General features: G+C 39.5%; 1 protein-coding gene across 2 annotated transcripts; it reads right to left on the minus strand.

Annotated features, from left to right (window-relative positions):
- Positions 1-49,116: 49,116 nt before the first annotated feature.
- Positions 49,117-83,029, minus strand: Ctsc (cathepsin C). Of its 2 annotated transcripts, XM_059271790.1 has the most exons (7): positions 82,776-83,023; positions 80,263-80,414; positions 64,287-64,453; positions 60,514-60,669; positions 57,443-57,558; positions 50,926-51,057; positions 49,117-50,025 (listed from the first exon to the last, which is right to left on the minus strand). In XM_059271790.1, exons 1-7 carry the CDS (start codon positions 82,945-82,947, stop codon positions 49,523-49,525), a joined length of 1,398 nt encoding a protein of 465 aa, XP_059127773.1. In that variant the 5' UTR covers positions 82,948-83,023; the 3' UTR covers positions 49,117-49,522. The 2 variants fall into 2 exon arrangements, with proteins under 2 accessions (XP_059127773.1, XP_059127781.1); XM_059271798.1 differs by lacking the exons at positions 49,117-50,025; positions 50,926-51,057; positions 57,443-57,558; positions 60,514-60,669; positions 64,287-64,453 and adding exons at positions 70,835-73,376; positions 75,010-75,094 and having other exon boundaries at positions 82,776-83,029.
- Positions 83,030-144,179: the final 61,150 nt, after the last annotated feature.

The following is a 144,179-nucleotide window of genomic DNA, read 5'->3' on the forward strand; positions in this document are numbered from 1 at the left end:
TACTTGGGTTTGAGCTCAAAACTTAATTATTGATTCTTAATTTTTATCTATCTATAAGGTGAATTGATCTTAAACTCTTTAAGAAAGGAAAAATATAATCTAACATCATATATTATCAATCCAAATACTTCCACACAATGTGATATACAGTTGCCAAATAAATTTTAAGTGTTCATGGCAGTGCTTATTATTATTTTTTTAGTTGAAAACAGATTTTTCTCTCATACAGTACATCCTGACCACAGTTTCCCCTCCCCCAACTCCTCCCAACTGCCTCCTCATCTCTGCCCCAGATCCACTCCTCCTCTGTTTCCCTTCAGAAAAGAGCAGGCCTCCAAGAGACAGCAGCAAAACAAAATAAAAAAATAAGATATAAGACAAGTCAGCCGGGCAGTGGTGGTGCACGCCTTTAATCCCAGCACTCGGGAGGCAGAGGTAGGCGGATCTTTGTGAGTTCAAGGCCAGCCTGGTCTACAAAGCAAGATTCAGGAAAGGCGCAAAGCTACACAGAGAAACCCTGTCTCAAAAAAACAAAAAAAAAAAAAAAAAAAGACAAGTCAAAAACCCTTATACTGAGGCTGGACAAGATAACCCAATAGGAGGAAAAGAGTCCCAAGAGCAGGCACAAGAGGCAGCAATACATTCTCTCCTGCTGTTAGGAGTCTCACAAAACCACCAAGTTAACAGCCATAATATATATGTAGAGGACCTGGTGCAGCCCTATATAGGCTCCATGCTTGCTGTCCCAGTCTCTGTGAGCTCATATAAGCCTTGCTTGGTTGATTCAGTGGGCGATGTTCTCCTGGTATCTTCCATCCTCTCTGGCTCTTACAATCTTTCTTCTCCCTCTTCTATGGAGTTTCCTGATCTCCAAAGCAGGGACTCAAAGGATACCTCCAATTTAGACTCTCTCTCCACAGAGGGTCTCTGTGGAGTCTCTGCTGTGGGTCTCTGCACCTTTTCCCTTATATTGCATCAAGAAGCCTCTCTGGTGAGAACTTGGCACACCACCAATCTTTGAGTATAGCAGAATATCATTAGGAATCATTTCATTGACTTTTTTCCAGTTATATTTGTTTCTGCCTTAGACCTCTGGGCTGTCAGGTCTCTGGTTCCTGGCCATTCAGGCAATGTTGGGCACAATTTCCCTCTCCTCCTGTGGTCCTCAAGTTAAACCAAATGTTGATTGGCCACTCCTCCAAGTTCTGTGCCACCATTGCCCTACCACATCTTGCAGGTGGGACAGACTGTAGATCAAAGGTTTGTGGATAGCTTGGTTTCTTAGGGTTTCTGTTGCTGTAAAGAGACACCATGACTAGGGCAACTCATAAAGAAAACATTTAATTGGGGCTGGCTTACACTTTCAAAGGTTCAGTACATTATTGTCATGATATATTCTTTTATGTTTGAGTGGGATGTTCTGTAAATATCTGTTAGGTTCATTTAGTTTATAATGTCAGTTAGTACTAGAATTTCTCTATTTAGTTTTTGTCTGGATGACCTAACCATTGGTGAGGGTGAGATATTGAAGTCTCCCAAACTGAATGTATGAGGGTTAACATGTGGTTTAAGCTGTAGTAGTCTTTCTTTTACAAAAGTAGGTGGTGCTCTTCTGTGTGGGGCATAAATGTGAAGAACTGAAATGTCATCTTGGTGAATTTTTTCTTTGATGAATATGTAGTGAGCTTCCTCATCTCTTTTGATTAATGTTGGTTTGAAGTCTATTTTGTTAGATATTAAAATGGCTACACCAACTTGCTTCTTAGGTCAATTTGCTTGGAAAATCTTTTTCCAACCTTTTACCTTGAGGTAATGCCTATCCTTGATGTTGAGGTATGTTTCTTGTATGCAACAGAAGGATGGAACCTGTTTTCATACCCATTTTTTTAGTCTGTGTCTTTTAATTTGGGAATTGAGTTCATTGATATTGAGAGGTATCAATGATCAACGATTGTTTATTCCTATTATTCTGTTTTTTGTTGGTGGTGGTGGTGGTGGTGTGAGAGATGTGTGTGTGTGTACCTTCTTTTGGTGATGTGAAATGATTTATTTTCTGTGTTTTCATGGGTGTAGTTAACTTCCTTGGGTTGGAGTTTCCTTCTCCTACTAAGTATAGGACTGGATTTGTAGGTAGATCTTGTTTTCTCCATCTATGGTGATTGAAAATTTCGTTGGGTATAGTAATCTGATTCAACATCTATGGTCTTTTAGAATCTACAGCATATCAGTCCAAGCCCTTCTGGCTTTTAGTGTCTCCATTGAGAATTCAGGTATAATAGTTCTGCCTTAATATGTTACTCTTTACCTTGGAGGTTTTAATATTCTTTCTTTGTCTGCATGTTTAGTGTTTTGATTATTACGTGGCAAGGGAACTCTCTTTTCTGAGCCAATCTATTTGTTGTCTGTATCTATCTTTATAGACATCTCCTTCTTTAAGTTAGGAAAGTTTTATTCTATGATTTTCTTGAGAATATTTTCTGGGCCTTTGAGCTGGGATTTTTCTCCTTCCTCTATTCCTATTATTCTTAGGTTTCACCTTTACATGGTGTCCCAGATTTTCTGGATGTTTTGTGTCAGGAAATTTTTAGACGTAACATTTTCTTTCATCAATGTATCTATTTCTTCTATTGTGTCTTCAAATCCTGAGATACTTTCTTTCATATATATATATATATATATATATATATATATATATATATATATATATATATATCTTATATTCTGTTGCTGATGCTTGCATCTATATTTTCTGTTCCCATCCCTAAATTTTTCATTTCCAGAATTCCATCAGTTTTTGTTTTCTTTATTGCTTCTATTTCCATTTTTAGGTCTTGAATAGTTTTATTGTTTCCTTCAACTGTTTGCTCTTCCTTTGCTTTCTTTAAGGGATTTATTCATTTCCTCTTTAAGGACCTCTATCATTTTCATATAGTTGGTTTTAAGGTCTGTTTCTTGTGCTCCAGATGTGTTGGAATATTCAGAGTCTGCTGTAGTAGGATAGCTAGGCTCTGGAGGAAACATACTGTAGTGGCTGTTATTGGTTGTTTTCTTATGGTGTCTAGGCATCTGGGTTTGGAGTGATTAGAGGTCTAGTTGCTGATTTCTGGGTTTGTTTTTCTTTGGTGGGTGTTTTGTTCCTTAGTTTCTAGTTCCTTTCTGGATTTTCTGAGTGTGTGTTTTCTGTGTGTTGCCTGTTTTACTGGCTGCCCAGCTGGTGTGTTCATGGGGAATGCTTAATTTTGCTGGAGGCTGGGGCAAGTGGAGCCCAAGGGGAGATTATTGTAGTTCTAAGGATGACTCTAAAGATTGGGTCAAGAGGGGAACAGAGAGAGCAGAGAAGTAGGACACAGTGATAAGGGGAAGGAGAGGCTACGCTGGTGTTCTGTTGCAGCGATGGGGTAGCACTGACCATTGGAGTCTAGGGGAACAGAGAGAGTGGAGAAGGTCTTCAGGCTTCCTATCTGGTCTAATGGAAGGCATGTCCTTTGTTTGAACAAGGGGTGTCTGCATGAGTTGGGACTGGGACACATTGATTAAGTGTGGAGGGGAGGCCAGGAGTCTGGTCTTCTGGCAAGCATGGCCTCTCTAGTTGCCAAATAAATTTACAAACCTAGCAATAGACACAGAAAATTCCTCCATGCTTTGAGTAACATTGCCCTGAGGTTTCTTACCAGATTAATTTTCATATTGAATTAAGGCAAATAACTGACTGTAATGACTTCTACTATTCAATAAGTTATAGTTAAGTATATATTAGCATAAAATCAAGATACAGAAATTATTGTAAAAATGTGTCAGTAATCACTGAAAAATCAAGTCATATGACCTATTTGTTTTTTTATTTCTGTGATAAATGCACACATATAAATCTTTTTATCCCATTAACCAGATTCAATTCCCCAACCTCCCACATCTGTAGTTTGAAGACTGGTGTCTGCTTTAGTAGCTCTCAGGCTCCAACCTTTCACAAGACATCCCACAGCTTTTCCTGCTAGACATGATCAAAGCTTTGAAGTCAATGGAAGTTTTCATAAGAATATTTCCTGACCTCTATCCTATTAAGAGCAGTCAATAACTTCTCCATTCACACTGAAGTTGGTGTACAATTAATGCTGACATTTTATGAGTAATCCTGGAAATTTTTTGTGTTTGATCTGGGTTTTAGCTGAATGTATTTAAAATCTCTCAATAATATCATACACTATTAATGTAGAGGATGTCTTGGACATTATTTATTGTCTATAAATTTATGCAAAGATTTTCTAATTATATTTTCTTGCAGATAAAATACTAATTAATTTTATGCTGAATTAAGTAAATTTGTTTGTAACATTTTTATTTTCTTGGAGAGTCATTTAGTTCTTCTACTCAACAGCTATGTTACTTGTGGCAAATAATGAGTTATTTCCTCTTCTTCAATGCTGGAGTTAGTCTTAATCAACAATATCTCCAGAAAAATGGTAAGTAGAACAGGAAATATTGAGCATACTCTCTTTCCTAATCTTGTGTTACAAATGCCAAAGAATTTACCACTATGTATCAACTAGACAAATAGGAATTGTAGATAACTATTTAAGAGAGTTTCTGTTAATTATTTGATGAAAATTTATGATGTAAATGAACAATGAGCATCATGATGTGTCTTTGCTCTACAGCTGTACATTTATTATTATTATTATTATTATTATTATTATTATTATTATTATTAATTTATGGCACTGAAAATCAAACTCAGGGGTATGCTAACACCAAGTATGCACCTTAACACTGAGCAATGCCTACAGTGTTCTGTTACAACAAATGGAGACAATCATGTGATTTTCTTAATATAGTGAATTATATTGGTTTCTGGTCGAAATAATCTGAAATTAATTCAGATTTGCTTAAGTTATCAGCTAATATTGAAGAGGTCTGCATAACTGTTTATAAGAGATGTCAACATATTTCTGTTCTATAAAGTACTTGCTTACTTTTATTATCATATACTATCTGATATATATATATCAGATAGTATATGATAATATACATTATATATATATATATCTCTGAGTATATAGCATTTTTCTGTTTTTTCAAAGAGTATAGTCAAGTTTGGTGCAATTTTTCCTTTAATATTTTCATACTACACTCACCTGTGCTTGGAGTGTCCTTTGTTGAAAGAATATTACTTCCAAACATATTTCTTTACTGGATATTATTAAATTTATTTGATAACTATTTATTTGTTATAATATCAAAATAAAATAAAATATAAAATATTTATTTATAATAAATAATTTATTTAATAAATTATTAAATTTATATTATATTTTTGTATGTGTTTTAATAACTCACAATTAAATGACCTACCCATTTCATCAGGATTTTATAATCTAATAATATCATTTTAATTTTATTATTATTCACTTTAATTTCTCTAAAAGTTAAAAATAATACCATCATTTTAAATTCTGATATTACTTGGGCTAACCCTTAATCTTATAACAATGCCATATAACAGATATCATTATAATTTTCCCAACCTAATAAAGAAGAAAATAAATCTGAAAGAACTAAGAAGCTGCACATGGTTACTATCTAGTAAGTGAGAGCCAAGACTGGAAATACAATATGCAGCTGGAAATGCCCACATCCTTTACAACCTCTCAGTACTGGCGTCAGACATACACAGTAGTTGTGACTAGTCCAATTGTAGCCCCAGAAAGAAATGCATACAATAACAGCTTCATTCAAGGAAAATAAAAAGCAGAAATATGAAAATGGTAAATGCACTTCCCCTGCTTCTCAGTACCTAGCTTTTGACATCAGGACTGTTTAAATCACTTTCTACTTGACATGTGTCTTTTTATGCTTTTGAATTTCTGTGCAGAGCTCACCCACATCCTATTAGAAGACTGAGTGATTCTTAAATCGCCTACTCTGCCAATGGTTTCCTTCGGTTTTATTCTTCTGGGATTTCTGCTCCGTGAAAAATAGCTTACCTGTCCCAATAAACAAACCTCTCTGTTGTATTAGCACTGCAAGCACATTTGTAAGGTCTCTATTATAGCTCCCATATTTACATAGAGAGCTCTAACTATGCTTATAAACATCTGCCTCGCCTACTGTGTTATCAGTCCCTTGGCGATAATAGGAAGCAGCCTCCTGCATCTTTCTACTCCAAGTGCTTACCTGAGTAATCTCAGAAAAGACACCCAGTGAAAATATGATCATCACTATACAAAAAACACTTTTTTTATATTGTTAATGTTTTTTCAATGATTTTTCTACTTCATCTAAGAATTTTTTTCTTAGGTAATGCAGAGCTGTGTACAACACTTTGCTGAATGAAAACAATGGTATTTCTCTAAATATGGAACTTATCAGAAGAAATAATTTAAGACTTTTCTAAATGAATAAATGCTGGCACATGGTGACATATTTAAGTATATTTTTAATGTTTACCTTTAACTAGTTATTGCCTAAAATTCAGTCGGTCTCCATAGCTGTGCAGAATACCTCAAATTAGAGAAAATAGTTTATAGAGACTTTTAATAACATTGGCCTCAGAATAAATACTTGTCCTGCTTCCTTTTTATTCCTTTCATTTTTCTCTATCCTGTTGATTTCAAAAGCATCCAGGGCACTTTTCTGAAAGTCTAAGAAAATTCTATAGAATTTATAGCTGCAATGTGAGTTCAAGCCACTAGGTGGAACCCAATTAAATCTAAGACTATTAAGATCCAAAATTACTCCCTCATATTCACAGGAGGCTACTGTTGGAAGAAGGACAATGACAATCCAACCTTTTCATTGCCACAGCAGAGAAGTTTGTGGTAGGACCTGGCTACCCAAGATCACACATTGAGACACTAGAAAGCAGAAGCCACTCCCTAGAGCCTCAGTTGCCCCAAGTCTTTGTATTTGAGGTAATGACTCCCCTGGCCCCATTCCCAGGGGTTATGAATGGAAAAAAAAATGGACAGCTTAACTAAAAGAAGTAACAATCCCTGCTCAGTCTTCTCTATGGCATAACAAATCATAGTGGAAGAACATTAATTGGCTTACTGTCTGGAGTCACATACCCTAATCTAGAGGAAGTGGGCTTCAACATGCCCACAGTGAGCATAAAAGCAAAGCATCTAGGTTTCTTCTTCCTAAACCATCAAAGGGGTCTCATGTCACTTGTGTGCTTCAGCTTTGGGTAGATTGGCTGTGCGGTCAAGACTGTCTGGAACTTTTCCTCTGACAGAGTCTGTGGTCAGGACAAGTTTCCTGTCCATCCTGCTGCCAAGAAGGTTGTGGGTTTGCGGGGAGGGCACCCTCTGCTTCTGTGGTGCCTATGCATAGAGAGGTGTGAGAATGTGAGAAGAGGAGGCTGCATGATGAACGATCATGGCAGGTTACTACAGGTCACTTCTCTACCCCTTCAGTTCTCTTGGGCCCTTTTCTACAGCACCCTGCTCTGCAAAGTCTTTGTTTTAGAATGGCATAGAGAAAATAAAACACAACACCACGAAATGGTCTGACACATATTTATTACAACAGGATATGTACACATACACACATATGTGCATATATTCTAGAATAATCTCTGACACGTGCACCCATATCTAAGAGCTGTTTCTATGTGTCTTCACCCCCCCCACCACAATACGTTTACACATAAAGAAATGCTAAAGCAAAATGATCTCTTAATTGCCACAGCTGAAGAGGTTGGCCTGCTCTTGCAAACTGTTCGAGTCAGTTAACAAATGTATGTGTAATGTTTAGCAGACACGTTGGATTGAACTACTCACAAATAAGGATGAATTAGATATCCAGAATCTTCATTTAAAAGAAAAATCTACTGAGAACTTCATTATTCACAATTCAAACACAGCCTCCTGGCTGAAAGGGCAAAAGAAATGAACAATGATTTGATTTAACTTTGGTGACGCCAGAGAGTGGAGCAAAGGAGACTTTCTAGGACTGTGGGATTCAAAAAGTCAGAAGAATCAAGGCCTCAAGAAGGCCCCAGAGTCCTTAAGAGTCATCATTTTTAAATTGAATGTGAAAACTCACTTATCATTTTCCAAAAAGGAAAGAAAAGAAAACTTCTCACTGCATACATAAAAGAAGATATCCAAAGGAAGCCAATGCTTTTGGTTTTTATTAGTGACATTCTATATTGTTAAAGTATTTGAGAATATAATACCATTAAAATATAGACAATAATGAAGTATTTACTTATTATGGACATTATTTGTATAATATAAATGTGGAAAGTGTGATATAAATCTGTACCATTCCTTCTGCAGTATACAAATATTACAGTTCTATGTATATGAATATTGTGTTTATACATATATGACATGTGTGAGTTTCCCTTTGGGAGATAAAGAAAGGAAAAATCATGCCAAGCTTTTTTATATTTGGGGTAACCTAAAATAACATAGTAAAATATATCATTTTGGGCAGCAAATTTTGCCTATGAGAATGTCTTTGTTTCCAATAATAGACTTCATCTCACCAAGCAAGAGCCAGCATCTGAAGCAATAAGAACTGTCTTCTTGTTTTTGACAAGAAAGACTAGATATTATAGGCTAGTGAGAAAATCTCAGGCTCTGTCGTGATCATGCTAAAGAAGGGCCCTTCCTATCTGATGAAGTTTATGCCCACAGGAGACTGAGCTGCTGAGCTGGATGCCGTTCATCTCAAAGATGCTCTGAATTCTGATATACCAGCTACTGACTTAATAGCATCAAGTTAAGAAGAGGGGTGTCATGACAATGAGATGTTGCCTGGAAGTTATGAATGATATCAGACTGTCATAACGTCTATCTAACTGGAGAGGTAGTCCTAGGGCTTTGAGAAGAACTTGTATTGTCAAAGAATAGCAGAGGGAAGTAGCCAGCAGCTGGTGCCATTGGTTTGTTCTGGAATTTTTTTTTCATTGTTCTTTTAAAAGAAAAATTGATAAAACTTCATAATTGGGGCTTATGGAAGACCCTTTGCTTTACCCTTAATTTTCTAATATCACAAATGAACAAGACAAGACAAACACACACAAACCTATTACTGCCACAACGACTATTTTAGGAGAGCCTAGGCAATATGTATATGTTGATCTATTTATGTATTCATCTATATCCTCTTTTCTCTTGTCTTCTAAATACAGTCACAATTTAAGACATTAAAGGAGAGCCTTAAAGAGACTGGAGTAGTTAAAAAATGATCTTGAATTTTGAAAAAGTGAGCAGCCTTTCTTTCTACTCCCTGGCCCCTGATAGATTTGAAAGAGAACTTTTCCTTTTCCTTGCAGTCTCAGTATCTAGAGCCCTGGCATCCTCCCCCCCCCTCTTACACACACACACACACACACACACACACACACACACACACACATACACACACACACACACATACACACACACCACAAATAGTCAAATATCTATTTTATTAAGACAACTTTACTAAGGCATAATTCATGTTTCATACAATCTACCCATTTAAAGTAGATATTTCAATTAATTCAGTGGATTTTATTTTGCTCTTCATCACCATCAATTTTAGAATATTTTCATCACCCAGAGAACAACCTCCATAACTTAGTAGTTATCCTCTGTTTCTCCCCTCAACCCTCCCATCTTCTTATCTCCTTTCCACAAACCCAACAATAAGTTAACTGTTTTTATGTCCTTAAATATTTGCCTATCATGGACATTTAAAAATAGTCCTATCTAACTATAATTATAATATTCTTAGAGAACACCTTCTAATCCTTAATCTCTAATCTCTCAAGACATTGAAAATCAACATTTTTTTTCTTTCTATTTCTCTGAATTTTACCTTGTTAGACTCCACATTGGAGTGAATTCATATGGTAATTGTATTTCTGTGCCTGACATAATTTTCTGATCATAGTATCTTCTAGGATCATTGATGGTAAGATAGTTAGGGTGTTCACTGTAATTGTAAATTGCTATGATCATAAGCAATTTGGTGAGAAAAGGGTTTATTTCAGTGTACCGTTCCACATCACAGTCCATCACTGAGGAAAGTTAGGGCAAGAACACAAGCAACGCAGCAATGTGTAACCAGGAGCTGATGCAGAGGCTGTGGAGGAGGGCTGCTTACTGATTTGTTCCTCCTGTCTTGCTCAGCTTGCTTAGAGCACCCAGGACCATCAGCTCAGGGTAATACCTCCCACAGTGATCTAGGCCCTTCCACATCAATCAAGAAGGTGCACTATAGGGTTGTCTAAAGGTCAGTCTGGTGGAGGCAGTTTCTCAGTTGAGATTCCTTCTTCTAAAAGGACTCTAGCTTGTATCAAGTTGACATAAAACTAATTAGTACAGATGCTGTCACAAATGCTGTCACTTTCCTTTTCTATGGTTGAGTACTATAATATTGTGCGTATACATACCACATCTTCTTTAGCCCACTTACCCACTGGGACACACATATGTTGACTCTGTTTTTCCTATTGTAATTTGTAGTGCAATTAATGTACGAGTGCAGGTATCTGTTTCATATAGTGATTTCATTCCCTTTGGTTATATTCCCAGTAATACTGTAGCTAGATCACAATAGGCAAATGCATTATCTTTTCCATATAGTCATCTGCACTTGTAGTCTTTTGTTGTTCTGATAGTGGCCATTCTCATGAGTGTGACTTAGTATCTGAAAGTTGGTATCTGTTATAGCTTCCATTTTCCTGAAGATTGGTGATATTGAACATCTTCATATACCAGTTGGACAATTGCAAGTCTTCTTTTGAATAATGCTGTGTATTAGCAACTATATCTTGTACTTCTGGCCTTGTGCCTTGTTCACAGTTCTTTCACTGACTAGATTTAAAATAATCACAAGGATAAAATAACCTTCAGGGCTAAAAGATTTAAAGTTAATTTTAAAGTCTTTTATTAAACAAGGAGTAAATCTTAGCTGGCTTGAGTTTTAAATCTTCGATTGCCTATGAGTGTCCCTGGTAGATGACTGGGCACTCCAGGAATTAACTAGATTGAATACACAGAGTACAGATACTGATCTTATGCCTATCTGCATTAAAGTCACACTTCCTGTGGGTTAATCAATCTGTATAATCAATTAAAGCAAACAGTCCATTTCTATGATAGAGGCTCATGCAGAGTGGTATGGGGCACCAAGAGAAAGTGGCCTGATCATCTGACAAGGGGGCAGTCAGCTGAGAGAACTTGATTTAATTTTCATCTAGTTAGAGTCTATGCCTCTCAGTGTGGTGATCCAGGTCCATGTTGATTGGCCTTGCTCACCTCATGACCACACCTTTCCCAGCATCTCACAGTAGAACCAACTGTACTCCTTGGCTTTTGCCTCACCCTCTGTGTTCACAACTCTGGCACTGTGTTCATGGTGGCTTGTATTTCTTTACCAGGCTCTCTCCTCCTGATGTAGTCTAAATTCCTCTCTTCTAAGAAAAGAGCTTGCAAAGTAGGCGGTGTTCCCGAAGAATCACTAGGCCGATGTTGTTTAAAGCAAACAATCAAAAACTAGTTTATGCTGTGTGTGTGTAACAAAAAGGAAGCTGCATGACCAGATTAACAGGGTTACTTTTCAATTACGAGAAAATCGACCTTCTTTGTTATTGTTATTCTTTTGTTTTGTTTTTGAGACAGAGTCTCTCTATGTAGCCATGGCTGTCCTGGAACTTAATATGTATGTAGACCATGCTGGCCTCAAACTCAGAGATACAGGCCTCTCTGCAATCTGAGTGATGAGATTAAATTGTTTTTGGACAAATCTTCTTGCATTTTCTAAAACTTTCTTTGACAGTCATGTATTTGATTTCCCACTGGGAAAAACAACATTTGTAATCAGAGAGGGTAGAAGAAGGAAAGAGAAGAAACAACGAAAGTTCTAGAGGATTGAACAAACGCCACAGTGCCGAATAAGCTACTCATCAGCGTAGTCAGCCTGTTTTTAGTCCTTCATAATAAAACTCTCCCACATTTCCCATTTATAGACAACCTTTGTTAATTACCGTGTTGTTTGTGGTTGCTTCTGAGCAGGGTCATTACAGGTAATTAGATGTTTTACAGTTTCAGAAAGTTCTTCTTGTTCCTCTTGAACCATCAATATCAGATGCAATATGCATTAGTGAGGAGACATCGTGAGTTATAACATGATCCTAGAGTCAGTGAAGTGAAAAAGCAAGGCAATTAAGAAGAGAACTCAGACATGGTTTCACATCCCTGAATACCCAAGAGCAATCATTTTTGTCAGAATTATTTAAAAAAAAAAAAAGTCTTAATTCTGCCATGTAGCCTGGTCAGGAACATTAGGAAATTACATACTCTAAGAAGCTAGGTAGATCTTTAGGAGTTGTCACACTTTGTTGTAGTGGTGAAAGCCTTTCTCAAATCAGCTCTAACATAGAGAATTGGTACTGTAGCTTTTGGGTAGCAGCATGGCAGAGGAGAGAGGACAGGAGTTAGAGACACAAACAAACCATGCTTGAAATTCAGAGGAGCTATTTTCCTGTGAATAGGAGACTGAGATCCAGCTCAGGTATTTATCTATGAAAAGGGGTGAATTAGTAACTAAGATTAGTATTTGTAGTGCATTAGCCCTCTCCAAACTAAACAATTAGGAAATGAGTTTCATTCTTGGAAGTGAAAACAGATCTTGCATATGCAGAAATCATAGTAAACATCCGAATACTTTCCAGTCCAGCAGAACTGGTTTGCATTGAACTGAATTAGTTAACATTTACAGAAAGACTAAAAGGAGTTGAGAATGGCAGAGGCATTCCTCCTCTAATAATTTTCTAGTGAGTATTCAAATTTTGCCAACAATTTATAAGTATTATTCAAGGAGGAACCCCAATGTGGAAAGATTGGAGAAAGATTTTTGTGTGGAAGAGTTTTAGTACGTTCAGATTTAGGGATCAAGCTGAGACCAGTGCCCTTAGACCCTGGATGCTTGTCTGTTGTTTGGAGTCCATGGTATTCACACAACCTCTTATTCTTATTTGGAATCACATTAGGTCACCCTCTAGCAACATATGCAGATGTCACATGAAGAATGAGTATTCAGTCCCTGTGGTCATTATTTATTCTGTCAAATTCATAAACCGATATTTCAGTTTTATTCCCAGCACTCGGGAAAGCAGAGCCAGGAGGATCTTTGTGAGTTCGAGGCCAGCCTGGTCTACAGAGAGAGCTCCAGGAAAGGTGCAAAGCTGCACAGAGAAACCCTGTCTCAAAAAACAAAAACAAACAAACAAAAAAATTCATAAGCTGATATTTCAGTTTTATATCTCAATTCTGTGAACTTACTCTATATGATACTGCCTAAGAGATAGGCCTGCTCCTGTTTTACTGAGAAAATTAGCAAAGCTTCCAGTTATGGCAAATAAAACCACCAAGGCTGTGGAAGATATTGGGGACACCCATGGGAGTTAGCTAGCATCTTTCTTTCATGGGATAATTTGCCATCACTTTGTTACTACAATGGATCGTTTTAAGCCCACATCCTAGTAATCCACTAAGCATTCATTGCATCCTTTCCCACCTTAAGATGACAAGTTTAGTTGATGTCTTTCTGAAGCAACACCTGAGGTATTATATGTGTGCAAATCACATATTTGGGAGTTGTTCACAGAAAACATGAATGGGAAAATAGTGACAGGAAACAAGAAATAGAATACCAGGAAAACCTAAAATATCAAGCAAGTTAGTTAAGATTAAAGGTAAATAGGGCTCAGTATGGATGGGAAACTCAGAGACAATGCAAGAAATGCCATCAAGTTATTCATCCCTCTGTCCCCACAGGAAGGAAGGTATATTTTAATCCACTAATTGCCATAACTCTTTCATTGAAGACTGCTTCTTGGTACACTGACTCTTGGCATTGCTGGCATTCTGGTGCCTAATATCCTAGAAAATACTTGTAGGTGAGAAATATGTCCTAAGAGTAGAATGCCACAGAAGAATAACGTGATGATTGGAGCCAACTGTTGGTGTCTCATGATGAACAGTCCATACTGTCAAAATATTGATAATGACCAGATGTAATTCTAGTCAGTTTAAATCCATTGGAGTGGTGCAAGTAATGGAAGACTCATCTTTGTGATTTCAGATTTGGCTCCAAGACATTAGAAGGAAGTGAGGGAAAATCTGAGTGGCAATCACCTCTATCCTGCCTTCTCATGTGACTAGAGAAATTGTAACAATTCTTTTCCTCAGGCCAGTGCTAATTCAGAATATACTACATCCTTGCCTTGCAGGCATGTTCTGTTCTAACAGAAACCAAACGTGGGAGTCTGCCAGCAGCCCCAGTTTAACGGAGCAAGGGTGCGGCATGGAGCATAAGTCCAAATTTCTCAATAATCCAAGTGCCAGCAGCACCACATTTGTTACAGATTCTCAGTTTTGTTTAAGATTTTTAAAGACACCTCACCCACCCAAATTTGTGAGAAATCCAACATCAAGCTACTTGGAAGACATTTGCTGTAGCTTCCTTTCTGACTTCCCGTGTAATGTAAGAATGCTGGCAGGAAAAGAGAATGATGGGGAAAAAGTTATGAAGTGGTAGTTCCGAAGCATCAAAATTCACAACAGGAAAGACAGAGAGAGATCACTGTGCACTTTTCCTGATTATTCTTGCTCTTTCTGGATGTGAAAGCCTACGCTTATCTTGCCACTGCATCTCAAAACTGGGATTGAGTCTCCTTGGTTAGTGCTCATGCAAGGACTTCTAGCCTTCAAAGGTGGATCAGCCTCAGTCCTTCACATGATTTCCTCAGGCCATAATGACCAGTCTTACCTATATTCCTCTTGCCCTTTACTCTAGAATCCCATCAGGTATGGGTTCTTAGCCACTTTAACCCAAAACTAAAAGCCAAAAGTGATTTTTGCTTTCTTGTTCTCAAAGAAGAAAGCTCAATGACTTCATTGGAATTAAAGTCACCCCTGGCTGTTTTCAACCCCCTGTTGTTGAATTATTAACTCCCATTAAGAAGTAACAGAAAGTGACTTGGTGTAAAGGGTACTATAAAAATGACAGGAAGCTCGAAAAATCACTCGCCACTACTGAAAACACTCACTGTAAGGAGACCCAGTATGGTGGCACAAGCCATACGTCCCAGTTGCTTGGGAGGATGGTAAGAGAGAAACAAATGAACCTGGGAGTATCTGACTAGACTGGGCATCATAGGAATACTCCCATTAAAATAATAATAATAATAATGACTCACTTGTATGAGTACCTGTTTGAAATGTCTGCCCTCATTTCATAGGTATCTTATGTTGCTTAGACTTCAAGAACTAGAGCCCTGATCCTTGATTCTCACCATTTAACTTCCCCTTAGTCAGACTACAGTTCATGTGACAGTCAGAGACACAAATAATTCACAAAGATTTTCCTGTTAGATGTATTGCTTTGAAGTGTGAATCACATTCCTTTTCACTCTCTGTCGAGTCTCCTTTGAGGCAGCCACAGTCAAGTGAGTGATCTTCCCTTGATGGTATGAAGATTATTTCAAGAACCCCATTGAAAGCTCTTTGGCTGCCTCAGCCGTTTTTATGTGTGCATATAGGAAAGAAGTATTTAACATTTGTTCTTTACAATAACTTTACCATCTCAGAGAAGGGTTGTCAAAGGGATTTTCTAAAAATTCACCTCACATTCTAAAATTCTAATTTGTTGGTTGTGATGAGCCTAGAGAATCTGTATTTTAAACCGTGATCCATTTTTTCATATTAATTGTTGTGAATAGCACATTGCTGGATCTTTATTCTCATATATGTACAATAATTTTCCAGAGGTTACTGGGTGCTATCACACACCTCTGCAGAGCTAGGGCAGAAAGAAATATGAAAATTCATCTGCCTCCCATTAAGACCATTATGAAAGATTTTAAAAAATTGTTCTTTGAGAATTTCACACATATATTCAACATAATACATCCACACCCACACTCCATTTCCCTCCTCCAACACTTCTTGGATCCCCAACAACATAACCCCTTGTTGCCTGCATGTCCTTTTTTAAAGCTCAGTGAGTGCAATTAGTGCTGGCCTTATGTGCATGAGTGGGGAGGGGCATCAGCAGCCTACCAGTGGTCACATGCCCAAGGAATGCCACCCTCTCCCTGAAGTAGCTATTAACCACCAGTAATTCTTCAGTTACAGGTGAATCCTTGGTATCCCCTCCCCTATTCATTCTGGAATATTGACTGGCTTAGTCTTGTGCAGGTAACCACAGCTGTTGTGAATTCAAGAGTACAGTAGCCATGTCACTTCCATAAGCCAACATTTTACAGCACCCCTCCCCATCCATTTAGGGGCAAAGGCAGGATAACATCACTTAGTAAAACACTTTTTGGTACTGTCAGGTACCTTGTTAAATAGCCTTATTTTGTTGAACTATCCAACTATTATGTCAATGCTGTAATATAAGTATTAGCTTCATCTAATGAGTAGTAAATGGGGCCTGAGAAACAAATGTTAAAGCCAGGGTATTAAACTACATGTTACAGCTTGGGTATTCAAGTCAAAATATATCCACTTGATTGCAAACACAAATTCTGTGAATTATATTTCAATTTAAATACATTCAGGTGTTAATGATAGTTCAGTTCTAGCAGAAAGATTATAATTCTCTACTGGTACAGCTTCAGTTAAGAAACTAATCTGTTTATTAGTTAAAATTTATGTGTCAATCAGGTTAGGTAGGTTATACTGTGGTAACAAGCAGTCCTGGCATAGTTGGGACATAAAACAATTAAGATTCCTTTTTTCTTTTTCTCCAGGTCTATCTTGAGCTATCCCGGGGGTTATGTGCTGTGTTGGGGACCCAGTTTAGCAAGGCTTCCATGTAGATGTAACAGTCTTATTAAATAAGAAACACAGAGCCAATTGCAGAGTTAAAAGCCCAAGAGGTCAGAGCAATAGCTAAGAGATAAAAATCCTTTCTTACCCTTCACTGCCACTGCTGTCCTCTTCACCAAGAGACCTACTTCCTGTGTATCTGTCTTTTTATTGACTTTCTGTTCTGCCTTCTCATTGGTTGTAAATCCAACCACATGACCTCCTCATCACTGCCTGTCTATACAGACCTCCAGGTCTTCTATGGTTGGTATTGAGATTAAAGGCGTGTGTCTCCATGCTGGCTGTATCCTTGAACACACAGAGATCTGTCTGTCATGTGATCTGGATTAAAGGTGTGCACCACTACCACCCGGCTTCTGCTATGGCTTGCTATTAGCTCTGACTCCCAGGCAACTTTATTTATTAACATACAAATAAAATCGCATTTCAGTACAAATAAAATATCACCATACTTCCATCCTCTGTAGCACTCTCGCTTCTTGCTGCAAGGAAGGAAAATGTAGCAGAAGAGAACAGGCTTTTCTACTTCCATGGAAGTAAACGAAGCAAGTGTGATAGCCATTATTAGGAGGCCAGCGATGTTCTGCCACGTGCTCAGTTGAAAAAGAAGTGGTCAGCACCAAGGTTCAAACTAGAGCTACTAGACTTGAGGAAAGGGGACTTGAGTTCAAATGCTGTTAACTTTTACAAGGTATTAAACTGTGCCTGAAGCATCGTGAATGCTTATACTAAAGCCAGTCGAATTGGAAACGACCACTTCACTTACTTTTCTGGCTCACGTACCAATGCTGGCCCAAATTCACATAGCTCTTTTATTGTCACGTTTCGGTTTACAGAGGAAATCTGATATAACCACCCTATGGCAAGAGTGAAAGGCAGTTAACTCATTAGCATGAGAATCTGTCCCAGGTTGGGCTCCCTAGTAAAAAGACTCTAAGGTAGATACTTGTTGGTAGAAATGGCAGCACCTACAAGGGGGTGAGGCAAATAAAGAGGAAGAAGGAGAAGAAACTGTGACTTGTGCTGTAGTGATTGCAGAGCTCATCTCCTCTGGAGCATGGACCTTCATGGCTCTCCAGGAGTGTTCTAGATTATATTGTAGGAGCTAGTCATAACCCTGGGTCAGATTTAGTTCCTGAAGGACAATTCCCAGAGAGGGGCCAAGCTGAGAGCTATAACTAGTCAACAAACTCCTGCTGCTGGGGAAACCAGGAAATATACCCCAGTGTGAATGGAGGGGTCTGAGCAATTTCCTGGGACATTCGCCTTAACAATTCATGCCGAATGGAACAAGCTGTAAAATCAGAAAATTTAAGGCCATGGGTTCTCCTAACTTTTCACCAAATCCTCCTTCATTTTGAACAGTAAGTAAACTGAAAACATTAATGTTGAATGTTCTGATATATAAACCGTGGCATTTGGAGAAACACAAACCATTTGTATGGAAGGTAAATTATTTTCTCTAGCCTCTGTCATCCTTGTCTGAAAATAATTGACTTCCTATGAATCGCTAATATAACAGAATGTTATGCTTGGTGACAAAGCACAGTCATGGCAATCACCTTAGAAATAATTTCTGAAAGGCTGGTTCCACCTGAGTTGAAATGCATTCCAAATTTTTATGCCTTAGATTATATACTGTATCTCCCTGGGGATTTTTAGGGCTATTTCACAGACCCATGAATGAAAAGGGCACATTTTCTGGAGAATGTACATGTCCGGGTAATTTCAGTCATTGGGGGTGGGGAGAGAGACAGTTTAGTGAATTTTAAGTTTTAGAAGTGTGTGTGTTTAATGAAGCATAGAACTGGACTATTTTCAGTATAAAACTAAGGACATTTACATTAATTTTATGCTTGCTGTAGATGTTTCAAACCACAAGTTTATTCTGTTGTACCTTCAAGGAAATTTCAATAAAAAAATCTTTGAAATGTATCCCCTAAATTACTACAGCATTCCCAGAACCTGCCTGGTGTTCTACAGCCATTTGTAACTCTATGTAACTCTAGTTTCAGGGTGTTCTGATGCCTTCTTCTGGCCTCTGCAGGCACCAGGCAATCACATGGTACACAGATACACACACAGATACACACGCACACACACGCACGCACGCACGAACGCACGCAGAACACCTGTATGCATAAAAAAGGGCAAACATTTTTCTGAAAAGGAGCCACCGGATGATATGTTCCCTTCTTTTGACATATAGAGAGATCCTGTAGTATGTAAAGGTGTTTGGGATTCAGAATCAGACAGATGCTCACACTCATTCACTTAAAGACAACTGAAAAGGACTTAATGTTTTTAATCCATTTTTCCAAGATTTATTTATTCTTGTTATTTTATGCATATGACATTTTGCTCCTATGTGTGTCTATGCATTATGTATTTGCCATGGATCTATAGGGACTGCAGTTACAGATAGTTGAGTGCTGCCATGTGGGTTCTGGGAATCAAACTCGGGTCCATTGGAAAACTGGTAAGTGTTCTTAACTGTTGAGCATTCTCGCCATCCCCAGGATTTAATATTTTGAACCTTGCACATTTTATCCAGAAAATGCCAAGTATTACTTACCATCTATCAACCATACTTCTGCCTGTCTAGCTATTTATCCATTATCTATAAAACAAGTTTCTATGAGCTTCTGATAATAAATTATATAGCATTTGAATGAAATGATTGTGTCATTGCCCCATTTACTTAGTAAGGAACCTGGTGGCACCTTGGCAATTGCTTAGGAACTCTGGGCAGAAAAGTGAAATGCTTGAATTTGGTTGGAATATATTTTTGTAACTTAGCCTCTTCCTCACATGTCTGTTTCTTTCAGGCACTTGATGACAAGAAGAATAACAAAATCTCCTTTGCTTTTTCCAAAGAAGGCCTAGGAATATTCCAAATATAATATATCTTCATCTCCTTCTATTACATGCGCCATTTTGCATGGAATATTTTCCTCACCACTCGGGCTACTTTTAATTAAAGCTGATAATTCTGGGGTGCCTTCCACATGCTCCCTGATGGCTGTGATATAAATGGACATAATAAACAGACCATCTAATATTGATAGAGTCTACAGCTGCATCTGCTAATTAGGACCAATAAAGGCTTGGAGGGCAAGAGTTCCCATGTGACATTTGTTTAATTAAAGCCTTTGTCTGCTCTATTTGGAAGGATAAAAAATATTTCACTTTAAATGTGCTGAAAACAAACATAGGCTTTAGAATGCTGAACATTCCATAATAATTTCCTCTGGGCTCCCAGAAGAAAAGGTTTAGGGAAAAATACATATTTTTCTTGATAATATCATTGATGTAATTGTTGCTGCCCCCTTTTAACCAAACTTGATGATTTACTCTATTTGCAAATCCAATATATGCATATGCACTTGTCTAGCTAACAAGCTTTAAGGGAGGAATAGGTTCAGAGGTGAGCCAGCATGGATTGGAGCAAGGAGCATAGGGCAACCCAGCAGTGGAGCAGGGTGCCGACAGATAACAGCAGGGAGCAACATTGTGAATGGCCCAATGTAAACTCTTGAGACAGAGTCTGTGTTCATTATCTTGACAGTGAAGTTTTCATGAACTTTATTGAATTTCATGCCTCATATATATGCAATTAGTTGAATCAAAATTATGCATCAATTTTTTAAGTAAGAAAATCAAAGCATCACCATCATAGAGATCCTAAAACTCCAAATGAACATAATTAATCCAAATAAATTCTCAATTTCCAATGTGAAATATTAAAATTTGAACCTCAAGATATTGAAATAGATGGGGTACTTGATTATGTAGTTGTGAAAAGACTAACATGTCAAATGAGAAAATATTTAGTACAAATTTATTCTTTTTAATCACATGTACTTTGTATATATATTGTACACATGGAAAGTATGTTATAACAAAGCAAGAGAGGAAGCAAAATGAGAGGCATGATATGAAACAGAAAGGACAAAACAAGGCTGTTTTGAGTCACTAACAACGATAGAAGAAGCCAGTAAACAGCTACGGAATGTGACTTTTCATGATGAAGTCCAGACTTCAACTCTTTTCTGACTATGAGACCCAGCAGAAGCAAAAGCAGATGATGAGGACCCACAGGTGAGGAGTGTGAGAATGTGAATTTGGTAGGCAGTGTTAACAAAGCTCATAATTGTGATGTTAATTACCCCTGTCAGTACCCAAACAGCCTGAATTCCCTAAATACCCCAAATAATAGCATTACTATGATTCTATCTGAGACCTTGTCAATCTTGTGTATCCATGTCAGCATTTATCTCATGGGCAACATGGGGCCTATCTACCATGAATTGTCTATGAAGCAATACATTCAGGAAGATGGAAAAAATTATATTTAGAAGTGGAGGCTTCAAATCTATGTCACAAACATTCAGTATTATGGGTGATGTCCTTTCAGTAGCAATTTCTAGATACATAGTTATAAAGTGACTGACTGTCTTTGTTAGGGTTACTATTGCTGGGATGAAACACCATGACCAAAAGCCACCTAGAGAAGAAAAGGTTTATTTCCCTTACACTTCCATAACACAGTTCGTCATTCAAAGCTGTTAGGGCAGAAGCTCAAACTGGGCAGGAACCTGAAGACAGGAGCTGATGCAGAAGCCATGAAGGAGTGCTGCTTACTGTCTTGCTCCTCATGGCTTGCTCAGTATACTTTCTTATAGAACCCAGGACGACCAGCCCAGGGGTGTCCCCAACCCACATGGACTGTACCCTCCCCATCAGTAACTGATTAAGAAAAATACTTGTTAGGCTTATCTACCTATAGCTGGATCTTATGGAGACATTTTCCCAGTTGAAGTTCTCTCTTCTCAGATGACTCTAGCTTCTTTCAAGTAGACATAAAACTAGCCAGGACAGTGACCAAATATCTATTGAATTTAGGTAAGGATGGAGAGGATCCCTTGAGATTCAGAATAGGTCACCTTTATAATCTTTTATACACAGATCAGTCTCTGCCACTTATCCTTCCAATGTACCTAGTTCTTTTGTTCAGTAGCCCTGTAGCACGTCCTCCCTGAAGGAGATGCAGACGTTAGTTCTCTGTACTCTTCTTGAAAGCTACCAGCAGTAGAGCACAAGTTAGGTCTTTTTAACTTGAAAAGAAAGGATATCTTTAGCCAAAAGAAGCTTTCATTATTAAGGATTTTGGGAAAATTCAAAGAAATTTTAGTCTTGTTGCCAACATATTAGGGCCAAGGGCTAGAACTTTTCTCCAATCTATCTTTCTTCCTTCCTTCCTTCCTTTCTCTCTGTCTCTCTCCCTCCCTCCCTCCCTCTCTCCCTCCCTCCCTCCTTCCCTCCCTCTTTCTTTCCCTTCCTTCCTTTCTCTCTCTCTCTCTCTCTCTCTCTCTCTCTCTCTCTCTCTCTCTCTCTCTCTCTTCCTCCCTCCCTCCCTCCCTCCCTCCCTTCCTTCCTTCCTTCCTTCCTTCCTTCAATCCTTTCTCCCTGTTATCCATCCATTTGTCTGTCCACCTGTCTGTCTGTCTTCCTTTCTATATCAGCGATTCTCAACTTGTGGGTTGCAATCTCAAAAAGACTTTCAGGAAAACACAGGTATTTATGTTACCATTCATAACAGTAGCAAATTACAGTTACAGAGTAGCGATGAAAATAATTTTACAGTTGAGGTCACCACAACATCAGGAACTGTATTAAAGGACCGCGGCATATGAAGGTTGAGAACCGCTGGTCTAGACTGATGCTCTATATCTAAATTACTCTGGGCCACATTAAAGAACAACTTTCTTTACACAGTTGGAGAGTAGCACAAGATGGTGAATTGGGTGGTAATGGTTGTAAGATGATGTACCCCCTGTGCCCAAAAACTGGCATGACAACACTATAGGCTTTATGTGTAAATCAGACAAGTCATCTTGGAAGAAATCCAACAGAATTTCAGGCATATTAATTTAAAAGTCAAATAAAGGCCCCACTGCAGACGACCCTGCCTATTGTATCAATATTATATTAGTTAGCATTAAATACTGTGGCTGGAAACTTTTTGAACGGCTTTGAGTAAATCATCTTCTTAAATACTCTCAATAGCTTCATGATATCGTTATCCTCATTTTCCAGGCCAATAAACTAAAATGCAACAGGCTTAGGGTACATTACTACTTGTAGGTCTGACTCTGTTACACTGACTTCGCAGGTTGGATTTCAATTTAATGGTAGTAGTAATCTCTTAAAGGTTTAAATACATGCAGCTCAGAAATAATTTTAGATGCATTAGAGTTTTATAAAGGTCATTCAGATGATAAAATAGAGAATATTTCATAGCACCAAGCTTAGCTCATACTACTGCTAGAGAAATTAATAAGAATAACCATGGCCAACCAATTTGAAATGTGTATTGCTTAAAGAAATACAGAGATTACAGCAGCCCTGAAACCATTTGATCATTTAGAAGAAGTTCACTATTACCCTGCATGAAACTGCAGTCCTCTCTCTTTTATTCACATGAGGCAAAATCTGGCAGGACTAGACTTGTGATCTTTGCTGACAGCATACTAGGCCTTGGGAGGAAACAGCCTGAGCCTCACGCAAACTGGGAGGGATAAATGAGGCCTGAGATTAGATGTGTCAGTCAAAGGACTCAGCCGTGAGCTGCAGATTCCACACACGTGACTGCAAATGGGAGGAAGCTCACTCAACTCAAAATCTGTCATCTCAATCCAGATTCTCTGTGGACTGGAAGGATGGCTCAGGGGTTAAGAACACCTGCTGCTCTTCTGCAAAACCAGGATCCAATTCCCAGCACCCACATAACAGTTCACAACCATCTACAACTCTAGTCCTAGGAGATCTGAGGCCCTCTTCTGGCCTTGCGTGAATGCGGGTGAACAGAAAAAAAAAAAAACAAAAAAAAAACACCTATACACAGAATAAAAATAAATAAAAGTTTAAAAGTAAAAAATAATTATAATCCCAGTTTTCATGTGTGGGTTATTGAAAAAATGTCAAATGTTTGATAACAATTAACTTCTATACCTCTTCTCTCTCTGATTTTTACTCACTACATACACATATGCACAAGATATGGCTCTCATATATGCACATACATATATGTATATTTCAGTGATTAGAACTTTGATATATTGTATTTTTAAGCAAATCAGTCTCATGATAACTTTTGTGCTCTTGGATGTATCTCAGAGTTCCCTTCAGGTCCTTGTAATTACATTTTATGTTCTAGATACCTCCAAGGTCTGCTCAGCTCTGCCTCTGTAAGAGGTAGAGTCAAGCCAAGAAAAAGAGTAGACTATTTTTAATAATCCAAGTTGGCTTTATGACACTTTACTGTATCTTTGCTTCTATAAGACATGAAGAGGTTATTATTCTGATCACAAGGGAAAAAGAAAGAGTCCATCTTTTCCTCTTGCTAACCAGACTATTTTTCAGAGGCAAAAAGGCTAATGGCCTAGATAGACTAATGTAGCCTTGCTACCTCCTTGATTGTACTTCCAGGTGTTATTAGTGCAACATCACTCCATTATATAACCTCCAAATGACCTCTAAAGGTATTCTCTTCTGCATACTTAAGAATACCAGAGCCCACTGTGATATGAGGTTTACATAGAAATTGTTCCTCACAGATTCTCTACCAAAACCCAGAAGTAAAACATAATCAAAGGAGGTGCATAAAGCAAGAATTTGTGGGTAAAGTAAAGAGGTTTATTATTCATCACAAAAGAGCTAAGGAGATTCCAGCATTTCTGTTCTTTATTAGATTTTTATAGTCATTTTCAAAACAGGTCACCCTAGAGTGTCAGGATTCGGACAAAGTCCTGCAGAAGGCCTTCTGTAGAAGGCCTATGTCTTCTTTACCCTTGTTCACAATACTCCATAATCTTTCTTTTTCAGCTTGGTGAGATGGCCCATGAGCCAAAGGCCCATTTGCAGTGCATAGCTGGAGGCATGGGTTTGATCCTTGGAACCCATGTCAAGCTGGAAGGAAAAAACCTACCCCACACAGGTGCCTCCCCACACTCACAAACACAAGTACACACAATAATAATAAATGGAAACACAATTCATTTCTTCTTTATTTGTATGTGCTAGTAATAACATGATAGGGTGACCTCTTGAGAAATCTATTTCACTGCTTCCCTCGGTAACTAAGTTTAACTTCAGATGAAACGAAACTATAATTAAAAGGATATAATTGATATATAGAGCTATTTGTATTAGTTTACTGAAAATATTATTGAGCACCAATTACACACTGGAAACCATGTTAGGTGTGAAAACATATTATCTAAATTCTACTTTTTGTAAAATACAGAATGTCAAAAGAGAATGTTACTTCCTCTCTAATAAAGAAGTTGAGTTGGAGAATAAACACATTCACAGACTTCTTGAGTGAAGAAAACACAAACTGAGCACCAATCCACTATGATAAGAGAGAGGAGTCCCCTGTGGCAGCTCAGTGGGAAAGGGAGAAAGATATTACACGAGGTTAGCTTTTAAAAGGTGAAGCACAAACATTGCCCCATCCACTCCTAACTTTTTGTCTTGACTTTCCTTGCCGTCTCTTGAGAAAGACTGAGGACAGAAAAGAGAAAACAAAATGACTCAAGTGTGCAGGGTTTCCTCTATCAGATGGTGAGGGTAAGATAACTGAGTTAAGTCTTGCCTGCACAAGGAGTCCTGAAAAAGGCATTCTATCACTGGAGGATGAGTAGAAATCATTTTTCTCAAGTGACAGGTGCATAGGACTTCTCTGAGTGCATAGAACTGCACAAACACCCTACAGCACACCAAGTCTCCGTTCAGCTGCTGAGGATGTTGCTTGGTAGTAGTGTGCTCACACAGCATCTATGAGGTCCTTGGCATGCATGTGTACATGCGCACACACACACACACACACACACACACACACACACACACACACACACACACACATCTTCCCTACTAGCAAAAGAAGCCAAATAAGACTTGTGATGCAGAAGGTGGCCCACCTGATGGCATCTTGCTGTCTATGAGTATTGGAAAGCCTTTCTACTTTTGATATGGCTAATCACTGAACTCAGCAATTCAGACCTTGTTTCTATTCAGTCCCTTATTTTCCCATTTTCACTGAAAAGAATCAATGTGTTTTTCTAACCATTTATTATTGACTTAGTGTTATGAAACAATACTAAGTTTACCAAATTCCTTAAGGTTGACAATCTCATTAAGAAAGCATGACACAAATAGAGATAAATGTCAAAGATCAGGAATTTTGAACAAGAGATCTAATAAGGATGAAAGTGAGATTTAGTTCTCTGAAGATGGAACTGCATCCTAATGGATCTGTTTCTAGCCTTGCCTTTCTGCTCAAAATTCCCTTCACAGGAGATCATAATACAAAAGAAATAGTCTGACTCTTATTTCCCTTCACAAAGTTTTTCATTGTGACCCCACCCTGGCCAGCAAGCAGGTCTAATTTATTGTGTTTAAAAATATGATGTGTGGAGAGGAAGAAACTCAAACCCAAAGCCTCTTTCTCCCCAGTACCATAACATCCCCCACATATTCCAGTGCCTGTCCCCACCCCACTACCACCAGCTATGGCTCATTTTCTCAGCCAAATAACACATTTACTTCAATGGGCCCTCCTCTCTGCCTACCCACCTCACCCATGTACTACCTTACTGAACATATCTTCAAAAATTGAAAACCATGTTCCTGCCCCTGTTTGTTGCTATTCCATCACTGTTCAGGACACCCACTTTGAAATATCTGTGTTGGTTTTTTAAAAGCATGAGCACACACATTCAGTGGACTCCTGCACAAGATTGGACCCTTTGGTGTTCTCTCATGGTTAGAGGAGGTGTCCGTGAGAATCTGCTCTTTCCTGAGGATCTGTTGACTCTTAATTGTTGCCCTGGGAGGGCATGCCATTGACTTCTGTGATATACTACTGAGGAACTGGTTGTGGAGAAAAGGTTCAGAGGAGATGGAAAGGAATAACAGAGTTATACAGATGAATAGAATCACAATATATTGCATATATATATATATATATATATATATATATATATATATATATATGGAACTGTCAAATAAAATCTGTGATCCTGGTTCATGTTTCCATGTTTTGCTAGATGCTATATATGGGACAGTTACTTCTCTTGTTCATTCTGTAGTCCTAGATTCCTTCACAAGCTTTGGTTTATTGCACCATGACTGATTCCTGCCTCACTGACTTCTAATGTCCATTCTGCAAGAAAAAAATAAAGGGAGGTAGGAAACATTATGATCAAGATTGAATTATTGTAATGAAATAATACAAAGTTCCAAATTAATTTATAGAGCCTGTTTAACATGGATTTTTAGAGAAAAGAATAACGTAAATAATTCTAATTTCTTAAAATAAAAAATAGGTGTATATGAGTATGATGTATATGGCATACCTATGTGTGTGTGCCTGTTCATATATGTGTGAGTATTCCTATGTAAATGGCATAGTGCCCTGTGAAGGCCAGAGAATAGCCTGGCACTTAGGTCCTTGACTTCTACCTGTTTTGAAGCAGGGTCTCTGTGTTTGTGACATGTGAATTTCAGAGAATTTTCCTGTCTCCATGGTTCATCTCATGTTAGGTATGCTGGATTACAGTTCTGCACTACTACATCAGGCTTCTCCTGAATTCTGGGATCTGAACTCCAGTCCTCATGGCTTACAGAGCATGTGCTTTATCCTGTGACTCGGTACCATAGCCCAATAATCCTTCTTTGAAGTACCAGGAAATTCCTAATTATAGGTATATTTGTAGACAACTAGAGCCACCTCTGTTATAATAAGTTAGCCATGAATAAGAGATTACTTCAGGGCTTCGGAAATGGCTCAGCAGTTAGGTGTGCTTGCTGCTCTTCCAGAGGACCAGGGTTCAGTTCCTAGAACCTAGGTTGGGCAGCTTACTGCTAATTGTCTGCAATTTCAGTGCCGAAGGATCTAACACCCTCTTCTGACCATCATGGATACCCAATGTACTTGGCATATATACACACATGCACAAGAATAAAACTTTATTTAAAAAAATAATGTTTCAAGAAGATCATAAAATATTGATGCTAAGAAGGCATGAATAATTCGCTAAGTCATCACTGGCTAACAGTTCTATTATTTGCTATTAGATGACACTTAAAGAAAGAACTACCAACTCAAGACCTAGGGCACTGGATCTCAGAAAATATACGCTGAACATCACGTGTTACAGTGAAAAGAGACTCCGCTTCATCTTTTGTCTAGAGCTGGAATCTTGTGAACTAATTTTTCTGAATACCCTAAGCCAGGCTCTTTGTCTCACTTTGGTTTTCATATTTGCAAAATTTGCTTTAGAAGTCTGCTCTATGGCACCAGAGTGATGGCTCAGTGATTAAGATCAGGGACTGTTCTTGCAGAGGATCCTACTTCAGTTCCTAGTACCCAAATCATAACTTCCTGTTAACTCCACTCTAGGGGATCTGATATCTTCTGGCCCCTGCGTGCACCTGTACTCACATGCACATACCCACACACAGACAAACAGACACACACACATATACACACACACAGACACACACAGACACACACACACACACACACACTAAAAATAAAATAAACTGTAAAAAAATAAACTTACCCCAACTCTCTCAAAGGTTGTCTTGAAGAGAATGTAAATGAAATACCATTATTCAAAAGGTGATTATTTCACCTGGGAGTGGGTGGCACACACCTTTAATTCCAGCATTTAAAAGGCAGGCAGCTCTCTGAGTTCAAGGCCAGCCTGGTCTCAAAGCAGTTTCCAGGACAGCCAGGACTACACAGAAAAGCTTTATCTCAAAAAAGAAAACGTGATTATTTCATCCATTATTATGGTCATTTGGACAGGTATAATCTGACTAAAATCAGGTTAACATAATATCTTATTTTTGACATGTAAATGGTTGTTAAGTGTTTTAAATTTCTCTTTAACTAAAGAGGAGATTTTAAAGATCAGCTTTTAATGCTAGAGTTTTGGTCTTTGGCCAAAGTAACTCAGCTGCCAGCCTCAAAGTACCACAGCTAAGTGCCAGATACACTACAAATGACTGAATGGGAGATTGTTTCTGCCAAACCAAATCTTAAGGGTTTTTATCATTCTTTCCCGTATGTCCTCATGAAAGGTCATTTTTCATAAACCAGTTTTAATGGGAGCTGTCAAAATTATAAGTATCAACTGTTTCCTGAGCCTGGGAGCTTGACCCAGTGAAAATGAATTTAAGGATCGGGAACATTTTCAGGGAATCCAGGAATTCATGCCTTCAAATCATGGGCAATAGAATGAAATCAGTCCAGGCAGTGACTTCCACTTTAGAGTTGGCGAGCCTCGGTCTGCTGATGTGTAGGCAGCTGCCTCACAGACAGCCAATGTAAAACTAGAAACGCCCCTTCTAGTGTGATGTGTGACATAGTTGACCGCCAACTATGCCACAGTTGATCGAAAATGTCATCTGTCGTCTTCACCCCAGGACCAAGCCAGAGAAAGAAAGTGGGATTGTTAAAAGCAAACCACAGTATCTTCACGTTGGAAGCAACTGGAGTCTCATATGATCTGGGGAGAAATTCAAGTTGTGAACTGCCAAAAAGAGATATCAATTCTGCCTGCTGCCTCTTTGTGTGTGTGTGTGTGTGTGTGTGTGTGTGTGTGTGTGTGTGTGTGTGTTTCCATGTGTTGTAGGTGTGGAAAGCAAAGGCCAACTTCATGCGGTGTTCTTCAGGTTCCCATCCACCTTGTTCTTTGGGTTGTTTTGAGGCAGGATCTTTTTTATTTGGGTTCTGAGGATCACACTCAGGTTTTCATGATTGACTGCACTTTACTGACTGAGTTACCTCTGTAGCATCCATTCTTCTCTTCTTCCATGGGTACCCTGTGGGTTAGCAGAACCCCTGCAGTGTGGCAATATTACAGCAAATAGTTCTGAATGTCTAAGAACTGGTATGAAACTTTTAATAACTGATAATATCTGGGAAGTTATGTAACAGGGCACAGATATTTGTCTTCAAGGGATTTGACCTCCCCGAAAGGTAATGTTTTTTAAAATAATTGGTATCAGCTACAACAACAAACACAACTGTTTTATTTTTCCCCATAGCCGAGGTTCCACTACAAGCAACTTCCTCCTACACCTTATTAAGGAGTTTTGATATGTTTTAAATAGAGAATTAAACCCATCAGGATATTTGCTATTTAACATGAGTATATCCCAGTTGAGAAGACTTAGCTTGTCTGCAGTTTACATTATAAAAACCACAAGTTTGCTGAATTTTTATGGCCAGAAGTTCCTGTTCAACTGAAAATATGCCTGACATATTAAAAAGTGGTGAAGAATTTTAAATAGAAATGTGCTATTTTCACTGCTGTTGGATTAGTAAAAGGCAAGGTTCCCAAGTAGGAGGTATGCTGGAGTCCACAGCAGGAACACAGTTTACAGACTGGATAGCTAAAGATGGAGATGTGGAGAGAAAACTCTAACAGATATTAGAAAGTTTTAAGTATCAAGAGGACATGATTAACTGGATGTAAAAAGAAAAGAATACATCTGTAAGAAAAGAACGCATCTGTTTCTTGAAACTTTTCAAAGTTAGCCTATGAAATTAATGTTACACTATGAGACCATTCTCAAACTCATCATCATACTTTGTCCATATTCACTCCCCATGATCTTCTCTTGTCTCCTTTTCCTTCTCCTATTGGTCCCTCTCTTTTTTCCAAATTGCCCACCCTCATCTTTCATGTCCTCGTGTGTGTGTGTGTGTGTGTGTGTGTGTGTGTGTGTGTGTGTATTGAGTTCTATATGAATTCATGTGATGTTCCTCTTTTGTTTCCTTCACTGCACTCTCTTCCTCACTCGCTTTAGTCCCCTTCCTCTATCACAGTGGTTCTCAACCTACCTGAATGGTTGGACTCTTCATTCCAGTTTCTCACAGTGTGGTGACCCCAACCATAAAATTATTTTTGCTGCTACTATGTAACTGTGACTTTGTTACTTTTTTTGAATCATAATATAATAGTTTCTGAAACAGAGGTTTGCCAAAGGGGTCATGAACCACAAGTTGAAATTCATTGCTCTATCCTCAGGTCCCCTCCCCACTTTTATTTTGTATCTATGTTTCCGATTACAAAAACTGTTGCATGATGGTGCCATTACACTAGAGAGATGGAAAGAAACTTTTATGGGAGATGGGAGATAGATATGCTCATATTTTCATAGTTTACATTTGCTAATGGCACATTTTAAATTTTTTATTTTTTTAATATTTCTTTTATGTATATGGGTATTTTGCCTGCATGCATGTCTGTGCACCACGTATGTGTCTGGTACCTGAGGAGGCCAGAAGAAAGAGTCAGTTTCCCTGGAACTGGAATTATAGATGGTTTGTTTGCTGCCATATGAATGCTGGGCATTGAACCTGGGTCCTCTGGAAGAGTGACCAGTGTTCTTAACCAGTAAGCCCTGTCTTCAGCTCCTGCTAATGGGACTTATATCTCTCTGATGAGGTGAAAACTATGATATCTGATTTATAGCTGTAGAAGGCAGCCTTCTCTGGAATAACCCACTATTCCTCCCTTCCTGGAAATCTGCCTGAGTAATTTGCTTCTGAGCAAGAGAATAAGAAAATGTTGAGCTGTCTCTTCTATAATCTGGTCGCATGAGATTAGGAAACATACCTTGTTATGTAGGTGCTCTCTGTGTTTCTCACAGCTCATACAGGTCAAATGTTGCTGACTTCATTTGGGTGGAGAGGCCCACACAGCAAGGCCTGGCAGGTGGTCTCCTGCCCCAACTAGTGCTATGGTTTTCACCAAAAATGTCTCCTAAACCAGCTGTGGTGGTGCATGCCTGTAATATACTCAGAAGGTGAGCCTGGGCTACGTAACGGGAGTGTGTCTCAAAAATCAATCATCAATTTATCAATTAACCAATTAATGAAAAGTTCCTAGATGCTTATTTGCCGAAGCCTTAACTGTTAGTGCAACTATTTTCAGAGGTGGGACTTTAGAAAACTGATTCACTCTTGACTGCTCTGACCTTTTCAGAAAATTAATCTATTGCTGCCTTCATAATTTGATGGAATCCTAGGCAGTGACAGAAACTTAGGCAGTGAGACCCAGTTGAAGGAAATGAAGAGGGTTCTTGGTAGCATGCACTTGACAACTGTATCTTCGTGCTGTCTCCATCACTGCTTCCAAGTCACCGTTATTAGGTAAGCAGCCTTACTCACCACATGCTCCCTGGCATAATAGTTCTACCTCACCAGGGCCCAGAAACAACAGAGCCAAATGACTATGAACTGAAACCAGAGGCCAGAATAAATCTGTCCTTGTTTGAGATGACTTCCTCTTGTTATTTTGTCCCAGCAACAGAAAGCTAACATATCAGCAAGGTACTTGTTCAGTTCAACTACCTACAAAGGACTGGATTGGTTCTTCAATCTGAGAGAGGCTTTCACAGCTGAGTCTTCAATGAGACTGCAGAGCAGGATTTCACACTTTAGCTGCAGCTTTGTGATAGGCAGAAAGCCAAGAATCCCCCGACAGCTATACCAAAATTCCTAACCCACAGAAATTGCAAGACAACAAATAGATGCTGATTTAAAACACTAGAAATTGTGAGAAATGTATTATGCCACAATAGATAATTATTACAAATGCTTTAGAGGTGGAGGCTGTATTTGGGACTCACCAGCACATAAATGGTATGTGTGGTCTCCCCGAGGGACAGTATGAGGAGATAGAAAGTGAAAATGGTGTGGAAAATAAAGGAAGAGCAAGTTTGAGGAATAGGTAGAGGAAGACCAGGAACCTGGGATTAAAGAGAGGATTGGCTGCAAGGCTGGGGAATATCAAATACTGAGATAAAACTCAAAAACTGTTTCTAGCAACAAGGTGGATTTTGCCTACTTTAATGTGAACAGTTTCAAAGCAATGACCTGGAGGCAGGCAGATTTCAGTAGTCTGAGGAGTCAAATCAAAGTGAGAAAGCAAAGAATCTTCCTTGAAGAGGGATAGTCCTTGACAGAAGCAAAGACTAAGGTGATATTTGTAGAAGGGAGTGACTCTGTGTAGGAAGAAAAACTTGCACACTAATGTGACAAAGGCCTTTGGCCATGCAAATTTAGATTACTTTTTCTGTTATTTATAATGCAGTCATTTAAAACATAAAACCAAAAAGAAAAAAAAATAACCTAGTCATTCATAATCCTCCTGCCCTTTTGAAGGCATTTACAAGTCCATTTGCATCTTACATCACGAAACTCAGTATCATTTCTCCCCATATATAATGTAAACAGTTCTTAATGTCATTATATTGGCAGCATAATTATTTTTAGTATTACATATTGTCAAATTTATATACTATAAACAACTCATTTTGTACTTGTTGGGAGTCTAGGTTGTTTCAACATTTTTGTAACTGTAAATATGACTGGGTTAATTGTACAAACTTTCTCCAAACAAAACCAGAGAAGCTTCCCATGGGAGAAGCTTCACGGACGCCTTTCAAAGCCAGCACTCTGTGCTAAAGAGCTCTGAAGAGACTTAAATACGAATGCATGCAAAATTTTCCTAGGGCTCCTTTGTGTTATTATTTTATTACCCCAGACAGCAGGTGAGTGCTTCAAATGAACAGAAGGTCAATTGTGACTTACCCAGACTGACTTTAAGTCTTATGTACCCTGTGTTTTTTGGAGACTGCTCTTGGCTGTTGTCTTCCTACCAAGACCCTGAGGAGTGTGAAACACAACAGAGAAACTCTCCATCATCTCTCATATTTTGTGTGCATATTAACGGTATCAGAAGAAGCATTGACCTCAATACTTCCCCTGTTATTGCATGGTGAGTCATATAACCCCCTAGGAGGTCTGAGTACACAGCAAGAAAATATCTTCCGTTCAAGTTCACAGCAGTTGGTGCACATCTGCTCAAACATCAGATCTGCCAAAAACATCCTCACGTTTCTGGTAAATGCTTGTTGAAAGGAAATGATTTTTCTGCTTTGTAGTGGTCTGCTGAAACGTTCCATGTTTGTTCAAAAGCTATACATCACTTTTTCACTAGATCCCCTTTGACCATCTGCTATGGGTTAGATCTGGTTTGTGTTTCCCAAAAATTCATGTTGATGCTTGGCCTTGGGAGGTGGTGCTAAGCCGGTGGATTTTGAATCATAGCAGAGCTCTCATGCAGAAATACCTGGATGGGACTGCATCTGTTACCAAAGACATGAATGGTTACAAAGTAAGCCTACCTCTCTTTTGTTCCTTCTGGTGCACTTCCTTCCTTCCCAGTTTCCACTTAGAGATGAAATCACATAAGGGGCTTACCATAATCTAAGATTTACAAAACATGCAGTCTCAAAACTTTTTCCTCAGATAGGATATCTGAGACTGGATGATTTAATTTTTAAAAGCCAATCTTTCCATTAGCTTTTAAAAAATTAATCCTGGTTTATGATGCTAAAGGTATCTCTTTTTTCTTTCTTTCTTTCTTTTTTTTCTTTCTTTTTTTTTTTTTTTTTTTGGTTTTTCGAGACAGGGTTTTTCTGTGTAGCTTTGCTCCCGTCCTGGAACTCACTTTGTAGACCAGGCTGGCCTTGAACTCACAGAGATCCGCCTGCCTCTGCCTCCCGAGTGCTGGTATTAAAGGCGTGCACCAACCACCACCGCTCGGTGCTAAAGGTATCCTTTTACCCCTCATGGCTTATAGAAGTATAAAAGAAACCATGTGGAAACCCATGATTCATGCTCCCACTGACTGTAAAGAGCAAGGAATCAACGATTGTAGTTACATACATGGAATGCTTCTGTCACAGCCCCTACCCCCACCCCACTGCCCACCCCCCAAAAAAGTAGCGGCCTAAACAGAAAAACATTAAAGAGAACTCTTAAAAAGTGTGGTAACGATGCTGAAGTTAGGCCCCATAGTTGATGGCTTCTGGCAGAAGTGTGAGAGGGGAGCAATTCAGTTCTATTTAAGGGGCTGGCCACTGAGAGTTTCCCCATGCTTCAGTAAGTATATTAATAACAGAAATCAGACTTTTTAAATTTTTTAAATTTTAATTGTTTGGCCGGGGGAGGTCACAAGAGTGCGAATGGACATGAAAGGACTGGGAAATGAGTGTGATGGAGTGCATGATGTGAAATTCCCAAAGAATAAATAAAAATATTAAAAAAATAAATTAGAGTAGTTAACAGGTTTGCTTTTCAGCCTTGGGCTGAATTCAAATCCCATGCAAATGTATGAGCTCACTCATTTAAGACAGTTACTGAACTGGTCTTCTTATCTATAGAAGAACTTCATGTGGAATGACATATGTAGGTGGGACTTATTTACATGACTGGTTCAAGTGAGACTTCTGTGAAGGTAGCTGTCAATACTGGCTATAAAGACAGAACTAGTTGCTTCAAAAAATCAAATATAATTTATCATTTGCAAGTATTCCCTGGATGAAGCTGCTGCAAGGCTGTCAGTGTAAGCCATAGCACCCTTCAGGGGGAGGCTTCAGAAAGGCAGCAGCGTGGCTCCTGTGGTTAACAACAGTAAACGTGATGAGTAGTCCAAGTATAGAACAAAATGACTAAGTCCAAAGTGGGGGAGGATGAGAATGGCTTCCCAACTGGTCCTATTGGCATGATGAACCTGGTGCGGCTTTATTGGTTAGCTTTGAATCTAGCAGAAGTGTACCCTTATCTCAGAGAAAATAAGAAAGGCTGGAGACTGAGAGATCTCCTAAGACCTAAGAAATCAATGGGAAGCTCAGTCTGCACACAGGTGATGTCCAGTGAAATTTTCATTTAAAGATGAGTCCTCCAACTACAGCTTCCTGTGTGTCACTGGCTAACTCACACCACACCAATGGTTCCTTTCTGCCTGTAACAATGAAAATCCTGAGCCTTGGGTTGGCTACCGGGTAGAGAAAAGTTATCTGTTTTTACAGAAGTTCATGGCACTTAGGCTCATGTTTCCAGGAGTCTCCTGATGTTGGGTTCAAAATGTAGAAAAATATATCCATTTCTCTAGGGGGATGACCTATAGTTTCCTATAGTCTAAAAAGTGTTCCTTATCTTTAATTTTTTAGTTTGTGTGTGTGTGTGGTTGTTTTGCCTGTAGGTATGATTGTGCACCACATGCATACTTGGTAACCACAGAAGCCTGAAGATGGTGTTGGGTACCCTGTAATTATAGTTGTACTGATTTTGAGCCACTGTGTGGGTACCAGAAATTGAACCTTGCATCCTTCAAGAGCAGCCAATATTCTTTTTTTAAATGTTTTTTTTAATTAAGATATTTTCTATTCAATTTACATACCAACCACAATTCCCCTGTCCTCCCACCTCCTGGCCCCAGCATTCCCCCCCAACCCACCCCCTATTCCGACCTCCTCCAAGGCAAGACCTCCCATGGGGAGTCAGCAAAGCCTGGTACATTCAGTTGAGGCACTTCAAAGCCCCTCCTCCCTGCACCAAAGCTGCACAAAGTGTCTCACCATAGGCACTAGGCTCCAAAAAGCCAGCTCATACATGAGGGACAGGTCCTGATCTCACTGCCTGGCGGCTTCCTAAACATGTAGCTAGAGTTTTTCTGCCTGGCCCACAGTCAGGACAAATCTCTCTCACCTGTCAGTCCCACAGCCGCTCAGACCCGACCAAGTAAACACAGAGACTTATATTGGTTGCAAACTGTATGGCTGTGGCAGGCTTCTTGCTAACTGTTCTTACAGCTTCAATTAATCCATTTCCATAAATCTATACCTTGCCACATGGCTCGTGGCTTACCGGCATCTTCACATGCTGTTTGTCATCGTGGCAGCTGGCAGTGTCTCTCTCTCAGCCTTCCACTTCCCAGCTTTATTCTCCTCCTTGTCCCGCCCATACTTCCTGCCTAGCCAATGGCCAATCAGTGTTTTATTTATTGACTAATCAGCAACACATGTGACATACAGAACATCCCACAGCATAAACAGTTCAAGCTAAACAATTGTCTCACTTATCCAGAGGGTCTAGTCCAATACCATGGGGACTCTTCAGCTATTGGTCCACAGTTCATGTGTTTCCATTAGTTTGGCTAGTTGTCTCTGTACTTTTCCAATCATGGTCTCAATATCTCTTGCTCATAGAATCCCAGACTGCAACCCACAGCTCCAGGGAGGCTAGCTAGTAAGGAGGACTGTAGGAAGGGTGCATGAATCACCCAATGATGAAGAAATGCATGAGATCTACATGAGCAAACTGGGAGTGAAGGGGGTTAATGGAAGGCAAGGAATGGGGGATGAAAGCTTAGAGGAGTGGGAGGTTTGAGCTGGAACGGGAACAGAGTGGGAGAGCAAGGAAAGAGATACCATGATAAATGAAGACACCATGGGAATAGGGAGAAGCAGAGTGTTAGGGAGGTTCCCAGGAATCCACAAGGATGACTCCACCATAGACTACTGGCAATAGTCAAGAGGGTACCTGAGCTGGCCTACTCTGGTGATCAGATGGCTGAATACCCTAACTGTCATCATAAAACCCTCTCATCCAGTGACTGAAGGAAGCAGATGCGGAAATCCACGGCTGAGTCCCAGGCAGAGCTCCAGGAGTCCCATCTTATGAGAGAGAAGAGAGATTCTATGAGCAAGAGATAGAGCAGCCAGTATTCTTAATCAAATGTTCCTTTAAGTAAAAAAATATTGTAGTTTTTCTGCTGCTGCTGCTTCTGTTTGCATGCACACATTTTCTGCTTTTGTTTCTGTGTGAGCGCGCGCGCGCGCGCGCGCGTGTGTGTGTGTGTGTGTGTGTGTGTGTGTGTGTGTGTGTGTGTGTATTTTCATGTGTATGTAGAGGCAAGAAGTCAACTTCAGTGTTATTCCCAAGGAGCTATCCATTTTGTTTTTTTGCAACAAAGTCTCTCACTGGGACATAAAGCTTCCTAATTAGGCTATGCTGGCTGGTCAGTGAGCCCCACAAGTGTGACTATCTCTGTCTCCACAGCTCTGGGATAAGAAGCAATTTCCACCATGCCTGAATTTTTACACAGGTGCTGAAGATTGATCTCAGATCCTCATGCGTGTGAGGCAAACACTTTATTCACTGAACTATCTTCCCAGACCTAATTGTCCTTCTAATCCTTATGTCAATCAAATATTATGAGATGAATGGTGTATTTATCTCCTATAGAAGAATTTTTCCTTCACACAAGGGCCTCCAATTTTCCTTATACCTACTTGCTACACACACACACACACACACACACACACACACACACACACACACACAGGATTTATTGCCATTTCTGGCCTAGTAATGATTCTCATTCTTATACATTATAGCTGTGTATTTAATAACTTGTACAAACTTTTAAAATGTCAGTTCATTCATGTTGGCTGGAGACTCCTATAGAACAAGAGCTCAGTCTACCACCTTGAATCTGAAAGAACATGCCTGTTACTTCTTGCTTCTGCATTCACCCACTCCTTTTCCTTGTTCAAATCTCACTATTCCTTTTGAGCTTCAAACTTAGCTTCAGTTCTTTATTCTTATTGAAAGTTTCTACTATAGCTTTATTTCCTTTTTCATTTTAAATTTTGTTTTATTATTTTATATTATGTGGGTGTTTTTCCTGCATGTATGTCTGTGAACTACATGCATTTCTGATACCCACAGAGGCCAGAAGAGGAGACAGATCCCCTGAAAATGGAGTCACAGGAGTTGTAAGCCACCTTGTGGGCCCAGAGACTGGAATCCAGGTCCTCTGGAAGAACAGCCAGTGCTCTTAACTACTGAACCATCTCCAGCCTCTGTTTCTGATATAATTTTAACCACCGCTTCCAAAGTCCACAACAATTATTTGCTGCTGGGAAAGCATGAAAGGAAGTCACCAGGTTGCTGACTTAACGTTTCAACACTGCACTGTTGGCATTTTGTTTACATAATTCTCTATGTGGAAGAATGTCCTCTCCTTGTCCCATGCTCTCCTATCTACCTGGCCTCTGAAAACTGAGTGTGCCATAGCATGCTCCTCTCTCCCAACTGTGACAGCCTCCAATGTCTACATACATTATCAAATGGTCCCAAGGGATAAGACTATCTCTAGCTGGGAAGCACTGAGGAAGAGTGACCTCTAGGTGTGATGTGAGTCTGTGGAAACTTTCTTAGTTTAATCATATCTTTCTATCCTTCTCTTAGATTCACTTATTCTAACATACATGTACATATCAATACCAATACCATACACATATACCAAGTACATACACATATCCATCACCACTCATTTTCAAACCCTTAATCAAGCCTTTAAAATAGATTTTAGTGTTTCCTTTAATAGGTGAAGACACTGACAACAAGATCTTTTTCTTCAATGACTGAACAAAGCCCAACTAAGAAACATCAGAGGAGCCAACCCTCAGAATCAGGATGATCTGATTCCCGCGATCATGACATTTCCAGGGCACGATGCTGATGCTGTCCTTGCTCACTTTCTTCCTGTTGATTTGTCCTTTTTCTCCAAATGGATCTCAGACTGAAGAACTAGGATTGTGTCTGCATTCTCTTGGGAACAGCATCAGTTTCTCAGGATGGCTCAGGGATCAATTTCAAGGAAAATCACAGCTTTTATTTTAACTCTCTGGGTCCCACCCCCTGCCAAACAGAATAGGGGTATAAAAATCTGATACTAAAATATTCATTTTTATCCTTCATCTTAAGCTACAACAAGACTGTTTAATGTATTTGAAGGTTCAGAAAATACATTTCAGAAAAGAAATTCTGCATGATTACTTTTAATGTTCAGCTTGAACTTCATGGCTTTTCCTTCATTACCTCTGGGAAGGCTATTTCTCCAACTTATTTCTTTTCCATTGATTGCCAGAATTTCAATCGATTTAGAACTTTTGCATTAGAGGAAGGGATAGGTCTGCTATTTTTTCTCAATTTATGGAGTTTGAAATGTTTAACACCACCCCCCCACGCACCTATGGAATAGAATTTCTACAAACAAATTTTCTTTTAAGACATAAAGTTCAAAAATCTAAGAAGTGTGTGTGTGTGTGTGTGCGCATGACAGACTCAGAGTTGGAGAGGGAGAGGTTAAGTTAGTTCTTCTACTTACTTTTAAATGTCACTGAGGAGAAGGGATTTTGATAAATATGTTCTTGAAGGAAAAAAAAATAAAAGATACAGACCAAACCATATGTTGCATTTTCTGTCCAAGGACTAGTATATCTTCTGTGGTTTGATGCTGTCACCAACCAAAAAGTATGGCTTGACTGACCAGAAGGTTGGCTGAGGTTCAATCATAGTATAGTCCAGAAAATTTCAGGCAAACATGTATTTTGAATCAGAATTATTATTCAATGAGGTCATTCTGTTACAGCTAATATTTCATTAGGTTCAGTGGCTGCTCAGTCACCAACCCTCAATTTCAAGGTCATATGCACTTGAAATGTATATATTGAAAGACATCGATATATCTTCAGTTTTAGTTTTTACATTATCATTTATCTGTCTGTCTATCTATCATCTATCTGTCATCTGTCTGTCTATCTCTCTTTCTATCTATCATCGATCTGCCATCTGTCTATCATCTAACTATATGTGTGCAGGCATGCTTGTGCCATGGCAAATGTGTGGAAGTCAGACATTGATTCTCATCTTACTGGGGCAGGATCTCTCTTGTCTCCTCTGCTACTCTGTTGGGTAGTACTCTAGAATAGCCAGCATAGAGATCTTCCAGCTAATTCTCCTGTCTCTGCCTCCCACATCTTTCCAGGAATGCTGAGGTTGTAGATGAATGCCACCACATCAGGATTTTATCCAACTCTGGTTCTCAGCCTGTTCAGCAAGCAATTTACACCCTGTGACATTTCCCTGTCCATAAAGCCTGCAATGTTGCTCAGGAAGTTTCATCTTTATAGGGTTAAAAGATATAAACATTCATACCAGTATATTTGAAGGAAAACCATTCAATTAAAGCCTCCCAACAATCATCCATGGGTTGAATATACTTGAAGCACTTTGCCTCAAACAAAATGTGAATTGTGAGAGCTGGAAAGGATTTTAGAAATAAGTTTACAGAGCAAGGATTACAAAAACCATGATAAAGTTCTGAATATACTGAGGCCTAGATGTCTTTACTATCAAAGACTTCCTCAGGCCTGTTATTCATCTCCCATAAACCCATTCTTAAAGAGGAAGGTGAGCTAGAAAACATGGCAGCACAGTCATCTTTGAGCTTCTTAGAGCCCACTTCATGCTGTTTGGAACCTAAGGACGGAAATGATGAAAATCTTAGATTAACCTTACTTGCTCTGCTTTAGCCTTGCTCTGCAACACTGTCACCAGTTTCCAAATCTCCTTCACCTCCACACCCACTCTGTCCCCATGGGCAGCAGCAGATGCAATGGGTAGAAAATGTAAAAACCTCAAAAAATGCCACAAAAACTAACTCAGACCAACTCAAATCAAAAGCATCTCCCCAAGTCAACAGTTTTTGAAGGTTTTTATGTGAGTTTCCCTTCATTGTTTCTTTGGGGATTCTTAAATACAATTTTAAAACCCAATAAACTCTAGGTTCCCTCCAGCAAACAACCCCACAAGCACAGGCACTGCCTCCCAGAAGAACAGGTAGGCACACCACTCATGGAGCCCCCCCATACACACACACACACACTTCTGTTGCCTCATGCAACCTGTGGAGCTTCTCCATTCTCTGGATTCCCTCTCCAGCATGCACCTTCAACCACAGGCCCTGCCTGCCATAACGGGCAAGCATGCCACCCACTGATGCCCCCACACTCTTTCCACACCTTCAGGCAGACACCCCCTGCCTATCCACAGGCCACATCTGCTAGAAGACCAGGTAGACCACCCACCTTATCCCCAGTTCCCCGTTTCCCCTTAATCACCATATCCCAGCCCCAAACTTGGAAGGACACTCCCTGTTGTACCAGAGGCCATACCAGCTACCAGAACTCTAGCCTCTAACTTGGGCAGAGACTTCCTGCTTGATCAAAAGCCAAGCAGCCTGCCAGAACTCCTGCCCTCAACTCAGCTGGTATCTGCTCAACCACAGGCCACATAAGCAAGAAAACCAGAGAGGAAACTGAAACCATGGAACAACATACACATCCAACAAAGACAAACCCAGAAATCAGCACCTAGACATTTAATCACCACAACCCCAGATGCCTAGATGCCAGCATAAGAACACAATCAACAACAGCCAAGGTAATACGTCACCAGCAGAGCCCAGATACCCTACTACAGAAAGCCCTGAATATTTCAACACAACTGAAGAATGAGCAAAAGACCTTAAAACCAATTTATGAAGATGATAGAGGTCCTTAAAGAGGAAATGAATAAATCTCTTAAAGAAATCTAGGACAAGACAAGAAAAAAAAGGGGAGGAAATGAATAAATCCCTTAAAGAAAGCCAACAAAACCAAGAACAAAACAAAAAGATAGTTAAAGGAAAAAAATGGAAATAGAAGCAATAAAGAAAACACAAACTGAGGGAATTCTGGGAATAGAAAAATTTAGGTAAGTGAACAGGTACCACAGACACAAGTATCACCAACAGAATAGGAGTGATGGAAGAGAGAATCTTAGGCATTGAAGATACGATGGAAGAAATAGATACACCAGCCAAAGAAAATGTTAAATCTAAAAGGTTCCTGACACAAAACGTGCAGGAAATCTGGGACACTATGAAAAGACCAAACTTAAGGATAACAGGAATAGAAGAAGGAGAAGAATCCCAGCTCAAAAGTGCAGAAAACATTTTCAATAAAATCATAGAAAATTTTTATGACCCAAAGAAAAAAAACCTAAAGATAAAGATACAGGAGGCATACAGAACACCAAATAGATCATAACAGAAAAGAAAGTCCAAGTACCACATAATAATCAAATCACTAAACATACAAAACAAAGAAAGACTACAAAAAGCTGCAAGTACAAAAGGCCAATATTGGTGAAATTATTAAGGCCACTCCACGTAGTTAAAAGGGAGGTTTATTTTGTGGGGTAACTTACAAGTGAAGGAATACTTTACAGGGTCTGGGAAAGGTGTGGCGCAGTTTGGTAGTGTTCTCTGGAGAACTCTGCTCGGTCTACCTCCAGTGTCCAGGGTCCAGGAACCAAGAGAGCCAGCCCATCTGGATCTCGGGTCTTTAGGATCCTCCCTTGGCACTGCCTTGTAGGCGTGACAGTTACCGAAGCCTCAATGGGGGTTGGAACTTCCAGATCAAAGCTGGAATGGCTACCCACTACAGGCCAAGTAACATATAAAGGCAGACCTATTAGAATTATACCTAACTTTTCAATGGATAATCTAAAAACCAGACAGCCGGAACAGATTTGTTGCAGATTGTAAGAGACCACAGACGCCAGCTGAGACTATTATACCCAGCAAAACTTTCAATCACCATAGATGGAACCATGACAAAGTCAAATTTAAACATTATCTATCTATAAATCTAGCCCTACAGAAGATATGAGAAAGAAAACTTCAACTCAAACAGGTTAATTATACCCATAAAAACACAGGAAATAAATAATCTCATACCAGCAAAGCCAAAAGAAGGGAAGTGTAAACACACACACACACACACACACACACACACACACACATCACAACCACCATCACCGCTGACAACAAAATATCAGGAATTACTGTCATTGGTCTTTGATATCTCTCAATATCAATGGACTCAATTCCCTGATAAAATGACACAGACTAAACAGAATGGATGTGAAAACAAAATCCATCCTTCTGTTGCTTACAAGAAACACATCTCAACATCAAAGATAGCATCACCATAATGTAAAAGGTTGGGAAAAGATTTTCCAAAGAAATAGACCTAAGAAGCAAGCTGATGTAGTCATTCTAATATCTAATGAAGGAGACTTCAAATCCAAATTAATCAAAAGAGATGGAAAAGGACATTTCATACTCATCAAAGGAAAAATCCAACAAGAGGACATCTCAATTCTCAGCATCTATGCCCCAAACACAAGGGCACACACATTTGTAAAAGAAATATTATTAACTCTTAAGTCACATATCACGAACATCACACATTAATAGTGGGAGACTTCAATACCCCACTCTCATCAATGAACAGGTCACCCAGACAAAAACTAAGCAGAGAAATAATGGAATGAACAGATGTGAGGAACCAAATGGACCTAACAGATATCTACAGAACATTCCATCCAAACATAAAAGAACATACCTTCTTCTCAGCAACTCATAGATCTTTCTTCAAAATTGGTAAAACAAGACTCACTATATACAGGAAAATTGAAATAGAGCCTGCATCTTTTCAAATCACTATGAATTGAAGTTGGTTGTCAAAAACAACAGGAACAATGGAAAGATTACACACTCATGGAAAATGAACAACTCTCTACTGAATGACAACTAAGTCAAGACAGAAATAAAAAAGGAAATTAAAGACTTCCTAGAATGCTGTGGGATGTTCTGTATGGCAAATGTGTTGCTCTGATTGGTTGGTAAATAAAACACTGATTGGCCAGTAGTCAGGCAGGAGGAAGTATAGGCGGAACAAGGAGGAGAATAAAGCTAGGAAGTGGAAGGCTGAGAAGAGACACTGCCAGCCTCCACAATGACAAACAGCAGGTGTAGATGCCGGTAAGCCACAAACCACGTGGCAAGGTATAGATTTATAGAAATGGATTAATTTAAGATGTAAGAACAGTTAACAAGAAGCCTGCCACGGCCATACAGTTTGTAAGCAATATAAGTCTCTGTGTTTACTTGGTTGGGTCTGAGCAGCTGTGGGACTGGCTGGTGTCAGAGATTTGTCCTGAATGTGGGCCAGGCAGGAAAACTCTAGCTACACTAGAATTCAATGAAAATGATTGCACAGTATACCCAAACTTATGGGATACAATGAAAGCAGGATTATGAGGAAAGTTTATAGGACTAAGTGCCTACATTAAGAAAATGTAAAGATCTCATACTAGCAACTTAACAGCATACCTGAAAGCTATAGATTCTCTTGGACATTTTGTGTATACTGAAGAAGGCATTTGATCTTCAGAGTTCTGTCTGAAGCAGGCACCTATTTCTCTTGCAATCAAATCTGAGTTCAGTGGTGAGAGGTCAGATAGGGTTCCATGAGCAACTTTGGATATCCAGAAAAACTGAATTATTTATGTCTACTTCAGCTCCTCTACTTAAGTGAAATAGTCTTAGGTGAAAGGCCAAGGATTTAAGTAGCAAAGTAGCAAGTCTAATTTTAATCAATTTAATGTTTATTGGGTTATTTTTTGAGTTAGGGTCTCACTATATAACCTTAGCTGGCCTGGAACTCACTGTGAAGACCAGGCTGGCCTCAGACTCACAGAATCTGCCTACTTTTGCCTCAGGAGTGTTGGGATTAAAGGCATATGCCACCACACAAGTCTAATTTAAAAGGTAAATGGACACCTTTCCATGCCCTAGCTTAAGACCCTAGAAGCAGAGAACTCACAGTAACAATCATCACCTTTCCTGCATCTCTCTCGGGGAACATGCACAGGATTGGGTGGAAACACAGGTAGACAGCTGTGAAATTCTGCCATAGCAATGTGTGCAGAAACAAGACTGAACAATGGCAGTATGAAAAGACATGCCAACCAGGAATTGGGGAAATCTCTATCTCACTCATAGGGTCCTGCCTCTAGACAAGGAACTATAGGTAACTAATGACTGTTGAGAGAAGGAGAATTAACCTCTCTCAGGGTTGAGACTCAAAATTGGTTATACAATACAACATGGTTAGCCCCAAACCATATACACAGAGACAACAAAAACAGACTCAAGTTGTATTTATATATTATGCATATATATGTAACAGTAATGATCAAAGAAAATGGGGTTATCAATTTGAGAATGGGAAGCATGGGGAGGAGGGAGTGGGAAAAAATTGGGAGGGTCTGGAGGTAAGAAAGGAGGAAAATGGTGTAATCTATTGTAATTAAAAGTGTATTAAGAATAAAAAGTAAAATAATAAATATCATCCCGAGTGAGGTAACCCAGACTCAAAAGACAAACATGGTATGTACTCACTCATAAGTAGATACTAGATTTACATCTAAAGGAAAACCAAACTATAACCCACAGCTCTAGGTAACAAGGAGGACCCTAAAAGGGAGGCATGGATCACCCTGGGAAGGGGAAATAGATGAGAACTTCTGGGTAAACTGGGGGCAGAGGTGGGGGGGATGATAGAAGGGAGGAGATGAGAACATGAAAGAAAAGGATGGTCGAGCAGGGAAATGGATGGAGTGGGAGAGCAATGAAAGAGATATCTTGATAAAGGAGGCCATTATGGGGCTAGGGACAAACCTTGTGCTAGAGAAATTCCCAGGAATCCACAAGGATGACCCCAGCTAAGACTATTAGCAATAGTGGAGAGGGCGCCTGAACTGGCCTACTCTGGTAATCAGATTGGTGAATACCCTAACTGTCATCATAGAATGTTTATCCAGTAACTGATGGAAGCAAATGCAGAGATCCACAACCATGTACCAGGCTGAGCTCCTGGAGTAAGGAGGGATTATATGAGCAAGGTGGTTCAAGATCATGATGGGGAAATTTACAGAGACAACTGAACCAAGCTTGTGGGAACTCACAAACTCTAGACCAACAGCTATGGAGCCTACATGGCCCCTCTGCCTGTAAGAGATAGTTGTGTAGCTTGTTTGTTTGAGGGGCCCCTGGCAGTGGGATCAGGTGCATGAGCTGGCTTTTTGGAGACCATTCTCTATTGTAGGATGCCTTGCTCAGTCTTCATGCAGAGGGGAGGGGCTTGGTCTTGCCTCAACTGAATGTACCAGGCTTTGTTGACTCCCCATGGGAGGCCTTACCCTTTTGGAGGAGCGGATGAGGGGATGGGTCAGAGGAGGAGAGGTGGGGGGCATGAATGGGAGGAGGGATGGGAGGAGGAACTCTGGTTAGTATGTAAAATGAAAAAAATTTTAAATAAAAAATAATTTTAAGAAAAAATTATCCATTTCATAGATGCAAACACTAATATATAGACAAGGTAAGGAAACTTCCTAGGATTTAGCAAATTATCAGCCAGAACCAGGAAGATTCTGGACATTATGGCTCTGGGCTATGCCAGAATTACAAGGCCCAATTCAATTTTTTTCCTTTTGTCCCATGGCCATCTTCTGTGGATTTTCTGGGCATGTATTTGGGAAGGTTTACCAGAGACCTCAGTCTGGCTTTTCCAGAGCCTAGTGTCTGCAGACTATGATGGTGTGATTTTTGGTGCTACTATAGACAAAGTATATACAATGAACCTTCTTTGCTGCATGGCTCAGTAGTCTGGAAAGATGGTATGCCACTTAAGAGCTGTGTTTGCTGAATTCCAACAACCACAATGGAGGGAGATGCTTTCTGCCTTATAGGAAAAGCTGGTCTCCCTGCCCCCAGTATAGATTAATCTTAACTTTGAGTCCAGAATACTTGTACAAGTACTTGAGCTCTTGTTCTTGATTCTTCCTCTGGTTGCCTGAAAAGTTAGGATCTCTTCAAATCATTGCTCTTAACTCAGCATGACTGTAAGAAGTAGTGGCCATAGTCACTTAAATTCAAATCTATAATATGCCTTCCAAAATATCTTAAAGTATTTAATGAATGTCAGCGATTATACTTTAGACTTCACACAGCCCTCACAAAGGAGAAAGGCAAGGCATTATCTAAGAATAAAATTATATTCGGTAACAATTTCAAAAACTGTGTGTCTTGTTGGAGGCCTACAAAGCAATGGTCTAAGCTGTCCATGGCAGAATATCTGCTTCCTTATCAGCATGAGAAAGTCAAAGACCTTTGGCAAACTCTAGGAAGTTCAAGAAGCTTAAACATGTACAGCTGGGCTTGGTAAAGAAAATCTGCAATCCTGGGACACAGGATGCACAGTCAAGATTATATGTTAAAAGCTAGGCCCTGTCTATAACACCAAAAACCCAACAATCAAACAAAAAACCTCAACAACGTAAGTAACAAAAGGTGAATCTACAGTGCATGTTTCTGGTGTTATTTTTCTTCAAGGGTAGAGAAAATGTCATTTTAGTCAACTGAAATTTAAAAAAAATGATACCTGGGTAGCAGAGGAAGGCAGATCACTGTGAGTTTAAGGCTAGCCTAGTCTACATAGCAAGTTCCATGCCAGCCAGGACTATATACAGAGACCCTGTCTCAAAACAACTAATAGGTTTAACAATAAAAGTCTTAGGACTCAGAATGCCAAGATAAGCTGCATATGCAGCTAACATCCCAGGTGATTAGACACTGGTGGTGCTCTAAGGTGCTCTGGAGTAGAGCCATGACTGTATCAAGACTGTATCACTTATTAGCTGCAAGACTCAGTATGGCACCTCTTGCCTTTTGTCTAAATTAGTCTTTATCTGTGTAACGAACTTAGGTGTTATGAGTGCTGTGGTCTTTTTGAACATCAAAAGGCTTCTGGTTAGTGACATTGTTGTAGAGCTCCGATTGCCTTATTTGCCTGTCACATTACTTTCAATAGATATCAACTGTTTACTTAGCATAGCAATTTCACATCATTGTGGAACATCCACAGAGGTCCCAAAGAGCTACTCAAATCTAAACAGTTAATATTTCAGTCATTAAGCTACTATTATTGACCAGAAAAGGCCCACCAACATTTCCAAATGTAGAAGACACACCACAAGAAATAGTTTAAACATGGCAGGGATTATCAAAACACCTTCGTTATTTCCTGTATGGATTTTTAGGGTTTACTGGGTATCCTCAAAAGATACTCTTTGTCATAAGTTTAAAAGTTTTTGTTTTGCTTTAGTTTTATTTAAGTGTGTGTTCACGTGTGTGCAGAAGCACAAGCATGTGCAGAAGCCAGAGGTGAGAGTTCAACCTTGTCTATAGCTTCTCAGGAACACTAACTCCATTTTGACATGGGTCATTCAGTGACCTGGAACTTGTCCACTTAACTATGCTGGTTGACCAGGGAACTCCAGGGATCTGCCTGTTTCTGCCTCCCCCGTGCTGTGAGTACAAGTGTGTCAGCATGTCCGGCTTGTTTTTCTGACATGGATCCTGCACTGACCTCAGGCCCTCACGCCCGCACAGCAAGTGCTTTTGCAGCTGACCCGTCTTCCCTGCTCCCCAGCTTGTTCTCTACATGAAATATTTTCAATGTCTTTCCTCCTTCAAGAAGTACTTCCATGGGACATAAATGCTTCTAAGAGTCAGTGACAAAAATTCTCTTAAACACACAGAAATTCCATAGGACTGACTGAAAGAACATTTATTTAAAAATCATTGAAAAAAATTAACTATCGTTATCATGTTTTCATGTGATTTTGTCATTTTAAAAACAAGCCTGCACTTTTACATAGATTTTTTTTTTAAATGAAACATCTGGTTGCATTGTAGATGACCAGCAAAAATCATTATTTGACAACTTAACCATTGCTCACAAAAGTCTTTCTTAAGTCGTTTAAAAAGTAGTTCAGTGGTTGGTAGAGAGAATACTAAAAACAAACAAGAGTAGTTTTAAATTCAAAGGCGAACATCTTCATGGAAACCTCGTGGTATGCTTCTGAAATTGCTCTTGTAGAAGTCTCAAGCCTGTGACCAAATCACTATGAATAGCGAAGACCCATAGGAAAGACTGGGAGCTCTGCCCTACAGTTTAGGAATTGGTGTGGCAGCTACGGCTATACTCTCAATTGCACACTCATCAGTTCCTCTGCGGATCCGGAAGTAGCCACTCTCACCCCATTGAGTGCCCCAGCTGTTCTTCACAATCCAATATTCTATACCAGTTTCTGGATCGCGTCCATAGCCCACAAGCAGAACAGCATGATTTGTCAGCTCAAAGGGGTTGAAAGGGTCTCTCAGCCCGGTGTGGTGATAGACTCCACTGTGGTAGTGCAGGAAGTCATCATGGACTTCAAAGGCAACTGCCATGGGCCCGTGTTGGACCAGTTCAAGCTTCATTAGGGCTTCATTGCAGCCACCATAGAAACCACCCACGTAGTGGTACTCAGAAGTGTAGTAGCGGAGGCAGTTGTCCTTTGGTTTGCATGGAGCATCTGTGGCTGTGTAGGGGAAGCAGTTTTCCTCCACCACCCCAAAATCTTGGGCATACTTTCCTGCAATGAGGTATGGGAACCCACCATCACAACCTAAGGATGAAAACACACATGATTATTACACTTCTGCTGGCAGAAGGCAGACACACACACACACACACACACACACACACACACACACAGACGTACACACATACTCCTTCTTAAGCAAATCTCCCATCTCCATCCTCACCCTGGACCTATTACACATATCAATAGCCTTATACCTCTCATCAATATAATTATTTAACTTTTGTTTCTGTTGCCTAATTGTAAACTTCATGAGCGTAAGGATAGTTTAGATATTCTACACCCTCCAGTGCCTAGACTTCACAATGTGGTATGTAGGATTTCATACATACATGAAAGGCTCACTGATAGTCATTCACCAGCAGTTTGACTGGTGACCTAGAAACTTCTCAGTGGCCACATCTAGGCTGGCATCAGAAAACTTGAAAGTGGAAGTAGTTTAAATAGTATTTCTTTCTAAATCCTATCTGAATCCTTTATATAGCCTGTTCTGAAAGGCTAAGTGTAGAATGTTAAATTCTCTTAAAAACAGATACTACAGCTTTCGGAACTGGATTGTGGGAAGAGACCATGATTGGAACTTAAATCTGCAATGCTTAAAAGCTGTAGGATTTTCCTAAGAAAATTTGCTCATACTCATTTTCTGCTTTTAAATAAGGTCTGTACCTGCTTTTTACAGTTTTGTGTACTGGTAGGTGATGTTGGAAGAAGCAGTACACACTTGATATATTGACATCTTGCTATAGGATGCAGTAGATTCCATGATAAACTGTCCACTGATAATTGATGGGACCCGATTCCCACCAGGGCTCTCTAACTATAGACCCTGTACTTTCTGTTATGGCACCCCTCTACTTTTGCCAGTGATGGTTGCTGACATGCAGTCAAATAGCTCATAACATAGCTCTGACATACAGCATTTACCTTGGGCATACTTGCTACAAGATACAACCTCCTGAGGACTCAGGATTGGAGTCTGAGTATTGTTGGTTAATATACGGATTCTTGCTTCTAGCATACCCATTGAGGCAAATGAGTAGCAGCTTCCACAAGATTCTGTAGATGAAGAAAAAATAATATACATATGCATATTACTTATTTGTAATCTCACAAAGAAACACAAAAACCTGAGTGAATGAGACACCTTAATATAGGATTTATAATAAAAATTTTTCATAAATATCAGTACAATATATAAGACTCAATTCACAAGCACCAAACCTGAGATACTTCTTGACAGTAAAGAGTGGATTTATGTCTATAATAGTTTTAGCCAACAGACTGAGAGAAATATGGTAGGACACATACGAGCTAAACTAAAAAAAAAAAAACAAAAAACAAAAAAAAACCTCTAATGCATTAGAAAGTTTGAGTTCACACAAAAATTATGCTCAAATTCCAAGCTCTGGTTCTAGGAGTTGGGAAGAGTGCTCATGAGTGTGATTAGTGTCCTGTAAAAAGATGTTTCGTAACTTATTGGTTAGGGCCAAATGAATTTATTAGAAGCATTTGCTTTGAAGACAGCTGCCATTGCAAGAAAAGGAGAACAGCTGTATTATAAGATAATGTACATGAACAATGTTATTTTTCTGTATTTCTTCAAATTGCATGGGTAAAGGAAACAAACATATATAACAAAACATTGTAAAACTGGACTTCCTCTTGTTATAATTTTTAAACAAGTGAATATAGCTTTATATTTCTGTTGTCACACAGCCTCTCTCATCCCCGCCATGGCTACAAAGATTACATGGAAATATGCCTATACCAAATCCAAGATAAAACCAGTTCTGCACAAGATGTATATCATTCAATTTATTATATTAGTTTCACAAAACTATTAAAGTGCTAAGAGTTCCACCATGAATCTAAAGATTTATGAAGTCAATTTAATTAATTTTGCATATAGAGGTATCTTTAATAAATCTGATTATTAATAATTTAGTAACTACATTATTTACGGAAAAGCACTATAAAAACTATTATGCTTTTAAATGTTAGCAGGAATACTGTTTTTCCTTCTCCAGGTAATGATTTATGAAGCCACTGGAGGCAAAGAAAAGCCAGGACACTGTTCAAACTCCACCATCATAAACGCTGTTTGAAGTACTTAGCTTGTTTTTCCTTGCACTAAACTTGGTATCTCCTCAAGTGCTCTTTATCTTGCCACGTGACACCGGAAAGGAGCTTAGTGCATGTTTGTGGAAAGAATGAGTCAAGAGATAACAAGTAGGCATATTTTTGCAACCCAGAAATGAAGTAAATTCAAGGCAAACTATCAACCACTTAATTCTAAGCTCTAGAGGAAGCAGAACTTTGGGTCCTAACATGAGTCTCCTTACACAGGTCACAGTGCCACAAGACCTTGAATCCAATCTACCAAGAGCTTCATTTCTTCCTAACTACTGTCATGTCTGATGTTCCCACAAATTCTCCCTTCTAAAGGTCTCATATTTGTCCATGTTATACACTGCTCTTGCTGCTGAGGGACCATCTAAATTATGACGATGACAAAATAAACAGCTGTAATGGTGACTTAGAAGATACTACTATACAATCTACTCACTTGATAACTGAGGCCTAGAAACTGCAGCAATGACCTGAGTCCATCAGCTAAACCAGTGGTTCTCAACCTGTAGGTTGTACCCTCTTTGGGGGGGTCCAAGAACCCTTTCACAGTGGTAGCCTAAGACCACTGGAAAACACGGATATTTACAGTATGATTCATAATAGTAGCAAAATTACAGTTATGAAGTAGCAACAAAAATAATTTTGTGGTTGGGGCTCACCACACCACGACGAATTGTATTAAAGGCTACAGCGCTAGGAAGGTTGAGAACCACTGTGCTAACCAATAGCAGATGTTAGTACTTTGTTTTCTCTTCATGCTGGGCTAGTGACCTTTGCATTTTTTTCTTAATCACCGTACTTTTAAATCACCATTTTGTTTATTCATGAACAGAGGATAAGCTCTGTAAGGGGAGAGACTGTCTTTTATTTACATTATCCACAGAACTACAAAGAAAATCACATATTTTCTTTTCTCATTTGGCTTTTTTTTTTAAAGTCTGTTTCAGATTTTTTTTCCTTGTCACATAATCACTACATAGAAGATTAACTTCAACTTCGTGGTTTCCAAATCATCTAGAAAATACTTCCTTGGGACTCTTCCTTTAAACAAGGGGATCTCAACGAACAGATGTGTGACCAAATAACCAAAGTCACTATTGCTCACTGGAGACACCTAAGTCCTATAAGCCATCCAGCTTCCCCAGCTTGTAACAGCCATAGAGACAAAGTCTGTAAGTATTAATCATTAAACTCACATTATCTGATCATCCGCTAAGAGAAGAGGCACAGGCCACAAGAACAGCTCATGGCCCAGAAAGTGCTTGGTTTTGAAATCACAGGAATGTGAAAATCTCCTTTAGGTCCCTGACTTTCTGGGAAGATTATCAACTTACTCTCAGAAAGCTCTGCATGTGACCCCACTTCTACGAGCTCTGCCTGTGACCACACTTCTACAAAGAGACCAAACATGGTGACCACAGAGCGTGCATCCTCCCACAGTGGGTAACACACTGCAGTAGCAGGGAAGAGTCACAGTTCTCACCTCTCTAGCTGTGTTCCTCATTAGCCACGTGACCCAGAGCAAGTCACTTAGCCTCTGGCATTTCTTTTCATTTTAGTGCAAAGATAGATTCAGTAGAGTGAACAATTTAAGGGCCTCGTCTTCCTGCTCTAATAAACATTTATAACCAAGACTTAAATAGCGTGGATTCCAAATACCAGGAAAACCCTCCATATTACCTAATTGACCCCAGAGAGCCACCCTCACTCTCCCAGATACAATAAGACCTCGTGGGAAACAAAGGAAACCCGTCTCGCTCAGTTTCCTCTCTTCTCTCCCCACTTCCACCTCAAAGTTAATCTAGGCATTAGGCCTTTTTAAAGCTGTTTTAAAGTGTAAATGTAAAACTTCATTTGTCTTTCCAATATTGGTTTTTTCTTTCATCTTAATTTGTTCACAGACTAAAGAAAAGTTGTGGATTCCTTTAACTATGGCCAATTTGGAATTCTGTGTTACATAGAACACTGGTATTATGAAAGTGGGACATTTCCAAGTTATCTCAATTAATAGGAAGAGGAAAAATCTTCGTCGTGTCACTCTAAAGTATGAGAAAAATATCAAAAAGTAGAAGAGGATCTTCTAAGTGCATTTTTCCCCTCTGCACCCGCTGTGACAGTGCAGGTGAGAGGCTGGTTGAAAGCAATCAATCCACAAATGACGTGTGTCTTCAAACAGCCCTGTGTTGGTACAAATCACATTTACAGCACACAAAGAATGGGGAGATTTGGGGACAGTAAGAGCTCTTACCAATCTCCCAGGAAAGCAATGTCAAAGAACTTTCTTCAAAATGTCTCATTTCTTTCCCCTGGATTACTGTCCCATCTCACCTGTTAGCCACACATGTGGGGTAAGCTCTACCCTTCCCCCTCCCCCCGAAATTCCACAATTCCCGTATTAATGTGATTATCATGTTGTACTTTAATGTTTTGCTTGTCTAGCCTTCTATACTCTAACTCTTGGGTATAAGAGCTGTTAATATTTAAATACTCTATTATTAAAAGGCTTCTTAGGGGATAGGGAGGGGGCTTAGTGGGTAAGGTGCTGTTTATGCAAACACAAGAATCTGAGTTCAGACTGCCAGGACCCACAAGAAAGCTGGGTGTGGCAACACAAGTCTGTAACCACAGAACTGGGTTGATGGAATCAGGTAGGAGGCTTTCTAGGCAGCCAGCCTGGTCAAAATGGTGAGCACCAGGGTTGGTGAGAGACGGTGTTTCAAACAATAAGGTGAAGTGTGATGAGAAAGACACCCTCAGCAACCTGTGGTCTCCACACACACAGGTGAGTTCAACGACACACACACATACATGTACATACATCACACACGCACATATACAATAGCTTCCAAACATAGAATAAATCACTACAAGCAATGAGAGATGCAGCATCAAAGCACTAGCAGCTCACATTATTTACCAGTTGCTATGCACCAGGCTGTCAATAATGAAGTCAGCACAGGACATTCCTTATTTCCGTAATCTCTCAAGTAGGCACAGAGACTCTCTCTTAGGGTTCTACTCCCATGGTACAACACCACAACCGAAAGCAATTTGGAGAAGAAGGGGTTTATTTTATCTTACACTTCCAGGAAATGGTCTATTATAAAGGTAAATCAGGGCAGCAACTCAAGGCAGAAACTGATACAGAAGCCATTGAAGAGGTCTGCTTACTGGCTTGCTTTTTATGTCTTGTTCAGCTTTTCTTATAGTACCCAGGCCCACCAAGCTCATGGGTGGTACCTCCCACAGTGATCTGGTCCCTCCCACATCAATCATCAATCAAGAAAATGCCCTACAGGCTTGCCCACAAGCTGGTGGAGGCATTTTTTGTTTGTTTGTTTGTTTTGTTTTTTCAACTAAGGCTCCCTCTTTAAAAGACTCTAGTTTGTGTCAAGTTGACACAAAACTAGCCAGCACCAGATCTATTTGGTGATCAGTTAAGTTTTAAGTCTCTTCAGTCTGAGTGACTGATTAGAACATTCATGATTCTAGGAAATTGTTTGAGAATCCACGATCTCTTGGGCTTTCATTAGTGGTGCCAACGGTTATTTATATACTCCTGCTGTAATCTGACCTAATATTTGCTTATGAGGTAACCTCTTTGGAATGTATTAATTAACTAGTTAATAGCAAACCACTAACTTCCATTAACCCCAGACCCAAGAATATCACCAGAGAGCATCTGAATTTCGCTGTAACCCACCTACTTGGTGCTCCCATCAACACATTTGGCAAATTCACTCATTTATAACTTTGTCTTGTTCTATGACTATAAAATATTGTGTCTGAAATGGAATGGCCCCCCTACCATAGAATGTGTCATTCAGAGAAACCTGAATTCATGTTCCCAGGCCATAGTCACATATTTAGCTCAGAATGAACTATTCTCTTTTTATTTGGGGGACAAGACCTTTTTTATGTGTCAAAAAGTTGACTGATCAATTACTTGCCATTTTCCTCTCTAGGAAACGACAAAAGTAAAGGATTTCTGGATGCACCCCTTCTCTAGAGGCAGTGAGCCCCGGGGGGTTAAGGGAGAACACCCCTGACATCAAATGAAGGATGGAAGTCCTTTGGTCTGGGTGAAGCCAGACCTGATCAAAACTTTGTACACTCAAAACCCCTTCAATGAGGATGAAACTTGAAGTGCATGCAATTAATGGTAAGATGTGGAAGATGTTAATATATTTGTAGAAAAGAGGAAGAATTTATCTTTCAAAATCATACATGTGTAATTATGATCTTCATTTGATAAAAACTATGGATAATTTATTTTCTAAGTTGAAAAATACGGAAGAATATTTCCTCAAATTTTTGACGGTGTATGTAGAGTTAGTCATTCTCCTTTAGCAAACTTGTAACATCTACAGACAAAACCATTTTGATGTTGTTGATGTCTTATATTTCATAGTAACTAACAAGTAAATTATCTTCAAAGTGAACATGTGCATTCTTTTACCTGCTGAGTGTCCTTAATTTATCAAACCTGCAATCTAACATGTTAACAAACTTTGAAATTTATTTTAACATCACAAAACCTTTCAAAAAGCTTTATGTTTGGAACATTTCAGATTGGTTACATAACCTGTATTAATGAGTCTCTATGCAACGGCTGAGTAAAATTTAGGAAAGTAAGGTTTTCTGTTATCATGTGCAGTTAAAGGAAGTTTTACAATTGCAAAGCTAAATCGACTCACGACTTAGGAAGCTGAGTTAATCCATTCCATCAGAAGCCATGTTTTCATATAAAGTGAATTAAAGGTCCATATACAGCTCAAGAAATCTAAGCTTGTGCAGTAATTAAAGATCACACAATGGGAGAAACATAAGGGCAGATAGCAGAAGAGATTCAACAAACCAGTTTATCTTCCACTGGAGAGAAGACCAGTTTAACTGCATACAATTATTTCTTCCCACAGAAGTGTCTCCTAGCAGCCAGGTAAATGACTCCTACTTACCACTCCAGTGAAATCTATATTGAGAAATGTTGAACTCAGCTAAAGAGATTATTTTTAGTGAATTTGGTCATTTATGCAAAGGAAGGGAATAAGAATACAAAGGCTACATTTTTGTTTTTTAATGCAGGATCACACTCTACAGTGTAGGCTACCTACCAATTGGCACTCCTCCCTCCTCAGCCTCCATGACATATGCTACCACACTTGGCCTCCATCTGTTTACTGAAGTAGAAAGACCATGACCATCCCTTTCCTGTATCCCTAAATCCATCCTAGAGCCGAATACACAATGAGTATTCAATTACCAACAGCTTGAGATAACTTGATGAAACTCAGTCTTTTGTTAGTTTTACCTTGGTTTCGAACAGGGCTAACAAAATTGACACCATGAACATTTCTCCAGTCCCAGGATTCTGGCAAATTTAAAATCTGTTTCTGTATTTCATCAGTCATCGGGGCAGGTTTAGGCCTAGAATGGAAAATATGTATTTAATACCAACATAAAGTCTTTCCTGAGAAGATTATCTTCCAACCTCTGATTCCAAGATTTAAGCCACCAGAGTAGCTAGTGTCTTCTTTGAGGCCCAAAGAACACTAGCCCCATGAGTGGCCATTACACAGTGTGTCAGTTACATAACCCGGCTGCATAAATAGCTTTCAGTTACTGCAGATTTTCAGGATCTAGTCATTTTCCTTGTACAGTGAAAGCTACTTTTAGTATGCTTGAACAGTTACATTCTCTTACTTTTGGGAGATGTTGGTCAAAAAAGGAGATACAAGTTAAATGTGTTCGTTGCAGGGTCCAGAGAAAACACTGGACTAACTGGTGTTTGACTCAAGAGGTAGTGATGGCTTCACACTTACTATGTGACATTCTGCAAGGAACTTTAACATCACAAACTACTGTTTATCCTTAAGAAAATAGATATACCTATTTCAAAGAATTTTTAGAAAAATTCAAAGAATAATAATAATAATAATAACTCAAAAATGAAGACATACTTAGAAATGGTAGCTATGGTAACGACTACACCATCATACATGTCACTATGAGTACTAAATCAGATACTGGCGGTGTGAAACAATTTTCTGGCACAAACTTTACATTGAATTGCTAACTTTCATCTTCCACCCCATAAGGAAGAGCATTTGGCCACAACACATACATACTAAAAAAACTCAAAGTTGGGAAGCAATGTAATATGGGCACGAACAGAAAAAGAAGGAGAAGTTTAGGGGTACTAACATGAGAACTAGAAACACTTTACAGATACCAGCCATTATCTGGTCTTAATGCCTTGGGCCGCAATGTTTTAGGGCTCTGGGGAAATGTCTGTGTCAGAATGAATGTCTATATCCAGTGAAATCTCTGTATCAGACAGCTGCTTAGAAGTGATAACATTTGTGTGTGGTTGCAGCAGTTCCCTGGATTCTTAAGTCTCAGCTTAATAATATTTGAGATTTTCTACTACACAACTACATATTTACAGCAGAATCACCTTACATATAAAATTTCTACTGGAAACTAAGCAGTCAGACTTCCATAGTTGCTTTAATATTTTCATCTCCATATGACTTCTGTCTTTATCTTAAACCTTCTATGGCTCTCTAGGGGTAATAACTTTTCACAAAACAAAGGTTAGTGTGTCGACATAGTCTAAGAGAAAAAAATGGCGTCTAAGAACGAGGCAAAGTAAACTGAGGCGACTTCTGAAGAAGACAACACCTGCAGAAGTTATAGGAGCTGCTATTTTATATCATGACTGCTTTTTAAAATTCTTTTGTTTATGGATCTGATAAAATCTAGATCGCTAATATTTTTAAGCCCGAGCCCTTGGACACCGCAGTTCTTACAGTTTTTGCTTAAACACAATTTATTCTTTGCAGCAAATTAAGCTGAAGAAGCCTGGGAATAAAGTTTGGGAAAAGGTTAATAAAATTCTTTGCCTAGTTAAAAAAAAAAAAAAATGGTCCTGCTAAAACACAGCATGTAACACATGACAAAACTAGTTGGAGGCTCACACTCTCAGACAGAGCAAGCTCCTGCCTCCACTGCTGATTCTCTCGGCTTCAAGTTTCTGTTAAACAAGTCTCAATGTTTTCTCACAGACACATTAGGACTCTGCTTAGAGAATCCTGGAAGGGGATACTACAATACATTCCTTGTTCCAATTTCACTAACCAGAATAGCTCATACACTAGAAGCCCCTAGAATAAGCTTTGAGAAATATCATAGAACAGTCTTTGAGAAAGTGGCAGATTATAGGAAGGCTGTCATTAGTTGGATAAGAAAAAGTCCATAGTGTCTCATAGTTGAAATTTTCCATTGAATGCCTGTCATTAGTCCATAAACAAAAACGTTAGAGGTGTATCTCAGCTAGTTCAAAGAGCTGCACCATTGGTGGCTTATTTCAGTTATTAAAAAAAAAAATCACAGACTATAAATATCCAGAAATTAACCTTTGAATACTCTGAGAATGGAAGAATATTTTCATATATTAAGAAGAGAAAATAATCATCCCAAATAACTTATTAACCTCATAAGCTCCCTATTGGCCTCTAGTTCCTTTGTCTTTAGCCATGTTGGTTTCTCCTGAACAAAGGTTTGGCATCACAGGAATAGCCTCGGATGATTAACAAATGCTAAGGAACCACACATCCACTCCTAGATCCAGCCACACTTCTAGAAAGGGAATGCAGAATACTCACATTCTCTTTCACAGAAATATAGAACAGTATATATAATTTCCCAAGGCAGGAAGATGAGGTAGCCAAACAAAAGATGGCAAATGCAGCAAAGCTGTGGCTATGGAGGTGGGGAAGGGGTGGGGGTGGATGGAGAAATAAGAATTATTATTTTTTTCCTGAACCTTAAAACACCTCGATTTTCAGATTTTTTTCAGTGGCAAACTTGACAGTTATTATTAGAAGCTGAGAGATATCTGAGGGAGCAGCAGTGGTGGCATAAAATGGAGGTAAAATGAAAATGAAGTTCTCAAGAACGTTTATCATCAGTTTTTGAAAGCAAGTCATGTAGTAGACACAGTTATGGTCCTCGTTAGATGACCTGGGATAGCAAGGATGAGTCTAGTCGTTAGACTGGGGTCCGTAACAGCCGTAGCTGGGGACAGGGAAGTGAAAACTGGCAACATTTCAAAGAACGAATAAAAATGACAATAAGGACAAGAGATAAACAAGACACAGGAATAAAAGGAGTAAGACAGGATGTAAACCAACAGCACAGGAAAGACCCCAAAACATGACTTGGACAAATGTGAACAAATATGAAGGAAGGTGGAGGAAAAAAAGACAATAAAATCCCAATAAATTAAAAGATGGGCCGTGGGGGGTGGGGGGCTTGAGTGGAGGGAGGGTGACCTTCAGTACTGAAGTTCTTACTAGTGACAGTGAGTGACACTATTACCTTGGAATCCTTTGGCCGTGGCCACCACCTCTTCTGATCAGATCTCTTAGGCTCATTTTCTCATATTCCTTGTATGTGGTTGCAGTCCAAGACTTCTGCACACTATTGATGGCCTTCACGAAACTGTGGTCATAACTGTAGAACCTATTGGAGTATCTGCCAACAAAGGGACATAGTTTCAGATCTCTCTTTCCAGTAAAAGTACTCTCCAATAAAACTGATACACTGTGTGTCAAGGTGGGGAGGGGTGTAGTCTTTTAGGACCACAGTTGGCAACAGAGAAGAGCTGAAAGCTGTTATGTCTCCCATTAACCAAGCAGGATGTGTGGCAATATTCAGTAGAATACTTATGTACTAGTGATACATTGGAAACAACCTACATCAATGTTCTAAAATAAGGAACTTATTAATGTAAACGGTACTTTATTTATTTGTATTTCACGCTAAGAAAATGTATAGAAGATTATTTAGTGATATAAAGAGAATTTACAGTGTATTAATTTTTAAAAGGTAAAGTTTATACAGAACTAATCATTTTTTATAAAAGTGTATATATAAATTCTTCTTAAAGTCATATTTATCTTTGTAGTTGGCATGAAAACATTATCTTTTCTGCATGTCTCATTTATTTATTTATTTACCTATTTATTTTTTGAGACAGGCTCTGAACTCAAAATCATTAAATATCCAAAGATGGCTTTGTACATCTGCTCCCCCGGTCTCCACTTGCTAAGTGATGGATTATAGGCATGTGGCACCATACATGGTTTTTGCAGCACTAAGTGCAGAATCCAGGGCTAGGCAGGTAATCTACCTGCCAAGCCGATCCTCAGCCCCTACATGTGCCCTTTCAAAATGCACATTTACAATATGTTATATGAACTAGAGAGGAGAACAAAAAGTATATGTAATATACACATTTTATAAATACACATTCCTAAATATTATTCCATATAGGTGTTTTATACCCTTAATATTAAAAACTGGGATCAGCAGCAATATCTGAGAACTTTGAAGCAATGTGGACAATTCTGAACTCAGATCCTTGAAATCAGAATCTGAAATAAGTTCCCCATGTGAGTCATAGAAACATTAACATGAGAATCATTTGTCTACTTTGTGTGAAATGCTTGGCCACAGACATAAAAAAAAACAAAGAGCATTTTTTTAATGTTAATTATTCACTGAATTCCAACATTTGTCAAACCTGTGTGTCAACGGACAACAATTAGGCAAGTGACTGTTACTTCCATGGTAAAACACTCTATGGTTTGAGCAAACGTAACTCAACATTCAAGACTTTCACCAAAACTCAATTACATGAAATCAGATGCACCCAACCCAAGCGACACCCAATTTAGGCACTCTATAAACTTTTCTGTCCCATTTCATTCACATTTGTAAGAGAGTACTTTGATAGAATCAAAGAAACGAAGAACACTGCAAAGAAAAATGTGCATCCGTGTTGATAACCATTTTATCAAAGTTCTTTCCAGTTGCTGCCAAGTGTGACAGCAGAGGAAACTATTAGATAAGCTATGAAGCTGCTCCAGCCTTATTTCTGACCTTAACCCAACAGTAAAAAGAAGCTACAGTGTTTTTTATTTCTTTAGAGACAAGAATAAATTTGAAAATGCATGTGAAATATTAAAATACTTTCCACCAAATTGTCCATTTTTTCCAGACTATTAAATTTTGAGAAGCATTGCTTCCTACTTTTCTTGCTTAATCATAATAGTTAGGAGAGCATCATATACTGATAGATGCATTACAGTAATGACAGGGTGCTATCTCATAGCACTTAAATGCCATTTTTGGTGCTTACAAGTCAAGGAGATTAAAAAAAAGATCAAGTCAGTCAACATTCCAGTATGGATGGGTGAGACTCGTGAGACCACACCCTTAACTGAGAGCTACTGGCAGCTGATGGCTAGAGGGGGAGGAAGGGTCAGTTTTCTTCAGGGGTGTGGCCCAGCTCCAGCGGAGGATGCAAAACTACATGTATACAAGTAGCTCAAATTGGACTCAGTGAGTTATAATGAACAACAACAAAAAAGAAATGGATATGAAATTTGAAGGGATCATGGGAAGGTGGTCTGGAAGAAGTTGGAGTGGATGAATGGCGGGTAGATATGAGAAAAATACACTATGTACATGTATATAATTATGAAAGGATAGATATAAATAAAATATAATAATGTATCCAATATTAGGTAACAGATCACTAAGAGCTGAAAGAGATCCTAAAGTTATTTGATTTCAAATGTCCATTTAAATATAAGGCACTGCAGGGGAGAGTCTTCACTAAATAGTGCAATGTTTTTGAAAGATCTAATCAGGCCTACCAGTACACAGCACACCAGAAAGGATACAAGGTGAACAGCTTATAGGAAACTATGATGCTAAAGAACCATCCCAGAAGAGCTGGAGAGCTGGCTCAGTGGTTAAGAGCACAGGCTGCTCTTTCAGAAGACCTGGGTTCTATCCCCAGTACCCACATGGCAACACACAATCATTTGTAACTCCAGCTTTAGGGGATCCAATGTTTTCTTCTGACCTCCAGGGGCTCAGGCATGTATGTGGTACACTGATATAAATGCAGAAAAAACATCAATACACATTTAAAAATAATGAAGAAAACTAAAAAAGGTTTATATAAAAAATTTTTAAAAAAAAGAACCATGTCACATAAATCTGATTAAACATTAAACTCAAAAGGAGGGCTGAATCAGTTTCCATTTTGGTTTAGCCCTCTGAGCAAAAAGAGTAAGTCATCTCTCCAGTCAAATCTTCCATGACCTCTCTGCTACAGGTGTTCCTTACCGAGGTCACTTGGCTTTGAATGTTTGGTTCATGTGTACTTTCAGTGGTTTTTGCAGCTAAACAAAATGGAAAAGGAAATAATACTTGATCTCCCTCTTGCAAAACTAATCATGTCTGAAAATTGTTGTTTGTTAGCAGACACCTGAATGAAAATAGTAACTGCATTTTATAGGCTAAATTTTATCCCTTGGAAAGGGGAGGAAAAAATATTGCAATTACATTATAATCTCAGATAAATAAATAAGTAAAAAGCCATGCTTAAAACCCTTACCTCCAATATCTCAGCCTGAGATTAGATTTGGAAACAGGTCTTTAAAGAAGTAATGAAGGCTAAATGAGATCACTGGTGTGGGCTCTGGTCTAGCTTTCCTAGGGTCCTGAGAGGAGAAGTTTAGGATACAGCAAAGAAGGCCAAGTGAGCAGACTGTGAGGGGAGGAGCCAGCAGCAAGCGAGGAGGAAACCAAGCTCTAGCCTTCAAAACCCACAGCAAACACTTTCCATTAGGCCACCCAGTGTGCAGTGCTTCTACGTGACAGCCTGAGCAAATAACACACCGCAGAGATACCAAGAACTTTAATTGCAGTTGCTTGCTTTGTTCACAGTTGAGTTTGTAACTGATCACTCATTGTAGCATCATCATAGCCATATATTATTCAAGACATTACCATACCACAGCCAGTGAAATAATTTTTCTTTACTAGTAATTTGCAGTTTTGCTCCTTTGATCATGTTTTTATTTTTAAGCATTCCCTGTTCCATTGGGTTTGAAATGTGTCGGGATATTACTTATTTTTTTGTCAATTCCATCAGTCTGCATATATTTCCAGTACAGTTTTATATGACACAGCTAAGTTCATAAGCCAAAATTACAACGTCTACAAATGGATACACTTATACCATACATACCATAAAACAAAGCTAAATGGGCGTGTCCCTTGCCACAACTCACTTTTCCTGAAGACTTCCAAGGTGTGCCACATTCACATTAGCCTTCTCTGAAGGACTTCCCACCTTCTTGCCAGCAAAGCAAGCCCAGTTCCGGCCCAGCACATCGTGGACCCACCCCGTCATGGTCTCATGGCAGTAACTGACGACTGTGCTGCCTTTGACTTCATACTGCAACCAAGTGAAAAAAAAATGAAAGACCAGTTACACCTGGGCTCGGCTCTCAGGGCTCTTTCCCTGGCTCCCATTTACCCTAAAGATGCATTGTGGTCCTCTGCCAGCCAAAATAAAAACGTTACTTTAGCTGATGATGTTCCAATAATTATTCTAGAAAGCAGAGAGACCCGTTTTTCTAAGACTAGCATTTGCTGACCACCAAACAAGATGTACTCTAGGAAGGAAAGAATGGCTATGGAAAAAGCTCACCTACTTAAAGCAATTATCATATCCTAGGCAGTTTGCATTTATTTCTCACAATCAGTCTAGGAAGAAATAATAAACAGTCCTTTATTTCCGATGACCATTCAGGGAGAGTCATCATTCCTCCTGAAGGCCACAGGGCTGTTACATGGCAGGAACAGAAGAGGCTCCCACCAGTAGACTGTAAGAACAGATGACAAATGTTTCCTGTGTAGCTAAACAAAATCCACTTTTGCTGTTAATCTCCTGGTGTATTAGAATATGCCCATTATGAGGCACTTAATTACTGTCGCCACTTTATTTCAGTAATATGGAACTTGGCATAGTTCCATGCTACCACTGAAAGAACACTATGCAAGCCGGGCGGTGGTGGCGCATTGAAAGGGTACACGGTGCCGGTGTCTGGCGCTGGTTACCACGTGGAAAGGTCACAGTCACGACAGAACCCAGTGGTACCTTTTAGAGCTTTATTAGGAGAAGGAGAGAGAGACCGAGACAGAGACCGAGACCGGGAGAGGCGCAGAGAGAGAGAGCGCGTGGGGGTGCATGTCCGGCTTTTTGGCTGGGACACAGTCGCCTGCTGATGATGTAGTAAGGCGCCAGATGAGACTCCAGCTGCGAATATACAGAATCCTTACATACAGAATCCTTACATGCATGCCTTTAATCCCAGCACTCGGGAGGCCACGGCAGGTGGATCTCTGTGAGTCCGAGGCCCACCTGGGCTACAGAGTGAGATCCAAGAAAGGCGCAAAGCTACACAGAGAAGCCCTGACTTAAAAAACAAAAAATAAAACAAAACAAAACAAAAAGAACACTATGCTGTGACAGACCCAGGTTTGAATTCAGACGCATCGGCTCTAACAGTCCCATTACTTTCATGTAAAGACATCTCATCCAGAGGAGAGCATGACCAGAATGAGCAATGAGGGAGGCAGGCAGAAAGATGAAAGGCACCAGCATAGGTTTAACTGGTAGAAATTCGAAAGAGATTCTATTAGGTTATATTTATCTGTAAAACAAGGACACCAGAAAAAAAAAAAATCACACCCAAAAGTGTAACGCTGGGAGTCAGGGATCCAGAGTAAGTTGATAAACATGTCCTCAAACGGACGAGCACAAATACTTTAGGCTACACAGAATGTCAAAGTTTATCGTGTCTGCTGGACTCTGCCACACAGCTTGACAGGTTGAGCTTAATAAAAACATTTTTGACACAACTGTTTCTAACTCACAATGTATTTATCAAGATCTCAGCCAACTTGAGAGACAGCCATAATGAACTATATAAAACTCTGTTATTGGTAGACTAAATATTGGTGAGCTTGTACAATACACCCTGAATTTCCTAGACTTTAATGATAAATTTCTTTTGGGCACTATTTGTGGTCACATTCATTAGTCCTCTCTCGTGTGCTAAGACAGGCCAGGTAGGTCCTGGAGGGCCAATGCTGACTGAAGAATGTCCTGAAATGTCTTAAGAGCCTCGAAATTTTCCTTACAGCAGAGCGCTGCTCTCTACCTCCATCTCCCTCTATAGCAGTAAGTCAGTAAACATTTACTGCAGTATAATAGAAAAGTAGAACGAGAGAAGACCTGAAATGTTTCACATGTAGAAAATGAGAACATTTTTTTATTAACTAATAACATTTTGCATGATTAATAAGTACTATGAGAAAAGGTGAGCCAAACAAGGTTTGGGAAAACTGGGAAATGTGCCTCCTACTATATGACAGTTTTCTTGGACTCCTGGGAAGCATAGCCATCTAGTAATTCATTGCATACAGCTTTGTTTCTATGACAAAGGTAGAAACCCTCTTATTTTATAAACACTGTACAGATTCCTTATCCATCCTAGGGGTCCAAAACAATACAGAAATAATATCTCAGAGGGCAGAAATGAAAGATCTAAGAGGTTTGTTAAACTAGATTTTAACACCAGCCACTTCTACAACCAAACACTGTTCCCTATAACAAGCAGTGTTTCTTCATAGACTGCTCTTTCACAAACAGCTAGAGTGGCCAATGACACAGAGGAGAGAAGCCAGAAAGTACAGAAAAAAGGCTAAGTTCCCAATGTTTCTTCTATCTGTGTTTTCCCAACACAGATAAGGAGAAATATTTCTCCGCTGTAGTAAAGGGGACCCTGCAAAGAGTGAGGCTAGGCAGAGGTCACACCTAATGCTGATTGGTTGTTTTTTGTTTTTTTAATCCACTGGATGCTCTGAAAACACTTCAAATTAGCTGACTCAACAGAGCTTCACACTGTGGCCCATGAATATTTCCAACTCTTTGCCGTTCTTGCCAAGGGCTTATTACTGCAGAGCAGAGGTGAAGGATACATACCTCAGACCTTGGAGGCTTGGAAAGTCTAGAGAGAATCCAGGTCTGCTGCTTTGGGCCTGTATGATCCTGTGTCAGTGTCTTCCACCTGTCCTTTCACTGGGAAAGTAGGGTTGATAGTCACAGATTCCATCCCACAGACTGTGTTTATGTATTCTCCCTCAGGAAACCTGTCTATTCTTCCCCAAAAGACATAAGCATTGTGAAAATGAGATTTTTGTTTATTTACTATCTAGGAAGCTGTGTGGCAGTAGAAAGCAATTAATTATTGAATGAATGAGTAAGCAAAAAAATGAATGATAAAGAACAAGTCCTATTAAGACTCATTTCAGCATGGACTTACAAATTCCAGAAAAGGTAAGGAATTAATAATTAATAGCAGAGTTGTAATGGCAAGTCACCCAAGAGCCCAGAAGCAAACAGTGTCTTCAGAAATGCCCACTCTCCTCTCCAAGTCTCTCTATGCTACAAATTCAGGTTCACCTAGAAGTCTCAAACCTTCCCTTAGAACCCCCAACCTGTACAATCTCATTTCTGTGGTTCTACACAAAATTAGCAAAATCTGGCAAATAATTGTTACTGCGGACACTTTAATTTATATACTCAGGACCAATTTTTTAAAAACCTACAAGTTAGTTATTATAACTAAAATCCTCCAAATGTAGTAAAACTGGCATTTGCAATCACTTGTGATGCATTAAATTCATGGAATCATTTCTGCCTTTAAAACTGTATTTTATATTATTCTGTAGCTAGAGAAATCTGCTCTTATTCTTTTGTTAACTTGAGGTCACCCTGTTAAAGGTAGGGCATGGTGGCACAGACAGGGCAGGCCTGTACAGTGCAGCCCAAAGAGGTGGGAATGAGGCATTGATCAGGTTAGCTCAAAAGTCAAACGCTAGAAACCTTAACCTGAGGGACCTCCCCAGAGGAATTCTATTATTTCCTTGATTTGAAAGTTCTCAGGGTCTCTTCCAGCTACAGTGAACCCTTAATGTTTGTGAGGATTAAGAGGCTGAAATTTTGGCCACATTATTCCATAATAAGTGTAGTCAATTTTCTTCCCTGAAAGAATTTTTTCATTTGTATAAACATTGGTCTCTGAAGAGGGACTTGCATGGATGAGACAATTTAAGTTTCCACTCACATTTGCCAATTCCTACTGCAACAAATAATGAATTTGCTACAATTCAAAGGCCTTCCAACATGTAGCACTTATGTTCAGAGAACTGCTATCCTGGGAGCTCTTCTTCTTCTTCTTCTTCAAAGTTCCTATTAAATTGTCATGTATTCTCTAATATCCTTCCTAATCCTCACCTGCACCACCACCACCATGGTTTCATCAACTCTCTACCTGTTAATACTGACCTGCTGGGGATAGTTTATAACTTAAGCTATTTATTCTATAACTTCTTTACTGTTTTCTGATACATTAAAGAATTTTTTAAGGCACTAAAATATTCTTCCATTGCTTCTCTGGATATACTTTACAGCAAATATTTGAATGTTTATTTTCCATAGTACACTGGTCAAGAGACACCAACAATCAACAGTTTTGTTTTTTAAATTCTAGTTCTGTTACCATTCACACAGCTTTGGGCAAGTTACAATTAGGGGCCCCTCTCTGTGTTTTTTAACTGAAATGGGCCAGATAGACATGACTGATTCTACTTTGCTGGATTGCTACGAAGGATTAAAAAAATACTGAAGTTTAGAGAATTTTACATGTTTAAAAATAAGCTTCCTGAAAGTAACAATATAAGCCAGGGTAAACAACTGGGAAGGCAACAGAAAAGTTACTAAGACATCATCTGTTGCTGTTGCTGTGTGGCTATATAGGTATAAAGTTCTTTAACACTTTATCTATGAGTTCAGACAACTTCTACTTCCTTTCAAATTGTCAACTGAGCTGTTTCTTTATTTAAAAGACTGCCCCGGGTGGATCTCTGGGAGTCCAATTAGTGAGAATGAGGAGGGTTTATATGAGCGAGAATTGTTGAGACCAAGGTTGGATAAAGCACAGGGACAAATAGCCAAACGAATGGAAACACATGAAATATGAACCAATGGCTGAGGGGTCACCAACTGGATCAGGCCCTCTGAGTGGGTGAAACAGTTGATTGGCCTGATCTGTTTGGGAGGCATCCAGGCAATGGGACTGGGTCCTATGCTCATTGCATGAGTCAGCTGTTTGAAACCTGGGGCCTATGCAGGGTCGCTTGGCTCGGCCTGGGAGGAGGGGACTGGACCTACCTGGACTGAGTCTACCAGGTTGATCTCAGTCTGTGGGGAAGGCTTTGCCCTGGAGAAGATGGGAATGGGGGGTGGGCTGGGGGGAAGGTGAGGGGGGCGGGAGGGGGGAGAACAAGGGAATCCGTGGCTGATATGTAGAACTGAATTGTATTGCAAAATAAAAATTAAAAAAAAAAAAAAAAAGACTGGTAGTGGTGCATACCTAAGCCACAGAACTCCAGAGGCTCCTGCAATGCAAATTTAGGCAGTAACACACTAGCATCGTTTTTGGAAACAAGATTATGATAGTAACTTTCTTTCATTATTAATGAAATCATCTGAAACAACTTATTACAATATACACTGCTCATTTAATCATTTAATATCTCATATGCATTATAACATTACTATAGTGGTCCACTCATGCAGTTTTAAAAGATGTCTATACAAATCATAAAATAAATAAAAATCTGGACATGGAAGTCTCATCTACCATGTTGATTTATTACTTCACAGAGCAGTACCTCGGAGATGTTTAAGAACTGAATGATAAACATATTTATGGAGATTTCTGACATGTGAGCAACACTGAAACCCAGGGAAGGTTATTCAACTTTTTGCCTTTCTTTTCCTCCCTTGTAGACAGTGACATCAATGCAAAGTAAACCGCTTCATTTGCTGCTATGTTCACAGTGTGAAGAAAGGGTTAAGAAACAGGCTAATTTGACCAAATACATGTGTGGCTAAATCCCTCCAGACTACCATAGCTCTCTCGGAAAGAAGCCAACTTCCCCAATTCTGTTCCAAGAATAAGCATCGGCTTTCTGCCCATTAACAAGACTAAACAGTTTATTTAAGACGTTGAATTTTAATCAAATGCAAAGTTGCCAGGAAGTTGCAACCAAGTGATGATACATTTTTAAATGGAAAATATTGGCATTTAGATTCAAATATAAGAATGGAAGATGTTAAATTTGATTATTACTTATGCTGAAGACACTCGATTTAAGCTTAAAAAAAAAATCCAGAAATAGCGAAGAAAACTACCATTTAACACTCAGCAAAGTGGTCAGCATCCCCTTGGGCTCATTCTCAGTGCCTTGTTCACAAAATCTCAGCTATGGGATTGAAAGAAAAGATGAAAGCTCATTAAACTCTTAATTAGTCCCAATTCCTTCCTATGCTCAGCATAGGTAGGGCATAGCCTAGCCCATATCTTCCAGGGTAGTTAAAACAGAAACCACCACAGGCATAAAAATCTCTCTTTTCCTAGGCCACAAATTGAGTCATAGCTCCAAAAGCTGGAACTTTACTATTTTAAGCTTAGAGCCCTTTTTTGGCTTTGTAAGTCAAGAAGTTTAAGGCATAGGTAAATGAATACACACACACACACACACACACACACACACACACACACACGCAGAAGTAAGTCCCTTTTTTATTAAGTCATTTAACAAACAGCCCATGGGCCTGCCATAACCTCTAAGGGCACAAAGGTAAGAATATTTGGGAAACATCAATAAAAACAATACCACAATGAGGTATTTCTTTCATGCTTCTTTCTTAAAGAATTATTTATTAAACCCATATTTTCATGCTATTTGACACACATTGCATGATACACGGGGAATACAGTATTCTGTAATACAGAGTCAATAATCCCTTCTCTTACAGAGCAGAAAGGAAGACAAATAGGCAATTATGACAAACAATGCTAAGCATTAGTGTACTATGAGCCCTTTGGCACATATCTACAATTTTGTGCCCACTAATTTGCTCCCATAAACATTTAGAAACCAAATTACACAGAGAAATATAAAAAAATTTCCATAACAAGTACATTTGTGTAGCCAACAATATTTATAGACCTTGAAAATCAGCTTTAAAATATAGAACTCTCTGAAGGCTCTGGAGGCAGGAAACTTGATAATATTTCCTAGAACAGAGAACTACAGATATAGTGCCACCCCTGGCCAATGTTTCCAGAACCCAAGAAAAGTGATGCTTTGTGTGTTGGTTTGAGTGAGGATGCCCTCCCCATCCATAGGCTCATCTACGTAAATACTTTGTCCCCACTTAGTTAAACTGCTTGGGAAGGATTAGGACATGTGGCCTTGTTAGAAGAGGTGTGTCACTAGAGGTGGGTTTTAAGGTTTCAGAAGACTCCCCAGTTCCCAGTTAGCTCTCTCTGCCTAGAGTTTGTGGCTTAAGATGTGAGCTCTAAACCATTCTTTCACTCCACCATCACAGACTCTAGCCCTCTGAAACTGTAAGCTAAATTAAACAGTTTCTTTTATGGGTCTCCTTAGTCATGGTCTTTTATAACAGCAATAAAAACGTAACTGACACTTTGTAGGCTAGTATTACTTGTAAAAAGTCTGCAGAAAGAAAAGTGAGTTCACTCCTCCAGACCTACAAAGTTCTATTTGCATTAGGTTCTGAAGATAAAAGAGAGAAAACCAGATGTGCATCCCAGAAGATAGACACCAGACCATTCCTCTACAAGTACAAACCAGAGGTACCTGCAGAGGACAAAGGGAATCATTAATGGCCTCTCTCCCACTAATGGAGTGGCACCCACTTTCTAGATGTTGAAGACTACTGGGACCAGAGGCAGGATGAGAAAAAAAAATCAACAACCCAGTAAATCTTACATGGCATAAAACTGTCATGATGACTCACAGATCACAAATCTTCCGAGCTGGATAACATGGACTATGTACACATGCACCTTTTAGATCTTCCAAGTCAGTTCTAAACCAAGTGAGAAGGAAATGACTCCACTGCTCAGCAGGAAAGAGCTAGAAGATAGCAATCAGGCTGAACAATAGTGCAATTAAGGAAAGTCAGTTTCACAAGGGATTTCTTTGGGGTTTCTACTTCAGTTTAAAAGCTTGCAGAGGGGAAAGACAAGCTAGTGTTACCTGCTGACTGAAAAGACTCTGGTTTAAAGTAAGAAAGTGATGGGGCTCAGTGGTAAGGAAACCTAAACCAGAAAGGCACTCTCCTAAGACTCCAGTAACAGCCAATGCAATATACACTCCAACCCATTAAACTAACCTCATGATGCTTATGTGCTGGAATGCACCAGAAAAACTACCCAAATGTGGTTTTAAATACCATTTACTTTGTTAAGATGGCTTTCCTTTTACTTTTTAGCCCCAGGGAAGGTCTTAGTTTTGAGATTAGGAGTATCATTTTACAGTCAGAAACTATGTGAGCTTATGCTTTATAAGAGGTTAACCATTGCTCTCTGTAAAAGGAAACTAGTCCTATCAATTTTATGGGAGTTTCAGATTCATAGTATGTCAACTTAGCTAGCACCTAATCTAAAAAACAAAGTGAAGAAACAGAAGAGAAAAAGAAGTAAAGAAAGGTCAAGAGAAGAAGAAAAGTATTAACCACATCATCTTTCTCGCTGGGGGTGCTTCAGTCCACTGTGTACAAGAAGATATACCTTTTAGTATTGGGCTAGGAAAACATTTTTCTGCCTTCTATGTGGCTTCCATGGGACCATCTTCCCTCCGATAGCTAACATCTGTCCATTTCAGGTCATCTCAAAGCCTTCTTTTCCTCTACATTAGGTTTGGGAGTTATTCAAGGTAAAGAAAGTGAAGGCACCCAGGAAGAGACAAGTTAACTGTGAATAAAATTTTCACTGTGATAAAACATAGAAAAAAAAAGGTCCCCAAACCCAAACTCCAAACTATCTAGGTTTGGAGAAACCATTTCAACATGACGGTATTTAACTAAGACAAGAAAGAAATCGTTCCTCTTATGAAAACGCTAAATGCTGAAGCCCCCTGAGACTTCATCTCTTCCACAGTACTTTTCCTTTATTCTGTGCAGTTTCTGGTTGTTCACATTCCATAGTGGTGATTATTGTTTTCCAAGGAAACGTTCAGGATGGCAGCTGCCTTGGAGGTAGGTCACCAGGACTCCTCTGCATTTTACATGCAAACAGATTCCAGAAGGGACTGTAGCTGCCATGGCCTCTGCTAGCTGCTAGAGGTAGATCCAAGTCTTTGGCCTCTTAAACCAAAGTCTGTTCTTGGCTGCGGTATTAAAAGAGCCTCTCAACAGACGATCTATTTAATAACTACAAAACAAAAACTAGGGTTACAAGCCAACAAAGATCACACCATCTTTTAACACTTTATCACAGTAGCCTTTGTTAAGTCAAAAGAGCAAAGCAATACCAGCACTAATATATTAGGTGTTGGTAGCTATTGAGCTCAATACTGAGAAAACATGTATTATGCATGCAGGCAACATGCTTGCAAAGCACATGCATCTGAAAATGACTGCTTCTCAAAAAAGCCAATGTGATTTTAAAGTACACTATAGCAACAAATTAATCCTAGCAGCTTAGGCCCATAGCATGCGTCTCCTACAAATCTAAATGTAGCCCTAACATTGCTTGGATGTATGCATAAGTACCAGGGTATATGCCCCACTTATGAAACAAAGGTTAGGGTTTAACTTTTCTACTAGTTGTTGCTTCCCCAGGAGCAGAAGGAAGGTTGAAGAGATTTAGGGCAGAATTTCATAAACTGTATTAGGAAACCAGTGGATCCACTTTGGAGTGGTTTCCCATTCAATCTTCCTCCTAAAGTACCACTATGCAATATACTAAAAATTCTGTAGTTCCAAACTAAAGGACACTAATGTATTCTCTACTCATCCAGTTCCCTGAAGAAGAGAGAAGGCACAGTTTATTTCTGTTAGTGGTGCTCACATCGAGCTGGTTTTAGAGGATGCTCGACATTCTCTAAATTTTAGGAAGATGTAGTGACTGAACACTCTAAGAGCAGTTCCTTTCTGGTAATACGGACTGCTGCAGACCCATTACAAAGCCTGGGAAATGTGGCTACAGAGTAATGGTGGTACTTTCGAGACCTGGTCTCATTTCTCTTTTTCCATCTGGCTTTCAGGACTAAGTAACCCAGAAAAGGAGGAAGGACAAGGAGAAACAAAACTATTTTAAAACACAAGAAAGGGTAAATCATTCCATTATTTGCTCATCACCCGTTATCCCATCAAATCCGATGGGAACAATGATTGAAATACTTATTCTGAAAATATGAAGTGAATTAGCCAAAGGGATCTTTCTTTTCCCAGTCAACATTCTATGCTTTTAGCAGAAGCTACTTTAAAAAAGATGAATGACAACTTGGTGATGAGTGACCAGCATGCCAATTCATTTCCTCTCTTTAAAAGATAGATACAAAAAATCGTGACCTCACTCCAGACCCATAGCTTGTGTCTCCTATACATTCATTCTATACTATTCATACTATAGTCCTAAGGCTGCTTGAATCTATGTCTTGGTACTAGGGTATATACTATACATGGTTCTTCCTTGAGGGAGTCTTTGGGGAAAAGAATAAACAAGCTAAGGCAGCTTAGTTACTTTACAAATGTGAACTGCATGTTAGCCAACCTTCGCCAACTTGGTCTTCTCCTTTTTGGGTTCACATCTACTAAGGTCATAATTATGACGCTTGGGATTTGATGGTGCAGTCAGAACACAGGAGAATGGAAAATTACATAAAACAGCTGAGAAGTGAAAGGTAGCAGAAAAGCAAGCTCAAGCAAGCATGCGCAGGAAAACAACAATCTGTGCATTCTCCCTTTCTCTGAAGAATAAATAGGCACTGATTTCCATAAGACAACAGGGCAGGAGAAAGCTGGCTTAACAATGAAGATAAAGATATTTCAATTGTGCTCACCCAGCTTGTTCTTCAGATGTGGCAAATCATATATTCCCACAGTTCCCAGCTGCATGAACAACTGACTGATAAAATCAGTGACATCCTACGAAGAGTTTGCATTGGTAAACTGAGTCATGACAAAAGTTCACATCAATAAGGAAATACACATGAGGCATGCATCAAGATGCTTTTGATACCAACCCTTCATCAAAACTCTTAAAAGTGAATCTCAAGTTTTAAAAATTAACCTTTGTGTTTAATATACAGAATTTATATATTTTTAAAAGTACATCTACTGCAAAAATAATCCTCCTAAAGTTGTTTTATCTTAGAAATAAACCCAGAAGGCACAGTGAAAAAATTAGTACACAGTTCTCAAATCCTTTATTATGGAAACGCAACCGACATTTCTGGTTGGGGTGAATAGTTTGAAACCTGCAAATTTCTGGCACACAAACTGTGGAATTAGAAACTTAACATGGGCTTCTCAATATGTTGGCCTAGATTTAAGAAATAGCTTGCTTTATGAATCTAGTGGTGGTGATGTCTCTTTTTATTATTATTATTTATTTGTTATTATATAATTCAATTAAAACTGGAGGGCAAAAGAAAGCACTCAATAATTGGGAAGTTTAGCTTGACTACCACAAAAAAACATGCAAAGCCGTAACAAGGGTCCAGTGAGATGGCTCAATGGGTAACGGTGATTGCTACCAAACCTGTAGACCTGAGTTCAATTCCCAGAACCCCCATTGTGGACAGAAGGAACCACAGGTTCCTTCCATAGGTTGCCTTCTGACTACATAGGAGCTGTGGTCCACAAGTGCCTCCCCAACCCCCACTACTGCCCACAACCCCCACAAAATAAAGAAATAACAAAAATATTTAGACATGATAAATCTATTTTCCCCTCTATTTTTTTTTTCACCCTTTGAATAACTGTCTTCAAAACAAGATGAGGTTCTTTTCCTACCCCTCTCTTCTCCACTGCCTCACAGAAGATAAAATGAGAAAACTGAAGAGTTAGTAACTTGTTCTCCTTGAAGACACTGTTTGGGGCTCAGTTTGTTTACATGTCCTCTGGACAGCTTGGTTGGGGTTGTCATGCAATGGAGCTTTATATAGCTTGTCATAAAAACTGATGAAAGCGCAAAAAACACAAGGGGAGGAAAAGGCGCCACCACCACCAGTGCCGTAAAGTCAGACATGATCACAGCTGTTTACACTCTGCCTGGTTTTGTTTCATTGTTCTTTTATAGGAGGCCAGCTGCTTTGTCATCTACAGATACCTCACAGAGGTGTCAATGTGCCACGGGGACCTGGAGAACCGAATGAGAACTGCCATTACAATCCAACAGTGTCGGACATGCCTGCAGAGAGGAGCTTCACTTCTGGGCCCTCAAAGGTGACTCCCAAGAAGTTTCCATTCTATCACAAGCTTAATGACTCTATTTTGTTTTACAGGAGGTTGTAAAGGCTTAGGTCCCTGCTTGGATGGGAGTTGAGGTCAGAGACTGCCTTGAAGAAATAGAAAAAAAGAGAACCTTTAAAAACACAAAGTCAGTGTTTTCTGTTCAACTTGAACTATTCAAGCTTGAAGGCATATGCAAAACCACAAAGAGAGACTAGTCCTATTTCAGCCTAACGTATTTTAAGTAATTAAAAGCCAAATTTTTCTTCATTTTTTAAAATTGTTTAGGAATCTTCCTGTTATGAGAAATGTTTCAGCTAATGCCTGAATAAGATGTGAATAATGCAAAGTGCCAGCAAAGAGAATGACATTAGTCACCCCAAGCCTAGTGGGAATTGAGAAAATGATGGGGAGGTCATGTCTGCTGTTGTACTGTGGGACACAAAAGAAATAACTGATGAACATCCTGTACGTAGACACTACCTACTCAATAAACTCTGGCAGGACAGCAGTCAGAAATCTAAGAAAAGCACATTTCACAGATGTAATGGGAAACACATGATATGGTCTTAGGTATGTTAATGGAAATGTCTGGAAATCCAACTGTTTTGTAGAAGAATAATGGACAGAATTGCAATGGCAGGCACATTTAGTAAACTTTTGTTAAATATTCATGTAATAGTTGGGTTGAGTAAATGTACTTTACATATGACATTTAAAATTGATACTGTTTATCCATTTTAAGCCAGGCCTGTTGGACACACCTGTAACCCCAGTACTTAGAAGACTAAGACAGAATTTCAAGTTCAAGGTTAGCCTGGACAACAAATCAAGAGCTTCTCTCAAAAATACAAAACAAATAAAAGATCAATTTTTAAATACTAGTTCAAAAAATATTTTCTGTGCCATTAGGAAAAAGTCCATGTGTTTTAGTCAATGAACAGGTTTATTCTTGAGTCACGCATTCCTCAAAGTATGGTTTCCCAGCACTGTAGGAAATTCCCTGATGCTTGTGGTAAAATCCAACTAGCTTTGGGTTAACAAAGTCACCCAAAGTACTTGACTTTCATTTTATATAGTCACTCCACTTTACAATTTTTCTTAAAATTTTAAACACTTTCCCCAGTATTGCTGCTGTATTTGCTATTGAAAATGCTTTAAATTTTTACTGATTTATTATTATTATATAAGTATAGAGGAGTGTACTCTGTCATGGTACACATGTGGAGGTCAGAGGACAACTTTGTGGCTCTTGATCTTTCCACGGCTTCTGGGCTCTACCTCAGGTCACCAGGTCTGTGCGGCAAACTTCACAAGCTATGCTCATCTGGAACTACTTCATTACCTTAAAACAGGTTTTAGAAACAAAAATCCTTTATATGCTGTTCCTGCTTGTTGAAAGTACTGTCTTTATCACCAGATCTAATTAACCCCAGTGCTTGGTTTTTCTGCAGGGAAAGAAAACCAGGCCCTACTAAGGGGTCTGGAAAATGGCCACTTTAAATGCACATATATAAAAAACTCAGTTGGGTACGAACCATCTTCGTACTTACCAAGAGAATAAGCATCTGTCTAATACCATCCAGAGAGGTGTATGGGCACCTGTTAATCACTGACTAGACATTTACATATACATTGACAACACATTTACCTTTATATGGCTTTAAAATTAGTTCTTTTGACCTAATGTGATTAATACCCTCATGCTCTGGCAAAATATTCAACCTGCCTACATTGATTTGAAAAAAAAAAAAAAAAAAGGCACTGTTGTACTCCATTTCCTTCTTCAGTTGCCAGAGAGTCCCACTGTCTCTGATGATAAACACTGTGGGTAACTGCCCTAGTCTATTTCTGATTATGATGCTTCTGGTAATTAAATGGTGATTTTACTAGTTTCTCCACCAGTATTTTGTAGTACCGATAAATGGGTAGTTTTCTAAGACAAGGGGATACATTATTTATCTATCTACTTATATCCCATTCCCAACCTCTTAATAACTTATTCAACTTATTTCCAAACTAAGTTCAAGTTCACCTATTCCATTCATTCTTCATTTTTTAGCAAATAGAACTAAGTATTTCTTGCATGTCAATAAGAGATAGAAGAAGAAGACAACCACAAGGACAGTAAGTTATGGCACATCTCAGGGTTCATAATGAAAACTAAGCATCTTTTTTGTGCATTTGTTTGCCAAGTCCACAGGCAAATCAGATCTGAAGGCAAAGGACCCTGAAAGGAATGTGGCTACACACGAGACCTAAAAATCAATGGACATGCTAAAGTGGTCAAGGGAAAGTCTATGAGGCTTCAACCCTACACAAAGAACTCCAGGTAACTGAAGAATTCTGAGACAGGGAGAAAGTCTTCCTCAGGGAAGAGTATACCAAATATCATTATTCAGCCTGAGAAGTTATGCTTGTGCACTTAGGAATGAGTGTGTGTGTGTGTGTGTGTGTGTGTGTGTGTATGTGTATGTGTGTGTGTAACAAGAAATAATGAAAAATAAAGGCCATGAATTTGAAAAGGAGAAAGGGTGGGTATATAGGAAGGTTTGGAGGAGGAAAGAGAATGGGGAAATGATGTATTTCAAAAAAACAAACAAACAAAAAACCTAGGCCCATTCAAATGAGACCTAAACTCAGATTGAATATACCCACCACATAACTGAAACAAGAGATTCAGATACTGCTAGGATGGATTTTAGTACAGTGCTCAGAGTTGCTATTAAAAATAGTTAATAACTACTCACACAGGCTCCTAACTAACAACTCCCAGACTGATTCTTACTAGCTAGATAGTTCCTGGATAGGAATTAAACATCCTTCTGGATCTCTCCCTTTTCTTTATTTATTTTACATTAAAGAGAAGTCTGTATTAAAATATTTCTGAAAGTTATTATTCTAAGAAATTTGTTTGGCCCAGAATACTATATGCTGGCAATAAATCATGTCACATGAGAAATCAAACTTAGAGGTCAGGCCTCCATTCCTATGCTGTCTGTTACCACTTTTAACAGATGCATTCCCCAAGTTCCCAGAAGTCTCTATAAATGGTCTATTCTTACCAGATGCTTAAGCGGCTGCAAAGACTGTCCATGAAAAATTCTGATATATATTCCATGTATAATGAGAAACAGCTGCTTCAGTTTCAGTTTACATGAATCATTGAATACTAGGCCTATAGGAAAAGTTTCAACTCTTCCTTAAGAAAACAGGCGAGCCACAGTTCCACCCACTTTAACCCAGAGAGTGCTGTACCTGGAAGCAGTGTGTTTAAATATAGGAACACACAATGGTTCCTTACTAGTCGGGAGATGTAAAATTCTAGCTATGTATGTCTTTTTCTTCAATCAGCCCAAGGAGCATAATGACTTTTATGCATTCTATTTCCTGCTCTAGCCAAATAAATTATTCACATTACCATCTATAATACATTCTTATACTCCAATGAGTCCTTGAGGCCAATCTCTCAGAGCCAGCAGGTCATTATTAGGATAGCATGAACTCCAGAAAATGAAATTTATCATCTCCTTATCCTTCCTACAGATTCACTACAAAGCCAGAGACTAAGCAAACATTTAAAAGTAAAAGTATAGTGATGCAAGAAATAAAATTCTTCACACTTACCTATATATGTGTGTGTGTATGTATATATAAATATATATATATATAAAAGACTATACATTTTCAAATGTACAACTTACTCAAATTTTAATTTTTAATGTCAGTTTTACAATATGCAACTTGTCTTAGAAAACCAGCATCTATTCTGGTTATGTTCTTGGTCTAAAAGTAACACTCCAAGAGGTCTCTAATTAGGAGAAATTTTAGATGAGAAATGACTGGAAACATAAACTAACCTTGAAAAAGGCAAACCATTTGTAGTCATTCAACACAATCTCGAAGCCTTGGTTGTAAATGAGGGTGAAATATCCAGAATTGCCGAACTCATCATATGCTGTATCCAACTTCTTAAGGTGTACCACAACATGTACGTTTTCTTCTGTTGGTTCTAAAGAAAATTAAATGGATAACACATGATAGTTAACTGAACACCCAGGGGAGCAAGTAACCCCAATAATTTCCATGTTAAGGTACTTTCCTACCTTGTAAACTGACTGGGATTCATGGTCTGGCTCATGAAAAAAATTGGTCTTTGCTGGACCCTATAGCACAAGCCTTTAATTATAACCTCAGCACTGGGGATACAGAGGCAGGCAGAGTTCTAGGAGACTAGCCCAGACTACATAATGAGTTCTAGGCTATACAGGGTTACATAGTGAGGCTCTGTCCAAAGACTTTTTTTTTTAATTTCAATTTTGTTCCCTCTGTATTGTGATGGAGAGATCTGGGAAAAAGCCTATGAAGTGAGGTTTCTGAAGAACATAGAGGTGTCAGGTAGCATGGTAGGCAGAGAGACCACCGTGCAACGAAACATTTAAAATATTTTTCTAGCTGGATATGTTAATCTCAGCAGTCCAGAGTCAGAAGTAGGTGGATCTCTGTGAGTTCAAAGCCAGCCTGGTCTACATAGCAAGTTACATGCAAACCAGGGCTACATAGCAAGGTGCTATCTCCAAATAAAGAAAAGAAAAAAGAAAGGAAAAGGAAAACAAAGAGAAAAAAATACTTTCTTTGTAAAGAATGGGGAAGAGGTTGGAGAGATGGCTCAGTGGTTAAGAGTACTGGCTGCTGCTCTTCCAGAGAACTTGGGTTCAATTCTCAGCACCCACGTGGCAGCTCACAACTGTCTGTAATTCCAGTTCCAGGGTGCTTGACATCCTCATACAGACATACATAGGCAAAACACCAATGCTTATAACTAACTAACTCAATAAATAAATAAAATTGCCCAGCAGTGGTGGTGCACATCACCTTTAATTCCAGTACTCAGCACTCTAGAGGCAGAGGCAGGCCTGGTCTACTGAGCAAGTTCCAGGACAGCCAGGACTACATAGAGAAAAAAACCCTGTCTTGAAAAGCACCCCTCTCCGCCCCCCCCCCCAAAAAAAGAGTGCCTAGGTGTGCATCTCAGTGGTAGAATGTTGACCTAGTAAAGAATGGGGAGGGGACTGTTTCCAATCATAAAGATGTGCTGAGCCCATTAAGACAGAAAGTAATGCATTCAAAGAGCTGAGATACCTGTCTCAACATCTGTAGAAATGAACACCTCAGTTTGAATCCTACTGAAGGACTCAGCAAACATGAGGCTTCTAATACATCAAACTAGTTTGCATTGATAGCTATTAATGTTTAACTTTCATAAAATCAGGGGTCAGATCTTTGTGTGCCTTTAATTGTTGGGTTAGAGTCAAAAGGAGGTTTATAGGCAGAGGATCCCAGAAAAGCAGTCAGTTATGTCTATCCACAGAGTCCCACACTTTAGTCTTTCCTTCTTTGAAATGAACACCCTAAATGGGAGACTGAGTCAGATAAGGCAATGCCAACCCTTTCTCCCTTCTGTCTCATCTCCATGCTAAATTTTAGAAAAGAAAGAATGGTAGACACCACCGATTAAGCAAAACCCATAGACACCTGGAATTAATTAAATGAGTCCCTTTTTGCACACAGGGTGGGGGTGGGAGGATGGGGGTGGGATATGTGACAGGCTTTATTCTACTGACAGGGAGACTAACTACACAGCCCAGAGTTGAATACTCTGTGCAAGTCAGACTTACAAAGACCAGAAGTGCCACTCTTCTGGTCTGTCCTAGCATTTTCCTAGGGATAAGCAATTAATCCGAGGCACGTGGAATGCCCCGGTGTTCGCTCACTACATACTCACAGAGAGCCTTCCCCGAGCGAGCGAGCGAGGCATTGTGCTTGGTTCCGGGCATTTCCAAATACTACTGGGTAACGCGTGACAAAAGTAACAGAAAAAAAAGCTTTTGTATATCTCTTGCAATCTTTAAACAGAACAGCATGAAATATCAAGGAAAGTAGCAGGTAACAGAGGTCCTGTTCCACAACCTCACCGGGTGGCGCCCCTCCCCCCCCCAAAAAAAACTAATAACAACTTGCTACATTCTACCCAGTCTGAACTCTACAGGACTTTTTTAAAAAAACAAAACATGCCAGACTGCAGTGGAAGATCAAAAAAGCAGTTCTCCACTCTCTTCAAAGCAACCGAAATAATTAAAAATTAGTGGGGAGTTTTCTTGAAAATATGAGTTGTGAGAAAAACCAAGAAAGTAAGTGTGAAGTTCTCAGCCGCTCAAATTCAACTTGGCGGCCCTGGTTTTGGATCCGATCCCCCAAGGGACCAACCAGTTCATCTCCTCTCAACTCTCCAGTCACCCACAAGCACCGGCCCCGAGGCAGGGACTCGGGGACAGAAAGGGAAGGACTCCCGGGATCCCGGGACGCGGCTTACCCATCACCGAGCAGTTAACGTCGCTTCGGGGACCTCTGGGGCCCACCTGGAAGACCCAGGTGCCCAGCAGGTCAGGGTAGGTGCAGTTGGCAGGTGTATCGGAACGCACGGTGCCGACTCCCAAGAACACCAGCAACAGGGCGGCGCGCGCCAAGTAGGGCCAGGGACCCATGGCTGATGGCGCCCAGGAGCAGATGGCAGCAAAAGAACTGGAGCACCGCGCGATGGGAGTCAGGCGACCCTAGTGGCTCGAGCCTTAAAATACCCACGAGCCCGGAAACCCTAAACCCGGGGGCGGGGTTACAGGGCGTTCAGAATCGAATGAGGTGGGGGAGGAGCGGCGAGGCTGCGAGAACCGGGGTGGAGAGGCTGGGATGAGGGGCGGGGCAGGGTGTGACTAGGTGAGGCCGGACGAGGTGGGAAGAGCTGGGTGGGGTAGAAGGAAAGGAAGGTGGCCAGAGGATGTTAGAGATAGGGCAGGGTAGGGACTGGAGCGGGGAGGACCTCTGCCCTTCACCGGCTTTGGCCAGACCCTGAAGCTGAGGACTCTGGCCAGATTGCTGAGTTTTGTAATGCCGGTGTGATTAAAATAGAACCTAGCCCGGGGCCAAGACAGGGTTGACCAAGAGGCTTAAGTCTACTGAGTGTAGACTTTCCCTTGTTTTCCTTCTCTTAATCCTTGGTCCAGTTGCTTGCATTTTTGTCGCCTGTGGAAAAACTTTACTTGCTAACGTCAGCCACTCGAATTGTTTGAGAACTTCTGTTCCGTTTCCCAACTCTACCTTTTTATCTTCTCGGTTTTGTTTGGTTTCCTGTGTGCCTATTTACCAGATTTCAATTGTGGTGCGTATTTGTAGGTTCAGTACATCGTTTTTTGTTTTTTGTTTTTTTTTCCTCTCTAGGGTTAAGTTGAATTGGGTGAGAGGGTAGAGAAGGTTACAGGACTCTCGATTGATCATATTGCTCAAGTTCTTTTGTTTTCAAAATGAAAAGCAAGAGATAGAGGAGGAAGGAAGTGGCCAGCCCAAGATGAGCTGATGGCAGTGGTCTGGGTTCCATGAGCTAATGGGAGAGTAGTCTTTGGAACCTTAGTTCCTCTATCAGTCTTCTTGCCTACAATCTTTAGGGAAGGCCCCTTCCTTTCTTCTGAAAGCTGTTCTGAGCTGCCTGGCCGTTGTTGGCAGGGTTCATGTCCCTTCTAAGCTAACTTGAGGATATAGTGATGGGCCAGGAAGACTTGATGTGCCTCTTTGCCCAATTAGGCTTGTTCATTTTCTACCCCATCTCACAGATCACAGATATTTGCATGCAGACTTTTTCCACTGAGTACGAGCAGTCTGAGGAAGCAAAGTGGTTGAAGAAGAAACCACATCTGTTTCCAGATTCTACCTTAAAAACACTCAGGCTTCTGAGCTTGAAGGCACACTTTGGTAGGGATATTTCTTGGAAACTCAGGGATGAAAGTGCTCTTTAATGTGAAATTAAGCTAGAAGAACTAAGTGAGGAGAGGCTGACACCCTTGACATTTTGTAGGCCTTTATAGGATTAAGAACTGACATTATATAATTAAGTAGTGTTTTTAAAGGCGCCATTACATACTAACATCACCTTCCTAAATTTTTGCAAAGTTTGCCATTGTTAAAACATTAAAAATTTTACTAAATGGTCTGTATCTTAGAGCTAAACAGTGACTCTAGGGGTTTCTTTGATGGACATGATCAAAGTAGAACGTTTAATTGTGAAAGAAGTTAAAGCAATCTTTCTGCAATCAGTGACAAATAGAGACTGTGGGGCTCTCTGGATTAATGAATTCATCCTGATATTAGGAAATGGATATTTAGAGAGTTGAATCACTTGTTAAACGTCATTGCCAGTTAGTGAGAATCAGCAAGAAATGGGTGCATGTTGCATGCCCCCAAGTTCAGCGAATGTTGAACGATATGAGATAAAATGAGTTTCTAAGCAGAGCACCCTTTGTCCCCAGACTTCCACAACCACAGGGAGGTTTCCAGAGGCAGCGCTGCCTAACATGGTTCTGAAAATGTAGTCCAGGGCCAGCAAACATCAGCATCTCCTTGGAATTTACTAGAAATGCCAGTCTCTGAGACCTATCTTATTCCTGCCCGATGGACAATGTTGAGGTGAGTTCCCAAATGTGTTTTAGCAGTCTTTTAGAGGATATGAGCTCAATTTGAGGTTTAGGACACATCTCCAGGGGTTCCCTGAGAGTCAAGCTTGGAGTCTGGCTGTGCTACAGCTGTTTTAGATCTGTTATTGTCTTTGGGCTTTTAAAAAATTTCCATAATGTGTACATGATTATATCTCCTATATCTATCTCACCTGGTTTAACAATGACCAAGTGAATCATTAGCAGATATCTTCAGATATCAGACATTTATCACTGCATATATTTTAAAAACCATTTTCTTCTCGTTTTCATTTTTTATTACATTTATGTATATATTTTGTGTAAGGAGGATATACACAGAAGTTGGAATAAGTTCCATCCTTCCACCACATGCAGCCCAGGGCTCAAACTTATGTATTCAGGTTTGTGGCCAGCACTTTTACCCACTGGGCCATTCATCAGCCTATTGCTGTCTTTCTCCTCTCTCTCTCTCTCTCTCTCTCTCTCTCTCTCTCTCTCTATATATATATATATATATATATATATATATACATATATATATATTTCTATTAGACTTCTATATATATTTCTATTAGAACTTTTCCCTGTTCCTTCGACTTCAGAATCCTAAGTGTCCTAAATAATTCCTGTCACACAATTAATTCTCCACTTACTTGTTAAAAGAATAAATAATATGATGATATTTGGCATCGTGATTCTATATTCCCTGACTTGCGAATAAATGTGAAATGCACTGTACTGCTATTCACATCAAAATAAAAGACCTTAGAGGGAGAGGGAACACTAGAAATATCAACTCTGGGTATGAGATTTGATATTATAAATACTTCTTTTTAGTTAGTGTGTTATATGTTTACCAAGGCCACATATCTACCTATTTAATAAATAATACCAAAGCAATAAGCATACACTATCCTATTTAATAAGTATGGCATAGATCTATAAGGCAGCTATTATGTAATTTGCCTTTTTTTTTCTGAGACAAGCTTTCTCTGTGTAACAGCCCTAACTGTCCTAGAACTAGATCTGTGGATCAGGCTGGCCTTGAACTCACAGAGCTCTACCTGCCTCTTCCTCCCGAGTGCTGGATTTCAAGGTATGTGAATTCCACCTGGCTTTCAGCCTTGTTCTTAGTAAAGCTGAGGTTCAAAGGACTTACTTGAGACTAATGTCTATGAAAGAAAAAGTGAGAAGGGAACTTTTTATTGTTTTTATTTTATTTTTTATTATCAGGAAATCCATTCATTCTACATACAGATCTCCCTCTCATCTTTCCTCCTGCCCCCAGCCTTCCTCCCCAACCCACCCCAATTTCCAACTCCTCCAAGGCAAGGCCTCCCATGGGGAGTCAGCAGAACCTGGTACATTCAGCTGAGGCAGGTCCAAACCCCTCCCTCTGCACCAAGGCTGTGTAAGGTGTCCCACCATAGGCACTGGGCTCCAAAAAGCCTGTTCATGCACCAGGGATGGATCCTGATCCCACTGCCAGGGGCACTTTAAGTAGGCCAAGCTAAATAACTACCTAGCCTATGCAGATGGCCTAATCCAGTCCCATGGAGGCTCCACAGCTATTGGTCCACAGTTCATGAATTCCCACTAGTTTGGTTTGGTCATCTCTGTACATTTCCCCATTATGCTCTTGATGCCCCTTGCTCATAGCATCCCTCGTCTCTCTCGACTGGACTCCCAGAGGTTGGCCTGATGCTTGGCTGTGGATCTCTGCATCTGCTTCCATCAGTTACTGGATGAAGGCTGTATGATGACAGTTAGGGTATTCACCAATCTGATTACTGGAGTAGGCCAGTTCAGGCACCCTCTCCACTATTGCTAGTAGGCTAAGGTGGGGTCATTCTTGTGGATTCCTGGGAACTTCCCTAGCACCATGTTTCTCCCTATTCCCATGATGACTTCATTTATCATGGTATCTCTTTCCTTGCTCTCCCACTCTGTCCCTGTTCCAGCTCGACCATCCTGTTCCCTTATGGTCTCATCCCCCATCCCCTACCCTCCATTGCCTCCCCTCACCCCCAGTTTGCTCATGGAGATCTCATCTATTTCCCCTTCTTATAGACAGAGGCAAACAAGGGACAGAGAATTTGGAAAAAGAAGCCTCAAAAAGAGGTCTGAGGTAATCATAGCTAGCCCAGCAAGGAGTTTGGGTCCCACAGCTGCCAATAGATAAGTGCAGCTAGGGCGGAAATGGCCAATCCCTGGCCTAGAAGCTGCACTTTCAGTGGCTTACCTGATTAGGATGCTGAGGTGGATCCTGGAGTCTTGCTGTGAATATTACCATAGCAGGAGCTTTTGAAAGGAAAAGGGCTTAGTGTGGCCGCTCTGGTGACCATGGTGGGTGGGGAGACTTGTGCTGCAAATTATTTTCAGCAGGCCAAAACTCTCCTCAGCCTGATGCATTCCTGTGGCTCATTCTAATGATGTGATTGACTTTTCTACCAGACTTCATACTCTTCCACTGTAGGACTGTGTTAATTCTGTACATCAAGCTTTATCACAGAGCTCAGTCAATACCCCCCCTCCCCCCGCACCTCCCCCGTTCATATCCTCAACAAAATGGATGAAAGCAAGGAAGGCAGGGAGAGAAGCCAGAAAGAAGGCAGAAGGAATGGCTGTGTGTGTGTGTGTGTGTGTGTGTGTGTGTGTGTGTGTGTGTGTGTGCGAGTGTGTGTGTGTGTGTGTGTGTGTGTGTGTGTGTGTGTGTGTGTGAGAGAGAGAGAGAGAGAGAGAGAGAGAGAGAGAGAGAGAGAGAGAGAGAAGATCTCACTATGTACCCTTGGGTGGCTAGAACTCAAACTCACTGTGAAAACCAGGTAGCCCTCTATTCATAGAGATTTGGCTGCCTCTGCTTACCAAGTTCTGGTATCAAACCGGTATCACCATGCTCAGCTTCATGAAGGTTATAAAAGACTCCAAGATAAAGCTTATTCTACTATGAATGAAAAGTTTTTTTGAAAGGGAAAAAAAAACCTACTTATTAACAATAATGGCAATAACACGAGATAGAACTGGACTTGTAGGGTAGGGATCCCCCAAGCATCAACTCCGAGAATGTCTTTGCTGGAGGCCAGAAGAGAGTTCTGGTTTCTGTGTCTTCATTATCTCCTCTGGCACTGCTGCCTAGAGGCGGCACTTAATTACCTGACTACGTGACTACTGGCTGCAATCTAGAAAAGGCACCTGAACACCTGGTTGGGCCAACTGGACTGACCAGCTCATCCCCCTCCCCATGCCTCACCCCAGTTTCTCTCATAAACACTTGAAAAGCCCCCAAACTAGCAGCTCAAAAGTATTCCATTTCCTGGGGACCACACACTTCTCCATCTCTCTCCTTTGCTTCCACCTGTGAATCTATACTAAATAACTTCCTTCTCAGTCCCATTTCATTCTTCAAAATATCGAGACAAGCACCGGAAAGTGACTGACTCAGGGCAGCTTTTGTGGCATTGGAGTTTCCAGAAACCTGGCCCCACCTGCCCCTCCACCCCCTAGAGCTAAGATCCCCTCAAATGCTCAGAGAAGCCATGTAGTTTTCAAAGCCATTGCAGTAACCTCCTATAGTCACAATACAATGAAGGTGAGAGGTGACATACTTTTTTCAAAACCAGTCATGTGTCTCCTCACAGCAGAGATAGACTCCAAGACATTTGCCACTGAGGTTGGCAAACATGGTAGAGAATACTCATAAAAACCCAGATCATCTCGGCCAGTGACTCTGAAATGTCTTTTGCTATGAAGAAGAGACATGGTGGATACAAGGTGGATTAGGCTGTCGCACTGTTAACATAATTAATATATTATGTTATAGTAATTCTTGATTTCTAATAATTAGAAGGATGACTCTCTAAAATAATAACTAAAGATGGAATGCCGTGTGTTGATCACACCTTTACAGATCTAGAGTGGCAGCCCGTGAGAGACTGAGACAAAAGGATCATGAGATCATAGCCACCTTGGACTGCAAATCATACTTCATCTCAAAAAGTAAAAAATATAGACAATTACTATTACTACTAAATAGCATGTGTGGTATGGTTCATAATCCATGTTTTTGCATGATTGGCAGCCGTGTTTATTTCTTTTACATCCCATAAATACATGAATAATGTACTCTAAGAACATCTTAGCTAGAACAACTTTCTACCTGACATCCTGTCAGGGACAGCTGTCTCAAAAATTTGTGGCCTTGCTCACAAGAGAGCAGCGATAAGCGACCAGAGAGTGGTTATATGACCACAACACGCATCTAAGAATGGAAGACCACTGAAAGCACACTGCCTGTTAGCTGTGAGTCAGTCTTCATTTTTAATATCAAGTATGGGAATACTCTAGTTTTATTCAGATAATGAATAAAAAATAATAGAATATCCTAAAATTTGATGGAATCCTGAGCTTATGACACTAGAAAGAGAATTATTTTTCATACTTTAATAGCTTACTGGCATGTATATAATATAGCCATCTTTTCTGTCAACCTGAGGGTAATCTCTCAGATTTTATTGTGGATAGATAAGGAAACAGGAGGTTAGAAATGTAAGTGGTTTTTCTGTGGGTTCACTGATGGCAACTGTAAACCTAACAACCAAGCGAAGATCAGGTTTGAAATTTGAATGGTAGAATGGAGCTAAGAAAGCGAGACTTCTCTAGTGATAAATGCAGTCAGATACAAAAGGGAGCGAAACAGGTTTTACAAGTGAACTGTCCAGACTGGAAGCAGCTGAGCTGTGAATTGCTCAGCTAATCTCTACTCTATGATCCCAATTCCCACTTCACTAGCTACTTGCATTGCATCAGCCCAGGCTTTTGAAACAACAATTTAGAGAAGCATTTATTCCACCAAAAGTAAAGTTTTCCCGTGGGCCACAGAATAGGAATAGCCCTCTGGAGCAAATTTAAAGTCTGTACCCTTCTTGGCTCAGCATCTACCAATGCTCTTTGTCCAATGTACTGTCATTACTTCTTGCTGTTCCCCGTGGTAACTGTCTTCTATTTTCAAGTACTTTTCCTTAGGCACAAGACAGAAGCCTAAGGGTCTCTCTTGATGTTCCCAGCTCCTGTCCCTCCCTGCTCCTTCCTCATTTGATCAGCAATGTGTCTTAGGAACACTTATCACTGAGTTTTTTTTCCTTTATCAAGTAATCCCCCTGTTAAACACACCTACTTTTTTTTTTTTTTTTTATCATTTTGGGCAAAATCCTATGAGCTGTGCGTGACTGGCCTCACTCACTCATTGGTCCTCTGATTGCTCACTGTCCTAGAAACATTTGATCATTAAGCTGTCCAGATTCCTCTTCTCTTTATTACCTTTGTGTCTTTCTAACCTCCCTACCTGAAATACTTCAGCATTTTCTTAACGACTGCTCATTTACACCACTTGGGAAATTCTTTCTTGTAAATCCATTACCTCCTCAGAGGCTCCTCCCAAATGGCAGCACTTAAAGAGTACTGCTGGTCAACTTTATTACTTTATTTGCAAATATTTCTTAAAGCCATGTGTAATTAATCTTTCTGCTCTCCTGGAACAGAAGCACTAAGCTAACCGAGGCTTGGTCGTCTCATCAAAAAGAGATTTTCAATAAGTATTATTAAATGTTGACTTACAATACCCTACTTTACTCTCCAGCTTTAAGAATCTGTTTTATCAGGAGCAGATTTTCACTGGATGAATACTTGCATTAAGGGGTAATGAATTTGGTGTGTCTTACACTGTACTGTTCATTTTCAGACACATTCATCCAGCATAAGAGAGAAGTTGTAAAAGTTGAACCCGAACTACTTAACAAATACTTGACCTGAGTGAAATAACTTAAAAACACATATTGGGCAACAGGAAGGCTAAACTGTGTGTCATCGTTTTATTTTCAAAGCTTTGCAGTTTAGGTTGACTTCCTTTTTTGTTATAGGCCATGCCAGGAGGAAAAGATAAATTCAACAGAGTGAGTTCTGAAACAACAGGACTACATCTTGCCAAGAGGAGATCAGAACCAAGCCAGCAGCTGGTCTATGGTGGCAGGAGTGAAGGTCAAGACAATCATGTTCTCCAAGTTGAGAAAGTTCTTCCCTTTTCAGAATCAGATACCTTCCTCAATTACTGACAGGGTGAATTTAAACATTTAATGTGCATAATAATTTAAATGACAGAGAGAATTGTGTGTTCCTCCTCCATATCCTCAAGGTGAATGAATCCATAGATAGATAGATAGATAGATAGATAGATAGATAGATAGATAGATAGATACTAAAGAGTATGAAGTCTAACAAAAGGGCTAGGGAGGTGGCTTAGTCAGCAAAGTTCTTGTCATGTAAGCATGAGTTCCTGAGTTCTACCCCACACTCTTCTCCATGTAGAAAGCCAGGAGTAGTGGTGCCTGCTGTTATTATAGACCTGGACAACAGGTACAGACAGGAAGATCCCTGGGGTGTTTTGACCAATCAGCTTAGTCAAATGGGTGAGCTTCAGGTTCAGTGAGAGACCTTGAGGTTTTGAATAAATTATTATGTGAAATATTTAGAAAAAACTGCCATTGGTTATACACTGGAAGTAATATTGTTTTGATGACACACACACACACACCAGTGTTTCGGAGTTATGCTCATTAAATGGTTACATGCTCAACACATTGCTTCTCAATCTTATTTCCATTCTTTTATTATTAATAAATTAATTAATTGTTTCCTCACCCGATCAGTTTCTCCTTGCTCCCTCCTCCCTTCCCGGCCCCTCCTCCACACTCTCCTCCTCTTCCCCCATTATTGTCATCCTTAATAGAATATCTTCATTATTTAAATTACATTACAGAGATCTTATCACTTCAAGCAATTGAACTAACTTACAGAATATAGTTACACAGTGCTAAATATCTATAGTAAATCTACTTAACAATTTTTTTATTAATGGACAATTGAGTTATCTTTGAGTATTTTAGCATAATAATTCTTCACCACTGTAAGCAATGTCATAATAAAAATTCTTGAACATGTATTTGCCCTAAACATACTTTAAAAAAATAACAATTCTTAAAAAATGCTTTTTAATGTTTATTTGTATGTGTGTGTGCACATGTGTGTACCTGTCAAAGCATGCATGTGGAGGTCAGAGGACAACTTGGAGGAGTTAGTTCTCTTCTACCACATGGGTTACAGGAAGTAACCACAGGACATGAGGCTTGCTGACAAAAGCCTTGCTTGCTAAGTCATCCTGTCAGCCCAAGGTACTTTTATTTCTATAGAAAAGCAACAGACTAATTGATAAAAATCAGCATTGATCTCTACTCAGAACAACCCTAGCAAGGCCTGCTGCCTCCAGGGGGTTCAGAAGCTTCTAGCATCCTGACCAGGCTCCCTGCTGAAAACCTCATTTTTCTGAGTTGGTTTAAATGTAAACATTTCAGATTTTTAAAAGTGCTTTGAAATATTTCAGATGCATATTTATTTAACTTTAACCGTGCATTTCCACATTTCACCTTGCATTTCACCTAAGACCTTCTTTTATATGTGGTGTGATACAGGAGTTCACCTGTATGTTGACTAGCTAGTGCTTCTGGCACTCTGTGAAAAATCCTCACTGTACTTCTAAATTTCATTACCAAATTTAAATATATTAAGTTCCTCAGTACACAGGAAGTATTTAACCTTGTTTTGTTTTACTGTTCAAATGAAAAGTAAGTTCATTCAATATTTTTATAATTTTTCCAGACATTTCCATCTTTGAGAACTTTAGAGTCTCTCTACTTTTTTTTTCTCAAAATAATTAACATGTTCAAAATTGCGCATATTTGACCAATCTTTTGTTATGAATTTATGCATGCATGGGAAATCCTCAGATGGCTGGGCCAAGTATCCCACTCATGCAGGGAACCATGCTGGCATGCTGGGCAGATACAGCGGTGGGGGGGGCACCCACGCATGCGGGCAAAGCACCGGCGTGGCGGGTGGGCATCTGCACCCAGACGCTGCATCCATGTAGAAATGGTTTATTATACTAGAAAGACGAAGAGAAGATAGGAAAGAAGGAGAGAAAAGAGAGAGAGAGGGAGAAAGGGGGTCGAGGGGTGCACACCTCATGCGAGTGGAGAGAGAGAAGGGGCAGAGTTTTTCCTTAAAAAGAGGCTTTTACATCAGGATACAGGGCGGCACCAAGGGGTGGGTCAAAATATTAACACCTTTTTCTCTCTATTTTTTTCTTAATGAAGCATTCAGTGAAACTAATTTTAAAATATTTCAGAAAAAAAATTCTTGGATAGATCTACTTCCAATTATTTTGCTGTTTTTTAATCAACTAAGGCCAACTTTTATTCATAGTGATGTTTTTCTTTTTACTGTATTTGTCTTGTTTTATTGTTTTTTTTTTCTTATTTGTTCATAGGATATTTTAGTAATAAGGACATATTAGGGTCTACATTTTTTTTTGAGAAAAACTTCATCCCTTAGTTAAAACATGAGGTGCTATTTTTTGTAATTTTAAGAATATATGGCATCTGTTTCTTCTATATGTTATTTAAGAGACATAGTTTTTTATTTTATGAAGTTATTTTTGGTGTAACCTGTAGTGGGTAGCTGTTCCAGCTTTGACCTGGAAGTACTACCCCCAATGAAGCTTTGGTAACTGTCACGCCTACAAGGCGGGCCGAGACAGGACCTTTAAGACCAGAGATCCAGATGTGCAGGCTCTCTTGGTTCCTGGATCCTGGACGCTGGAGGTAGATTGAGCAGTTTTCCAGAGAATGCGGCTGGACTATGTTACACCTTTCCCAGATCCTGTAACCAATCCCTTCACTTGTAAGTTACCCCACAAAACACACCTCCTTTTTAACTACGTGGAGTTGCCTTAATACTACAACCAATAGTAACATTTTGTTACTAAACCAGACTGCTTTGGAATGTGGCCTATAAAGTATCATTTTAAATTTTGCTAATACTTTCTTGGTGGTCAAGTTGATTTATCCTTTTATAAGATAAACTTATAAAAAAAGTTATATTTTTCTCCTCAAATTAATGCACTACACAGTGAGTGTGTTGTCTTCCTACAACTTTGTTTGTTTGTTTGTTTTTTGGTCAGTAGAGCTTTAGAATCTGATTGAAGTATTTCAGTGTAATTTCAAGTCAACTTTAGAGTCTATCAAATTATTTTTAATACATTTAGTCGCTATGCCATTTGCTATATTTACCTATTTTATTCTTTAAATCCAAGAGAGTTTTAATATGGTGGCCAAGAAAAGTAAACTGCAGCATTGTAAAAACTAAGAGGAACAACTGATGGGCAGTTTAAGTCAGCCTTGGATGTTCTTTTTCCCCTTTCTATACTCATATATATTGCACATTTTTAAAAACATGGTATTTATCTTTTGCCTCTGGGCTTTTTCCTTTTCTTACTTCTGTAATCTTACTTTCACTCTTACTCAGTGGCTGGCTGTGTAGCTGGATGGCTGGTCCCTGGAGTCCTCCTCCTTCTCTAGCTACTTCTTTCTCCCTCCCAAATTTTTCCTTCTAAATATTCTCTCTGCCTGCCAGCCCTGCCTATCCTTTCTCCTGCCTCACTATTGGCCATTCAGCTCTTTATCAGACCATCAGGTGTTTCAGACAAGCACAGTAACATAGCTTCACAGAGTTAAACAAACTCAACATAAACAAAGGTAACACAACTTAAAATAATATTCCCCAACAGTGCGGTTTGCTGTTGGATAATAGGGCTGGTTCCTGACCCTATCCAATGAGGCCTGCAGCATTTAAAATGGACAATTCATTTGAAACCATTCACATTAAAAAAAAAAAGAGAGAGACTGCCTTAGTAGTGGTAGTCTTCTTGAACTCATGAACTTCCTGCCGTCAGCATATCTCACTGGTATGCACCAGCACAACTGGCAAGAGTGTACTTTGGAAAATCAACTGCCTACAGAGATATTTTTACCCCTTCACCTATACAGTGAGGCTGCACAACTGTGGATCAAGAGGCCCCATCTACCCCTCAAGCTGACAACAGTAGTTCATGTTGGTTTTCATTTAGTGCTGCTTTGTATGTCTGTCTGTCTGTCTGTATGTACATATGTATGTATGTATGCAAGACTTAAGGGGTCATGGGGGTTTCCTTGGGCATCAGGCATGCAAGAAGTGCATGGATATACATGTGGGGAAAGCATTCATATGCATAAAATAAGGTAATAATTTAAAGAATGAATATTAGGCAAGAGGAAAGTAGGCAGAAGGCTAAAGACAGATTAATAATCAACAATATTTGAAAGATAAGCGTTAAAGGGAGTTTTGAAAGTTTTGAAAGAAAAAAAGTCCTGGAATGTGTTGCACCAAAGAAAGACTGGTGTGATGAAAGCATGGGAGAGGAAATTCTGAGTCTAAAATTTAATGAGTGAATTTGTGTTTCCACCAAGCCCCAAACCCATGCAAGTAAGAGAAAGTTTTGGCTTCCACCTCTAAGATCACTTCCAAAGCTGGTGCTACGTGTCTTGGACTCAAAGCAGACTCTCAGTTTAGTGGACACAGACCTTCAGTTAACAGTGTCTAAATCTAGAGAGCTTGAGGTCATCTGACACCATAGTGTGGCCACCCCAAAAGACATAGTGGGAACTGGCTCTCATTCCTTGATTCTGTCACACAGATGGAGTAGGACAGACAATCTCCATTAAACCATTGTATCACAGTGAAGCACAGCAGGATGCTTTTTGAAATTAATCTGATAAGAACTTACTACTTCCCTGTCTTTAGAAATTAACCCTCTAAACTTTCTAGTTGCTTAGAATTTGAATAAAGATGAATAAGAAGGAACTATTGTGGCACAGTGACTGCCTTTATTGGTTTGCTTTGGACCACTTACATGTTGTAGGCAACAGATGTGTTGCATAATTGCAAGGACTGATGAAAGGCTCATCTGCATCTGATTTCATGTATGGCAGCCAGAGAAGAAAAGCATGACTTAGTGTCTCATGCAGTGTTAAACTCCCTTTCAGGTCATGATCCCAATAGCTGTGTTCCTGAAGTCATTTACCACCAGTCATCTTATTAATCTCAAGTATCCGTTACAGTAACAGAAAGTAGATTCAAACCTCAGAAACTCTCAGATGAGGAGGCTTGATATTTCAGGCTTTCTGATAAACCTGTGTACCCCCCTCTGGAAGTAGAAATTAACCTTACTCCCATGGAATGTCTCTAGAAAGAAGGAAGTAGCTCTTATCTTTATTAGTCAGTTACCAAACAAGTATGTCTTTTGACCTGTAGAGACTCTAAGAGCTTCTTAGAGGCTCTTTGTCTTGGGAACATGGTCTGAAGAAATTAAGAGAGTTATCTCTTCATAATTCTTTTTATTTTAAATTACTTTTATCTAATAATTACTAATGTTGTTTTAGCAACGATTACTATAATGAAAGCACAATTGCATCAGAATTGAAGTCTGGCTACAAAGTGACTCAGTTTGTCCTCTCCCACCACCTGTAAGAGTTAGTAAATCTAGAGATATTTCTATCATTAATTAGATGCAGCAACTTCTCCAGCTCTGAGTTCTACTAAATGGCATGTCAGCAACTACTGTCTAAACTCTACCTTAAGTTATATGATTAATTACTCCTTATGTAAGTAAGGAGGAAAATGACTACAAATAAGTGACTCAAATATTCAAACTGTTTTATCCAAAAGAACTGTGTCACCATTATATTAGTAGCCTATAGTCAAGGTAAGCAAATGAAGTGGCCTAGTATATTTTCTGTGAATACAAAGGCTCTTATAACTACGTTTTAAAGTAAAACTCAAATACTTTGATTCTATGAACATGTTAATTACACTGAATGCTTTTGGCTGAGCTGTAGTCTTGAAGAAAATATCAGTACAATTCAGTAAATAAGAATAATCAGAAACTTAAATATGCAAGAATAATTGGGGCAGAGACTTGAATGTGAGGAGGTAATGTTAGTCTTTTAAAGAGACAGATTTTTACTAAAGAGTAGGGTAGAGAGGAGAATGAAGAAAATGAGAGAGAACGAGAGAGGGGGTCCATTTCAGGTAGGATGGACAGTGACAAAATTAAGAAAAGATGTGGAAGTTCTACTGCTCTTTACTAAAGTTTCAATGTGGCAAACATGAAATTTAATTGGAGGTCTCAATATCGGGATTTCCAGTAGTTCATCACTGATGGTATCTAATAATTCATTTTACTTTTATGATGAATTCCTCTGAGATATTGAGAAAGTCTTCATTTTAATAGAGTACATACACTCAAATGATCTTGTGTGTGGCTACTTCACAGAGTTCCCTCCTTCCATTGCTGTCTGAATTGTGTGACTTATTTCATTTATTTATTTATCTATTTCCCTCATTGTACTTCTAGGTGGTGGACATGCTGCAGAAGTGTTATAACTTGTAGTATACAGGCTTGGAATGGGGTTAAATTGGTGTTTATAAATCAAGCTGCCCTTGGTTAATATGCATCCTTCTGAGAGCTATATAAAATGAACCTACATCATCACCTGTCCACTAGTAAAAATGAAAGCCACTGTGACTTCAGAGTTGGTTGTGGTACTATTTCTTATGCAATCTCTTACTGATATGGTAAAAAGGATTAAAGAGAAGACATTGCTATGGGAGAGTCCTGGGCCCTCACTGCAGGAGTTGTCCTGCAGCCTACCTAGGAGGAAAGGGGCAATGCAGCCCTACAACCCCACAGACAACTTCGACCTTTCCAAATACTACTTTCCAGTATTTTCCCTCTCCGTCTTCAAGACACTGGTAGTTATTTTGAGAAGAAAAGCATAACAGGAAAAACCAGAAAATCAGGAAGACCTGTATATCCAAGGTTTCCAAAAAGATTGTATGAAATTGTTTTAAGGAGTAGATGAAACAAAATGTTCAAACAAGTGCAGACAGGTAATGTGCCTTATAGTTACTGGGATTTCTCATGTGTATATATTGATATTTCAATATTATGAAATACACGAAGGTTAGAAGATGAAACTGAGTTGATTGTGTCAATCCTACTTCCCTCCCCATTTAATAAAGTTAGGAAGCAATGAAGAACGGGTTCCTATGTATAGTACTTTATATGAGCTGTTACATAAGACAGCCACCAAGGTCAACTTAGCCACCTACAAGGAGCACTTCTGTAAAGATGTGCCAGGAACTATCCATTCAGCCTTGGATGGATTCCACTCTCATTTTTAATCATATGGCCAAGAAGAATTGTTTCAAAACCACTGATGCAGTCTTTCTTACTTTAATTATTTTAAAGCTTCCTCTTATCTCTTCTCCTTGTCTTAATCTCTCTGGATGTGTCCCCAGTAAACTGTGGCCCCCATATTCTTTCTGCATTGTTCTGCTCTTTCCAAATAAGTATCAGTATTCACTGGAGAATCTTTCTCTATTGTTTTGTTACTGAGATTGTCAAGATTCTGTTGTAAATAATACTACACACACATATATATGTATATATATATACATATACATACATACATACACACACACACACACACACACACACACACACACACATACACATACACACAGTTTTTTCAAGACAGGGTTTCTTTTGTTGCCCTGCTGTCCTGGAACTCATTCTATAGCCTAAGCTGGCCTTGAACTCAGAGATCCACTTGTAACTGCCTAAAGGTGTGCACCATCACCAACTGGCTCTAGTATAAAAAACATTACAGAGCTCTTAAGTTAAATTCTTTACCAACAAACTGAATTTAGCTTTTAGGTTATCAATGAACACATTATTTTTAATTGTTTAAGCTGATTATTTTGTATAAGGATATGTAAAAATAATTATTGTATATTATCTTAGAGAGGCATACATTTGAAATTAGGAATTATAATACCTTTGCATAATTACCAAGATTCTAACTATTTGAAATGTTATTATTTGTGTTTCAGGATAAAAGAGAGACAATCTTATAATAGCCAGAACATGGAAACAACCTAGATGTCCTTCAACTGAAGAATGGATAAACAAAATGTGGTATATATACACAATGGAATACTACTCAGCAGAGAAAAACAATGACATCATGAGGTTTGCAGACAAATGGATGGATCTAGAAAAAATCATCCTGAGTGAGGTAACCCAGACTCAGAAAGACAAACATGGTATGTACTCACTCATAGCAGGATACTAAATGTGGAACAAGGATGACTGGACTGCTACTCACATCACCAGGGAGGCTACCTGGAAAACAGGACCCCAAGAAAGACACAGGGATCGCCCAATGACAGAGAAATGGAATGAGATCTACATGAACAGCCTGGACATGAGTGGGGGTAGCGAAGGGCGAGGGTCGAGGGAAAGAGAGCTTGGGGGAGTGGGAGATCCCAGCTGGATCAACAACAGAGAGGGAGAACAAGGAATAGGAGACCATGGTAAATGAAGGCCACATGAGAATAGGAAGAAACAAAGTGCTAGAGAGGCCCACAGAAATCCACAAAGATACCCCCACAACAGACTGCTGGCAATGGTCGAGAGACAGCCTGAACTGACTTACTCTGGTGATGGGATGGCCAAACACCCTAATTGTGCTAGAAACCTCATCCAACTACTGAGGGATCTGGATGCAGAGATCCATGACTAGGCCCCCGGGTGGATCTCTGCGAGTCCAATTAGCGAGAATGAGGAGGGTTTATATGAGCGAGAATTGTTGAGACCAAGGTTGGATAAAGCACAGGGACAAATAGCCAAACGAATGGAAACACATGAACTATGAACCAATGGCTGAGGGGTCACCAACTGGATCAGGCCCTCTGAATGGGTGAGACAGCTGATTGGCTTGATCTGTTTGGGAGGCATCCAGGCAGTGGGACCGGGTCCTGTGCTCATTGCATGAGTTGGCTGTTTGAAACCTGGGGCCTATGCAGGGTCGCTTGGCTGGGCCTGGGAGGAGGGGACTGGACCTACCTGGACTGAGTCTACCAGGTTGATCTCAGTCCGAGGGGAAGTCTTTGCCCTGGAGGAGGTGGGAATGTGGGGTGGGCTGGGGGGAAGGTGAGGGGGGCGGGAGGGGGGAGAACAAGGGAATCCGTGGCTGATATGTAGAGCTGAATTGTATTGCAAAATAAAAATTTAAAAAAAAAAAGAGAGAGAGAGAGACAATCACCTTTCTTAAATATGTTCTATTTCATGTATTTGGAATTACACTAGGAAAGCACAATCTTGGCAAAGATGTGATGTAGGCATATCACAGTGCAATCTGCTGATTTTGCAAATACTACCCAGCTTACAAATGATGGTGTCCACACCCAAATCCAAGCCTGGGTCCAGTTCTACATGCTTTCAATGGGCAATATGTCTTTTGCATCTACTTTTTATTATATAATAGTAAAGGGGAAAGTTTCTATACCCCAAAGTCTGAATCAAATGTTTTCATGGTCCTGTTTGTTCTCTGTTGATTGTTCCTTGTGGAAATAGCACCTCAGGAAACATTCATTCAGATTCGACACCTGCCTCTCAAACAATGAAGCCATCTGGCAGGGCTCACAAAACCTCAAAACAAGGTCTCTCTCCTGTGTAACATCTTGCATTGTGACTAGGAGCAAGTACTGCCCAAGTGCACTGCATTAGGGGAGGGTACAGTGGTAGGCAGAGGGAGCCAAGTGCATGCAGAACGTTCTGAAGGAATGCAAAGTTGATACTAAGGTGGCCCTATGGAGAGAGGAATTGGTTTCTGTCATTTTGGATCAAACATTCACATGTCCCATGAGAGTACACTGAAGTGGAAGAAAGCTTAGCCAGAAAAGAGGAAAAAATGCAAAACTCACCTGGAAATTTTGCTGTGTAAAGTGTAATAAAAGTCAGCCAGGTGGGACTGTGGAAATAGGTCAGTGGATAGAGCCTTTGCTGTGTACTTGTGAAAGCTGCTAAGGAGATGGCCAGGCTGTAACCCCAATGGCAATGAAGCAGCGACATAAATCTCAGGAGAAAGTTGTCTAGCCAGACTAGCCAAAACCAAGGTGCACAGGGCGGTGGTGGCGCATGCCTTTAATCCCAGCACTCGGGAGGCAGAGGCAGAGGCAGGTGGATCTCTGTGGGTTCGAGGCCAGTCTGGTCTACAGAGCGAGATCCAGGACAGGCACCAAAACTACACAGAGAAACCCTGTCTAGAAAAAAAAAAAAAAAAAAAAAAAAAAAAACAAAACAAGGTGCTCTGCTTCGGCAAGAGATCTTGTCTCAATATGCAAGGTGGAGGGTGACAGAGGAAGACACCTGAGGTCAACCTTGAGCCTTTATGCACACTCACACATGTGCACATGCACCCATTTGTGCCCATACACTGTAAATGCACACGAGTACACACTAATACAAAAAGATTGGCCAGGTTAAAAAAAATGCTAGCTGTTTTGCTAGTGTTACACTTTCTAAACGATAACCAGAGCACATCTCTACCACACTTGCGTCACTGTCTACTCCTACATGGGTATATTTCTCTAAGCTGCCTGTGCATCTCTATTTCCCCATCTTCACATGTCCATCCTTCTGCCTGCCCACATCTCTCAACCAGCAATGAACAAAGACTTAATTGTGTTCACACCTGGAGCAGTGCTGTGTTCAGGTACCTGTGTGAAGGAATCTTTGTTTCGTTCACCTGAGTATCTGAAGTGCTTGAGGAAGCTTTCGCCCCGGTGGAAAACTGGAAGTGCTGTCAAGCTAATCTTCAGCTATGGTTTGGCTTAAATTATCATTTACATAAATGGGGATTTCTCCGCTAGCGGAGAAGGACTCAAAACGCTGTTGTAATTATAATTGTCAATTTCAAATTCTTACTCTCTCTGCTTCCCTCATGGCTTTTCTTCTCTGTTGAGTTGTAAGTGATTTATTACTCCCAGGAAAAAGAATACAATTTAGTAAGGCTTTTTAGCAATTGCATTTCAATCTTCCCTTTGAACAAATAGATGTTCTTGACTGATAATGAAGGAAAATCCAAGAGAAAAATGAGCTGAGGTTATAAATGGGTAGTTTAAATGAATTAAAAATATTATAATTCTGATCAATAATTCAATAAGCAATATATGCATTTAACCTTTAAAATTGATTAAAAATTAATATACCAATCACATTCAATTTGGGTGGAGACGGGGGAAATGAGAGACATTGTCATACGTTTTAATGGGAAGAGAAATGGAAATGCCCTCTCTTGAAGAGTAATTTGGCATATCAGTGAGGACTTGAAGTTCATGTGGCTACAATTCCATGGATAATAGGCTTATTGCATAACTGCTTATGGGAATAAATGATGAGTAATATGGATGCAGCACACATGGAATATATATGAGACTATCAAAGTAGAGCTTGAACACAGATGGAAATGTCTAAGATGCACGATACAAATGCGTGACCTGATGAATAAATATTTTAGTGTTTTATGTGTATATAAAAAAAAACACTCTCAGATAACCTGACAGCTCTAAACAGTGTTTGTTTTGGGTGAGGGTGAGGAAAAAGCCACAATATCTCTAATTCACCATTCCAAAGGAGACTTATCTCTAATATTCCACAGTGCTATCATTTTTATCACCTTATTTTTACATAGTAACTTCTGTAGGGGAAAAATTATTTAAATAAATTTATTTATTTGTTTTACATCTGGGCCACAGTTTCCCCTCCCTCCTTTCCTTCCAGTCCCTCCCCCATAAACCCCTCTGTTCCCACCCCCCAATCCACTCTTCCTCTGTTTCTGTTTAGGAAAGGGCAGGTCTCACGTAAGTATCAACAAAACATGGCATATCAAGTTGCAGTAAGACTAAGCACCTCCCCATAGGCTCTTAGGGGCTCACAGAGACTGAGCTGACAACCACAGAGCCTGCATGAGACTGACCTAGGTACTCTGCATTTATGTTACAGTTGTTTAGCTTGGTCCTCTTGTGGGACTCCTGACAGTGGGAACAGGGGCCTTCTTCAACAATTTCACAGGCTTTTGGGACCCTATTCCTCATACTGGATCACTTTGCCCAGATGCAGAGGAAATTTTAAGGTAAAAACTCCAACCTTATGTTGGTGTCCAAGGGCCACACTGCTCCCGGGCAAGCCGATCTGGATGGCCTGCATTGTCACCTGGGGCCATGTTGACATCCGGGCCTGAGCTGCCTCCTAGGACTATGTCTGGTGCTGTGGGATGTCTTTCTGTATGCTGTGAATATGTGTTGCTCTGATTGGTTGATAAATAAAGCTGCATTGGCCTATGGCAGGGCAGGATGGAGCCACATGGGAAAATCGAGGAGAGATAGTGAAAGGAGAAAAGAGGATAAGGGGAGACGCCAACCTGCCCTCCAAGGAGCAACATGTAATGGGGTGCATGTAAAGCCACGGAACACATGGTGATACATAGATAAATAGAAATGGGTTAATTTAAGATGAAAGAGCTAGCTAGCAAAAAGCCTGCCATAGGCCATGCAGTTGGTCATTAATATAAGCCTCTGAATGATTATTTTATAAGCAGCTACAGGACCACAGGGCCAGACGGGACAATCAGGAGAGAGGGCCCTGAACTTTGCCTGGACAAAACAGAGTTGACCCTGGATATGTGAGTGAGGGGGGCTGGGACCTGAGGGCCCAAAAGCAAGAGAACTGCCCTCACCCCCCCACCCCCTAACCTCCACTCCCCCACCCCCTAACCCTCACCACCCCACCCCCCACTCCTTGGTGTAGGGCTGCACTGGGTGAGCTAAAAGAGGCAATACTGGAGAGCTCACCTGGGTAGTGAGGATGAGGGAAAAAGCCAGTGAGCTGACCAACCCAGCTACCACCCAGGCCCAGAACCAGGGCTATGAGTTGGCCCATCCCAGCGTCCACTAAATCTATGAACTGTTAGAGCATGTGAAGGGGATGAACCTACAGATCCAAAACAGTAGAATCTCCATGACAAGGGACAGCAACAGGATATCCAAGAGGAACCCAAGTGAGAGCCCATTATCATTGGTGATGTAGCAGAAACCAGAGGCCTCTAGCCAGACCAGTGACTCACACCAGTGAACACTTGCAAATAAAGATGAGTGGGCTAAAGGGTTAAACTGTGTGACTCAACAGGCCACACTACAGCTTCCACAACAAGATTCTTCTTTTCTTTCTTGTTTTTTTGTTTTGTTTTGTTTCTTTGTTTTGTTTGGTTTTTGGTTTTTCTGTTAAATTTGGTTTTGTTTTAGGAGGAGGTTGCAAGGGCAGAGGGTGGATGCTAGCAGATGGGGAGATAAGTGGTATCGGAATGCATGGTGGAAATCCACAAAGAATCAATAAAACTAAAAGCAAACAAACAAAAAACCACTTTAAGCCTGCCCAACAACCCAGAATGCACCCCCACCCCTGGGCTCCATATCCCGGCCTATGACTTTAGAAGAAGTCTTTGGCTCTACGAGAGGCCAGGCATGATCTAGGAACCCCAGGTAAGACACTGCCTACCACCAGCTAATACTCCTTCAAACCCACCCAATAACCCCAGACTATACCCCTTCCCTGGGCTCCATACCTTCTCAGTAAATGGATACAGGATCTAATGAGTTTTTAGTATTTATGTGTCCACTTGACATGAACTAGAGCCATTTTGGAAGAAGAATTCTCAATTGAATAAAAACAAATGCCCCCATAAGATTAGCCTGTAGGCAAGTGTGTAGTGCATTTTCTTAACTAGTGATTGCTACGGGACTGCCCAGTCTATTGTGGGTGGTTTCACCCCTCAACTGGTGGTTCTGGGTGCTATAAGAAAGCAGACTGAGCAAGTCACTCATCAGCATCCCTCCGTGGCATCTGCATTAGCTCCTTCTTCTGGTTCCTGCCTGTTCTGTTCTGACTCTGTGAGTGAAGGACTGTGCTGTGGAACTGATAACTGAAATAAACCCTTTTCTTCCCAGGTTGCTTTTGTTCGATGGTGTTTTAACACAGCAACCAAAACTTCAGCTAAGACATTAGCTACACATCTCACTGGGAATTCAGAGAAAGAATTGGAAATGGCGTCCAAGAAGTGTTTCTCCGGAAACTTTATCTGTTACAATTTGATTCTTAAGTGTCTGTTGAAGCCTGTGGTGCTATGAGTGAGCTGTCTTGGAAAAGTGTGTGGTGGGGCTCAGAGGAAGGGCCTTAGGCCATGGTGAATAATGCCCTTGAGTGCATACTGGGACTCAAACCTTTCTTTTTCCTTCTGCTTCCTCTATGGCAAGACTTGAGCAGGTTTCTTTCCAACATGATATCCTGTCTTGCCACAGGCCCAGAGTGATGGGGCCAAATGACTATGGCCTGAAATTTCTGAAACCACAAGGATCCCAAATAAATCTTTCCCCTTTATAAGCTGCTTATCTCTGTGCTTTAGTCACAGAAATGAAAAACGGAGTTATAAAATATTCTTATCACGTGTTTATATGTGCCGAAATTCAAAGGAAATAAGCTTTTGCGAGTCATATCACAGAGTGCATTTACACACTCAGTATGGGTGTCAGGCAATGTAGTGATCCTATCTCACTGTGACTGTAGAGTCCCATCGTTATGCACATATGGAGGGCCCTGTGTCAGAAGCTGATCTTGCTTGTTGCCATCAAACACTGGATACCCTTAGTCTTCCTTAGGTTAGAAAAAAATAACATATCTACACAACACTTTCCTTTCCATTTTGATTGACAACAGAGGGATGAAAAGAACAACGAACCAGGAACTCCCAAGTAATGTGAAGTAAGAGAGCAAAAGAGGTGACAAGCTGGGTTTCATGGCGGAATTGATCACAGATAGTATCTTTAACGTTGTATGCTGAGGAGACCACACTTGAATTGAAGCTTATATTCCTCACGTAAATCCAGGTCATCAAAAGCCATTCACAGCTGCTGCCCCACAATGTCTGTCTTTACAACACTCATTTCTTGAAGAGTAGTTTTGTCAAATGTGTCAGCTGTGCCTAAGAATTTAGGTAGATCCTCAGATACTTGACTTCCCCAGGTTTGGGCAATGTATGACATCTTTCTGAACCAGTTTTGTGGAAATGAAAATAGCTGTGAAGATTAAATGTTACTTAGCATCCCTGACCTTTCCTGCCAACCCCATCATTATCATCATCATCATCATCATCATCATCATCATCATCTTGCTGGTATAAGGACTTTCACAGGGGCTAAAGAGATGGCTCAGCAGTTAAGATAATGTTCTTGCAGAGGACCCAAGTTTGAGTCCGAGCACTACTGTTTGTAACTCCAGTTCCATGGTATCCAGTGCCTTCTTCTGTCCAGGCACATAGGCAGTGCACTTACAAGCAAAAACATTTATATGTATAAAATGAAAATTAACAGATCTTTAAAAAACCTTCATAATTTTTGTTAGATTATGCTACCCATTCTTTTTGACTCCTAGATTTGGACTATTTTCACACCTTACATTCTCACCTCCCTTTGTTTCCCCAGAACATACGACCAGTTGTTTGCATCAGTTTTTTTAGTCAGATTCCATCACTTTCTAAGCTACCCCTTGACATTCTTGTGGTGATATTTTATTTGTGCTCTAATAAATAAAGCTTGCACGAAGATCAGAGGAAAAAGCCGGCCACTATATTAAACATAGAGGCCAGGCAGTGGTAGCACATGCCTTTAATCCTAGCATTCAGTAGGCGGAGATTCATCTGGATCTCTGTGAATTCAAGGCCACACTGGGAACAGATCCAGGCCTGCTAGTTAACCACAGAGGTCTGGAGGTCTGTACAGACAGACAGGGAGTGATAGAGCTGGGCAGAAAGAGGAAAGTGATGTAGTTGGGTGGAGAGAGGAATTAAGATGGCAGGGCACAGAAAGGTGTATAGGCGTGAGTATACAGGAAGTAGCTTTCTCTTGGGCTGAGGATTTCCTAGCAGTAAGAATGTGGCTGGCTTCTTTCTGCTTCTCTGATCTCTCAGTTTTCACTCCAATATCTGGCTTTGGGTTTTTAATTGATAAGACTGTTTAGCAATTCGTCTTACACATTCTGGTGACAATAACCTTCTGTCGGTACCTTCACAGTTAAACTGGCCAATGAGTCAATGGCCAGAATCAGACTCCAAGCCTAATTTTCCTACCTCCTGAAACCTAAACCATTAACCTTGCAACTTTACATTTTTAGACTTTCTGTAAACTTTAATTGTTTTTAGTGTTTTGTTTTGCTCTAAGAGTGGTTTCTGTGAATGTTCTTGTGAAATTATGAAGTGCTTTGGGAGTCAAAGTGTAATTCTTTCTGCCTTTTGGCCAGTGGTTAGTAAACTCTTAGCACCAAGTTATAATCATTGAAATTAAAAGCATCAAAAGCATCATTTATGTCTTGACTTTGTTTATAATGTTATATGGTGAGCAGGCAGAAAGCTAATTTTACTGACAATTTGAAAAGCAGGCTTTTCCTATTTGTGAAGTAGTTTCCCAACATTTGAAGGCTTATACAGTCTGTTAGTTCAGCAAAGTCTCTTTAAGGAAACCTGGGAATAAAGTTGGTTTATTAAGACAAAGCAGTTGTACTTGATTCTTTATCAAGAAGTTAATTTAAATAGTTGTGGTTTATAATCACAGGCTTTCTAATCAAGTGATGACAATATAGGATACTTGGAAATTATGTTGATGTATAAATACATAATTTTTGATTTACTGTGAAGCATTTCTTTGAACATAATTACTTATTTTTGTTTATTATCAGTTCAAAATCCTGTTTATAAGTAGAATATTGTCATTATAATGCAATTTAAGTGTGTTTTGCTCTAATACCTCATACATGTTTTGAGTCATTAAATGTTTGTCTTGTATATTAATAATAAACTCCAAGCCCTTCTATAGGAAAAGAGAAAAAGAAGAACTCAAGAAGAAATAGAAACAATCAATAGATAGCTGACAGGGCCCACACCTGGAATAAAAAATAAAAACTATGATGATATCTTACTGAATTTGTCATATTGCCAAGATATAAATTAGGCATAACATCCAGTAATAGTTCATAGTCTGATGTTGTGGTATGACAGAGCACTCTCTTTGAGGGTGAAAACACTGCGGAGTTCTGGTGTCCACTGTGGTAGTCACTAACTGTGTGGCAGTTGGTCAGTTACAATATTGCCAGTGTGCCTGAACACTGAATTTTCAATTCTTTCTATTTTAAATTAAGTACATGTGACTAGTGGCACTTGTGTTGGCCACTACAACCTCAGAAATCAGACAATTCATTAGCTTCCTTGTTATAGGTGCCATTTGGAAAGGAGTTTGAAAAAAATCAAACTTTAAAAGGTATCCATGTTTGGCTAAGCCAAACTGATGCTGGAAACAAATAATGCAATGATACTTAAAGGTGTGAAAAAGTTTAAATTTGTAAGAGTTAAAAAATATAAACCACTATAATATCTTAAATATCCATTAATCAAATGAAGTTAAGTCAATGATCCTATACTATGTAATTTTAAACAATTTTTAAAAACATGTTATATCTTCAGGTGCTAACTTGAAAAGTTATCAATTATAATTTAAATTAAGATAGAATCATACATTAAAAATATGTGTATTTTTCAAACACATTTCTCAAAGAGGGTAAAAGAAGCATGTATATAGATATTTGGCTATGCACAAAAGTGTATGACGATATGTAAAGTGTCATGGTGTTGTCACATTAATGTGAGGTCACATACTAATTTACTTGGGCACTCTAATAGTAAATTCCAACTGGCTTGGAAAATGGTGAAAGTCTTTTTAAAAAACCTACATTAGGAAACTATTAATTGGTATTTCGTATATAAGATTTTAAGGCTTGGTAGAAAAGATAGACTGAAAAATATACTTATAAATAGCTATGAAGATTGGAACACTAACTATACTAATTAAAGAAGAAAGGGAATTTGATAGTAATTTTATCAAGGGTGACTGCAGTCTTGATGTAGAAATTCTTGGAAGTATTACTACAGAATCTGCCATCATTCAAAGCACAGGTCCCAGGTATACACCCTGCACACACACTCATGGTAGTTGATAACTAAATATGGCCTTTTATCCACTGAATTTTCCTCTTAAAACATTTGCTTAGCATAAGTCTTATGATTTCTAAAATATAGATTGGAAACCAGGCATGTGAAGCTGAGGTAGGAGAACCACAAGTTGAAGGACACTCTGGGTTACACACTAGACCTATCTTACAGTATGAAGTAAAACGGAAGTTGAAAAGTAATTTTGATCTCACTCAGTTTCTCACTTTAAAATCCTTTAGGAGTGTGTACACTTTTTACAGAATATGGGCTTTCCTCATTGCTTATGGAGTACTGTGGTGTCCAAACTCCTTAATTTACTTTTCCATCCTTATCTTAAACCACTTATCCATTCTCTTATCTCTTGCGTCAATGCTTATTCATTCCTGAAAGAGACCAAGAGCCCTCACATGTTAATGCCTTCTGATACACCCCACTCAAGAACAGCCTGACTCTACCCCTCTGTAAAGCTTCCTGCTGAACTCAAGGACTTTGCCTAATGTCACCTCTTCAGATTCCTCCTGGATGCCCCAGGCAGAGCTAATTTCTCCCATGCTCTGTTTTCTGAAACTCCCTATAATTGCTTCTATCCTAAATTAGTGATAATGTTTCAACATTAAATTAGAGTTAATTATTTGCATCACTCATTACCATTTTCCTCTCCATGATGACTTCCTCAGGCTGGTGTCACACTTTATTCATCTCTGTGTGAGGTAATGCATGTGTAACTCACAGTAAGCCTTTGCTGTATGGAGCTGTTACCTTATTGCTTACAGTCCTACTGTTTCTTCAAATGTACAGTCTAGACTTATTGATTATACTTTTTGCAGATTCTCTATACCTCATAAAGCATGTCCCTTCTAAACCCTGCCTGGTTACAGAGAGTAAGGTAATATTCATCACTCTTATTTTTTTTATATAAATCTTGAAAATTTTTATTTTCCTGGGTTTCATTAATCATGTTGGTAACTGTCTTTATGTATTTAATTTTTTTCATTTGACACAGAAATAGTTATTGAAAAATCATCAGGAATCAGAGAGTTGAGTAGGCACTGGGGATATAGCCCTCAGGAATTTTACATCCTTCAAAGAGCAAAATCATGACACAGTGCGTTATTTTTAAATTTTTATACTTGATATAGCGCATATTTTGAATAATTATAAAAATGTAGTTCTGACTTGGTAAGATAGATTAAAGAATACTTTCTTGAAGGTGTGGTATTTCTGCTAATACCTGAAGGATGGGCAGAACTAATAAGGGGGTCCAGGAGAGCAAGGGTAGTGGAAAGATGGAATCATGATGATGAATTTCATGTAAAGGAAACTAAGGTCAGACGAGTAGACCGTGTTCCAGACATAGTCATCTTACAGAGTAAAGCTGTTCAGTAAAAAGAGTGATTCCAGATCTCAGAGGTTAAAAAGCCTTTGCTCACAATTCCTGGTCCCAAACTTACATCACAAACCTACCTTTCAATATTTTCCTTTAAATATATGCCTCAGTTCTTTGAACCATGTCCATGTACTTTTTCACTCCTCTTTTCTGGTTACATCATCCCAGCTGTTCATCCTTCAGTTCTATCTACCCACATGGACCAGTTAAATCGTGACATGCTCTCTTTTCTCCTCAACTGGCAGCAATGGTTCCTTTTGTTCATCATTTCAGTTATATTTTATATGTTTTACTATATGTGCAAATTATATTTGATCATCTCTATAAAAATTCTTATTTAAAATAAATTTGGCATACTATCTTGTACAAAGAACATATTTAATATGTTTTTCTTCAACAAAATGACTTCCAATGAGTCAAATATGAGATTATGAAATAACCAGTGAGCATTTTAAGAAACCACAGAGTTCAACATCACAATTTTCAGTTTAGTGAGGAGTTGGATGTGGCTTTATCACGTGTGTCATCAGTGGTTGCTAACATAATTGATGAATGAGGACAGTCTCCTTTGGCTTTCAAGTCTGAGAGAAGCACATGTACCATAGTATATGTTATGGAAACAATCTTTTTTTCCCATAAAGTCATAATCTTAAAAATAAGTGTTGGAGATGGTTATTCTTCCCTCTAAGGAATCAGTACTTTCATCTAAAAGGAAACGTTGCTCTTTTTAGGACAAACTGATAGACTCACTTACCTCTTGATTTCATGTTTTTATAGATAACTAATGATTTTTTGCATAGCTGTTTCCAGGATTTGGTGTCTGTAGAGATTTCATTGGTGTACATAGAGAAAAATATGAATCTTAAGAGTGCAAAACAGGAAACTACTGAGAGTATTTCAGTGATTGTGTCTTCATGGGGGAAGGAAGGAGAATGCTTAAATCAGAGAAGACATCCTCCACTTTGCATCTTCCTAGGGTAGAAAACTACTTGTATTCCCATCTCTCTGGAAGTGAGAGCCATTAAAAAGTTTAGAATGAAGAAAGTTTGGATTGAGCCAGGATGACTGAAGTATTTCCATTTAACTCAAATTACATTGGCAGGCACTTGTTAAAGAAACCAAGTGATAAATGCTGATTTCTTCAGAAATCCAGTTAGCTAGATCATAAGAGTGCCTGAAGAAAACATTATCTCAGCTTACGAGGATATTTTCCTTGACCATTAGAGGAAGAATTGTACTAAGTCTTGGGTTCAGATTGCATCAAAGAGTTTATAGTATCTAAACTGATACCAAATTGCCTGACTTTGTTGCCTCCTAGTTCTCTGTCCTTTCTCAATCTCTACAGGATTAAACACATTTGGTTTGATGATTCTGTAATCTTTTCCCTGAACTAGAACTAGGAATAACTTTAGTGTTAAATAAAGGAACTGTAAGTCAATATTATTTCCTTCCTATTCTATTTTATTTTGTCAAGAATTTTATGTGTATTGTTAAAGATGCCTGAAATATGACACTTGATCATATTTTGCTGTTCTTTCTTTGGATACGGAAACTCAGAGGAAGAAAGGTTTGAAATTTAAAGCAAGTTGAGAAGACGTCCTTTTGGTTGTTATTTTTCTCTGTCCTTTACAGTCCTCTAGATCATTTAACAACTCTTGCTGATGAATTCCTAATGCTCTTCTTAAGCCAGAAACAACAGTGAATAACTAGAGAGGTAGACTTGGCAGAATAGGAAGAGATTTGCTGAAAGATCTAGAGCTGTTTTGCAGGGCAAGAGTAAGTTTAAAGGGAGCAAGAATGTCATGTATCAGATTCTTAAGAGTATACAGTTGGAGAAGAAATAAGTGCCTTCCCTGTTACTGTAAGTGGCAGACATCAGTCCTGAGTCAGAGTCAACTCATGGAAAATGATGTGCTCCAAGTGTCCACTGCTTCTTAAAAAACTATCATCAAGTCTTATATATGAACTCTATCTTCTAATGTAAGTGAAGGGTGTTGAGAGGATCAAAGGAAGCCAGAATTAAGATACAACTGTGATTACTTATTTTCAGAATGACAAGTAAGGCCCCAGACTTTATAGCACTGTGGTCCTCTTTGTCCTGTGAATCTTCCTCTTACTTCCTCCTCAACTGAGATATTAGAGGACCTTACCTATTTCTCCACACAGCATTGATGCCATAGAAATATTTTCTTTGTGCAAGATTAACCTCCTAAGTAGAAATGGAATAAAAAAAAAGGAACTTTGAGTTCAATAAGTAATTGTCAGACACAATCTTAGATTTTATTTGTACATTTCCTACTTTTAGTGTATTGTCAGACTACTTTCATGATCTCATCATTATTATTATTATTTGACAACTTGGCATGAAGCAAGCCTTGTAGAGCGATTCCCTTCTATGATAAGGATTTATAGAAATGTACAGACAGTTGAACACTGGGTGTGAAACAGGAGAATTCATAAAATAAATAAATAATTAAATATTTGAGTAGCAAAAAAACACTTACAACATGAAATGACATATCCCATCACTGGAGGAAGTGAAAATGTATAGTGTACTTTGGTCAATCATAGTAAGTACAGCGACCACATTCTACTTAATTACTTATTTGATCACTTAGCTCAGAAGTAGGGATGCGCTCCTTTCCTGGCACAAGAACATTTTACTTCCATCTCTATATTTCCTCTACACACAATCATGGATAGTCAATGAAACATTCTGAAATGATGCTCCAAATCTACAAGAGCACCAAAGAGTGACTCTGTTGTCAAGAGATTAAAATAATGCCCTGGCATGGTTGCTATTCCTTTAATCCCAGTAGTCAGGAGGAAGAGGCAGGAGAATCTCTCTGAGTTTGAGGTCAACCTGATATACATGTTGTAAGATCTCTGGTGGCTTCCAAACATGCCTGGAGTGGAATCCACACATCTTAGTGTGCTCTACAATGTTGTGTGAGATCTGGCTCCTGACTTCTCTGACTCAACTTCTCTCTTTTTTCTTCACTCAGCATACCACCAGCATTTTTGTATCTTGAGCACAGTGCAGTGTTCTACAGCCTGTTCCCTTCTTCTTGCTCTCACTGGTTCCCATTCATTTATATTTGATCACAAACCCCTTCTCCCTATAGAAATGTCCCTGGTTGTCTGAGTTTGAATTTCATTACAAAGTAAATGGAAAAGGTTAAAGAAAAAAAAAAGTCAAAAAAACATTAATTCATCAGGATACTAGTTTATTCCTGGTTCTGTGATATCTCTGAAGAAAATAAAAAGCAACACAAACTTTGAATCCCCTCTCCAATTGTAATAATGGTGCAGGACAATTTAGTCCTTCATATGCTATATTGGATAAGCTTCAGAGAACGAAAGACCATGGAATTAGCTAGACTTCAGGAAAGGGAGACCCAATTAGTTAGAGAATTGCTTAGCAAAAGGAGATACTATGAATGGCAAACAGAATCTATACTCAAAGCAGCTGGAGGGACAGAAGTCCTAGTTGGTGGGAAGAGTGTGGGCAGGAGATCTACAACTCCTAAAACAGAATGTTAAAGTGAGTAAAAGTGTAGGTGGAAAGATTGATATAGGAATTTGAATTATACAGTCCCAAATATCATTTAAAGATTTCATGATTCTAAGCAAGCTGTTCAAGTTCATTCATGATAATCATAATAATGACACTCAGATATGATCTTCTTATCCTAAATGCTTAATTCACAGTATGGTATCTAAGCAGGTACTGAGCCTTGGTCATGTGTTGCTCAACTCACTGTGACACCTGCATAAATTATAACTTGCTTTATAATCATACTGACCCACCCTTAATCATCTTGTTTAAAATTCCACTGTACTCTATCTGGTGCCATCTCTAACAAACTTCTGGATCTTAGACAACACATCTCTGGCTTTGCATTTCCTTGCCGACCTTAGCTGAATTAACTTCTCCCTTTACTAGAGAAAATTCCATCACTTAGCATGTTTTTGCATCACACTGTCATTAATGTTGTATGACTGAGGTTGTTTCCGGTGCCTAGGATTTTGCAGTATTTAAATATTACCATGTCTTAATGGCATTCGCTTCCTTCTGACTCATAAAAGTTTTACCACCATCGAACTCACACAAATCTATACAAAACTGGGAAATAGCATCAAAACGCTGTTTGCGTTCTCATCATCTTCACCATGATTTATTTGCACTCATAAAACGGGTTCACTTTTACAGCCGATTTTCATCATCCTAGCCAAGCTTAAAAGGAACTGCTTCGTTCAAATAATAATAAGGCACCAAGTTATGATATAGGAATGTACCATTTTTTCTGTTGGTTTGATATTAGCATTGTATTAAAATGATCTACAATAGCATGATAACAAAATATAAGAAAACCAATAGCGCCGGGCGGTGGTGGCGCACGCCTTTAATCCCAGCACTTGGGAGGCAGAGCCAGGCGGATCTCTGTGAGTTCGAGGCCAGCCTGGGCTACCAAGTGAGTTCCAGGAAAGGCGCAAAGCTACACAGAGAAACCCTGTCTCGAAAAATCAAAAAAAAGAAAAAAAAATTAAAATAAAGAAAACCAATAGCCTAAAAAGTTGTTTGGAACAATAGACTTGGGACAAAAGCAAAGACCATTGGCTGAGATTAAGAAGCATTTTATGCAGACTAATATGTCACAAACTTAGTCTGTGTCTCTAAGTTGATAATAGGTTTCCATGAAATAAACAGTAAATTTCCTGGTCAAATGTACTCAGAAACTGTTGTATATAGTGTGAGTTATGACATAGTAGTCACTTAAGATTGTTGATAAATTTTGCTAAATTTAAATTTCTTTCATATAAATTACTATGTAGGCGTTTCCTAGATCACTAATATTTTTAGGCGAGTCTAGGAAATTTTGATAAGCTATTTTCAAACCATTTTGAATGCATTTCTGCTGTTACTAACAATGCTTTGAGTGTTTTGTGACAGAGTACTGAATCTACTGGTGGAAAAACTTGGGCAATGTGAGTAAAACGGCAAACAGAAGTTGGAGAAAAAAAAATGGAAAAGCAGGCATCTATGTGCAGCTTGCAACAACTCACAAGCCCACATCACAGAGCCCTGTCTCAGCGGGTGCCACAGCTTCCAGCATGAAGCTGTTGACAGAACAGCAAACCGCTGATCCAGCAGGTCCCATAACCTCTCAGCTCTGCTGCCATTCTCACTAGCAAAGCAGATGCCTCACACCTGGCTTCCCTCCTCCACTGAACCCAATTTAAATTCAGGTTTCGGCTTGCACATCTGATTGGTGAAACATAAACATATCCAGAACATTCTCTCTAAGTGAATCGGCAAAATGTGGCTTTTCAGCTTTACAGTCTTTGGGATCTGACACGAGATTGATGTTTGCTCCGGATGTAAACTGCATCAAAGCATGATGAGGTTCCTGATGATGCAGTGGGGTGAATTGCAAACAGCTAGTTTCACAGTCTCAGGAAGTGAAGGATTTATAGTTGGTGCCGTGCACAATATCTGCAATAAAATGACGGATATTCATAAACTGGTTTTAAATTATTTCTTTTAGTTTTCAAGAGTATAACACAATTACATCATTTACCTCTTCTCTCTCCTTCCTCCAAACTCTTTCATGTAGCCTTCCTTGCTTGCTTTTTTTTTTTTCAAATTTATGGCCACTTTTTCATTAATTATTATATATAATAATATATATTCCTGAATACATAAATAGAAACTGCCCATTTATGTTTTCATGGCTCATCATTTGGTGTAATATTAATGAATGAAGGCATGAGAGTAAAGGATTACCTTGCAGTCACACTGGATTTCTGAGAACCAAACAGAGATCCGAAAAGGAGCCATGATTGCTCCCAATCTTCATAATAGAATCTCAACTTCTCTGATCCTAAATTTGTGTTCATTTTATTTTTCCATGATACTTATATTGTTATTAACCAGGTGAAATGAAAATTTGATTTCTGTTAATAATAGGGATATAGGGAAAATGCAACATTCCATCAAAAAAATAAAATTAAATCAAATCATCAGATATTAATGACTAATTAAAATACAGACAATGCTATGCTAACTATTATATGGAAGATAAATGACATCATGAAATCTTATTCCTGCAAGGTCTCAACAAAATGAAGTACCAATAGGGGATTTTATCTATGCATTCTGCCACAAAATTGTGATAAAATACTTCATTTATAACTCTGTAACCATTTTAATATACATGTCCCCAAACTCTAAGCCCTAAAGTTTATATTTATATTAACTGATCTCCTTTCTTATTTCAAAATTTTACAAACTTTTTAGTTTTATGAATCATGTCAAGCATGTATCAATTAATATTTTATTCTTCATTATTTTCTGTAGTCAATGTAAAATAATAATTTTTAAAAGTCCTTTTAATTCACCAGAATTCAGTCTGGCAATATAGAGAGAGTTCCTGCAGAGTCAAATTCCAACTACTTAAGGAGATTTCTGTTGGTGTTTGTAAAAGTGTACAATAACAACATATCATGAACTGTGTGATTCACACAATAAAATTTCATTCCTCATGATTCTAGAAGCTGGAAAGCTCAAGGTCAAGGTTCTAGTCAGCTGGGTTTTATATCATGTTTTCTACTCTTGTCTCACACAGTTATCCATGTAGCTGTGGCCTCATATATCACCTATATGCATACTCTGAAGGGTTGGAGGAGAAAGAGGGAGGGAAAAGGAGAGAGAGAGAGTCAGGCAGGGAGGGAAATACTTCTATCTTTAGATCAGAAATCTTTCTCTGCAGATTTGGTTACGAATCTCATCTTCAAGGCCTCACTCTCAAAACCTAACTTGACCTTCACTACTTCCCAAAGGCCCCATCATCAAGTGGTATCATATTAGAGTTTAGGGACTCACAATATGAATCTTGGAGCAATTTAGTTCACAGCATGAACAACGTAAAACAATTCATATTCTATTTATTTATTTATTTATTTGTGAATTTTTAAAATATTTTTTAAGGTCTATTTATTTATTATGTATACAGAAGAGGGTGCCAGATCTCATTACAGATGGTTATGAGCCACCATGTGGGTGCTAGGAATTGGACTCAGGACCTCTGGGAGAGCAGTCAGTGCTCTTAACCTCTGAGCCATCTCTCCAGCCCCCAATTCGTATTTTATAAACTAGGGTTCTGTCCTCAGAGTAGCCAAAAGGATGGCAGTAAGTCATTTCTATAGGGCTTAAAAACACTTACATGGCTATTGCATAATACTATCTCTAAGATTTGTAATACACATTTTATCAATATTAATATGTGTTTTATTCTACTTTACTTATATTGTAACATTCTTAAAATAGTATGTATAGCCCTTGCAATCTTTCTTTTTGTTTCATTCCTAAAAAATATTCATGCTAATCCTGAAGATGGATGCTGAGAATCTCAGTTATACTAATGAACTAACAGTAGGGATAAAGTGGATTAAAATTGCTAATCAGAGAGCATGGAATGGCTGAATAGCTAGAGAAACAATGCTTAATGTATATGATTCTTGCAAGAAGCTCACTTTTTATTTTATCTTATTTTTTTGGAGGCAAGGTTTCTCTATGCAGTCTTGGCTATCCTGGAACCTGCTCTGTAGATCAGGCTGGCCTTGAACTCAGAGATTCTCTTGCCACTGTCATCTAAGTGCTGGGATTAAAGGTATGTGCCACCACTACCCGGCAAGAAGTTCATTTTTGAATTAAAGACATGTGTAAATTGAAGGTGACAAGATGGATTACGGTACACCAAGGAAACAGTGACTAACAAGGACAGAGGTGTTGCTATGGTTTGCATGTGAAATGACCCCAGGAGATCACGTGTTTGGACATGTGGTTCCCATTGTTTTACAATATATGATACCTTTAGGAGACAGAGCCCTGGGGAAGGGAGTCGCTGAAGCTAGCCTTGAAATTTCTAGCCCTGCTCTACTCTTTGCTTCTGGACCTCAGAAATACAGAAATCACCCACCTCATACCACTACGTCTACCCCTACCTCCCAGACACAATGATGGACTCTATCCCTCAAATTGTAATCTAACACAAACCCCCTCTTAGATTGCTTCTTAACAGGGATTTAGTCACAGCAGTAACAAAAAAGATTAATATAGTTGGCTATGCTTAATCAAAGGCAGTTGTAAGACATGAAGAATGTCATTAAAACAAAAGGCTTATTCAACATTAAGCTATGGAAGTGCAAATTTAAGCATGCCATCGTTGCACCTACATACACAACTTTCTCAGTTCTAAAGGAAGAAGTAGTGATAGCAAAATTATGTAAGACTTCAATACCTACTTTTGACAGCAGATTAAGCATCCAGACAGAAAAATCAATAAAGAAACAGTAAATTTGAACTACACTGCAGTGAAGACCACAATAGCAGACAAATTAGAACATTCCACCCAACTATAGCAAAAACACACTCAAGTGTGCTCTGAGAACATTTTCCCAGCCTTGTCACAGGTTAGATAATAAAACAAGTTTTTAAAAAATTGACATATAGAAGCTGGAACAATGGCTGAGCTGTTAAGAGCTGTTGTTGCTTTTCTTGAAGGACAAAACTCCTAGTTTCTATGTTGAGCAGCTTGCAACTGTCTACAACTCATGCTCAAAGGCATCTGCACCTCTCTTCTGACATCAGGCACCTTCATGCTGGTTCATATACACACATACACACACACACACACACACACACACACACACAGAAGCATGCATGCATATATATATGTATATGTGTGTATTTATATGGGTATATGTTTATACACATTTACATACCTATACATGCATATGTGTGTGCATATATGTTCAAATCCATACACTCATATATTTATATAATGTTGAGATAGTTTAAGAGGAAATGCAATTCACCAAACCAAATGTGCTGCAGTGAATGCAGCATGATACAGGAAGTTTAAAGGAATAAATACTACAGGAGAAAGAGCTTGTGTATAAACAACAACTTTACGTCTCAGAAACTGGGGAAAGAGAACCAAACTCAGATGGTTTGGGGAGTTTTCTTGGCCTTCAGTGTGTGAAAAGCTCCAACTCTTCTTATAAGATTTCAGTACCACATCTTAAGGCACAACTTAACAATACTGGTGGTTTTCTACTCACGTTTGTTCCACCCTTTGCTATCTGTGGACATTCCCTTTCATGTCATATTGGCATTTTCTCTTTATGCTCTGGCCTGTGCTTCTTACAAGGAATTAGGCTTAGGGGAGAGTCGGAGTTTTCTCTCTTCTCCTGTCTCTATTCTTTCTCCTGATCACCTGATAGATGTTCATAGAAAATTGCTGCTCAGACAGTAGAACTTCCCTATAATTGGGACCCCAAGGAATATTAAACTGTCATGTTAATACGTAGTTAGCCTTCAAGAACTGACTACAAGATCAGGTGTACTTTGCTATCTGCTTTCCTGACGATTCTCTCACCCTCCTACATGGTAACCACTGCAACAAAGACCATGTATCCTATGTCTGCAGACAGCCTATTGGGTACTACGGGGGTACAGCCCCTCCATAGTTCCCTCCCAGGGTCCAGGAAGAATCTACAACCAGCTGATAATTAATCTTTGATGAAAAGAAATGAATCTATGTACATGAAATTCCTTAGTCCATATAATTTATTATTCTGTCAGTTCTCTCTCTACAAGCTTATACTTCTCTCTCATTTTAAGCTCCTTTCTTGCCCAATTTCTCTTTACATTTATCTGTTGTCCCCTCTAGGTTCTATCCTAATTTCTTCATCTTAGTTCTGCCGCTTCTAGGTTCTCATCCATCTAGTTCTTTCCCATCTCAGCTCCTCTCCCATCTCCTTCTCTCTCATCTTGTTCTTTCTCATCTTGTTCTTCCCCATCTGGCTCTTCATCATCTTCCATATCGTTCCTCTAATACTCTCTTCTAGCCCTTCAATCTAGTTCTTCCCCATCTCAGTTTGTTCCTCTCAAGTTGTTTCCCATCTAGTTCTTCCATTCTCTTTTTCTCTTCGCTGTCCTGTGCCCTGGAAGTCCCGGTATAAGAAGGGAGGGTCCGAGTTAAATTGTGTAACGTCCACCTGACCTAGGCGGTGTCTCCTTGTGGAATTTACCTTAAGTCAGAAGAATTGTATGTGGGCTGTTATCACTGTTAGTCCTTGAAAGTGGCTAAGGGAGATATCTGATTCCAGAGAAAGCCTTTCCTGAGGCTATTCTCCAAATACCTTGAGTTTATATGTCCAGAGAGTGATCAGTCCACACTGTTAGCCCTTCTTAGGGAAAAGTCAATTGGGAAAACTATGAAGGCACACATGATTTTCATAACAGAATACAGCTGATATATAACAAGCCAAATAACACCAAAAGGTCCTTGGAATTTGGCTTCCTCTGGAGGAATTCCCTTATCCCTCCACGTAGTGACTTTGCCATAACCATTTGAGTTCTTATGATATATTCCTGCGGCCCGCAGTAAGAACCCTTCAGTCTTTTGAATTCAGTTACTTTTTTGCTTTATGGCCTCATACAGCTTTAAATAAAAACTTTAATTTGGTAGACCATTTTCCTTTTCAATCTCTCTCTTCTAGGTTGAAAGAAATGCTACTTTTAGCTCTCTGTGTATCTTTTTATTTGCTTCCTCCCCCCTCCTTTTTTTTTTTTTTCCTTCTTGGAGGTAGGTCTTGCTGTGTATCTGAGGTAATATAACTGAAGCTAACTGTAAATCCCTGGGTGACCTTGAAATCTTGACAACATTGTCTCAGCCTCTCGGGTTTTGAGAATTTAAGTACATTCTCCCGATCTGGCCTTAGCTTTTAATATAATTAAAAAAATCTGCTGTACTCTCTTTACTTATTTGGTGTATGTCTGTTTGAGCTAGCACATGTGCACCATAGACGGTATACAGAATTTTTGTCAAAGAGGATATTGAAAGCTGTCTCTTGTGTCTTTTTGATCCATCAATCTTTAGACAGTTCATTCTACTATAGAAAGATGTTCTAACCCAATCTGAGCTCTCTTGTTCTACCAAGTGCCAGACATTACTCTAGTGAACACTTCTTTCATTTTGTGGAGAATGATATTTAGTAAGTAAGGTATGTGTGGTTGCTTTTATTTTAAAAATTACACCCAAAAATTAGCATATGGCATAAAAAACAAATTGTCAACAAGGGTTAGCTAACTTATGTCTAGTCTGAACCATGAGAGGCATAATAAAAGCTTACTTAATGAATGAAAACTTTTTAAAAGAGTGTTTTAGTAGTTTGTGTGGATTGGCAGTTTCCCCCTAAGCTCCACTTTTTTTTCTGCTCTCAAGTCATTTTATAATTTTGACAAAATAATCACAGTTCTCTAAAGTCTTAGCATTAGACTTCGGCTATTCAAATATACTATCATGCTCTTTTCTATGTAAATCCTGAAGCTTTATGTTTAAAATTAAGTTTCAATTGAGTTTCTGGAATCTATCAACTATGTTCCAGTGACAACTTGCCATCATTTGGGAAATACTTTTCTCCATCTCTCTTTTCCTTATGCTCTTCTATTGCTTGACAAACAAATTGTATTCATGCATGAAGGTTTCTGATTCCCTCTAACTGAAAAGGTTTCTCTTTTCTTTGACCTCATGATGACTTTTTCAGCTCTTTAGTTCATCTCTCAAGTCACCATCTTTCTTCGTTAGTTACATTTTCTCATCACTGTGATAAATCACCTGACAGAAGCAATGTAAGGAAGACAGGGTGTATTCCGGGCTCTCAGGTAGGGAGGATGCAGTCCATCTAGGTGCAGAAGGTGTGCTGAGGAGTGTGGGGTAGCCTGTTGGGTCATGTCCACAGTCAGGAAGCAGAGAGAGAAATGGCATATGGGTTCTGATGGTTGTCTCCCTTCCCCCTTCGTTCAGGGGTCTCCAGCTATGGTATGGTACTGCCAACATGGAGAGTGAGACTTCTTCCTCAGTTCAAGCTCTCTGGGAACACTCAAATAGACTCCCGTAGAGGTGTGCGTCTGCTGGATGATTCTAGATCCAAGCAAGTTCATGGTCAAAATGAATCACCATCTGGTGAGGGCGAGGGCAAGATGCCCTTCCCCCCTTGCCCTGCCACCTGTGGTGGGTGAGGGAGCTGACCCTCCCCTTTACCAGCTGCAGCACTCAGCGTAGGGGGCCCTGCACCTCGCCTGGGCAGCACAGCAGAGCTGACCCTGATGGTGTAAGGTGTGGGAGAGCCAACCAGACCCAGAGGGTGTGAAAGTAGGAGAACTGGCCCTGCCCCTTGCTCATTGCTACAAGGGGGGAACTAGCTTGGACAGTGCTGGAGAGCTCACTCTGCTGGTGAGGATGGGGGAGAGCTGGTAGGCTGACCAACCCTGCAACCACCCAGGCCCAGAACTAGGGTCATGAGTTGGTCCACCCCAACATCCACCTCATCCATGATCTGCCAGAGCACATGAAGGGGCAGATCCTGCAGACCCACAGCTTCAGGATCTCTACAACACAGGGCAACAACAGAATATCCAAGAGGAGTTCCCCCAATGAGGGACCAGCATCAATAGTGTAGCCTTAAACCAGACCAATAATTCTTTGCAATGAACACTTACAAGTAAAGATTTATGGACAAAAGGATTTACTTTGTGACTCACTGTATCACACTACAGCTTCCATAATGAGAGTTTTCTTTTCTTTTTTTCTCTTAAATTTTATTTATATAACCCTCAGGGAGGGTTACATAAGTGATCAAGATGCATGATGTGAAAGACACAAAAATAAATAAAAAGCAAGTTTTAATAAAAAACCCAAAATGTAAAAAAAAAAAAAAAAAATCACCATTTTTTTTTTCTTTTGAAAATTCCATACAGGCATATAATGTATGTTGATTGTACTAACTCCCAATCCCTCCCTCCAACAGTCCTGGGAGCCCTTCCTCACACATCTCCCCCAAAATTTCATATCGTCTTTTAAAAAATAACCTAGTGGGTCCAATTATAATGTGGTCAATATGTATGTGGGTATGGGGTCACGCACTTGGAGGTGTGCAACCTACCAGTGACTACCCCCCCAAAGAAAAGTGATTACCTATCCCAGTAGCTATCCATTTCCAAGATCTCTTAAGCTATGCATGGAGTTTTGTTGTGGAATAATCTTTTTCTACTCTATGAAGATGTGTCTTTGCCAAGGTGCCTTCTGATTGATTTAATAAAGAGCTGAGTGGTCAATAGCTAGCCAGGAAGAGGTTAGGTGGGACTTTGGAGCAGAGAGAAAAGAAGAGATGAATCTAGGCATAAGAGAGATGCCAGAGGAGACTGAGAGGAAATAGGAGTTGCAAGATAGAAGAGAGGTAAAAAGCCATGAGACAAAAAATAAATTAATATAAATTGGTTAATTTAAGTTATAAGAGCTAGTGGGACAAGCCTAAGCTATAGGCTGAGCTTTCATAATTATTAATAAGTCTCCATATCATTTTTTGTGAGCTGGTAGCCCAAAGAAAAATCTGTCTACAGGGCTTGGGGATCTCCTCTCCCATCACAATATCTAAATAACCTTTACATAGATTGGTCACTTATCATTTGCCAAGAACTATGCATCATATACATCATATAGTCATTTCTTTGGACAAAATTAAAAATCTACCATTTTAATGATAAAGTATGCATTTTGTAGTAAAAAAGTTCAAACATGAACTCAAGAGGCAGATGGAACTCTGTGAGTTTGAGGCCATCCTCCTCTACACTGAGTTCCAGGCTAGCCAGAGCTCCACCATGAGACCCTGTATTAAAAAAAAAAAATCTAACACTTATGAAACATTTAAATCTCAGCGATCTGAGCTTATGTGATGCTTAATTTTATGGCATAAGTAGCTGGGAAGATGCATTTACTTTCAGTTTATTAAGGAAGCAACTACAAATGCTTATTTTAATTGCCCAAGGTCACAGGCCAGACAACTGGTGAAGGCAGCTTTAAAATCTAAGCTCTTTAGCTTCAAATCTTTCCTGTACTGTCTCATACCAGGCTACCTTCTCCCAAAGAAAAACAAAAACAAAACAATTAACGCTCATTAAACGAGGCGTGGAAGGAGTAAATGAGGACAAGCCTCAGAACCTGGCTACTCACCCAGCTAAAGCTGTGAGGCTGTTGCATGATCTCGAATTCTAGTTGATGCCAGAAGGGACTTCACATAGACCAGTGCAGGCTGAAGTGTATCTAGACGGTGTTTGCTGATGCTTTGCAAATGATTCAAGGGAATAAGCTTTGCAATTCTTCTGCCATCTCCAGGAAGCCTTTCCTAAACTTCTCATCTGCTCAATATGCACTTTCTCTGGATCTCATAGGACTCTTTATATTTTAATTAACTAATTGACTATTAATTTCTATGTGTGTATATGTATCTGTGAGAGTATGTTCATGTGTACATGCAGGCGTGTATGTATACATGTTCGTGGAAAGCAGAAGATGGTGCTGGGTGTCATCTACCACTTTCTGTCCATTCCTTTGAAAACGACTTTATTGAATTTGTTTTTTTGACAGCTTTGTACTTTACGTATATATAGAGTGTTCTAAATACTGTAAATCCCGACCCCACCACTCTCCTCTCCCTCCTAGCCCTCTTAGCTCCCCACTCCTCCCTACAAATACATTCTTTCTGAGAGAGAGTCTTTCTTTGGACCTTGGACTGGGATAAGCTGGAATCCAGCAAACCCCAGTGATCCTCTTCCCTACCTCACATGGAGCTGGCATTACAAGCATTTTCAGAAGCAGTTGGCTTGGGATCTGAACACCTCCAGTTCTCCTGATTGTGAAGCAAGTGCTCGTAAGTACCGAACTATCTCTCCAGTGAACACACGCACACACACACACACACACACACACACACACACACACACACACACACGCACGTGTGCACACACACACACACACACACACACGCACGTGTGTGCACACACACACACACACACACACACACATGCATGTACACACAGGCACGCATGTACCCACATGCACCCAGAGTTTGTATTAGCTTTGATACTTTCATACCTGACATTTTTGTATTTCCAGATAGAATATGTTTTATTTCTATGGGGCCTTGGTTATAGCAAAGGCCAAATATAGAAAAGTCTTAAATTTCTGGTTTGCCTTCTGTGTGTGTGTGGCTAAAGGCAGCAACTGTACAGCCAATGCTTCCACACAGTTCACAAGCAGAAAAGTTTTTTAATGAAGTGCAGCCTGAAAGCCAAGTGCAGAAAATATATTGATTTTACCCTGGTTGAAGCAGAGTTTCATTAGGGAAGATGTGCCCCCCCTTTTCAGCACACACACACACACACACACACACACACACACACACAAGTTAAGCAATGGCAGTTCTTACACAAGACTGATTGAAAACACTTGCAAGCAGAATTTGCCATTAGGAAAGCGTCTCAGTTTTGTGGTTTAAGGTTTTTAAATTAAAAATACAGTTTTACCATTTTCCCTCTTCCTTTTCCTCTCTCCAACACCCCCATTGTAACCCCATGTCTCTCAAATTCATTGGCTTTTTTTTTGTTGCTGTTGTCACACACACACACACACACACTTTCATCTCAAAATTTGAATGTCCTCTGGAAGATTCTAATATGGAGCCATACAGGTCTAGGGACCAGCCAGTTGTATGGCCCTCAGATATTCCTATTTTATGACTTCATTTTCCATGTCTATGCTTTCCTTCCCTGGCATTATTGCCGGAATTGTTTTCTTTCCTCCCTGTTACTTCACTTCCTTTCTCTTGTCTTCACCTCCACTTTCTCTTTCCGTTTCCTCTCTTTCCTCCCTGAGATAATCCAAACCAGCGATATCAGGTGAGGCCCAACGCTGGAGTCCGGGATGGTAGGGGAGGATGGTAACAGGATTATGGGAAGAGTGGGTAAAGCGCTAGTCTTGAAGCTAGAGGAAAGGGACACCCATAAGCTGGGGACACTGTAGTGCAAGGAACCTGAAGGGAGGGCTTTCGTTCATAAGTGGAGGGCAGCTCTGAGAGACACTGACTTACATGTGTACAAAAAGATGAGTTTTCTCTAAACTTCAGAGTCTGCTACTAAAAGACACTGTTGAGTCTCTCATAGGGCTCTTGACACTTTTGCTTTCACTAACTTCTCTCAGTTCCCTCTGAGCTCACACCCAGTTCAACTTTATGCATCTTTCTTCAACAGTAGAGCTTCCTGAAATCCTCCCACCCTCGTTTTACATTTGACTAACTCCTAAGTATTCTTAGAGAGTTATTATTCTTAGATATCCAGGCACACTCTTCTTAAACAGCCACACCCAATACCTCCAAACTAAATTAGACTTTACCATATTCTCTTCTGTGGTTTGTTCTTCCTGACTGCACACAAAATAGCTTGTGTTTTCCCATATGATTAAATAGGTTTTTAGGCAAGCAGTTGATTTTCATCCTTCTCCTCTATTAAACTGGAACTGGTACAGGGAGAACTACATCCTTGTTGTATCTCACAGGGAAGTGCCTACCTGAAGTACTCAATGTATGACTTAAAGTAGCTTCAAGGACTGGATACAACTGTGGGTGGGGAGGTAGATGGGCGAATGGATGAGAGTCAATGACTACCTGATAGAACAGATGAAAGGAAAGCTTTCAACTCTGGTGTTAGTGAAACCAGAGTAACAGTGGGACAGGTTTACTTAACACATCTTTTGTAAAACACAGACTCTAGGCTCAGTGTGATGGCACATGTAGCGGTAAATAACGAGTTAAATTTCCGAGGCTAACCTGGGCTACAGAAGAAATTTCTGGAGAAATAGGTGGGAAAAGGAGTGGGAGAGCAGCTGAGATGAATGAAGGGAGAGAATTGTAAAAGGGTGTGTACTGTGCCTCATAGACAGTGCATGTGCAATGTGATGGCTCACACCTGTAAAAGTGAGCTCACTCTGCAGATATATTCTATCCTACATGCATTATTACTGTCAGAATCTATGTTATATATAACAGTTTAGTGTATTTCCACATTTTGTTTCATAACAGTCCCTAGAGTAGATGGCAGTCTTTCAGGCTGCAAAAGGCTATGTCTCTACCTATGTATATGTAATTAGAAGTAACCTACTTTCCATGCTCATTTAATGCTCTACACAGAGCACTATGGGAGAGAGAGAAGTATTTTCCACTTGGGTCATAACATGGACTCTTTTTTTTATATATATACAAAAAGCTAACTTTTACCTTCAGGGCTTCAAAAAACGAGGACATGAAATATTTTTAGTTATCTCTATTTTTTTTTTCAATTTTAGTTTTAGTCCTTAACTCTTCACAGTTGCTATTTTGCAGCACTGAGTTTCTTAGAAACACAAAAGCACTAACAATCTCAAAGCTGCACATCAACGTCCTGAATAACAAGTTTAAAACGAATGCAGAAATGGACACAGCACATAGCACTTGTGTTGATTTTCTTTACCATTTCTTTGACGTTGGGTTCTGAGAACTTGAAAAAGGATTTGTTCTTTAACATGGTATCCCAGCTGTCTTGTAAGCAGTTATGCTTTTAAAATGTACTTTTGAATTGTTATGTAGATAAATAAATGCTTGAGTGTATTTACCAAGTATGGACTTTATTTTACTGCTCTATAACTTAATTTATGAAAGGTATTCCAGACAAGTCTTCTCTTTATTCTTCTGTAAAATTTGCTCTTTTGGGACCTCTTCTTTTGATGTCTTAGGTGTGTTTTGTGTAGGCTAGAGTCTTCTAGGCTCTGCTAAATTTTTCTTGCCATCCTGATATATTTCTCTCCCTCCTCTACTATCAGTCCACACATTTGAGGATAGAGTTTCCAACCCATCTTCTTTTTAAAAAATAATATATTTTATGTATTTTTATATAATGTGTATATGTGCTTTGCCTGCTTGTATGTGTACCTTGTGTATTCATGGTATCTGCAGAGGCCAGAGAGAGTTTATCTCCTGGAACTGTGTTACAGACAGTTGTGAGCTGTCACATTGTTCATATCATGCTAGGAATCAAATCCAAGTCTTCTGTAAGAGCAGCAACTATTATTAACTGCTAAGACATCTCTCTAATCCACCTCAAACCCTCTTTTACATATATAATTAAAATTTTTTGTTTAATTAAAATATAATTACATTGTTTACCATAACCTTTTCTTCCCATCAACCCCTCCCATGTTCTTCTGACACTCCCTTTCAAATTCATTCTTTAATTAATATTGTTACATATGTAAGTGTAAATAAAAATATAAATACAACTTGCTGAATCTGTTTATTGTTGCTCATATGTATACATTTTAGGGCTGCACGCTTGGGATTTGGTGTTCATTTAGTGTCCTCATCCCTGGGGAAGCCTAATTCTCTCTCTCTCAGCATTTTTGATTGCTTCTAGCTCTTCATTTAGGGGTGGCAACCTGTTGTATTCACAGTTTTGTTGTTTAATCTTAAACAGGAAAAAGATCATGAGAATTTAGGTAACTTAGAAAATATTCAATCCCCACAGAGAAATTACTAGAAGGTTGCAAAAAAAAGTCCCTACAGTTATTGAGAAGAAAGTGACTCATGTAGGGGGGATGAAAGCTAAATTATATGACTGCAAATCAGAATAGAAAAATCCTAAGAAAACATTTTGGCTGAGGCAATGTCAAAGCTACAAGTGATAGAAATGGGAAGTTCGCCATAATAAAAAGTACCTTTAGCAGGGTCTGGTGCTGGCTTTCCCCTGGCCACAGGGCTTCTCTGAGTGTCTACATTCTCACCAGTTGAGCAAATGGACTGGATGAAAATCATGAGTATTATTTCAAGTATTGCATGGTATAGAAGGTTCTACTTTCTAGTAGATTCAATTAATTCTTGTTTTGTAATCATATATTTAATCTCATACAGAAGCCACATCTCAAAAATGGGAAAGGGGATAAATGTTTGGGATTACTGTGACTAAGTGCTGAATGGTAGAGAAAGTGTTTCCTCCAGTGAAGCCCAAGGTTCAATCTCTAACACCAAGAGAAACACATAGCAAAAATGGCATGATTCTTTATCTTTATCCCTACTTTATGAGAATGTTAGTGCTGACTTGGGCTACTTAAAAGATGAATGAGGGATTCTTTGCCTTTCTACACCTGCTGTAATAAAATTTAAAGACTAGAATAATTGATGCTTACTTTAATTGATGTGGTCAATTCAGCTTGGCCTATAGATTTTTATTGGCCACACAGTTATTTCAGATCTAGAAGATTTCTTGGTGATTTTTTTCAAAGAGTTTGGTACTGATTTATATCTTCCTCCCTCCCTCCCTCCCTCTCTCCCTCTCCCTCCCTCCCTCCCATCCTCCCTCTCTCTCTCTCTCTCTCTCTCTCTCTCTCTCTCTCTCCCCCTTCCTTCCTTCCTTCCTTCCTTCCTTCCTTCCTTCCTTCCTTCCTTCCTTCCTTCCTTCCCTTCAGGAGGGCTTAGTACTGCCTGAGAAATGTGGCCATACTTTGAGCTGGTGGAAACAAGACAACAACCAGTGGTGAGGGTTATTTGCTAAGCAGAAAAGTCACATTTCACTGAAATGTCTTCATGTTCTTCCTTCCCTCACCAGTCCCCATGCTCCTGGAATATTGTCCCTTAAAGCATCACACAGGTAACATGGAGACCCAGTTTCAGACTCATGGTGACTAAGCAGTTTCCCCTGCACTGTGACCTTCTGATCAATGCCTGGCCCACTTTCTGACAATGCATTTATATGAACAAATACGTGCATGTGTGTGTGTATCTCCTTGCCTGAAAACATATTTAATCTGGTCAGATGGTCAATGATTCTTGGATCATGCTAAAGACTCAGGGCTTCAGGCTAAGATTGTTTCAGGCATATTTTTATTAAAATAATATACAAACAGAAACACATATGCAATGTAGAAATGCATGCATGGAAATATGTTCAACTGTACAAGTTGAGCATACATACCAATACTGAGTAACACATTACTAATATCATGAAGCATCAGAACACTTCTTTCTCCTGTTTTAGGATTGTTGTTAACATCAGTCTCCTGGAGTCACCAGTATATAAGTTATTTCACTTCTCTCTTACAGGATTCTGAAAACTGTAAGTTTTATTTCTCTTCTGTATGCATATTGCCATCTTATTACTATACCTCATAATAAATTCTATAATTCTACAGGAAATTGATGGGCTATGAGTCAGCACTTTGCCCAAAGCCCCAGTATTTATAGAGAAATGGTAGAAAACCTTCCGTTTTGAAATGATTTCCATTTTCTAAACTCACCTGTCAGACTTAACCCCTTAGATATACAATTGGCCCCGGATGCTTGTGGGAGATTGGACCACTGTTTATGCCAGAAATCTGGGGATGCTCAGTTTCCTTACAGAAAATGGAATAGAGTTAGCAAATAACATATGTCCATATTTTCACACAATCCAAATTAATTGCTAGGTAGACAGTTGTTATCTGCATTATTTGAGAACTAATAAAAGTGAAAACATCTGTCATCTTCAGTATTAATGCAATATATTTATAATATATTTTTGATCTGTGGTTTGTTGAATCTCTGAACATGGAAGCCACACATGCACAAGCTACTGAGTGTCTCAAACTCTCAGAAGAGAGGCATGTTTTAAATACAGTCTAGTTCAACAAAGCTAGAGTAGAAAAGTGATCGTATCTAAAGAGATGAATTAGTTTCTACACGCATTAGGTAATGTATAGCTGCCTCAAATTTAGTGATCAACCTCAGATGTCTTTTAGAAATACACTTCATGGAAATTCCCATTAGTGTTTGCTTAAGTGGGTGATGGATCTTAGGTAAGCAATTGCAACACTCTGGGGAAAAAAAGGAGACAGAGCAAGTAGCAACAGGGAAATTCGACTGACGTGCTCACTGGTGTGCCAAATAGTCTTGGGTAAGTAAGACAGGATGAGAACTTTCTGGAAAGTGGCTCCTCTGTTCTCTTGTCCTTCCTTCACTAAATCATAGCAAAAATTCTCAGAAGTATTTCATTTCTTGACAAAGCATGTCTCCAGCTTTTTTATTTGCCTCCAGTCAGTTCTTATCACTCACAGGTGAGCCTGTACTGAAATGTTACCGTATACCCACTATAAGACTTCATACTCCAACACAAAGGAAATCCAGCCAAGTGGAGAGCGAGAAGTGGACAGCCGAGTGGAAACATCTGTTTTAATTTAGAAAACCAGCGTGAATGAAACAGACAAGGCGTGAAACTCTGAGATCACCTCTGAACTGGTGAGAATAGGCGCGAGAGTGGGAGTGGTTGTGGATTGTCTCCTTTGAATTACACTGTAGTTTGATTAAACACAGAACCTCCCCTTCGTGACCAAGTGTTTTGGGGAAAATTTCCTTGTTTTAAATTTCTTGGCTTTCTATCAAGGAAGACTAACTCTGCCTAAGAGGTTTCTGGTGTCTGAAATGTCAGCTGCAGACACAGACCATGCACATGAGGAGCCTACAGTGAGACAGCGTGATTTCAAGAACACAAAGTTTGCTCAAAGTCTTTACCCTCACAATGAGATACTCCTTGTCTCACCGAAATCAATCACTGTCTCAAACGTTGTTTTAAGATATAAATTCTGGTACAAAAACCAGCAAAAGAAGTTCTAGCTGAAGCCTGTAAGGAACAAATGAAGGCGTGGGAAAGGCTGAGGGTTTTGCCTGTCAGTGTTCCTTGAGAATGGAGAATACAGCCAATGGGAGACTTCCCTGATCCTAGAGAAGAAAAGCAAAGCATTTAAAGGCAATAGAAAGAAAGACCAAAGCGGGTGAAGGTTCATACAGTGGCTGGGGGTAGGGAAACATCCACTTTGGATCTTCCACTGAAGACGTGGCCTCTTAGAATCTCGGTTTCTTCATCTGTGAAGTGGAACCAATACAAATCACTTTGGAGATTCCTGGTCAATCAGAAGGGATTCCCTTTTGCCAGATGAGTCAACATAGTAATTTGTTCCTTATACACCGCAAAATTGTGTAAGTTTGGAATCTGAAGAAATACACAACATAGTATAATCAAATGGTCTTTTCAACTATCCACTCAACATATCTTTGTATTTGCATTTCAGCCTAGCCTTTGTGCCTAAGGCTGAATGCAGAAAAGTAAGGAATATTTAATAAAACCTCTTTTCAGAGACCAAGTAGTCATCTCTCTTTCCTCTGTTTCCACGTTTGTCTTTCATTGGAGATGTTTTTCTTTCCCTTTTCTTCAAAGGTTTCCTTGTTTTTTTCTCTGTAAGGATGAGAGTGGGAAATGAGTCTTGCTCACAGCTCATGGTCGTGATCCAACTCATAGTTCAAAAGTCTAAGATAACATCATGCTTTTTTTTTTTTTTATCATTTTCCCTTATTACTTACTTATATAAAACATTGAAAGGTCATTTGAGGCTGTGCTTGTGATTAGAGTCACAAATGAGAGACAAATAAACCCAAGCCTTTCCAGGAGAGGAAGGATGGTTTTAGGTCACATGTCAATCAATCTTGGCTCTGAGAGCCTCCAGGAACATTACATCTCTGGAGAGAGAAGCATGAGCACAATATTTCATAGACAGCACCAGGCAGAGGGGATAGGGAAATGGCTGGGCAGAGTATTTGCAATGCAAGCATGAGAACATGCCTTCAGATCCCCAGAGATCCACAGGAAGGTCAGCTGGCCCACCTGTAATTGCAGCTTTGGAAAGTGTAGACAGGGCATCCCTAGAGAAAACTGGCTAGCAAGACCTGCAGTATCAGTATGCTGTGGGTTTGGTTGGGAGACCTTACTGAATAAGCTATAAGAGCCATCAAAGATGATTCAAGATATCAGTGTGGGGCCTCCACATGCATGCATACATATGTGCATATGTGCCCAAACTCATGCGTACTACAGCATAAAAATGAAAATAAATAAAGTGACAAGCAGAGGGATAGCATTCAATAGCTGTTCACAGAAATTTCCATGTTAAGCAGTTTTGAGGTTGGCTTGCTAAGCTTATTTGTCATAGAAACATTTTATGGAAAAGTGGCTATCTTTTTTTTTTTTTTAAAGGTTGAACAGGTAAAACCCAAACTGACAGAAAAATTCAAATTTCAAGTCATATTATATTTGTTTCTACCCTGTACTGCTATGGTCATTAAATCACTAGAGTGGGTATCTATGTATTAGTGTCAAGATCGCATTTCCTTGCAAAAATAACTAAACCAACAAACAAAACTAATTAAAGTAATAACTCAAAATAACTGAGTGACTTAGTGATTAAGAATATTGAGTTATCTCCAATTCTTTTCATTTTGAGTTTGCCTGAAGGCAGTTCCACCCACTAATTTAGATTTCCTGACATACTTTTCAGTCTCTGTGAATCCTCCTGCAATAGAGTATTTTGTAAATTTTCTTCTTAATGTATGCGATAAGCTGTGGACTTCAAACTTTCTATGGTGATATTTTATTTGTATTAAAATGTTATTTGTATGTTAATAAATAAAGTTGCCCGGGGGTCAGAGCTATTAACAAGCCATAGGAAAGCAGGGCAGTGGTGGCGTACACTTGTAATTCCAGCACTTGGTAGGCAGAGCTAGGTAAGTCTCTGTGTGTTCAGGGATACAGCCAGTATTGGATACACATGCCTTTAATTTCAATACCAATCATAGAAAACCTGGAGGCCTATACAGACAGGCTGTGATGAGGCGGTCATGTGGTTGGGTTTACAACCAATGAGAAGGCAGAACAGGAACTCTATATAAAGACTTTAACACAGGGGTAGCTCTGGTTCGGAGAGGTAGGACCACCGCAGGAGGAAGGGTAAGGTTTTAGCTCTTAGCTCTGACCTCTTGGCTTTCTTCTTTGCATTGGTTCTGTGTTTCTTATTTAATAAGAAGGTTGGTTACATCTACAACTTTCTTTTCTTTCCACCTTTTCTATCCATCTCTCCTTACTTTTCCTGGTAAAATATACTCTATCAAACTTTAAGCATTGTGTCTCAGCTTTAGTAAGCTGAGATTTCTCAATTATATTTACCAACTAACACAATCAGTGTGTGTGTGTGTGTGTGTGTGTGTGTGTGTGTGTGTACACGTGTGCACATACACATGCCACTTCACAATAATGCATGCAGAGGCCAGAGTTGATCATTGAGCTTGCTACTTTGTCCTTTTTTTGCCTTGTCCCATTGAGTCAGAGTATGTCACTGCACTCAGAACTTGCTGGATTTTTGGCTAGGGCTTGTTTTTGCAAATTCTAGCAATCTTCTTGCAGGGGTTACAGGTATAAATGGCCGTCCATGCCTGACATTTATTCATGGGTGCTGGGGACTTAAACTCAGGCCTTAGTTTTCTCGCCAGCAGCCTTTACACAATCAGGTCTCTGAGAGCATCCTGTGATCTTTACTAAGTTACCCACAAATATTTCATTTTTCTGTTTCAGAAAAATTGTACTCCCGTCTTATTTGCTGTTAGGAATGCCAGCATGATTTGTTTTTTCTCAAGGAATCTGAGTGAAGGTGACATGTGTCCACTTTGGAGTGGATGTTTGGAGAATCATGCTTCACTTGTGTCTCTTCCTTCCTTCTCAAGGGAGTGGTTGAAAGTTCAACCCACAACAGCTTGGGTCTTCCAGTGACTATGTGAACTACTGGATGGACTGATGTACAGAAAGTGGGGATAGAGGGGGGGAGGGAGGAGGCAGGAAGGAGAGAGAGAGAAAAAGGAGGGAGGGAGAGAGAGGAGGGAAGGAGAGAGGGAGAGAGATAGAGAGACTGAGATTTTTTTTGATCAAATCTACCTCCATTTTGATCAAATCTACCTTTCATATGAAAGGGGGAAAGGGAATAGTAGACGTTGTTTTAAGTACAGTGCCCCTAGCTTGTTACAGTAAGATGATGGCTCTATACACTCAAAGACTTTATCATTTCTAAAAATGTTTATTTCTATTTACATTTTCAAGGTTGTACAAACATGCGCCATCTACTGATGGTCAGATCTCTTCCCTGTATATTGCTGATGAAATTCTAGGAAGAAACTCTTCATTTTTTATTATCGGTAACCCTAGCACTTAAGTTCTTCTTGGAAAATGATATGCTATTCAGGCTTAAGGGATAAAATAAGTCATTTTTCTCACAGTCAGAAATGAGAAAAGTCAGATATTTCAAACCTAGGCTTATCCAGGATCACAGAGATGGATTTCTTTTTAATTGTAACCCATAATCCATTTTCAGATCTTTGCACCTTGTAACTCACTCTATTCATCTAAATTCAGTTTGTAAGAGTTAGTTAATATTTATGGGTAGTGAAGTGACCAAGGGTTAGCTTCATTGATTTTTTTTTTTTTAACTTGAGACCAGTGCTATTTTGAAGTATAGTAGTTTGCTAGGACAGTCCATGACCAAATACTATAACTGGGTGACCTCAGCAAGAGGAATTCTTGCTGGAGTCCAAGATCAAGGTGTCAGTAGGCTTGGCTCATTTCAAGATCCCTGCTCATGTCACACAGAGGCTTGCTTCTTAGAGTGCCATCACATGGTCTTTTTCTGTGTCTCCTACTTGCTGTGTGTTTGGCTCTATTTTTTTTTTCCCATAAGTACACTAGTCAAATGCACTAGAACCCAGTCTAAAAGCTTTCTTAGACTGTGTATACCTGGGTGGATATGACAACAGAGGATCTTGTGTTAGGCTTCTACAGGCTGTAAGATTGACCACATGTTTGAAGAGGGATGCTGTCAGATATTAAATTAAAACAGATTCTAGAGTAATTTTACTGACACTGATTGTCATATACTTCTCTATTCTTTTCTTTCTCTCTCTCTTTTTCCATTCAAAAGGCTCCTGTGAGCATGCTGATGGCTATGACCTTCTAGGGGCTCATATCTAAGAGAAGGAACAGGTGGCAGCATCATTACAATGCAGTACATGTAATCCTTTGAGTTCTATGAAGCATGAAGAAGGAATTTTATGTCACAAAGAGAGAGAAGAACACATAATACCTTACAATCTGACAATTTTCACTTTTCTTCTCAGAAGATATTCCTGTATGATTGCTATTACATTCCAGGAGATGAAACATGTAATATGAAGCACAACTGCAAAGCATGAGATTAATGTTCCAACTAACGACCTGGGAAATGAGTTCTAAAAGAAGATTGTCCTATACAGTCACACTCTGAGTGGATGCTCTCAAACTCTAAAGATACTTCCTTTTCTTAAAGCAATGTGGTCTTTGTATTTAATTGGCTCTCAACTCTTCCAGAGCAGAACAAACATGAATTTCATATATAGTATGTAATTAATGTTTACACAATTCATATGCTAGGAGACGGTAACACATTTTTCATGTCATAATTGGTAGATAATACTCGTTTCTTTCGGCAGGCTTTTTAGATACTTAAACACATCAAGGTTTAACAAACTTGTGATCGAAAAAAGCAGTGTTTGGAGTTCAAAGGGGGATATGGCTGTATAGCCACAGAACTCAGGCTCTTGCAGAACAGCTCTGAAGAGAACCAAAGAAAATGTAGGAAAGAAAGAAAGCCAGGTTGGTAAATAATACCATCCTCAAATGTGAAGGGTGTTGGATAGAGTGTGGGAGGAGATTGCTATTTAAACCCTAAGTGCTTTCTAAGAAAAGCGGATTGTACTAGCAGAGTAATTTATTCTGAGAACAAAACATCCTGGGGTTATTCAGATGCTGAAAAATTTTCCCAATTGACACACAAGTTTCATGTGGAGCAAAGCAGTAGAGATGGTCTGAGCATCTCAGTTTTGATAACACAGATGTTACTGAAGCTAACAAGCTCTGCTCACCCAGGAAATTTCTTCCTTTTTCCATTACTTTAAGAAAAATTCCCCACTTCTGATGCATCCACTCCTACAGGTTGGTTATTATATGGGGGAGCGGGGGGTCCCACTGTTTACCAAAGATTTCCACTGCAGCATCTGTAAAAATCATAAGGGTTATTTATGATTACCTATAGAGAGATAGATATATAGAGGGGTAGATAATGATGAAGATAGATAGATGGATGGATGGATAGATAGATAGATAGATAGATAGATAGATAGATGATTGGTAATTGTGACCAACATGAGGTCAGAACGTGTTATTCTCTCTTCTTTGAATCTGTTGATTATATCAGACATTCAACAAATATTTACTGAATAAATGAATAAATTAGTGGTTAAATGTGAGCATTCAGAAGTAAATGAGTGAGAATGAATTACTCTGTTCTTAGAATTCATTACTTGATTATTGGGTATTTTATTCATTTTTGTATTTTTAATGAATTAGTTAGTGTATTTTAATTGTTTGTGAATGGGTGTTTTGTCTGCATGTATGTCTATACATGACATGTGTGCTTGGTGCCTTTGGATACCAGAAGAAGGCCTCGGAGCTATGGAACTGGAGCTACAGATCATTCTTAGCTGCCATGTGAGTGGAGGGAATCAAACCCAGGTCCTCTGGAAGAGCAGACAGGGTTCTGAGCCATCTCTGCAGCCACAACACTGAGTGTTTTAAATAATTGCATACAAGCAAGGGCCCAAATCATATTGAAGTTCTTCAGCTCTGGAGAAATTTTGTTTGCTTTCCCTTTTAGATATTATTTTGCTTTTTTTGGTTGTCAACACATTGGTTTCCACATCTTCTTTCTCTAATTTCTGCAAGCCATCACCCACCATTACTCTTCCTTTGTCCCTCCCCAGCCTTTCTCTGAGAAACAGAAGGGGAAGTGAAATTGATTTACATATTTACTGGGGTTTTTACAATGAAAGACTAGGTTGGAGCTAGTTCACAGTCTACTTAGCAGAGCCATTTTGCAATTTCCATAGCCCACTACCTAATTATCGATTTCAATACTGTTAAGAATAGAGCAAAATCTAAAAGAGCCAATCATATCCCTAGTCAGAGTTACTGGCAACAGGACTAGCCGCTGGTGAGAACAGGGAGAAAGTTGCTAATCCGGATGATACAGGCAGTCTGTGGATCACATAACTTTCTACTGCTGTCCTCCAGAGCTGCTAGGTCACCCAGAGACAAGGAGGAGAGTCTTTAAAAAGATCACACAAGATTGGTAACAAAAGCCCACATGTAAACCTGGACCCCGGGAAGGGATTATTGAGAGAAACCCAGAAGCATCAATTTGCTCTGTTTCCCCATCCTCCTCCAAGACGTGTTTTGAGAGCTCGCCAGCATGAGCCAACTACTGTTACCCAGCAGTCAACCAGAATACAATCTGCTGCCTGAGAAAAAGCAGTGCGTGTGGGAGGGAGTGCAGCACTCTTCTGTGGGTTGTGGGTCGTTACTGCACAGCAGAGGATTCAGTTAAAGGAAACTTGGCTCCGGTGGCATTTGTAAAGAAGGAAAGCACCTGACTGGAGCAAGCAGAACTGTGCTCCCTCCCTTTAATCCTCCTGTTTATTCTGTGCGGTTTGTTTCCAAGGATCCATGGTATAGTTTGATCCTAGTGGAAGATGTGATGTCACACGAACCAAAAGACAAATATTGGATTAAAAATAAAGGGCGCGCAGGGGGGGGGGGGATAAATGTGGACTATAAAAAGCAGAGGGAATGGTTTTGTGGCAAGGAGGAGGGGTATGTGACATGTAACATCTTAAGAGCCAGGCGTGTGTTGTTTGGCCTGGAAGGAAGAGCTGTTTGCTAAAAAAAAAATAAAAAATAATAAAAAAAAAAAAATAAACCCACAGGAAAGGGGGTTGATTCAAATCAAGAGTAGCGGCCTCTGACACCAGCTCAGGTCCACAGCCGTTTGCTTCATTGTTTAGATGCCAGCTGAGGTGCTCATCTGGTAAGAAAGCCATTAGAGAGGCGCCACTCACTACAAGCTCTCAGCTTGGCTATGTGTTGGAATTATTTCCAAATCACCAGTGCTCGGACAGTTTATGATGTCTCTGGGTGATTTTGGTATGCCACAGGACCCTGCTGCAACTTTAATTTTGGAAGTAACTCAACAGCTTTCCGTAAGTTCCCCGGGCTTAGTGACCCACTGTTAAATCCATCCCCAAACTCTGTGGTATTTAAACTTTAGAAGGCTAACCAATTATAAAAGAATAAAGACAGTGGCATTTTGATGAGTAGATCTTACATGGGGTGTCTTCAGGACGTCTAAAGCTCAGCGTGGCTAGCACAGCCTTAATGAAAACTACTCATGCCTTTGTTTGCACTTTGACTGTGATGGAGTATTTAAGAGCTCAGGGTTTGGATTTAAAAAAACACCAGCATTGCCTGGTGGTGGTGGTGGTGGTGGTGGTGGTGGTGGTGGAGGCAGCGGGCACATGCCTTTAATCCTAGCACTCAGGTGGCAGAGCCAGGTAGATCTCTGTGAGTTCAAGGCCAGCCTGGTCTACAGAGTGAGATCAAGGGCAGGCATCAAAGCTACACAGAGAAACCCTGTCCCGAGGGGGAAAAAAACAAAAAAACAAAAAAACCAAAAAACCCAAACCAAACCAAACCAAAAAAACAAAAAACAAAAAACAAAAACAAAACAAAACCAAAAAAACAAACAAAAAAGCAAAAACAAAAAAACCCCAAAACAAAAAACAAAAACAAACAAACAAAAAAACCCACCAGCATTTACCCTCTTCTGGCTGACTGAGTTCTGGCATGTTTACTAACCTTCCTAATGCAATTTCTTCAAGGTCTTATATAGTGAGACTAGATGAAGATTTATAGTACTATATAATCCATTAACTTCAGTAGACTAACAATACAAGGTACCCAGTTATCTCTAGCTTCTTCAGCAGGGTTATTTTGATTCCCTCCATTCACTTCCTCACTTCTGTTGAATCTTACAAGAATTCTCCCAGATCTCTTCTCTTTCTGACCTTCCCAGCTCCTCCAAATTAGTGCATCTCCTTTGGCTCCTGTCCTTTCAACCTGGCTTGTGTTCTCTAGTCCATCATGTAGACTCCTAACTTCTTGCTCTATTTTCACAGAGCATCTTCTGTGTGCTAGGTGTGGTGATGAGTTCTAGATGTGTAGTCAATATGGCCAGTGCTGGGCTTGCTAGTCTTTAATGGCAGATATTAAAACAAATGTACACAAATGCACAGGTAAATGTGCACATACTTTTATGTATATATTGGTGAGGATACAAGCATGGGGACTTGAGTTCAGATGCCTAGCACTCATGTAAACAAAAGGTAGAATGATGCATGTCTGTGTCTGTAATCATGGCACTTTGGGCAAAATAGGGCAGAGACAAGTTGATTCCTGGAGTCCATTGGCTAGCAATCCTAGCTGAATTGATGATCTCCAAGTTTAGTGTCTCATAAAATAATGTGTGGGGTTATGAAGGAAGACACCCGATGTGACCCTCTGGTTTATACACATATACACATACACCCACATGAGCACATGCACACAATACACTACATCCATCCCCCACACACACGCAAAAGGGAAACAAGAAGATAATGTGAAGAATGTATAACATATAGTTTACTCTCTTTTGTAAATTCAAATGCAGACTGTTTCAACAGAATCCTTCCGTTATTGTTTGTTGGATTCTTACACAGCCTTGCCCAGGCTGTGGTTGTAAGTGATAAATGAATGTAGTTCCCCATTATCATTGCATGACTCTTTAAAATTATTTCTTTTATATTTTGAGATTATAATATAATTGCTTTATTTCTCCCTTCCCTTTCTTCCCTGCAAACCGTCTCATATACTCTTTCTTACACTTTTTCATATTCATGGCCTCTTCTTTTTCCATTAAGTGTTGATATATATATATATATATATATATGTATATATATATATATATATGTATAATACTGAATAAATAAACAGAACCTGCTCAGTCTGTATACGTTTTTACAATCAACTAGTCAGACAAAAGTAAGTTGAGGTCATAGGTGCTACTTCCTTTGTCAATAACATAAGCTGCCTCTTTTCTGAATAAGGGGTTTTTCCATACCATAAACATTTCCTCACATTTTTGCAGAATGCTCATCGACTTGGACTACTTTCAATTTAGCATATGCTGTTAACAAATTTATCATTATTCTTGTAAGTCTATGTGTTCGTTCGTTTTTGTCTTCTTGACACAAGGTAGGGTCATCTGGGAAGAAGAAGCCCAACTGAGAAAATGTTTCATTTACTTACCCTGTAGGCATGTCTTTGGGGGGCATTTTATTTATTTATTTTTTTATTTTATAATTTAATTTAATTTACATATCAGCCACAGATTCCCTTGTCCTCCCCCCGCCCCCCTTCCCTCCAGCCCCTCCCCCCATTCCCATCTCCTTCGGGGCAAAGACTCCCCTGGGGATTGAGTTCAACCTGGTAGATTCAGTCCAGGCAGGTCCAGTCCCCTCCTCCCAGGCTGAGCCAAATGTCCCTGCATAAGCTACAGGTTCCAAACAGCCAGCTCATGCACTGAGGACAGGTCCTGGTCCCACTGCCTGGATGCCTCCCAAACAGATCAAGCTAATCAACTGTCTCACTTATCCAGAGGGCCTGATCCAGTTGGAGGCTCCTCAGCTATTGGTTCATAGTTCATGTGTTTCCATTCGTTTCGCTATTTATCCCTGTGCTTTTTCCAATCTTGGTCTCAACAATTCTCGCTCATACAAACCCTCCTCTTTCTTGCCTATTGGACTCCTGGAGCTCCACCTGGGGCCTGGTGGTGGATCTCTGCATCCGGTTCCCTCAGTCATTGGATGAGATTTCAAACAATTAGGGTGTTTGGCCATCCTATCACCAGAGTAGGTCAGTTCGGGCTTTCTCTCACCCATTGCCAGTAGTCTATTGTGGAGGTATCTTTTTGGATTCTGTGGACCTCTCTAGCACTTTGCTTCTTCCTATTCTCATGCGGTCTTCATTTATTATGATCTTTTATTTCTTGTTCTCCTTCTCTGTTCTTGATCCAGCTGGGATCTCCTGCTCTCCTAAGCTCTCTTTCTCTTGAACCTTGCCTTTCATTACCCTTAGGGGGCATTTTCTTGACTAATGACTGATGTAGGAGGGCTCAGCTCACTGTGGGCAGTGCCATCCCTGGGCAGGTGGTCCTGGGTTTTCTAAGAAAAAAAACCCAAGCAAGCCACGAGGAGCAAGACAGTAAGTAACACTCCTTCATGGCCTTTGCTTCAGTTCCTTCCTCCAGATTCTGGCCCTGACTTTCCACAGCAATGGACTGTGACTTGGAAGTGTAAGTCAAATAAATCCTTTCCTAGCCAAGTTGCTTTTGGTATGAATGTTTTGTCACAGCAATGAAAAACAAGCTAGAGCAGTCTATGTAGTAAATTCAAATGTGGGCAACTAGTGTTTGTGGACCTCTATGATATAAACATAGCTACACTGGTTGGTTTCAAGATACTAATGTAATACATCACTGAACACAGAATTTTGAAGACATGTGATTGGTCACATTCTTAAATAGTATTTCTACCACAGAAATACAGTGAAGGAAAATAAAGAGAATAGATGAAGCCATGTAGAGTGCCACACATTTGTAGTCCCAAGTACTTAGTAGGCTGAATTAGTAGGATCAACTTGAACTCATCAGTATGAGACCAAACTAAACTAGACAGAAAGAACCTACTTAAAAACTTACATAGAGGCAGAAAGAAAGAGAAAGAATTATGGGCAGATAGAGTGACTACACAATGGTATAGTAAAAGTTATTCAAAGTAGCAACTAAAAGTTACAGCTTTTTATTTTTAAAAAAGACAGTTTATTTCATTGTAAATTCTTAGTTTTGAACAATAGTTATGTTTATCAAAAAAGGAGAAGATTCCTGAAAATTTAGTAACATTTATTACCAGTATATTACTGACATGTGCAATAGTCAGTGTCTCTGCCTTGATACAGTTTATAGTCTAAAAATTGAGTCAGAGAAATCAATGAGTTTGAAATTTGAAAAAAGGACATCTGAGCTAAACTTGGTCAATGTAGTAGAAAGAACCTTGGCTCCTCATGCCTACCTTGTGTTTATGTCCTTGAATACATTGTATTTGATAGCAAAGAGACTTTATAGATACAATTAAGGTTATTAGATATTAACTTGAAGGCAGAATGCCTTCATTTATCTAAGTGTGACTAATATAAGCACACGAGCACTTCAAGCAGATGGGAAAGGTAAGGGCAGAAAGCAGAGAGCTTCAAACCATAGGGCTTCAATGAACAATGGCTGAATATGGTGGGACAAGGAGACAGAAGCCACAATACAATTCTATAGCCTCAAGGAGCTGAAATCTGCTAATAACCAGGAAGTCCATCAACTCACCTTTGTAAGAGAACTGTCACTAGTACCTCAATTCTAGTCTAATAAGAATAGAAAAAAAAAATGAATCCAGCCACACTGTGCCAACATCTAGAAAATGCCTAAGAAATCACTGATGCTTAAAACTTTTACATTTATAGTAATTTGTCCCATAGCAGCAGAATCTAGTACAGGATGATTATTTATTAAATCAAAGAATGAGCCATACAGGAGGTGCTGGGAGAAGAAGGTTCTAGAGGTGTTGCATATGCCTGAGGCACAGACACAGGAGGAAGAGACACAAGTAAAGATTGAAAAGAAGTGTACATGTCATGAAAAGCCTTTTAATCCAGGAAAGTGTTGTGAATAGTTTTCAAGCTCCAAGGGACTCAACAATTGTTCAGCATAAGCAACTTGCATTCAATAGGAATTCACAACAAGGGTACAGACGGCACGGGGGCAGAACAAGTGCAAGGCTTTTGGTGGGGCTGGGATAAGCATGGTAAGGAAGAAAGTGGGTCCAGGTGCAGACCTTTGTTGCTGACCTTTGCCTACATTTTCTTCTTTCCTTACCTTCCTCTTCCCCTGTTCAGTTAACAATTACTTAGTGCAGTGTGGTCTGGACACCCAGACCTTAGCGGGGAAAGTCCCTACTGCCTTTTATTTCCTGATGCTGTGCAAGATAGGATGATCTGTACTTTATACACATGCCCTAGGGTGGGATACCTTGCTCAGCCTTGACACAGTGGGGAGGGGCTTGGTCCTACCTCAACTTAGTATGGCAGACTTTGTTGACTT

The sequence above is a fragment of the Peromyscus eremicus genome, chromosome 1, assembly GCF_949786415.1.
Source record: "Peromyscus eremicus chromosome 1, PerEre_H2_v1, whole genome shotgun sequence".
Lineage (NCBI taxonomy): Eukaryota > Metazoa > Chordata > Mammalia > Rodentia > Cricetidae > Peromyscus > Peromyscus eremicus.

What these genes read in the sequence shown, in the direction of transcription:
- Ctsc (XM_059271790.1), bottom strand. Translation starts at nt 82,947, where the DNA reads ATGGGTCCCTGGCCCTACTTGGCGCGCGCCGCCCTGTTGCTGGTGTTC. An exon ending in CGTTAACTGCTCGGTGATGG is followed by an intron (nt 80,415 to 82,775) that starts GTAAGCCGCGTC and finishes AATTTTCTTTAG; the next exon opens with AACCAACAGAAGAAAACGTA. An exon ending in AATGGTTTGCCTTTTTCAAG is followed by an intron (nt 64,454 to 80,262) that starts GTTAGTTTATGT and finishes ACTTGGTTGCAG; the next exon opens with TATGAAGTCAAAGGCAGCAC.